Source organism: Sorex fumeus, unplaced genomic scaffold, assembly GCF_029834395.1.
Source record: "Sorex fumeus unplaced genomic scaffold, SorFum_2.1 ptg000029l, whole genome shotgun sequence".
Classification (NCBI taxonomy): Eukaryota; Metazoa; Chordata; class Mammalia; order Eulipotyphla; family Soricidae; genus Sorex; species Sorex fumeus.
This window is the reverse complement of record NW_026606086.1, coordinates 164,333-278,801: the sequence shown is the minus strand read 5'-3', so window position 1 is coordinate 278,801 and position 114,469 is coordinate 164,333. Positions and strand designations below refer to the sequence as shown.

Here is a 114,469-nt window from a genome sequence, read left to right as displayed (position 1 = left end):
CCGCGCAGCCCTGCAGAGATTTCATCCCTTTCAGCCTCTAACAGGTGCTTGGGCCAAGTCCGCCTTCCAGCATGGCCCCCTGCTGGCCACAGGCATGGACTCTCATGGTAGCCCTGACCCTGGGGAAGGACGAGACAGTGAGATCTGGGCCAAGCCGAGGAAGCTGCAGTTCTCACCAAGGAGCCCCGAGAGATGCCCTTTTCCTCCTATAGGATTGTGGTGGCAGGGACGTGCCCTCACCCCTCCCCCCCCGCTCCCCCCCGCGCTGGGCACTTTGTTGGAGAAACTTCTCTGTTGGCCAAGATGGAAGGGCTGTGGGTTTTGTAGACAGGACTGACAGACATAACAGAAGGGCCCCGAGATCCCTGGGAGTTCCCTTCAGGACTCAGGACTCCTTGGCTGGCATTCCAGAAACACCGGCTGAAACAAATGGAATCAATTCCTAGGACAGAGCAGGGGATAGCTGACCCACTTGTTCGCATCAAGATGTAACAAACGTCAAGTTCGGGTGACTGCTGTCTAGGGGATTAGAGGTTCCTCATTTTAAATTTCATATTGAAACCCCTCAAACTTTTAAAGTCACAGAAAAGAAACGACAAGAAAGTAAATCTTGGGGGCCGGAGTGATAGTACAGTGGGAAGGGCATTTGCCTTGCACGCGGCCCACGTGGGTTCAATCTCCATCATCCCATAGGGTCACTGTCATTGTCTCTACCCTCCCGTTGTTTATCGATTAGCTCGAGCGGACCCAGTAACGTCTCCATTGTGAGACTTGTTACTGTGTTTGTCATATCGAATACATCACGGGGAGCTTGGCAGGCTTGCTGTGCAGGCGAGATACTCTCGGTGAGCTGGTCGGGTTACTGCCAAGGAGAAATTCCTGAGCATTTAGGGTGACCGAAAAAGCCAAAAGGAAAAAAAAGATAACCTTTTATTCCCTCCCTCCCCTCCCTTTCCCTTTCTTCCCTGTTTCCTCCCTCCCTCCTTCCTATCCTTAGCTTCCCTCCTCCCTTGCTTACTTCCTTCTTCCTCGCCAAGCCATGCTCTGGGCTCTGGGGTCCTCCCGCCCAGCAGTAGTGGGGCTTTTCAGCTTGTGGACCGATCTCAGTCTCGCCCAGTGGTGCTGCAGTTCCCACTCGAGCCTGGTGTGTACTCCAGCCCTTTGTGCCGTCTCCCCGCCCCTGGAAAGTCAGTCTTTCTCATAGGCTTTCTTATTTTCTGGTCACGCCAAAGTTAGGTCTAGAAAACGCCTCTGTTTGGGCCGTTTTCAATAACCACTAGACAGTCATCACCAGAACTGCCGGCGCCAAGGCCTTGGCTTCGTGAGCTTCAGGCAATCACGCTCCCCTGACGCCTCTGTTCTTCGGGGTTGTGTTGGGTCATGGGCTTCTCATACGTGTTTTCTGTTTTGTTTTCCCCTTCCCGTTCCTGTTTGTCTCCTTGGTCCATTCACTCCATCCTTGTGACTCTCGTCGGCCGATAGCCTGGCCGAAGAGCTGCAGGGGAAGGGGCTAGCGCTTCGTAGTCTTCAGGAGAACTTGAACGAAAGCGGCCGAGCTGAGGGGCCGTGTGTGCGCGCGTGTGTGTGCATGTGTGTTTGTGTGTGCATGCTGGTGAGCAGAGCAGAGGGGCCGTGTGTGTGCGTGTGTGTATGTTTGTGTGTTTGCGTTGTGTGTGTGTGTTCGTGTTTGTTCGTGTGTGTGCGTGTGTGCTGGGAGCGGGCAGGGGGCCGACGGCTGACGGTGGCCCCCGGCTCCCCACAGGAGGAGAAGGTGGACGTGAGCCGCAGCCAGTGCCAGGCTCTACAGGCCGAGCACGCCAAGGCCAGCGTGGAGATCCAGGGGCAGCACGAGGAGGCGCCGCAGGCCCTTCAGCAGCTGCTGCTGCAGGCGAAGGAGAAGCTGCAGGCGGTGCAGGCGGAGAACGGGAGCCTGCTGCGGGAGGTGGCCGAGCTGAAGACGCAAGCCGACAAGGCCAAGGTGGGTGGGCGCAGGGCAGCGCCGCGGCTGATGGCGGCCGTGGCCCGTGTGTGTGTTGGTGCCCGGCCGCTTTCCACCACGCACCGCAGCCAGGGCTACGTCTCCTCTCTGGACCACCTGCTGGCCCAGTTCTGTGGCCAGCAGCCTCGTGTGCACGCTCAGGTCAGTCCCATTCCGGTAACATGGCCGTCAGCGGTCAGCTGCCCAGCACACACCAGTAGCCTGCTGCGGCTCATGGCTGCTGAGCTGGACAGAGAAGATAGCCCTTGCTGCAGAAAGTTCTGGAAAGTACATGGCGGTTCAACTGTGGTGTGCATTGAGACTCAGAAATGAAAATGCACAACCCGTTGCTGACGGGCAGGGAGAGCAGGTGAGGGAGACCCTGACCCGTGTGCGGCCAGTCCTCCTGGAGCCCCTGGGCCCATCCCAAATGACTGCAAACACTGCCCTCCCATTGTTCATCTATTTGCTCGAGCGGGCCCACTAATGTCTCCATTTTGAGACTTGTTACTGTGTTTGGCAAGCAAAAACTGTTGGCTTCAGTCTCCAAAGCTTGGTGGATTCGTCTGGATTTTCTATAAAGTGTATAACTTTGGGGACTAAGTCCATTTCCTGCCTCTGTTTGTCCCTGTGAAAATCGTTTGACAAGCAGTGGTTGCTTTTCCCTTCCCCTCCTGCACAAAGTTCCAAAACAAAATACTTTTTGTAGTTCTTTGAATTGTATTGAAAACTAGTTTTTGAATGCATCCCTTCTAGGACAGAGTGATGGATTTTATAATAGAAGAATTGAAGTGGGGGGAAAAATCTTATGCCCCAATGTCAAGATCCAACTGTACTTACACCTTCCGGGGAGCTGTCAGGAATCATTTCAGACGGCATTTCAAAAATCAAATCGGCTGATAGTAGAATGGGTAGGGTGCTGCCTTGTAATCGCCAACCCGGGGTTGATCCCCAGCATCCCGTATGGTCCTCCGGCCCTGCCAGCAGTGATCCCTGAACACAGAACCCTGAGCGAGACCCGAACACCAGCAGGTGTGGGGCCCCCATCCACAAAATAGGCAGGTAGTTATGTTGACGCTAAGAAGCTAACTGTGTTTGAGCCTCTCCATCCTGAGTCTGTGTGTGCGTGTGTGTGTGAGTGTGTGCGCGTGCGCGTATACACGCGTGTGCAGGTAAGACTACTCTGCCATTTTCATTTCTGGTATTTAGGCCACATGAAGTGCTGGGCTTGCGTGTGCCTGCTTGATCTCATTCTTGTTTCCATTCTTCCCCGCTTTTTGTTCCTGCAGTCCTTAACTTGCTTATTAAGCTCGGCCAAAGAAGAGATGGAGCTGATGTCAGAGGATCGCAGGGCCCTGAGGTCAGAGAATGAATTGCTGGCGAAGGAGAAGCTCTGTCTGAAGTCCGAGAGAGGGTGGTTTCAATTGAAACTCAGAGAAGCGGAGGCCAAAAACTCTTCGCTGCGGGAAGAGCAGAGGAAGCTCTGGCTGTTGAACCAAGCGATTCGGTTGGATAAGGAGAAGGTCATCGAGGCCAGGTGGGCCGCGGAGAAGCTCTGCCAGCAGGAGCGGCTGGACCGAGAAGCCCTCGAGGCGGAGAAAGAGAAAGTGCTGGAAGAGGGCAGGGTGGTGCAGGAGGAGCTCCAGAGGGTGGGCGCGGAGAAGGACGCACTGCAGGTCGCCAAGCTGGGGCTGCAGGCCCTGGTGGAGGAGCTGCAGATGAGCAAGAGCAGCCTGGTGGCCGAGTGCAAGAAGGGCCTGGAGGAGAGGGGCCAGCTGGAGGAGCAAGTCAAGAAGCTGGTTCTGGACAACCTATCCCTGGCCAAGGACAAGGACAACATAATCCAGAAGCTGCAGTGCTCCTACGAGGAGCTGGCTCGGGATCAGAAGTCGCTGGTGCAAGAGATCGAGGAGCTCACGGCTGAGAAGGAGGAGGCCGCCCGCGTGGAGTCGGCCCTGCGTGAGCAGCTGAACAGCCTTGGCTCTGAGAAGGAGCTGCTGGGCCAGAAGGCCACGAAGCTCCAGCGGCAGCTGCACTGGCTGCTGAAAGACCAGGCGCTGCTGGAGGCGCAGCAGACCGAGCTGCTGGCCGAGCGGGAGGCGTCCCTGCAGGCCCTGGCCTCCCTGGAGGACACCAGGAACACCAATGCGATGATGCAGAGTAAGGTGGGTGATGGTAGTGACCAGGGCTGTGTAGGCCCGGCCTCAGCCCTGAGAGAAACCATATCCTGGGCCATAGTGATAGCACAGCGGGGAGGGCGTTTGACTTACACACCGAATTCCCAGGTTCAATCCCCGGCATCCCATATGGTCCCCTGAGCACCGCCAGGAGTAATTCCTGAGTGCAGTTGTAGGTGAGCCAGTGCCCTCTGACCTCACAGCCCCACTTTCCCGGGCTCGAGTGACTGCTGACAGCCTGAGCTGTTCCACCCTAGCCAGGAGTGATCCCTGAGCACAGAGCTAGGGTTTAGTCCCTACCCCACCGGGTGTGGCCCCCAAACAAACCAATCTGACTACCCACAAAGGTTCTAGATAACCATGTATACATACACAGACATGTACATATGTATATATGCGTGTATGCTTCAAAAGGGTCGGGGAATATCTACCATTTAAAATATCCGAGAATGATGCCGGAGCAATAGCATAGCAGGTAGGGTGTTGGCCTTGCACATGGCCAACCCAGGTTCCATCCCCGGCATCCCATATGGTCCCCGAAGCACCGCCAGGAGTACTTCCTGGGTGCAGAGCCTGGAGTCACTCCTGAGCAACGCCGGATTGTAACCCAAAAACCCCCTCCCCAAATTAATTGATTCATTAAAATAACAGAAGCCAAAAAGAGGGAAGCTGAGGAAGAAGGGGCTGTGCTCCCCTGGCGCCCGTGAGAACCAGGGGCTGCGCACATGCTGCTGGAACCCCACCCCCACACGCTCCCAGCACAAGAGGTGATGCTTAAGGAGTGAGAGGCCCCATGGACAAGGACACATCCCTTCAGTCAAGGGGTCATGTCCTTGCCAGAGCCCTCCAATGCCCTTCCTCTTGCTGCTCTCCCAGAACCTGGGCTTCGGGCTCCCATCACATTGGCAAATCTTCACTTTGCCAGAGTCGAACACCACTTTGGAGGGCTTCTTCCCTGCCAGGAAGGTTCAGTCGCAAACGGAAACGCCCACCAGCATGTGGCTTTTCCAGCCTCTTTGCGCATGCTCTAGGCCCAGAGCTGGGGGAGTCTGGTCCTCTGGGCTGCCTTCCTGCTTCTTGCTCCTGTCAAGGGAGACAGCTGGGTGGGGTCCTCCGGGGTTTGCACACTTGGCTGCAGTCCGGTGCCTGCACCTACCATCACCAGGCTCGGGTCTGGCCTGCAGCAGGAGTCAGCCTTGGAGCCTCCTTGATGTCTCTCCTTCCCCAACCCCCCTTCCATCCCACCCGGGTCTGCAGCGCTTTATCGTTTGAATCCTCTCCAAGGAAGGGGACCATCTGGGTCCCAGTGCCCTGAGGAGTTCCCTCACACCCTCACTTCCTGCACTTCTGTACTTAACAGCTGGTGGCCCTGGAGGGCACTTGTGGGCTGAAGTGAACTTTGCATGTGGGCTGTGCAGGTGGACCCTGTATGGGTTTGTGGGAACTGAACATTTCCATGTTTTGTTTTGTTTTGTTTTCAGCTGGAGGAAGAGAGATCTGCGTTTCTTGGCTCTAGTGTGGGATGGCCTGGGCACTCTCAGAGAATGGCCATCAGAACTTGCCCTGAGGGAGAAAAAGAATCAGTCTGTTTTTCTGGTTTTATTTACACTTTCTTTGGGGGCCACACCTGGCGATACTCCAGGCTTCCTCCTGGCTCTGCACTCATGAATCACTCCTGGCTGCTCTCCGGTGGCCCCTATAGGATGCCAGGGATCAAACCTGGGTTGGCTGCGTGCGAGGCAAGCACCTTTCCCGCTGTGCTATCACTCAGACCCAACGCGCCTGCCAGTTTTCAAGTGAAACATGAATGTTTCTGCCTACAGTCATGCTTGCTTTTGTAAAGTGGGATTTCCCCCCGCCCCATTCATTTGAAAGAAGTGAGTTTGTCTTTGTAGGAGAGGGAAGACCCCTCTTGACTCCCTGCTCTGAGAAGAACCGAGGGGTACCAGCATCTCCTCCTGGGGTCTTCCCTGGGCACCCGGGAGCTTGCGCTCAGGAAGGGAAAGGGGAGCTCTGGCTGCCTCCAACCCTGGGGCGGGGACTGGAAGCGGGGCCCAGCCTCCTCTGTAGCGGGCTCCCATGGCTCCCGCAGATGGCTCACCGTCTCACGCTCTCCTTGAACACAGATTGATTTCCTGAATTCCGTGATTGTGGACCTCCAAAGAAAGAATCAGGACCTCAACATGAAAGTGGAGATGATGTCCGAGGCGGCTCTCAAAGGGAACGGGGATGACCTCAACAATTACGACAACAAAAACTTCGGCCCGGCCACCTCATTCTCTGCACTCTGCAGAAATCTCCAGCAGTTCCTGGATTAAATAGCAAGCTACTTGTGAAACACCTACAATATCCAATTTACTGTCTTTACAAAGTTTATTTTTTTCCACTGTGGTTTTAGATGAATGTATGATGAGAAATTCAACATTAATAATTTTGGATTTTCTTATCAGAAAAAATTAAATGAAGGACCTGAACCATCAGAAGTTTATCATCCAGTCTGAATCTATTTATGTTCATTTGAATGTTTTCTAGTTCTGTAAAACGTGATAAATAATGTGCCATCAGGGCTACATGGATTATAAGAACTTCTATAATTGTATATATGCTTTTGATGTATTTTCCTCTGGAGATTATCAAGTGTCTCACCAGTGAAAGATCGTAATCCATTGACATTTTGAGTAATAAACACGATTGAAATTGTTTCACAAACTATGTAAAGCAGTATTAAAATTAGAGCAAACAATGTTCTTTATCTACTTGAATAAAATTATTTCCTTTTTGCTAGTGATAACTGATTATTCTCCGGTTTATTTATAAAAGATTTTTGGCTAGCAATCAAGAACTATAGAGTCAAATAAGTCAGAGAGTTTCCTCAATGGAATTCTGATACACCAATTTCTTTTTGTTTCTTTATGTTTGTGCCACACCTGGTGATGTCTTAGGGCTTATTCATGGCTCTGCACTCAGGAATCACTCCTGACAGTGCTTGGGCAGACTATACGGAACGTCAGGGATTGAAGCCAGATTGGCCAATGCACATGCCCTACCAGCTGAACTATTGCTCTGTGCCTGTATACCATTTTCTTAAAAGTGTTTATCTTGGGATAAAGAGGTAGTACAGTGAGTAGGTTTCTTATCTTGCATGTGGCTGATCTGGGTTGAATCGCAGGAATCCCATCCAGTCATCTGTGCCCCGGCAGGAGCAATCGCTAAGTGCAGAGGCAGGAGTAAACCGTAAGAAGCACTGGGTTGGGGGTATGGTGCCACCAGCAGGTCTCTCTGTACCTGTGAGGTGAGTGCATCAGCAGTCTGATGGCGCCTTCCGACTTCCAGGTACCCCCAAATTGCTGCTGTGCCTTGGGCCAGACCCCAAAAACGTGGGGCAGAGTTTACCAAGAAAGTAAACAGGCAAAAGTTAGGTATGTGGGAGACACAGACACAAACCACCTCCAGTCCAGCTATATAATTGGAGGCATGGCCTCTCTGGTTCCTGATTGAACTGCTTAATGGCCATGATCCCAGAGACTCAGAAACAAATCTCGAAACCCAACAGCTTTTGGCAGAAATGTGTCCAGTCCCTGAAGTAAGTTACAGGCACTGGGCCACCCCAGGTGGGAATAGATTTCGTGCCTTGGCCCGTTCCCCCTGGCAGCCCGCTGGCCGCCATCCTCCAGAGGCCACTGGACAGTCAGGTTTGGACTCACAGTGACGAGACACGTAGGGCCTCACGGGATGTGGGTGGAGCTGGCCCTTTCCTCCCCAACGAGCCCCCACGTCGTCACCCACAAACGGCCTCTCTGGCTGCTGATTTCATCTTGGAACCCAGCAGTTTTTGGCAAGAAATTCCTCCAGATTTAATGGTTAAAATTGTGGAATTTCAAAATCGCGCAGCCACTACTGCAGCCACGCGATGTCATATGTTATTCATAACCAGGAGTAGAAAACAAATTGTCTACTGTTGCCTTTACAGCAGATCTGAGCACCAAATAATAATGGTGGGTCCGGTGTCAAAATATTGAATGTAATCAAAGCAGAGAGAGTAATATGGAAATTATCTCCTCTACATGTAGCGGGAGGGTGTGGGATGGGTCTATACTGGGGTTTTTGGTGGTGGAGAATGGGCCCTGATGAAAGTACGGGTGTTTCATTTTATGACCAAGACTTAAACGCGAAAGCTTTGTAACTGTTCTCATGGTGATTCAATCAATAAAATTATAAAAAATGAAAAGAAAACCACTGGATGAGGTTTAAAAGCAAAAAAAAAAACCCCAAAACAAACAAAACCTTTCTTGCATTATTGCAAAGCTTCCTAGTCAATGTACCTTAAAATGAATGCCTTCAGTGATTCTTCACAAGACAAAAATGAAGGGACACCAAGCAGTACAATCACCATCAATCCATAAAGTCTGGTCCCCAGTATCCCCTCCAGGAGTGATGCCTAAGCAGAGCCCAGAGGAGCCTCAGCACTGCTGGATATGATTCCCAAGTCCCTTCACAAATATAAGTAAGCACCCATTTTGTGGAATATGATATATATGGTCACAGTCCTCCCGTTGTTCATTGATTTGCTTGAGCGGGTCCAGTAACGTCTCCATCGTGAGACTTGTTGTTACTGTGTTTGGCATACTGAATATGTCAAGGGTAGCTTGCCAGGCTTTGCCTTGCGGGCGAGATACTCTCGGTAGCTTGCCAGGCTCTCCGAGAGGGGCGGAGGAATCGAACTGGGGTCGGCCATGTTGGCTGCGTGCAAGGCAAACGCCCTACCCGCTGTGCTATGGCTCCAGCCCATAATACACACACACACACACACACACACACACACACACGAGATTGATATCCAAGGTTATAAAAATGGAGGCCAGGAGGCCTTGTCAATGATTGGAAAAAACCACACGTGTAGGGGACAGAGAATGCTTAGGATAGAGTAGGGACCAGTATGGCAATAATGGTTGTGATGTAGGCAGGTAGATAGGGAAAGGTCCTTTGCAATGAAACAAAGTTTCATGGAAGAAGAATTCTAGGAATGAGCCACCTTGTGGATACAGAAAGCAAAGGTCCGATAAGACCATCCGCAGACCCTGAGGATAAAGGCCTCCTCCCCATGAAATTCCTCTTTTTGGACCTCCCTGGTAACCTCCTTAGCAACGGACTTTTACCTGGGAAGAAGCCCTACGTGGGGTCAGGTTGGAGAAACCCTATAAAGGCCACCTTGAACAAAGGAGCCCATGTGCTGCTTAATTCCTGCACTCTGTATGGTCCCCCGAGCACCGCCAGGAATGTTCTCTGAGCACAGAGCCAGGGGTAAGCCCCGAACACCGCCAAATGTGCCACAAAAAAAGAACTATCTTGTTACAGATTCGTTTTCTGCATATACTGTTATGACTAAGGAGAACAAAAACTTCAACCAGAGTATCAGGAGAAAAAGACATACTTCAACAGGATGGAAAAAATCTTGAACTGAGGTGGGGCAGATAGGCCCAGAATTTGAACTTCCTGCAGAAATGCAAACGAAAGTCAGAATGAAAAGGACAAATAGGGGAAGTGCAGGATAGCACAGCGGGCAGGGAACTTGCCTTGTTTGAGGCCAACCCAGGGTCGATCCCTGATCCCCGGCATCCCAGGTGGACCCTCCCCTGCCAGGAGTGATTCTTGAGCGCATCGCCAGGAGGAAGCCCCTCACATCACCAGGTGTGGCCCCAAAACAAAAGAAAAGAAAAAGGCAGATGGGCCTAAGCATATCTGAGCTTTGCTCTGAAGTCTGGGGCCACAAGGAGCACAGGCATTGCAGGAGGCAGAGTTCCCTCCCTTCACCCACCCCCAGCAAGGAGCCAGGAGTATCCCCAAGGCCAGCCCACTGCCAGGCTGCCGAAGATGGAGGACACAAGGAAGGGAAATGCGTTTCCCATGAAATCTACTGTGCTGTAATTCCCTGTGACACAGCACACCCCCCACCCCACCCCCACCGTCAGTTCTGGTTGCGGGGAGACCCCCTCCTCTGTACTCTTGAGTGGCGATTGTCGGGGTCTGCTGCGCGTCCACGGTTGCCTCCCATCTCAGGTCCTTCCATCTGCTCATCCTCCCAGCCCCCCACAGCTGGTCCCAAATGGTCGGTTCATCCCTGGTGCTATTTGAAGGAGACAACTCCCAAGTTGGGGGCACACAGACACCAGAGTCCCATCCTCCCCCGCGCTCCCCACAACGCACAGCCCCCCAGAATCAAGGCTGGCGCCCCTGGCTTGAGGAGGAACCATCCGTCAGAACGGGAAGCAGTTTTTTGTTTCATTTTGGTTTTGTTTTTTAAGACACTCATCTTGGCATGCAACTTAGTGCTGGAGCGGTAGCACAGCAGGTTAGGGCCTTGCACGCGGCCAACCTGGGTTCGATTCCCAGCATCCCATATGGTCTCCTGAGCAACACCAGGAGTAATTCCTGAGTGCAGAGCCAGGAGTAACCCTGTGCATCGCCGGGCGTGACCCCCGGCAAAAATAAATACACAAATAAATTTTAAAAAATAAATGACCCATTTAACCACTTGTCCATTTCCCTCTGCTGTCTCATCACCTCTGTTCCCTTTCTCCCCCTATGTCCCAGGAATGTTTATGCAGCCATCCATGGAAAGTCATTCTTTCAGGGGCTGGGGAAGTCGTAGAACTGGTACTATCTTGTCTTGTACACAGCTGAGCTGGGTTCAATCCCTGGCACCCCATGTGGTACCCTGAGCCCAGAGCCATGGTAAACCCTGAGCATGGCCAGGTGTGCACCCATCCACCCCGAAGGAAAAAAACTTTCAGTGAATCTAAGGAACAAATGATGACTTTATTTTTTTTTGTGGGAGTAAAAAAATTTAAAACTATTAAAAAATTTTAAAACAAATATTGAACTGTTTCTTCTCGTTAATCATGGCAAGCTGTGTCTGATTCAGAAATCTGAAGAGAACTCAATTGTAGCTACTCTCAGGATCTTCATCGGCAGGTAGAGATTGTAAAGGATTTAGATGTAGGTCTGAGTGTGATGGTACATAAAGTGCTAAAAGGAATTTGCTCTGCTCTCAGGTTGAAAGCCTAGAAGGGTTTAGGTCCAGTTTCCCTGGGTTCATGCAGAAACCGCTGCCTGCCCTCAAGGGCCTTGTTGGCATGCAGTCCTGATGGTGGAGGCTCTCTCCATCCTGGGCTCCCACATGGAGGCGCAGAACTGCTGCCTCTGAGAGAGGACGTCGCCTACACTCACCCAGCCCCTGGGTTTGCTGCGGGTTTTCCCCAGACTGTTGTTATCTCCAGCGTAGCTGCACGCGATGTGTGCCAAAGGTGAAAGTTAGCGTTTCTTTCGGGAGGTTGTCTCCAAGTTAGGTTTTCAGACAGGTTGAAAACAGGTCCAGATCTGTCGGGATGGGAGATTTGTGATGAAAGTAGATAATGGACCAAACATGATGACCTCTCAGTGTCTGTATTGCAAACCATAATGTCCAAAAGTAGAGAGAGAGTATGGGGAATATTGTCTGCCATGGAGGCAGGGGGAGGGTGTAGAAGGGGGCGGTATACCTGGGAGATTGGTGGTGGGGAATGTGCACTGGTGGAAGGATGGGTGTTTGATCATTGTGTGATTGTAGCCCAAACATGAAAGATTGTAAGTTTCTCATGGTGATTCAATAAAAATAAATAAAATTTAAAAAAAAATAAATAAATGAATAAATAAATAAATAAATAAAAGAAAACAGGTCCAGCTGCGGAAGGCAGGGCCAGTCCTGCCCTGCTCCGACCACTGCGAAAGCCCAGAGCAGACGGGGGCGGGGTGGTCCTGTTCGGCGTATCCCACTTCCCTGACGGCCAAGGACAGATACCAGAACCAGAATGTCAGGCGCGGGCTTTGGTCAGGAACTCTGCGGGGCCCGGAGGCAGCCTCCGCGGTCCTGAGCTCACTGTGGGTGCTGATGTCTGGCTGTCTCTGCGCTCACGCGCTGCCGTGCTCACCTCACCCTCTCTTTTTCCTCCCACTCCTGCTTCCTTTGCTCTATCTGTGTGTCTTTGATGGAAAGACTAAAGAAACTCTATCCACGTTATAATAAATTTCATATATTTTTTTAGTTTCTAATATTTGGTTCTTGTTTTTTGCATTTTGAAAGGCTGCCCAGTAACACTTTAAGGCATTTGCATCATGACTGAGATTTATTTCTTATGAAAGTCGTAAGGAAAGAATCTGGATAGTGTGATCCTTTGGGAAAGGTTTCTGGTCCCGGACACCTCCCTTCCGGCTCTCCTCCCTCTGCTGTTGCTCATGACACCAAATCTAAAGCGTGTGGCTTTAAAGGGGCCCACGTATTTGTGACTCGGGCATCGGTAAAGAGGCCCGATGTCCTCCAGCCACTTGTGGATTGCACGGTAGAAGTCAGAGCTGAGAAGAGACCAAAGGAATTAGCCGTGAGGACTGGTCAACAGGAGCAGCTGCCGGGGTCTGTTTGGCCGTGTCCATGTAGGGGTCGCCACACGTGCCCACTCGAGGAAAGGCTGCCAGGTGATTGTGCAATGTTCCAGGCTTGTGTCAGGAACGCGCCAAGGAAGGTTCCCTCCCATCCTGCCTTAGAGCTGATGGCTCAGGCTAGTTGGATAGTCCTGACCAAAGAATGGGAATGTGGGACTGGAGCGACATTCCAGCGTGGAGAGCGTTTGCCTTGCACACGGCCAACTTGGGTTCGATCCTTGGCATCCCATATGGTCCCCCAAGCACTGCCAGGAGTAATTCCTGAGTGCACAACCAGGAGGATCCCCTGAGATCTCTCAGTATGACCCCCTCCCCCCAAAAAAAAATCGGAATCTGCTCACTATCACGATCACAACCATCCTGTTGTTCGTCGATTGCCTCGAACAGGCCCCAGTAATGTCTCCTTTGTCCTAGCCCTGAGAATTTTTTAAAAAGTGCCATATTCAAGGCTCTTTCCGCGTTAGTAGAACGAGCCTCATCATTGTTACTGGTATTTGGCATATTGGGTAAGCCACGGGGAGTTTGCCAGACTCTGCCGTGTGGGCAGGTTACATTCGGTAGCCTGCCAGTTTGTCCAAAGAAAGAATGAGATAATAAAATGCTTCCGGGAGCTGGGTTTTATAGTCTCTGGGTCTTGGCCGTTGATGGGATTACAGGGCACAAGGGGGGCAGTTGGTGGGTGTAACCCCTGCCTACAGGAATATGGAGGGTCTGAGTGGAGGATGCTCAGCCCCAATCTGAGCAGGCTTGGAGATCTCAGCCCCAGGACACGCATGCCTTTGTTCCTCTGCCAGTACCTTCATGCCTGTGGAGAGTGGTCTCAGCATGGTGGTGGCTGGTTGTAGAGGTCTTCGGCTGCCGGAGCCCTGGTCGGGGTGGGGAGGGAAACTCAACCTGCTCCCCTCCAAAGGGTCCCGGCGAGGACAGCCAGGCGCGGGGGCAGGAGACTCTGCTCATCCTCCTTAAACCCCTTCACTTTGAATAAACATTTAAAATCAGACTTTCTAAGTATGTGTTAGATTTAGAGCAAGGAACTCTTAAAATAATCTTATGGTGGGATCAGTTACCAAGTACGTTTGTTTTGTTTTGCTTTGGGGACACAGTGCTCTTCAGTCATTCCTGCCTCCAGAGACCATGCAGTGCTGGGGACCAACCCAGCTCTCCTGTCTGTGAAGCGTAGACCCCAGCCCAGCCCCAAACACATGCCATAGGAAAGTCAAGATTCCTGACCCACAGGTTCGCATCAGAGATTTCCTTTCCACTAAAACGCTCTTATTTCCACCTAAACAAGATCCTATTCCCTAGCGAGGTGTTGCTCATGTAATAGCTTAACTGCACAGAAGTCCACCCTTTCCGGTGTATTTCCAGCCCTTGGGTGTTGAATTCAGGAGATCTCTATTAGTCTCAGATTCTTTGCTTTCTATTTAATGATCTGGAGTGTAAGTGTGAGCCAGGCGCTGAGAGAAATACACACTTCTCTTTTCATCTCTGTGAGAATTCCCGTTTGCCGTAAACCCATGAGAATTCTGTAATGTGTGTGCGGATATCTTGGGTCTCACTAACCAGACATACATTCTGCCATTTCTAACGTGGGCCTCAGTCTCCGATTCCTCCTGTCAGTTTTGGGAGGCATCTGACACTCGGAACATGCTCTTCGTTCACCCACTCACCCGGGGACCAGAGAGACTCGGCTTGTTGCTGTAAGTTATGCCTCATTCAATGTGTCACCTGCCCGCATCACTGGTGCTATGGCCCAGAGCATGTGATCTAAACATGCATGACCCAGTGCCGCAAGGTGGGTTGGAGGGAATACCCAGTGGCCCTCCCAGTTTCTCCCAGGGGTGCACATTCCCTCCATCCCCAAGGCACACAGATTCGAAACACTGAGTAGGACACGAACATCCACTGCTGTCCTGGACCCCAGACTTTAATGAGATCCCCCACTTCACACGCACCTCTGTCTCTCTCCCAATATGCATCCCACGAGCCACACTTCTGTCCCCTCTCATGTCCTTTCCAGGCTGTGGCATTGCCCAGTCTTGACTGAACGTCCGTCCCCACCCTGTGCTCCCCCCCACACGTCCTTTTGTGTGTGTTTTAATTGTTGTCATTGCTCGGTAATAATTTATTCAAGAAATAGCACTTCTTCCTGGGATTAGGTGTTTAAAAGAATTCTTTTTTGGGGGGGTGGGGTGGGGCTGCAACAAGTTCTTTTTTTTTTCTTTCTGTTCTCCATCTTGCAAAGGTATTAACTTGTTTCTTTAAATTCAAATGGACACAATGATACGCTGGTTCTGGCATGTACACACAGGCAAACTTTTTCTCCCTCATAGTCAGTAAAATTTCACTAAACTTGTGTAAGCATCAAAGCCTGGGCCCCTCCCCCCGCAATAGTCCTGGGAGCCGTTGAGTGGGGGTTCTAGGGCAGTTGTGCACTGGCCTCTCTCTGGGTTGATTTCTGGCACAGGAAGCGAAGTCGAGGCCCCAGGGGCCATGAGGACCCTCAGGGCCTGTGACCAGCAGTCCTTGGCCAGCGGGCCCTAGGAGGCTCAGTTGGCTGGGGGTTTTCCCACCTGGAGTGGAGGGTGCCCCCTAGCAGGCGAGGGGGTGCGTGGTGAGTCTGGGGCGGGGGCGCTGCAGCGGGGACAGCCCCCTGCCGGCAAGTGCGGGCCGCCCATGTCGCCTCTGACCCCCATCTCCTAGACCGCGCTGGGCAGGGTGCCCCCCCCCCCACGAGGGAGATGAGGAGCCCGAAGCCTGAGCCCAACGCCACCGCTGGACCCAGACCCAAAGCCGCACGCCAGGGGCCCCCGCCCGCCCCGCCCGAGGGGCCGGGATCCCAGGCTGCCGTCCAGTCCTGCCGCCCCCGCCCCCGCCGCCAGAGCCCCGCGGACAGATGCCTCAGTTCTGAGACCCCCCCGCGCCGGGGGTCCGCGCCCGCGGCCCAGGACTCGCGCGCCCTGCGCTCCCCGCCGCCCGCCCGCCGCTGCCCCCAGGAAAGACGGTCACGTGGCCTCGGTGTGCGCCTCGATGGGCGCCGGGGGCTGGGGTCCGCCCCGCGCGGGGAGACGGGCGCCGGGGGTCGCCCGCCGGGAGTCGCGGGCCCTGCTCCGGCCCCCGCCAACCCACCTGGCGCCTCAGAGCTCAGGCATCCGGCCGGAGGCCCCCCAGGGACCGCTGCGCGGGCAGCGCCACCTCCTGCGGCTCCGCAGCCACGGGCCGGCCACTGAGGGGCGGGTAGGGAACCCTCGGGACGGGGGGACGCGGCCTGAGCAAGGCGCTGTTGGGTGCTGGTGGGCGGGACCCCCCCCCCCCCCCCCCGCCCGGCAGGGCCCCGCACCTGTGCAGTTCGCACAGCGGCCAGCAGAGGGCGCAGCGAGTCGCTCACCGGCCTGCTGGGGCTGCTGGTCGGTCCCTCACTGGGCAGGACCCGGTGATAGCCAGGGGAACCCGAGGACCCCCTGAGACCGCTCCCAGGAGCCGGGGTGGGGCAGGGGGGGGGAACAAGCCCTCGCAAGGCCAGCTGGCAGTGCAGGGGAGATGACACCAGGGCGCCCTTGTTCCCCCGTCCCCAGCTTCCCGGGAGGGTCCCTCCAAGGGAGCAGAGGCAGCGCTGTGCCCCTGCTCTGCTGGGGGTCTGGGGGGTTTGTACAGCCCCCGGGAAGCGCTGAGTCTCGGAAGCCTGTGCCCTGGCTCCGTGGGGCACCCCCGGCGCCCCTAGCGGTATGGAGGGAGATGAGGGGGTGTGATGTCACTATTTTCACGTGACCGCGGCGTCACGTGGCGGCGGGGCCCAGTGGAGCCAAGGCCACGCACCTGTGGTCAGGCGGGTGAACCTGAACGTGCTGCGCGAGTTCCTGGACATGTGCGCGGGCAGCAAGCTGACAGCCGGGGCGGGTGGCGGCCTCTGGGTCTGGGGGCGCCACCCAGAGTTGGCAGCCCCGAGAGAGGGGGCGTTGCACTCCCCGCCCCTGTGGCCTGACTCTGGGAAGGAAAATGGGAGTGACCTGAGTCCTTCTCAGCAGGACGATTACAGCCCCGCGTCCAGGCACTCCCCGCTGTCCCCGTGTGCGGGGTGGCGCTGCATGCTACCCTGGGTACCACTTCTCCCAGCTGCCTGTTCCTCCACGGTTCGTCCAATCAGTTACGCCAAATGGGGAAAAAGGACCCTGGTGTCGCACAGGCGAAATGCTCACAGGCCGCTTGGCATTCGTCCTGGCCCCCAGTGACACCATCCTTGCCTAGGTAGAGGCGAAGGTCAGCTGGAGGCCTGACTCTCTCAGAGGCACCTGACATTGTCCCAGCTTTCCAAATACTCTCTCAGAATTAAGATACCTATGGGATACCTACACGAGAGGTTTTCATTTGATTGATGCTGGATTATATGACGCCTGTTACATGCTGGGTTGAACGGTTTCCTTGGCAGTTCACCCACGGGGTTCATGACCCCAGTCTGACCCCAGGACACTGCATACACACTCTTTGTGGATGACAGTGAATGTGCTTCCATGGCCAGTAGCGCCCCTTGCCCTGACGCTGTTTTTCTTCAGGCCACAAAATAGGAGTGTGGATAGCTATTGCTAACAGCAAGTTTTGTTTGTCCAGAGTTTGCAAATGACTGTTGTTTGCTGTTGGCCGTTATTGAAATCCCTTTTACTAAAAGAATGGGATGCTTCTCTCTCCCGCAGGCAATAGTTTGAGATGAGTATCTCACAGGACCATTTGGCTTGATTGCACAGTACTCACTTCTAAAGGTAAAAAGGTTTTGGTTATTATTATTTTTTTGAAACTGTCATTCTGGACTCTAGCAAGAGTAATATGATGTTCCACTTCTGGAGTAAGTGGTGTGCAGAGCTGTCTGGTTTTTAGAATCACTGACGCTGTTATGAGTGGTAAATGTTTTATCTTCTGTGGACCTTTTGTTTATTTTTTTTTATTTTTTTTTCCCTTTATTTTATTTTATTTTTTTTAAAGTTGTAGATTTACAATTTTTTGTGCTTTGGTTTCAATTATACAATGATCAGATACCCATCCCTCCACCAGTGCCCATTTTCCACCACCATGGATAATATCCCTCCCACCCCCATCCCCCCATCCCCCCTGTCTCTGTGGCAGGGCAATCCCCTGTGTTCTCTCTCTCCTTTTGGGTGTTGTGGTCTGCAAAAGAGGCATTGAGTGGCAAACATGTTCAGTCCATAGTCTACTTTCGACATGCATCTCCCCTCCTGGGAGGATCCTCCAAACATCCTTTATTTGGTGCTCCCTTCTCTATCTGAACAGCCCTTTCCTCTAGGATACCCGGCTGGCCTCTAAGTTATGGACCTTTTGTTTATTTATTTGAAGTAAAAAAAAACATTTTATTTGGTTACCTTTAGGAAGAGGACCAGCGGAGAGAGAGAGTAACATTTCAGGAGAGACCGTGGGCTTCTCCAAAGACAGAGAGAGCCCCTACACACATCCCAACATTAGAAAGGAAAGCACAAAAGTCCCCATCTCAAGGAGAGCTGCGCGCACCGCATTTGCTCGGCTACATGGGCACAAGCAACTCAGGGGCTCGGGCAGCATAGGAGCCTTCAGTGGACCTTTCAAGGGTGGGTGTGCACCCCCCTCTTCTCCTTGACGGAGCGGCATGTCTTCTGATTGTTACTTCATGTGGCTCAAAGTTTTTCAGACACAGGATTGGTTACTTCAGCCTGAATTTATACACCTGCCTTTGGGGAATCTAAATTTTTATACTAAAGTGGTTTTGAATTTTATTTGGGGGCTCGTGCCAGGCAGTGTTCAGGACTTACTCCTGGCTTTGCACTTAGGATCACTCCTGTCAGTGCTCAGTGGACAGTATGGGGTGCTGGGGATAGAACCCCGGGTCAGTTGAATGCAAAGCAAGCACCTTCACCACTCTACTTTCTCCCTAGCCCCAGGTCTCCTGAGCACTGCCCCTGGGCACCTCCTGGTGGTGAGTCTTAGCAGTTCGATGAAGCTTGGCGCTGTGGTGGCAGGGATATCCCAGGCCACTCCAGTGGCCTCTCTTGGGATGCACATGGCAATGCTTGAGACCCTTGTGGTGCCAGGGGGCGAAGTTGGCAGTCATGTGTCAGGCATGTACCGTAACCCCTGCATTCTCTGACTCAACACTAAGTCTACTGTGCTTTGGAGTGGGAGTGTTAGAACACCTGAGTTTTTGTTGTTGGTCTGTTTGGTTTGGGCCACCCCTGGCAGTGCTCAGACTTACCCCTAGCTCTGCACTCAGGAATGACTCTTGGTGGTGTTTGGGGACGGTGTGGGAGGCCGGCAATCCAACCCGGGTTGGCTGCCTGCAGTGATGTCCGTGTTTGGGTCGGCTGCTAAGCTTTAGGGGTTCTGTTCACCATTTGTATGTGTGCTTTGCTAGGAACATGAGGTGGAGAAAATGTTCACACTCAAAGGAAGCCGCTTGCAAGCAGCGGATGTCAAGAATATCATTTTTTTCGTCAGACCCCGGCTAGAACTGATGGATATAATTGCTGAAAATGTGCTTAGGTATCTCAGAACTGATGCTTGGTCCATACGGAATCATTCCTCTAGTGGTTTTAGTGCTCATCAGGACACCTTTGCTTGCCAGCGCTTTAGGAAGTGGATCTTTGGACAGATGTGAGAGTGTGTCGGAGGAGAATGGGGGGTCAGGGGTAGGATACTCTGCAGCCAGACAAGGATAGATCCTCGGAACCCAGTGTGGTCCCCAAGTTTTCCAGGAGTGACTTCTGAGTGCATAGCCAGGAGTTATCCCTGAGCACCTGCAGGTGTGGCCCAAAAACTATAAATAGAGAATGGGAAACTTTGTGGGTTGAGGCTTGGGGAGGCAGGGCAAACCACAGAAACCCACTCTCTCAGGACAGTAGGAAGCTCCGGCCTGTCTCAGTAGAAGGACCCAGATTTTTTTATAAAAAGAAAAACAGCTAGTGGTTCTTTTTCAAGTACTGAATACCATATGCTCAAATTTCATAAGCAACGTCAGGAGAAGCTGATTAAAATTTAATGCTGCAGCATTTATGGAGGAAGTGCACCAGCCCAGTCTGCATTACGTTTGATCGACGTGGCCCCTACGGACGGACTTAAAAGCATGCGGGGTATTTGCGCAAGATCGGGCATGGTGTGAAGCAACCATTTATTTTCCTAGAGACATCGCTTGATGAAATAGAAACATTTTTTTTTTTTCGGCAAGAAACAGATGTCCATTGCAATAACCCTGAGAGGTTTTTGCGGTTTTTTTTTCTCTTTTTGGGTGACACCCGGCAATGCACAGGGGTTACTCCTGGCTCTGTACTCAGGAATTACCTGCGGTGGTGCTCAGGGGACCATATAGGATGCTGGGAACTGGGAATCGAATCCGAGTCAGCCGCGTTCAAGGCAAACGCCCTACCCGCTGCGCTGTTGCTCCAGCCCCAACCCTGAGAGTTTGCATGTCCCATCAATGGCCCAAGAGAAGCAGCACTGCCCCTTGGCAGAGCACAGGTCAGCGGTTTCCAGAAAAAGCATCACATCAAGAGAGCAGGAAAACTCAAAACTTGGGCCGAGTCAGTAGTGGGGGTTTAGCTGATAAGCGTCTCTTTAGAGCCCACTGTGTGTCAGGCACAGGTGGGGCCCTGGGGAGCAGTCCTCGCGTCGGGGCCTCGGGACAACGCACAGTCCTTCTCTTGCAGTGAAGACAGACGTGGCCCCACAAGAGATTTCCACATTTTGTTTGTGCCCCGGCGTAGCCTGCTGTGTGAGCAGCGGCTTAAGGACCTCGGCGTCCTGGGCTCCTTCATCCGTAGGGAGGAGTACAGCCTGGACCTCATTCCCTTCGATGGGGACCTTCTCTCCATGGAGTCGGAGGGCGCCTTCTGAGTAAGTTCAGTGTTTGCCCTTTGAACTTGACACTCGTTTCTGCCTCGTTTGTGATGGTGACACTCACACTGGCATTTTAGTGATTCCTGGAAGTGTCCAGCTTCTTCCTTTTGGGGAGAGATGGGAGTTGGTCCACACCCAGCAGTGCTCAAGGTTTACTCCTGGTTCTGTGCTCAAGGATCACTCCTGCACATGCTCGGGGACCATATGTGGTGCTGGGGCTAGAACCCAGATTGGCTGCGTGCAAGACCAGCGCCTTCCCCTGTGCTGTCTCTCCGGCCGCTGCTCCTCTTGCTTATGGAGAACCTCCTGTTCCAACAAATTTGCTTAAAATTGTCGTTGCCCTTACTGAATACTCAACATTCTGAACATCGAATGCTGTTCGATGTTTGTCCTTGTGCCCGTCCCACCCTGAATTCACTGTGGCTGTGGAGGAAGCTTTGAGAGTGGAAGGCAGGGCCGCTCCAGCCAGAAAGAGTCAAGTCTGTCACTGCGTTTTTCCAGTTAGCCCTTTGTGAGTGATTTTGTTTCCATGACTCGCCTTTCCCCTTGATTGAGTCTTGGCAAGACCTGAAGACTTTTCTCTTACATTTTCATTTTCTAGAAATAAAATTGCTTACATTTTTCATTCAAACTCTTGAGGTTCTGCAGTGTGACCTCAGGGCTGGGTGCAGGGTGTGCGGGAAATTCTGTTTCTCCCACACGCCCGTCCCAGCCCATTTCCTACTGGTTATTTTCAGCACATATTTATTTGTGATTTATTTGAGATCTCCAAGCCTGCACGGTTTGGGACTGGACCTGTCAGTAGCTAGACAGTTACACCCTCCAACTGCCGTGTAAACCCAACAACGGCCAGGATCCAGAGATTATCACAACAAGCTCCCGGGAGCGCGCGGCCGCGAACATTATTTACTTTTCTCTAAGTTTTCAGGGTACCTTAAATATCCAACCCACACGGCAGAGCCTGGCAAGCTATCCGTGGTCTATGCCTAATAGACCAAATTGATATGCCAAATCCAGTAATAAATGGATCTCATTTCCCTAACCCTGAATATGCAGAGTCGAGAAGGATATGGAAGGAGAGGCTGATAAAACACCAAGGCAGACATAGGCTGCCAAAACGCAGAAAAACAAAAATGATTGTCTGTACTTTTAATGCTCGTACGCTGGCATCTACTGCATCCATTGAAGACCTTATGGTACAAGCGCGAAAGATCAAGTACGACATCATTGGTCTGACCGAAACGAGAAGACATCAATCCCATCATGCTGTTTTCGACACCGGAGAAGAACTGTTCCTTGGAACATGTGATAAAAGAGGCGTCGTTGGTGTTGGTATCCTTGTCAATACAAACTTAGTCATGAGCATTGATTCATTCGAATGCCTAACAACCCGAATCGGACGATTACACTTGAATAAATGTGGCTCATTACCGGAAGTTTCTATCTTTGCTGTCTATGCACCAACATCCAGTTATGGTGAAAGAGAAACTGAGAAATTCTACATGGAGCTGGAGAAGTTCTATAAAGAAGATCACACCTTCTACAAGATCATTGTCGGTGATTTTAATGCCAAGATAGGACCAAGAAGATCAGTCGATGAACTGCACATCGGAACCCATGGCCTGGAATGGAACAAACAGGGTGACAGACTGTCTGAGTTCATCATGTCAACCAAAACCTTCCATGGTAACTCACAATTCCAAAAGGCTGAATCTAAACGTTGGACATGGGAGTCTCCCGATGGACGGTTCCACAATGAAATAGACCACATCATATTCAATCGGCGGTTTTGCCTAACCGATGTTGCTGTTGTCCCAAAATTCCAAACGGGATCAGACCACCGTCTTCTTCGTGCAAAATTCTACCTCACAGAACAAGGAGAAAAGAATGCAAGGTTTAAGAAGAGGACTCCCAGAACAACCACCAACTGGGAGCTCTTTGGCTCTATTGTGGCAACATGGGAAGATGCCGTCATTGACAACATTGATGAGGAATACCATCGAATGATTCAGCACCTCCATGATTGTGCAAGGAATGCCAAGAGATAGATAACCACAAAAAACCGTCTTTCTTCGAACACTCTTGAACTTATTCGCCAACGTGGCTTGGCACATGCCTCAGGCAACCACAAGCGAACATCCGAACTGGCAAAACAGTGCAGAGAAGCCATCAAGGATGACCTCAAAAACAGGAGAGCTGCAGTACTGGTAGATGCAGCAGAAGCTGGGAAAAACATTCGTAATGCCCGCCTGTCCTTCACCAACTACAAAACCAAGATGACTGCCCTCCGACATCATGATGGATCTATCACATCTTCCAGAAGGGCAATGGAGAAGATTATTCATGACTTCTACTCAGATCTCTTTAATAGCCACATCCACTTGCCCACATACCACATACCACATGATGGATATGTCGTTCCCAATGTTCTCCCTTCCGAAATCCAACATGCCATCTCGTCGGTAAAGAAACAAAGAGCACCTGGTCCAGACAAGATCAGACCTGAACAACTGAAGAACTTACCATCAGTACTCATCAATACATTGGCTCGACTCTTCACACGCTACCTGTCTGAATGCAAGGTTCCATCCCAATGGAAAACCAGCAGGACTGTACTACTATACAAGAAAGGAGACACCCACGACATTGGCAACTATCGCCCAATCTGCCTATTGTCTGTCATCTACAAACTATTCACTCGAGTCATCCTGAATAGGATTAGCAGAACGCTAGGTGAAGGAAAACCATGTGAACAAGCTGGATTCCGAAAAGGATTCAGTACCATCGACCATATCCACACAATAACCAAGCTCATTGAGGTATCTCGGGAGTTCAAGATGCCGCTCTGTCTAACGTTCATTGATTTAAAGAAGGCCTTTGATTCTGTTGAGACGGAAGCGGTCATGGAAGCCCTAGCCAATCAGGGCGTACAAACTCAATACATCAGGATCCTTCGTGAGCTCTATTGCGGATTCACTACCAAAATCTCACCATTCTACAAAGAAGCAATCATCCATATCAAGAGAGGGGTTCGGCAGGGTGATACCATTTCACCAAAACTCTTCAGTGCCACCCTCAAGAACATCATGCGACGATGGAATGGGAAAACATGGGAGTGAAGATAGATGGTCGGCAACTACACCACCTCCGCTTTGCTGATGACATCGTTCTAATAACACCAAACATCAGCCACGCGGCACAAAGGTGAACGAATTTGACCGTGAATGTGGAAAGGTCGGACTACAGCTGAATCTTACGAAGACAATGTTTATGAGAAACAGCCTAGTTCCTGGCACTCCATTCGCTCTCAACGGAACCACCATCTCCGAATGCAACGGTTATATATACCTAGGTCAAGAAATCAACATGATGAATGACCTGGCACCTGAGTTGCGCAGGAGGAAGAGAGCGGCTTGGAATGCCTTCAAGAGCATTGAAGAAATAACTAAAAGGACAAAGAACCTCCAGCTACGAACACACCTCTTTGATTCCACTATTCTTCCTGCATTAACATATGCCTCAGAGACCTGGACCCTACGAAAACAGGATGAGAACGCTATTCGGGTCTCTCAAAGAGGAATCGAAAGAACTATGCTTGGAATATCATGATTCACTCAAATGAGAGATAGAATCCGGAGTTCTGATCTTCATCAACGCTCAAGAATCAGGGATGCTGTCTCATTTGCCAAGACATCAAAAATCTGATGGGCTGGACACGTAATGAGGTTTACAGACAACCGCTGGACTAGAGCCATTACTGATTGGATTCCACGAGACATCAAAAGATCACGTGGACGCCCACCTATAAGATGGTCAGACTTCTTCGTCAAGACCCTAAATGATCGGTTTAAGGCTCTGCATGTTGCTAGAACGAACAGATACCATTGGGCTACGCTAGCACGCAACCGGGATGAATGGAGACATTACTGGCACCCGCTCGAATAAATCGATGAATAACGGGGATTAAGTGATTAAGTGATAAGTGATTTATTTGTTTGCTTTGCTTTGGTTTTTGCTTGGGGCCTCACCTGATGATGCTCAGGGGTTACTCTTGGGGGTCCTCAGGGGTCCATATTTGACTCTTTGATGCCAGGGAAGCACCTTCCCACTATACTATCTATCTGGCTCCCGGAGTTTTTCTTTTTTAAATATTGTCTTTTTCTGAAAGGTTGTGTTTTGTTTGCAAATATGATTTTATATGTTTTGTTTACTATCTTTATGACAGGGAGCACTTCTGAAAAATTTCTCTTTCAAAGTGTCAGGTTGGCTCTTAGGGGCGCCCGGGCCAGAACTCTGGCTCTTTCTTCTGTGGGGTGAGGTTTCTCCATGCTGAGTGCCTTAAGATAATCTGTAGACCCAAAAGCATTGATTTATTTGAGTTTTCACCCAGATGTTTTTCCTATGGCACATTCTTCACTGGAAATAGGGAAAATTGGGCATGGCTGGAGTTCTGGCAGAACGAGTGGGGACCCCCCCCGAAGTGTGTAACCACCACCTAGAGTGTGCGACCCTCAGCCTCAGCAAGAAAGGGAGGGAAAGGGAAAATAAATACCGGAATGAAGGGGAAGATGCAAGGGGGAAACACATCAGCTTGATAATGTCTTCTCAAAACAGCGTACTGGACCAGAGAGATAGTAATGTGGGTAGGGCACTTGCCTTGTCCCTTGCAGACCCGGGTTTGTTCCCTGGCACCCCATACGGTCCCCCAAGCCCCACCAGGTATGACCCCCAGTGCCAAGCCAGGGAGTCAGCCGGAACCCGTGCACGGCCCCAACGCTCCCAGTGCCTGTCTGTGCCCTCTGCGCCCTCTATCATTGGAAGCTTGTGCAGGTGTGTTTGAGACGCGACCACATTTCCCTGCATTCCTTGGGCGTGTGAGTTGATTTGTGGTACTGCTGCTGCTGGTCTCAAGACACGACCTTTCGAGAACGCAGGTGCATCACCAGATTTCCAGGCCCCATTTCCCCTCGGCATGTTGGTCTCAGCAGCACCTTAAGAGAAAGAACCTGGGGCTCGCTTTGGTTCTGGGCTGTTGTCACCCAGCTCCCTGTGGGTTTGCTCACGTCTCTGGGCTTCATCCTGCGAAATCCAGAACTTTCCTGGGCTCCCCGATGGTCTCTCCCCACCCCAGTCATGAAGCAGGGAGGGGCTTGCATGGCCTTGTTTGGTGACAGGACACAGGCCTGCATGCCCCTCTGTAGTAATAGGGTACGGGCCAGCCTGCCCCTGTGTGGTGACAGGACTAGGGGTTGCCTTCCATCCGAGCCATTGCAGGTCTGGGAGCGGCCCCTCTGCTCCCTTTCCCAGTCAGCAGTGCAGAAGCGTTGAGGAAGCGGCTTGGTCACCCCAGCTGAGGATAGGAGCTGTCTCGTTCACACCCAGGGTTGCTCCTGGCCCTGCGTGGGCGGGGCAAGGCCATCCCAACAGACAGACCCAAGACAGGTCCTTGCCACGGGCCCCACATCCGCCCGTGGATGCTGCATTCATGCCTTCTCTCTCGCCCTGAGCCACGACGGCCCCCGAGCCCGCATCACCTGGGGAGCCCCGAGTTCAGGGCAGGAGGGACCCACACACCACCAGTTATGACCCTAGTGGCTGTTAAAGAGGAATTGCAAGGGCTGGAGCTATATACATTCGGAGGGCATTTGCCTTGCACGCAGTTGACCCAGGTTCAATCCCCGGCATCCCATATGGTCCCTGAAGCACCACCAGAATAATTCCTGAGTGCAGAGCCAGGGGTATCCCCTGAGCCTCGCCGGGTGGGAGTTGTTAGAGGTGTCTCTGTAGTAATACGCCGTTTTTCAAAATGAATGTTTTGTTTGGGTGCTCGGGGCTGGGCAGGGCCGGGCAGGAGCCGGCTTAGCTGTCCGCAGGCAGACACAGTTTCCACTCTGAACAGTCACCTGTGCCCCTGAGCAGTTTGAAAGAGGCCCCCTAATGCTTTCCTTCCACTGAATCTTCCTCTCTGCTCTGCTCCAATGCGGAGATTCTGGTCGTTTTCTGAGGACTCTTTGGACATCCCGACCAGGATATTTTGGACTGAAGTGTGAGGCTGCACCCCAGACTTGGCAGAGACATCCTACATGATCTTTGGGGATGTTATGCTCAATCTGTGCCAGGCTCTCTGGGAGGTCTCCCTCTCTACCCCGCCCTCAGTCTGCACCCCTCGTCCTCACGCCTCTGCGGTGCACGCCTGTTGGCTGCTGCCTTAGACAGGGTCAAAGATTCCACGATGAGGGGCTGCAGCAATAGCACAGCAGGTAGGGCGTTTGCCTTGCATGCGGCCGACACGGGTTCGATTCCCAGCATCCCATATGGTCCCCCGAGCACCACTAGGAGTAGTTCCTGAGTGCATGAGCCAGGAGTAACCCCAGTGCATTGCCGGGTGTGACCCAAAAAGAAAAAAGATAAAAAGAGAGTCCCGCGATGGGCACCAGCAGTGCCGCCCCATCAGGTGGAGTGCAGGTGAAGCGCGTTGCGTGATTTCCCTCCTCTGCTCTCCGCACTTGCTGGATGAAGGGATTGAGGCACAGGAGAGATCTTGAGGCCCCGCTGGGGACCATGTGTGCTCTGTCAGCCCTGCTGAACCACCCGGCTGGGCGGCGCGTGCGTGCTCTTTGCTCTTTCTGGGCCAAAGATGTTTCTTTTTGTCTGTGTGTTAAATGGACCTTGTGGCCCTTCTCCGAGACCGTGGCTGCCCTCCTGCTGTCCCCTGTGACACTCGCTGCTGTATGTGGGAGAGGCTGCCTGCCCTTCCACAAGCCCAGAGTGTTCTGCTGTGTGGTCACGCGGGCAGGCGGAGGCCAGCCTTTCCTCGCCCGCCCAGCAATGCTTGCCCCCAGTAGAGATGCTGCCTTGAGGCCTCGGTGCTGACTGAGAGCCTGTGCCCACGCGCCGGGCCCTCTCCCACAGGAGTGCTGCCTGGACAGTGACTAGACGGGCCTGTACCACGCGACCAAGGGCCTGATGAAGCTGCTGGCCTGTACGGGACCATCCCCTAGATCTTTGGCAAGGGCGAGTGCGCCAGGGTGAGCCGGGGCGGGGAGAGAGGCCTCTCTCCTGCGGGTGGGGTTTGGGGCTCCACCTCGCAGTGCTCTTGGCTCTGTGCTCGGGCCACCAAAATGAGTCTGTCTGCGTGCAAGGCGTGACCCCTGGCCCCTCTGCTGTCTCCCAGCCCTCTTTCCTTTTCTCTTTTCTGTTCTTTATCTTTTCTTTTCCATCCCTACTCTCCCTCCCTCTCTCGCCCTCTCCCTCCTCCCGCCCTCTCCATACCCTGCAGTGCTCGGGGCTCACTCCTGGCAGGGTTTGAGGGATCTTACGTGGTGCCAGGAATTGAACCTGTGTCAGCCACCTGCATGGCAAGCATCCTACCCACCATACTGTCTCGGGCCTATCTTGCTTTATTTTATTGTTCCATTTTTTTCCGCCTTATTTTTAAATTTTGGATTGCCGGGGTCTTTTTAGCTTCATTTTAAAATCCGCCCATTGCTAAAAAGGCTCTCCCTGACTCTGTACTTTGTTCCCAGCAAGTGGCCAATATGATGATGAGGATGAGGAGAGAGTTTACAGAAAGTCAGAATTCAATATTTCCTGTTTTTGATAACCTATTGTTGCTTGATTGAAATGTGGATTCATTAACGCCCCTTGCGACTCAGCTGACATACAAAGGACTCGTCGATGAAATTTATGGCTTCCAGAACAGTAAGTGAAGCGACATCATTTACTAATAAGTTAGCTGAGTAAAATCAATCTCAAAAGTGTCTGTTTTTAAAGGTGTGGCATTTGTGTATAAGTCAGAATACTTGAAAATGTCAGGCACTGACTTTCAGCCCAAGGTTAAAGAGAGCTCGAGCCAGGACACCATCGGGGAAACTGAGGCGAAGGCCTTGTGCAGAGGGCCATGCGGTGTGCAGCCCCGCTGCTCAGGCCGCCCAGGGAGGCGTGAGGAATAGAGCGTTTCTGAGGGGTGCCTGGGTCTGAGGTCAGGGGACTTTGGCCCCGGGTGTTAGATTCTGTAGCATTTCAGATCTGAGTGGGGGCTAGGAAAGCTCACGGGGCTAGTGCCAGGCGCACAGCCAGCGCTCGATTCCATCCACGCTCCTGCCTCATCCAGTGAGCACTGAGCTGGGAGTAGCTCCTGCTGGGATACAGTCTGAGAAGTTTCCCACAGTCTGATTGTGTCTTTTCTTCAGAACAGGGAGCCCTAGGCTGCAAGAGGGTTAACTCCGGTGACTTCAGGAGTGGCCCTGGCCGGGGGCTGGGGAAACAGCCCTGGGGATAGAGCCCCGGTCTGGAAGGACGGGGATGCAGCTAACTGCATGGGGTCTCTCTGGGGACACAGAGCCCTGCAGCTGCTGAGTGTTGGCCAAGTCCAGACAGTGCTGTCTGTCCAGTGTGCCAAGCTGGATATCGCAGAGTGGATTGCGATGGTGTGTGTGTGTGTGTGTGTGTGTGTGTGTGTGTGTGTGTGTTCGTGTGTGTTAGTGTGTATGTCACTGCAGTGGTGAATGCGTGGCTCAGTGACAGCGGCCACGGAAGCAGAACAGGACCACACATGGAGGCATTTCCACACAACAAAGCGTTTTCCTGCTCTTTCATGATTATGGGGGTGTTTCCGGTTTGTTTTTTACCAGTTGTTCCAAAGGATAACTTCTTAAGTTGCTTCCTTTTGTGGGGACAGTCGTAAGCAGTGCCCAAGTCACTGTGGGGCTGATCTCGGTGATTTTCTGCTCTGTGGGGCCACTCCGTGGCCCTGGGGCCACCGGGGCTGTGCCTGGCAGCGGCTGGGGGTGATGCCACACACACAGTCCCTCCCCAGACTCCTGCTCCGAGCTTTCACTGGCACGGGAGCACCCCGTGCGAGGGGTCCCCACCTCCTGGTGCTTCTGCAAGTCCCTCGAGGGATCTGGCAGAGGTGCTGGGGTGGCTGGTGCGGAGGTGTGAGAGATGGGGCTTGTGGGGTGCCTCCGGGGGGAAGGCGTTTTGGGAGCTCACAGTCTCATCACATCACACACTTACTTCTGATGAAACATTTAATTAAGGGAGAGGGCTGGAGTGATAGTACAGCGGGTAGGGCATTTTCCTTGCACGCGGCTCAGCCCGGGTTCGATTCCCAGCATCCCAGAGTGTCCCCTGAGCACCACCAGGAGTAATTCCTGAGTGCAGAGCCACTAGTGACTCCTGTGCATTGCTGGGTGTGACCCCCCCAAAAAAGAAAAAATTAAGAGAAATCTGAAAAACAAGGAGAAATTGGGCTTCCCCATAACCCCCCAGCTCTGCGCCCGTGGCTGGACCGAGGGCGATGGCAGGCCCGTGCAGGAGCTGCGTGCAGGCTGCCTGGGCCAGCGGCTGCCCCTCTGCTTTGAGCTGGAATGCGAGGTCTGGCCGACCTCGTGTATCTCAGCATATGCTCAGGCCCCGGGTCCCGCGGCCACCGTGGCGTGCTGTCTCCAGACGCTGGTGCCCGGGCTGTTCCGAGGGGCTTAGGATTTGGAAAGCATCCGAGAAGTATTTTTCTTCCGTCGGTCACTTTCTCTCCCCACATTCTCTGAGGCAGGAGTTCTTGTTGTTGCTTTATGATTCTCAGTACCCACCCCACAGTGCTCAGGGCCCACACGGGGCAGTGCTCAGAGGAACAGACAGCTGGACTTGAGCGTGCGCTGCCCTCGATGACCTGTCTCTCTGGACCCACAGCAGTGGAGCTGATTGTGTGTAGACACGTCGGGATTTGTGTTGAAAGTGGAGGAGATGATTTTTTGAAAGGAACCAACTTGGAGCTAGAGGCAGTGCAGCAGTTAGGGTGAGTTTGGTCCCCAGGACCGCATATGGTTCCCTCAGTCACTGCCAAGAATTAGCCCAGAGCACAGAGCCAGGAATAAGCCTTGAGCACTGACAGGTTTGGCCCCAAAATCAGAGAAAGGAAACAGAAAGGAAAGAAGCCGTCAGAGCTGTCTCCCGCCCTCAAGCAAACTTCCATGCTGAAATGATTCCTGGGATCTTGTTTTTGTTTTTGTTTTTCTTTTTCTTTTGACTTTTCTTTTTCTTTTTTGGAGAGTATCTTGCCTGCATGGCAAAGTCTGGCAAGCTACCCGTGACGTGTTCTATATGGCAAACACAGTAACAAGTCTCAAAATGGAGACGTTACTGGGCCCGCTTGAGCAAAATCGATGAACAATGGGAGGACAGTGACAGGGGTCACACTTGGCAATGCACAGGGGTTACTCCTGGTGCTGCACTCAGGAGTTACTCCTGGCGGTGCTCAGGGGCCATATGGGATGCTGGGACTCGAACCTGGGTCTGCCCCGTGCAAGGCAATCACCTTCCCTGCTGTGCTATCACTCCAGCCCCATCCTGGGCTCCTCTTGGCTTGTTGAAATGTCGGTATAGACGGCATGCACTTGCATGCGCCAGCAGGACAGACCTGCAGTTAGGCCGCCCTGGGGCATGTTTCCTCGGGTGGCCCCATCCTGAGTTCAGTTCGGGCTGGCAGTGGCAGGAGGTGTCCCGCGGGCCAGGCCAGGGAAGCCGTGAGTGGAAACCGTGAGCGTCCTACGCTCGTGCGCATCTAGTGACTCAAAGCCCAGTGCTCTCCCCTGACAGGAAGTCTCTGGAGTCTCACTTGGGTGTCCCCTCCCGTGCAGGTCATGTAAAGCTGCTACCCGAGAAATTCGCCCTGAAGAGGCAGGGTGACGGGCAGGACCTGCCCACGGAGTCCAAGAAGCTGCCGCTGAACTCAGCCGAGGAGCTCTACGCTGAGATCCAAGACCGCAACTTCAACGCCGTGGGCGCCGTGCTCAGCAAGAAGGCCAAGGTGATCTTGGCCGCCTTTGAGGTGACTGGGGCCTGGGGCCAGGCGGCAGGCGGGCTGTGGGCGCCCGGGGAAAGGTGGTGCCAGGCCCTCTCCTGGTGTCAGGTCCTTTGCCAGTCATCATCTGCACTCCCTGTCCCTCCCACCTTCCTCCCAGCTGCTGGCGGTGGCGGCATCTCCACTAGCTCCTGCATCTAGGGAATCCGGGTTCAGCCGGAGCAGGCTGGGAAGGCGTGTGATAATGAGAGCACAGTCCCCGGCCCCCAGCTTCGTTAGCACCTCGCGCCCTCCTGCTGCTCATTTAGTTTGGGTTCAGCTCACTTTTGAAACCTGAATCAGTAAAATGATAGAAGCTGAATTTTTTAACTCTGGGGGAAGTTTTTAAAAATCACTTTTTCCCTTGAAGGGTGATTTCCTGATTTCATCTTTTTTAGGAGTTATCTCCACTATATCAGTATTTGTATTTCTTTGGGTTTTTTTTGTTTGTTTGTTTTTTGAGGGGAGGCACACCCAGAGGTGCTCAGGGCTAACTCCTGGCTCTGCGCTCAGGGATCACTTCTGGTGGGCTGAGGCAACCACATGGGATGCTGGGGATTGAACCCAGGCTGGCCGCATGCAAGGCAAGCACCTCGCCACTGTTCTGTCACTCTGACCCCATGGTTGTTGTATTTCTGAAGTTGCTTTTGTCTCACTTGGGTTTTGTTCCTCAATTTTTTATTTCCTCACCGTGACTTATAAAGCTATGGATAAGAAGTGTCAGGCATTCACTGTTCCAGCTCCGAGCTCGCCATGGTGTCCAGTTCCCTCCCTTCCCGCTGCCAGTGCTCAGGGCTGGCTCCTGGCAGGCCTCGGGGTTCTGTGGGGAGGCCGGGCACTGAGCAAGCGCCTCCCACACTGTATAGCTTGGACCCAGTAAACGTTTTACACTTGATTTGCTATTGTTGAGGTCTCAGGCTATACGATCGTTAGCTTTTGTGGCTTCAAGGCACAGTTTGCTGAGCTCCACATCCCTGGCAGGAACCATGCAGTGTCAGGTGTGGCCTGCGTGGGCCCTGGGCTCCCTCCCGTCCACATGGTCTCCCAGTGCTGCAGGATGTGGCTGTCGCAGTACCTGGACCCACCAACCTGCCTTTTCTATTTTCCTGTGGCTGTGGGATCTGGTTATAGTCTAATTCGTTTTGTGTCCATTTCTCACACTAAAAATTAAGTTGGAGGAGCCGGAGTGATAGCACAGCAGGTAAGGCGCTTACCTTGCATGCAGCTGACCTGGACTCACTCCCCAGCCTTCCATGTGGTCCCGGTGCATGCCAGGAGTGATCCCTGAGTGCCAGGCCAGGAGTAAGGCCGGGGCACTGCCTTGCACGTGATTCAAACATGCCCTGGGCAACCCAAAGACCCAAATTCTTAAAAATGCACTCTTGGCAACCAGGGCTGGAGCTGGGGCACATTGTGTGTGTGTGGGGGGCGTGGGAGGGTGGGTGGCCTGGGTGCATTCCCAGCACTGCTTTGGCTGTGTCTGGGGCATGCCCCGTGTGTGTGTGTGTGTGTGTGTGTGTGTGCGTGTATGTGTGTGTGTGTGTGTGTGTGCGTGTATCTGTGTGTGTGCGTGTGCGCACACGCACACACACAGGTGTGCGAGGCCCTGAGTGCTGTCCCCAGTACTGTCGTTACCTTCTCCCCTCCCTCAGGAAAGGCACAATGTCAAGACGGTGGGCGAGATCAAGCAGATTGTCTCCCAGCTACCCCACATGCAGGTGACATGGGGCTCCCTGGCCAACCACACCTCCATCGCCGAGCTCCTCAGGGACGTAACGAGTGAGTGCCCTGCCCCGGGCTCAGGCTCAGGGTGTGTCACTGGCTCCCTGCTACTTCTGGGGGTCCCGGCTACTGTTTCACTTGTGCATTGTTCCCTGTGCCAGCCGCTGTGTCCTCACAGGAATGTTCCGAGTGTGACTGTTGGGTTCTGCGGGGTCAGGTGGTGCAGCAGGACTCTCCCAGGCTCTGGGTGGTGCCAGCACTGCTTCGCCAGACCTGGCAATACTTGCTGAGGTTGGTTTCAGTCTGATGTGGCAAGGAACTGTAGTTGGAGCGGTACTGCAGTGCCTGGCACACAGCCGGCCCGGGTTGGATCCCGGAGTCCCATATGGTCTCCGAAGCCTGCCAGGCGTGATCCCTGAGCACCACCGGGAGTGGCCCCCAAAGTAACCAAAGTAAAATGCCCTTGGGAAATTGCTTTAATTAGTGTGAAGGGGAAGCTGCTAGGGCCCAGGCCCTGGGGCTCTGTGTCTAGGCGCACCTCGGGGCACAGGCTGTCAGCCTCTCTGTTCTGGAATGTGCCTTCCTTGTGATGACTTAAACTTGGTGCTTGCTTGCTACTTTGCATGCCTTTGGGAGAAATGAGCATTTATCCCACTTCTGAGTTGCTCGTGTGTTAATTATGTTTCAGCATCTGAAGACTTCTTTGATAAGTTAACCGTGGAGCAGGAGTTTATGTCTGGAATAGACACTGATCAGGTACGTGAACACTAAAACTGTTTTAGCCGATAGTTAACGAGATTGGCAAACAGAACTGGAGGTAGGAAAGGAATCGCTTTGATTCCTGTGTCTGGCCTATATACCTGTCAGGGCAGTGCAAAATGTGCGGAAAGAGATTCTGCCAAGGGATAGGTTTCTGTTGACCGGGGGTGGTGTGTGTGTGTGTGTGTGTGTGTGTGTGTGTGTGTGTGTGTGTGTGTGCGCGCGCATGTGTTCCATTCCTGTTTGCTGTCCTCAGAGAAACAAGACCCAGCCCTGAAGCCCAAGACTATTGAAGCCCATCACGGATTATTTAAGAGCATGGGTTATATGATCCCTTTTCCTGTCTGCCTGTCAATAAATCCCGCATTCTCACTTGCAGCAAGCAAGCACCCAAATTCCCCACAGTCCCTGCTACTTTACTGATGCTGCTCAGGTGTTGCTGACAAGTGGGACAGTTGCACCCGCCCGTAGCCCCTGGAGCTTAGGTTGTCCAGGGAGTGTGGGCAGGAGCGTGAGCCAATCTCCAGCCTCTCCTTGATTGGGCCTCTCAGGGGCCGGGGAACGCCCAGGACTGCAGGCCCAGACCCGGCTCTCACACATGAATCTGCCACGACTCTAGGTCAACAGTTACATGGAGGACTGCATCGTCCAGAAGCATCCACTCATCAAGGTGCTCAGGCTCATTTGCCTGCAGTCGGTGTGCAACAGTGGGGTCAAGCAGAAGGTTCTGGATTATTACAAAAGAGAAATTCTCCAGGTCAGTGTTTCTAAGTGACTCATTTGCCAAGGAAGAAATTTATCAAAAAGGCAGTTGGCCTTGCATGTGCCCACCTGGGCTCGATCCCCGGCACCCATATGGGTTCCCTGAGCCCCACCAGCACTGATCCCTGAGCACAGGAAGTGGGGGTGGGGCAAAAGCAAACAAAACAAAGGAGACATCTGGACAATAGCATGTCAGGAGGTGTGGTTGGCCTCCTTTTCTTACTCAGTTATTTCAGTACACTGTCATCTATCTTCCTTACGTTGGGCCCATGCATTCTGACTTTAAAGTGAAAATGTGGGGTCCAAAGAGCTAGAAAGGGGCTGGAGCAATAGCACAGCGGGTAGGGCGTTTGCCTTGCACGCAGCCGACCCTGGTTCGATTCCCAGCGTCCCATACGTTTTCCAGAGCACCGCCAGGAGTGATTCCTGAGTGCAAAGCCAGGAGTAACCCCTGAGGATCGCCTGGTGTGACCTGAAAAGCAAAACAAACAAACAAACAAAAAAAACCCAACAAACCAAGAGCTAGAAAGGGGTAAGGCACTTGTCTTGCATGCTGCCGGCTATGACTCAAAATCAATAGTATCAAAATGAGAATGAAAATGTTGGCTCCCTCTTCGGAAGTGGGAGATCTAGCAGGCTCCCCAACTTCTCTGGCAGACATACGGCTACGAGCACATCCTGACGTTACAGAACCTGGAGAAGGCCGGGCTGCTGCGGCCCCAGCAGGGGGGCAGGAACAGCTACCCCACCATCCGGAAGACCCTGCGCCTCTGGATGGACGATGTGAATGAGCAGGTGAGCCGAGTCTTCATGCACACGCATGCACATGCACGCCATCTAATAGACGAGCTGAGCCTTCACGCACATGCATGCGGACCAACATACACACACAGACACATACATAGACATACACACACACACTTCCCCAGTGGTGTGGCATCCTGCTGGTGGGAAGGCGCTGCCCTTGCAGAAGCCAGGACTGAGAGGGGCTTTTTGGGGGATGCTCTTTGAAAATGGGGGCTGGGGGGTGGGAATCGGGGGCCCTTGTCCACTTAGGCCTCAGGGCGGGGGAGGCTGGTCTGGACTCAAGGAAGCCTCTTGTAAGGGAAAAGGCCAGCCTCAAGTAAGAGGATTGGGGACCAACACAACTGACTCACTGTGGGCAGTTGGGGCTGCTGGATTCAGAGTCACTGTTAGGGGGGGTGTTTCAGACTGGGGGTGACTGTGATGCTGGGGGCTGTCACTCTCACCCTTGGGAGATTTGGGCTTGGCTGTGCCCTGGGGCCTCGCCCCCTGGAAGAATGCCTGAGAGTAGCTTGGCTGGGCTTAGAGCTCTCCACATTCCCTCCCTCCTGTGGGCCGAGTTTCTATAGGAGAAGTTTCTCACCAAATCGATGAACAGTTTTTCCTCTGTGGGGGTCGGATGGAATCTTTCCCGGGCAGACAGTTGAATGTTCAGACCCAGCGGTGCTGGGGTTTGGCCACGCACCTGCCCTCTGCACGGGCTGCCGGGCACTGGCACCTTCCAGCACAAAGGGGCACCAAGCAGCTTTCTGAGATTGGTTTGAGACAGGACTCAGGGCCAGGAGAGGTGAGGGCAGAGCCATGCGTCAGCTCTGCACCACCAGGTCTGATCCATAAAGCTGTAGGGGCGGGGGTGGGGGGAGAGAGAGAGAGAGAGAGAGAGAGAGAGAGAGAGAGAGAGAGAGAGAGAGAGAGAGAGAAGGAGAGAAGGAGAGAAGAGAGAGATTGGGAAATTGGGTAGAGGGTGGAGATGGCAGGGCTGAGCGGGGTAGGCTGGAGCACACTGTGTTCCTCCCCAAAGTCAAATCCAGGATGGCAGCGTGGAGGATGTTTGCCTTTAATGCGGCCAACCCAGGTTGTGATCCCTGAGTGCAGCACCAGGAGGGAGCCCTGAGCACCGCAGGGTATGGCCTCCGCCGAAACAAACAAACAAAAAGAGATCCCATGGCCCATTGGGCAGAGAGGAGTTGGTTGACTCCAGGTGTCGCTCTCGAATCCTCTGCAGAACCCCACGGACATCTCGGCTATGCCTCCCTCAGCATGCGGCTGGCCCAGGTGCTCTCCCGGCCTGGTTGGCGCAGAATCGAGGAATTTCTGCACATCCTCCCGGGTCCCCACTTCGAGGTGCGGCAGCCGCTGCCCAGGTGCCTGCAGAAGAAACGTAGGTTTGTGAGTGATTTTGTGAGTGATTTTGTTTTCGTGACCCGCCTTTCCCCTTGATTGAGTCTTGGCAAGACCTGAAGACTCTTATCTTACATTTTCATTTTCTAGAAATAAAATTGCTTACATATTTCATTCAAACTCTTGAGGTTCTGCAGTGTGACCTCAGGGCTGGGTGCAGGGTGTGCGGGAAATTCTGTTTCTCCCCCACGCCCGTCCCAGCCTGTTTCCTACTGGTTATTTTCAGCACATATTTATTTGTTTGCTTTGCTTTGGTTTTTGATTGGGACTTCACCTGGTGATGCTCAGGGATTACTCTTGGGGGTCCTCAGGGGTCCATATTTGACTCTTTGATGCCTGGGAAGCACCTTCGCACTGAATTATCTGTCGGGTCCCCGGGACATTTTCTTTTTTAAATGTTGTCTTTTCCTGAAAGGTGGATTTTTGTTTACAAATATGATTTTATATGTTTTCTTTACTATCTTTATGACACGGAGCACTTCTGAACAATTTCTCATTCGAAGTGTCAGCTTGGCTCTTAGGGGCGCCCGGGCCAGAACACTGGCTCTATCTTCTGTGCAGTGAGGTTTCTCCATGCTTAGTCCCTTAAGAGTATCTGTAGACCCAAAAGCATTGATTTATGTAAGTTTTCAACCAGATGTTTTTCCTATGGCATATTCTTCACTGGAAATAGGGAAAATTGGGCATGGCTGGAGTTCTGGCAGGCCGAGTGAGACCCCCCACCCCTCAAGTGGGTAACCACCATCTAGAGTGTGCGACCCTCAGCCTCAGCGAGAAAGGGAGGGAAAGGGAAAATAAATACTGGAATGAAGGGGAAGATGCAAGGGGGAAACACATCGGCTTGATAATGTCTTCTAAAAACAGCGTACCAGGGCCAGAGAGATAGTAAGGTGGGTAGGGCACTTGCCTTGCCCCTGGCAGACCCGGGTTCGTTCCCAAGCACCCCATACGGTCCCCCAAGCCCCGCCAAGTGTCACCCCCAGTGCCAAGCCAGGGAGTCAGCCTGAACCCGTGCACTTCCCCAACGCTTCCGGTGCCTGTCTGCGCCCTCTGCGCCCTCTGCCATTGGAAGCTTGTGCAGGTGTGTTTGAGATGTGACCGCGTTTCCCTGCTTTCTTGTGTGTGTGAGTTGATTTGTGGTACTGCTGCTGCTGGTCTCAAGACACGACCTTTCTAGAACGCAGGTGCATCACCAGATTTCCGGCCTCTTTCCCCTCAGCATGTTGGTCTCAGCAGCACCTTAAGAGAAAGAACCCGGGCCTTGCTGTGCCATCGGCCCCTGGGGTTAACGTAAACAAATTTTTTCTTAATACGGAATTCTGGCTGGAGCGATATTACAGTGGCAGGGGATTTGCGTTGCACGCAGCCAACATGGCCGACCCGAGTTCGATTCCTCCACCCCTCTCGGAGAGCCCGGCAAGCTACCAAGCGTGTCTTGCCTGCCCGGCAGAGCCTGGCAAGCTCCCCGTGACGTATTCGATATGCCAAACTCAGTAACAACAAAGTCTCCAATGGAGACGTTACTGGGCCCGCTCGAGCAAATGGACGAACAACGGGAGGGCCTTTACTTTTTTCACTTTACTTACGGAATTCTGGGTGGTGTGGAGATAGCTTAGAGGGCTAGAGCCCCAGCATCACCTGGGGAGCCCCGGGTTCAGGACAGGAGAGACCCACACACCACCAGTTATGACCCTAGGGACTTTTAAAGAGGAATTGCAAGGGCTGGAGCTGTATACATTCGGAGGGCATTTGCCTTGCACGCAGCTGACCCAGGTTCAATCCCCGGCATCCCATATGGTCCCCGAAGCACCACCAGAATAATTCCTGAGTGCAGAGCCAGGGGTAACCCCTGAGCCTCGCCGGGTGGGAGTTGTTAGAGGTGTTTCTGTAGTAATATGCTGTTTTTCAAAATGAATGTTTTGTTTGGGTGCTCGGGGCTGGGCAGGGCTGGGCACAGCCGGCTTAGCTGTCCGCAGGCAGACACAGTTCCCGCTCTGAACAGTCACCTGGGCCCTTGAGCAGTTCGAAAGATGCCCCCTAATGCTTTCCTTCCCCTGAATCATCCTCTCTACTCTGCTCCAATGCAGAGTTTCTGGTCCTTTTCTGAGGACTCCTTGGACATCCTGACCAGGGTGGCTTAGACTCAAGTGTGAGGCTGCACCCCAGACCTGGCGGACCCATCCTACAGAATCCTTGGGGATGTTATGCTCACTCTGGACCACTCTTTGGGAGGTCTCCCTCTGCACCCCGCCCCCAGTCTGCACATCTCCACGGTGTTATATTTTTATTGTTAATTTTTTCACTCGGTGATGCACAGGGGTTACTCCTGGCTCTGCACTCAGGATTTACTCCTGGCGGTGCTCAGGGCACCATGTGGGGTGCTGGGATTCGAACCCACGTTGGCTGCATGCAAGGCAAATGCCCTCACTGCTGTACTATCGTTCCAGCCCCAATACTAGAAGCTTCGGCCTGGGATTCTTGTTCCTTCGGGTCTTTTGCATGGAAGGGCGGGTGTGAGTCAGAACTGAGCGACTGTGGGCGTTGGGGGGATTCTATAGCATGTGGGGTGCCCGTGAGTCTTCCGAGGCATGTGAGGTCGCCCCCGGCAGGTTCTGCAGGGCAGCTGGGGCTAGGACCTGGGTTAGGCCAGAGACCTGCCTCACCTCCGGTCACCTTCTCTCAGTCCTGTTTGCCGGCTTGCTCTTCTCTTCAAGCTCTTGCTAACTCTGATTTTTCCCCCTTACATGTGACAATTTCCTCTATCTGGATATTTTGAAGTTGAATGCCAGCGTGAGGTGGGTGACTGGGCTGGCTGATGACATTGAATAGATGCCGTTTGCATATGTCCTGTGCCTTCAGGCTATATATAGTCTTGAACTGTGTCTGCAGCTCCTGACATTTTGTTTGGAACGAAAGCCTGATTTTTATGTAACTTCCTCATAGAACAGTGTGTGGTGCTGCCCATCACGCCACAGCTCCCAGGGCTGGTGTTTCCCTGTCCAGAAGACGCTGGACAGATGTGAGCCAAAGCTCTAGCTGGGAGGAAGCATTTGTACCGTGGGATGAAATAGAACCGCCTTTGAGTCAAGCTGACATTTTCAAGAGATACAAAACAGACTTTTTTCCCCCCCATTTTTAGTACCAGAGCAGATAATCCCCTAAGGTTATTTGCTTCCCTGAAAGATATTTAGCTTGCCCTTTCAAAGTTCATTTAGAGCAGATCTTGGCGTTCAATCAGAGTTGGGTGGTAACTGAGGTCAGAGTGTTTGCTTATTTGTGGCCTTCTTTGTCTCTTAAGAGGAACCGTAGTTAGAGGCCACCAGAGAAAACAAAACACAAGCACCCGCTTCCTCCCAGCTTGGTTCTTCTGTTCTCAACCCCCGGCCATTTGTCTATACATCTTCCCCAGAACAGGCGGGGGACAGAGGTAGAGGGAAGGTCTGAGAAGCCCCTGCATGGTGCTCCCTGAGCAGTGCTCCCCATCTTTGTGGCTTCTGTTGAGGTTCTGAAATGAGTCATCAGGTGCTAGTGACAAATGTGTCATGTACGGCGTGACACAAAGATGGAGTTTGTGCCATCAGTCCCTAGGGTGGGAGGAGGGAGCATCGGGTTTTGGGGGTCAGTGGCAGGAGGATGTGACCCATAGCGTGTCGGCTTTATCTCGGGTGGGGGAAAACGGATCGTTTGGGGAGAATTGTGCCTGGGGTACAGATTTGCCGCATTTTTCTGGATTTCTCTCTCTCTCTTTTTTTTTATGTAGGAGTACTGCTATTTATCCAGCCACTGATTAGCTGATTGAATTGTGCATGAACTCCACCTTACTTTTTTTTTTCACTTTTTATGATTTTATTTATTGAATCACCGTGAGAGCAGTTACAAAGCTTTCAGGTCTAAGTCTCGGTCATACAATGAAACACCCGTACCTTCACCAGTGCCCATTCTCCACCCCCAACAACCCCAGTATATCCCCATCCCACACCCTCCCCCTAGCAGTGGGGCAGATGATTTCCACATTACTCTCTCTCTACTTTGATCACATTCAATATTTTGACACCAGACCCACCATTATTATTTGAGATTTTGCCCCAACACTCAGATCTGCTGAAAAGGCAACAGTAGACAATTTGTTTTCTATTGCTGGTTATGAATAACATATGATGTTTCGTGGCTGCAGTACTGGCCGCACGATTTTGCAATTCTGACATTTGAACACTTAAATCTGGAGGGATTTCTGTCAAAACCTGTTGGGTTCCCGAGAATTGCTCCTGAGTCTCTGGGATCATGGTCGTTAAGCAGCTTGATCAGGAGCCAGAAAGGCCGTTCGTGGGCAATGACTTGGGGTCTCTTGGGAACGGGGAGGACAGGACTGGCTCCACCCCCATTCTGTGAGGCCCAACAAGTTTTGTCACTGAGGTCCCAAGTCTGACTGTCCAGTGGCCTCTGGAGGATGGCGGCCACCGGGCCACCAGAGGGAACAGGCCAAGGCACGAAACCGTGGGCCCAGCACTGCAGGGACCAGACGCATTTCTGCCAAAAGCCACTGGGTTTCGAGATTTGTTTCTGAGTCTCTGGGATCATGGCCATTAAGCAGTTCAATCAGGACCTAGAGAGGCCATGCCTCCAATGATACAGCTGAGCCGGAGGTGATTTGTGGGTGTGTTTTCCACATACCTAACTTTTGGCCATTTACTTTCTAGGTAAACTTTGCCCCAAGTTTTTGAGGTCTGGCCAAAGGCATAACAGCAATTTTGGGGTATCTGGAAGTGTGGAGGCGCCATCAGGCTGCTGATGCACTCGCCTCACAGGTACAGTGATTTTTGTTTCATGGTTTGTGTTTTTATGTAGGAGTACTGCTATTTATTCAGCCACTGATTAGCTGATTGAATTGGGCATGAACTCCACCTTACTTTTTTTCCATAATTTTCTTTCTTTCTTTCTTTCTTTCTTTCTTTCTTTCTTTCTTTCTTTTTTCTTCTTATATTTATTTATTGAATCACTGTGGGAAAAGTTACAAAGCTTTCAGATTTAAGTCTCGGTCATACAATGATCAAACACCGTCTTCTTCACCCTTCACCAGTACTCATTTTTCACCACCAAGAACCCCAATATACCCCACCTCCCACCCACCCAATGCCTATGAGGCAAATGATTTCTAACTAACTCTTCTCTACATTGATTACATTCATTATTTCGACAAAAGATGCAGCATGATTGCTTAGAATTTACCCCCCAACAATCAGAATGGCTGAAATGGCATTGTGAAATACATTGTTTTCTATATAAGGTTCGGAGTTCCGGGGCTGGAGAGATAGCACAGCGGGTAGGGCGTTTGCCTTTCACGTGGCCAACCCGGGTTCGAGTCCCAGCATCCATATGGTCCCCTGAGCAATGCCAGGAGTAACTCCTGAGTGCAGAGCCAGGAGTAACCCCTGTGAGTGCAGAGCCAGAAATAACCCTTGTGCATCGCCAGGTGTGACCCAAAAAGCAAAAAAAAAAAAAAAAGTTTGGAGTTCCTCCCCTCCAAGTTTCGCTCAGCAAGCAGAAGGAAAGCAAAGAGCTTGGTCCCGGTGGTTGATGCAGATTGCTGGGCCAGGCCGTCGATCAAGGGAGATTTGGGGATCTCTGGGACCCATCCTCGGGCCCAGTGCTCTCCGGGGCCCCTAGCTTGGTCGTGTCCTACGAGTTGGGGGCGAGCCTGGCCTTTGGGCTCGCGTTGTGTTTGGACGGGCAGGTGGGGTGTTCAGGGCCCAGCTGCTGACACCTGATCCCGCCCTGGCCAGGTGGGAGGACGGAGATTGGCGGCTGGCCCCTGAGATGCCCAAGATAACCAGTCAAGGAGATAACCAGAGTCAATCCCAGTCGAGTTGGGTGATAGGCTGAGATGACGCACCGAGCCGCTGAGGCAGATCCTGTCTGGAGACACTCGGGCACCTTGATCGCAGGCAGGCCTGACCTGGCGGGGGGCGGGGGCGAGTGGGCACCAACCTCGGCGTTTCCGTGGCTCGGAGCTTCCGTGCCCTTCGGCTTGCTCTGCTGTAGTTTTGTTTTTGGGTCACACCTGGACGTGCTCCGGGGTCACTCTTGGCTCTGCACTCAGGACTTACTCCTGGAGGTGCTCGGGGGTCCCTATGGGATGCCGGGATTGAACCCGGGTCAGTTGTGTGCAAGGCAAATGCCCTCCCCGCTGTACTAGACTTCTGGCCCCAAGGCCCAAAACTTAAAGAAAAATCCTTGCTGGGGATTCCCAGACCCTGGCGTCCTGTCAGCCTCGTGGGTCTGCACACGGCTTGTGCGACTGCCTCGAGTGGCCAGTGACAAGGGCGCCCGCGTGTCCTCCTGCTCCCCAGGGCTGCTCTCTGCCCGGTGCTCCCGGCCCTGCAGCCCTCAACTCCTGCCCTGTGTTCACTCCTCCTTTCTGTGGTGTCCCCCTCCTCTCTCGGTGGCCCTCCCCCTGGGGTCACCCCCCTTCCTGCGTGGTGCTGGGACAGCAGAGCTGCCGGGTTTGTGCCGGCTTTGTGCCAGGTGCACGGTTGACCCCGGGGGCTTGGATTCAGGACCTTATGCTTGTGAGGCAGTGCTCAAAACCCCCTCTCGTACATTCCTCCCCTCCAAGCTGAAGGAACGGACTTGACCCACGTTCAGGCTCACACTTCTGCTTCCTGCCGAATCACTGCCGGCCGCTAGCAGGCCAGGACCCGTGTGCCACGCCTGTGTGAAGCAGGGACGTTCCAGGGCGTGAGCCTGCTAGCGTCTTTGTCATGGACACACGTGGTCCCATCACAGGATTTAGGGTCAGGGTCCAAACACAGGAGCATGGGGGTGGGGGGGTGGGGGCTTGTTCAGGCCGGAGACTCTACTAGGCTCACACACAGCATTGAGTGCTCAAGTCTCAGGGAGACAGTGAGGCTCAAACACATTTTCTTTTGCGCTGTTTTTTTCTCTCTTTTTTTTTTTTTTTTGGCTTTTTGGGTCACACTCAGTGATGCTCAGTGTTGCCTACTGACCAAGTAAAAGAATGCTTGATTTTTCATTCCCCCTTTGTCCTGCTGAAAGCTTGGCAACTCCCCAGTACAGGAGGTTTCAGTTTGGGGAAAATGCACCCTCGTAAATGATTTGTAAATGATGTATGAGGAACAGCACAATCTTTGCAGATATGTCAAAACTATATCAAAGCAGGTCGTTCTGACCAATAGCATTATGCCGAAAGGGTCACCAGGTGGCTGACCGACAGTGCATGGCTCTGCTCATTGTCCCATCCACTGTCCCACGTCCCATCCCCTTTCCTTCTTTTGGGTGGGCTGTGGAAACATACTTAAGTCTGTACTTATGCTCTGAATAAATGCGCGCATTCGTGCCATCTCCTGAATGACGAACCCTGTGTGACTCGAGTGCTGATTTCACCCTGACGGCCCTCCCCTGGCTCGGCCCCGCAGCACCAGACGTGGCACTCAGGAATTACTCCTGGCAGTGCTCAGGACTGGTGATTGAATCTTGGTGAGCCGTGAGCAAGGCAAACCCCTCCCCACTGTGCTCTCACTCCAGCCCCTCCTTTTGCATCTTTTTGTGTTTTTTTCAGAATTGATTGATTTCCAAGTAGCGTTTGCTGGCCCTGGCGTTCTCTGTAGAGTCCCTTGTTGCACACAGTGTTTCGTGGGCACCTTGACATGAAGACTTGGCGCTTGCCTGGTGCATTGCTGACCCCATAGGTCCCCTGAGCACTGCCAGGAGTGATTTCCGAGTGCAGACCCAGGCGTAACCCTGAGCACTGCCGAGTGTCCCAAAAAACAAAAGGAAAGAAAGAAAATACGTATCCTTGCCTGGAAGGGTAGCCCAGGGCCAAGGAGCCTGCCTTGCTTGTGGATGACCCCACCCCACCCTGTACGTCCCTCCTCACCCAGGTCCTGCCAGGATGAGCTCCCATGACTGGATCAGAGTCAGCCCTGAGCACTGTCAGATGTCCCATCCTCAGCCCCCAGATTAGGTCACTCCGCCCTCCCCACCTCCCCCCCACTCCCCGGTTCCCGCTCACTCATCCTCGAGGGGACCCGCACTCATTCAGCTTGTGCTTCCATCCGGAGCAGGCCAGGCCATACTCCTCTGTACAGCTCTCAGGCCTTAGTGGGCTGGGCCACTCCCTGGCCAAGGTGCGGCCGGTGTTGCTCACAGCACTGGGGTCACAGAGAGCAGGGCTGTCAGGGTAGAGCTCAGGGCCCCTGCCCTGTCGCTCTGCCCCCCCCCCCCGATCCCCACCCCCAGCGGCTCACAGATTTCCTGGCCCGGCTCCTGAGGAGGGCCCTGGGTAGTGTGACTGGGTCCAGGTCCCACTCGGGGGATGCTGAATGACCTCAGTTGGAGATCTGTAACTGACAAACATTTGTCAAAAGTTTTCTGAAACCACTTTCACAGGGCCCGGGGATCCAGAACTGGGCCCCGCAGGGACCAGAGGCTCGTTGGCCATGTAGTGCTGATGTCTGCAGGGCAGCCCTCCGGAGCCTCAGCCAAACACTGACATCACGAAGGGTGGCGCCTGCCCCTTTAAGAATGGCCCATGATGCCCTCCTCCTTGCTGAATTCTACTTTTACATCAGAACATTCTAGACTCCAACTGCCATTTTCAGTCTCTCCACGAGACTAGCATGAGCCTGTTTGGCAGAGCTCAGTACTGAAGCTGCGAGTGCAGTGTGACACAGGTGAATCTGAGTCTCTGGGCTTTCTGCCTGCGTGCGGGCGGCTTTTTTCTCTAACAGTTCTTTAGTGTATGATAGTTTTTAATCTTTAGTTAGTTTAAGTTTTTTTTAATAGTTATATATATATAATTTTGGGGGTGGGGTGGGGGTGGGGTGGGGTGGGGTGGCCATACCTGGCTGTGCCCAGGGGTGACCCTGGCCGGCTAACGTCCCTGTGCTGACGGACATCGAGCCCAGGACAACTGGATATAAGGCAAGTGCCCTCCCCACTGTCCTGCCTCTCTGCCCCTTGCGGACTTCTCTATTGAAATATGGAAAGACTCTGAAGTCAGTGGGCCCTCATGGGGGGCTGATGAGAAGCAGAGGAGAAGATATCACTCCCCCGGGACTGGCTGGAGCGCTGGCACTGCTGAGTGCAATGAGCTCCGCCAGCCCCACGACGCCCACTAGGCCTTCCCAGGGTCTTGGACCGGAGTGAGGGGTTGCCCTTTTCAGGGAAAGGGAGTCGATCCTCGACCTCCTCAGGCCCCCGGGCCTTTGTGCTTCTCGCAGAAAAGCATTTCAGGAGATGAGCATGAAGCAGAAACATTTTATTTGGAGGCATTTAGGAAGGGGAAGGAGGGAGGGATTAACACGCTCGAGAGAGAGTGCGGCTTCTCCAGAGGTGCAGAAAGCCACTGAACATGTTATGTTGCTAGGTTGCATTCGGTCTGAAAGTCCACACCTCAGGAGGGGAGATGCCCGTGACATGATGGACCTCATAGGCAAGAGCAGTACCTGGGCTCGGGCACACTTGAGCGCCCTCCCTTGGTTCAAGGTGGCTAATCTAGGGATTTCCCCAGGCTGCCCCTGGTGGGAGTTTCTAGCTACCTAGAGTCCGTTGCTAGGGTGGTTGCCAAGGGGGTAGAGTTGAGTGGTCCATGGTCCTCTTAGAAATTCCTTTCCTGGGCTTTGTCCCTATCCCCTCGGGGGGTCCAGCCTGCTCTGGGCCTCCTAATGTGGGTTAATTTTGACCAGACTTTGGGTTCCGTGCCCTCAGGTGGTCTTTTGGTGGCCATGAAGCTTTTGTTGACTTCCTCGGAGTTCCATTGCCATGGCGACGCTTCCCCCATCGACCTGTCTGCCTCAGTCCTGTGGGTTAAGAAATGGAGTTAATTCTGCCTTGTGGTTATCCAACTTGGGCAGCGTCACAAGGAACGTAGGAAACGCCGAAAACTCCTTCGCTCCCTCTGCCGCAATTTTTTTTTTCTTTTTGGGTCACACCTGGTGATGCACAGTGTTTACTCCTTGGTCTGCACTCGGGAATCACTCCTGGCAGTGCTTAGAGGACCATATGGGATGCTGGGAATCGAACCTGAGTCGGCCGCGTGCAAGGCAAATGCCCTTCCCACTGTGCTATCGCTCTCCAGCCCCCCATGGCGCAGTCTTGCTGGCCCCTTTTCCCTGGTAGTTCTCAGCCCATAGAAAAAAGTGTGCCTGTTGCTTACCTTAGCTTCTACGTGTAACCCCGGGCCTCTCACACATACACATACGCACACACGCACACAGAAGACCAGCCATCACTGCTGAGTCGCCTGCTGGCTCGTCAGTGTCTGGACGGGGAGGTAGTCAGTGACACTCGCGGTGCTCAGGGATGATTTCTGGCTCCTGAATGTGTTTGGTGGTGGGAGTGATGGCAGGGAGGGCGTGATGGTCCTCTGCCCGCAGGGCAGTACCTGTCCCCTCTGCTCTCTGGCCCTGAATCTGCAGTTGTTTGTTTGTCTGTTTTGGATTGAGTTTTTGCGCAGGAATGACACTTGGTGGGCTCAGGGGGCTGTGCGGGAGACTGGGGGTCGCACTCGGGGTGGCGAGTGCCAGACTGGCAGCTCTCTGGGCTCCGGAAGCTGCTGTGGTCGCTCCCCTGAGACAGACTCTCTCCTCTGCTCTTCAGAGATTTAGTCCTGAGAACGAGTGTGCCTCAGAAGGCCTCACAGTGGGCTCGATGGTCGGGGCCTGGTAGTGGCCGCGGCAGCGTCTGACCGCCTGACCATGAGTCTGCTGAGGCCCAGCGGGCTGAAGGCCCCCACCAAGATCCTCAAGCATGGGAGCTGGGCCCTGAAGGCACCCTCGGCCGGTAAGTGCGCTCAGCCCAGGCCAACGGAGACTCATTCCCACCCGGGAACCCCATCCCGAGTCCTCGCCCGGGAAGGTCTCCCTGAGCTGTAGACACGTCCGTGGCTCTGGGGACAGCTCTCACACACGAGTGTCACGTTCTGTGAGTTTAGTGTCACGGCAACCGGTGACAGCTGAGGCGACCAACACGCTCCCTTCTAACTGCTAGCTTCCTTGCCCAGGCTTGGGGACAGGCTTAGGGAGGTGGACTCACCTGGACTAGAGGGCCTCATTGCTGGCCAAAGCCACAGTACAGTGGGGAGGGCAACTGGCACCCCATGTGACTCTCCACCCTCAACCTCACCATGAGTAACCCTGAACGGAGAACCAGAAATAGGCCCTGAGCATTGGCTGGGTTGCTCCCCGCCCAAAAGAAAAAGAAGATGGGCCAGTGGACACAGCAGAAATAAGACACTGGGTTCGAGCTTTCACCTGGCTTGGTCCGTAGTATCACGGGGTGTATCCAAAGATTTCCCCTGAGCTGCCCAAAATATGACTGCGGCCTGGGATGCAGCGGTAGGTGAGCACGTCCGCTTCACGGCAGGCCCAGCCAGGCTTCGCCACAAGCAGCCCCCGTCATTGGCTGGGAGTAATCCCGAGCACTGCTGGGTGTCCCTCCCCCCCAACCACACTTTAACTGGACCTGCACAGGCCCTTCCTGTCCCTTCTGACCCTTCTGACCCTTTCTGCTGTTCCAGCGGCTGCTCCCGTTGAGAAGACCATGCCTGGGGAGAAAACACCCAGCGCCCCCTCCTCGGAGATGCAGGAGGAGTTTGTGGGCGACTTCCAGGTCGGGGAACGAGTCTGGGTGAACGGGAACAAGCCTGGATTCATCCAGTTCCTCGGGGAGACCCAGTTTGCCCCTGGTCAGTGGGCCGGGATCGTCTTGGACGAGCCCATGGGCAAGAACGACGGCTCGGTGGCGGGTGTGCGCTACTTCCAGTGCGAGCCGCTGAAGGGCATCTTCACCCGGCCGTCCAAGCTGAGTAGGAGCTTGCAGGCCGACGATGAGACCAACTGCCGGCAGCCAGCGCCTGCCGCCTGGGCCACACCGCCCCTGTCGGCCTCCCCGGCCCCTGCCGGCACCGCGAAGGTGCCCCAGTCCCCCGCGAAGGAGTCACCGGCCACCCCTCACATCAGCAGCCTGACCAGGACGGCCAGCGAGTCCATCTCCAACCTCTCTGAGGCCGGCTCCCTCAAGAAAGGGGAGCGGGAGCTGAAGCTCGGGGACCAGGTGCTGGTGAGTGCCGAGGGCAGCGGTCGCGGGTGGCTGTCCATTCGCCTGTCTGGTTCATCAGCTCCTCCAGACTCGCGGTTTGGGTGGAAGCACGAGCAGCTGGGACGCCTGGTCCTGCAGTTTCCAGCGTGATGGATGCGTGCGGGGATGCTGCCAGTTTTACCAGTTTAGCCAAAACAGGGTGGAGGGGTCATGCCGTGGGGAGGGGTCATGCTTTGCACGCCTCTGACCCAGGGTTTAAGTCTTGGTCCCATGTACAGTCCCCCAAGCACATCCCGAAGTGATCCCTGAGCACCAAGCCAAGAGTAAGCCCTGAGCACTCTGACTGTGACTCAAAAACAAACCAATGAACAAAGTTGGAAATCGGTTCTATTTCTCTGGTTTTCTATGTTTCTGTGTGGGGCGTCACAGGGTGGTCGCACACAAAGCCAGTGCCCTTCCCCCGTTGCTCCAGCCCTGTTTGTCAGCATTCCCGTCAGTGTCCAGCGCTGTGATTCTGTTTTGCTCTGTGTCCCGGGAGCCAAGCGTCAAGCCAAGGCATAGTGAAGGAGAACTGGAAGATCGAACTCTGCTAAGATACGAGAACAGTCATTTTCCTTTAGCTGGTTTCTGGCTTAAATGTTCTCCAGCGGTGGGGTTGCCAGTGCTCCACTCCCACACCCAAGGGGCAGCGACCCCCTCGCCACACCAGGTGGCTGGCCTGGGTCAGAGATTCCCGGGGGTGTGGTCAGCCAGGCCACCGGTGACAGCGAGTGGGTGTGAATGCCGCTGCCTTGCCTGGACACTGAGCAGCAGCGTCTGCTCACCCTGTAGGGGTTGCGGGGAGAAATGGCACCTTGACCTTTGGGGTTTCTTCAGGAAATCCCGACTCTGAAGCCAGAATGTTCGTTTGCGGGGGTGGGGGCGCTGTGCGCAGTCCAGGGTGCCTGACCCACGTCCCTCCATCCCTCCGGCAGGTGGGAGGCATGGAGGCCGGTGTGGTGCGCTTCCTCGGGGAGACGGACTTCGCCAAGGGGGATTGGTGCGGCGTAGAGCTGGACAAGCCACTGGGCAAGAACGATGGTGCCGTGGCCGGAACGAGGTGGGTCCCCCTGCCCCCCCAGACAGCCTGGGGCCATGCACGGTGCCCGGGAGGCGCTGAGGGGACTGCAGGCCACTTCTCTTGGTTCTTAGGCGGGGCCACTTCCGTTGGCACTCGGGGACCCTGCAGGGATGTGGGGACAGCCTGGGGCCCCCACATGCAGCTGTGCTCGGGCCGCAGGAACCCCCCGGGCCTGCTGTCGCCCTTCAGATGCCAGGGAGGCTGCTTGGAATCGCCCTTGGTTTGCGTGGTGGGGGTGGGCGGCGTGCGAGAGAGTGTGGGTGTCAATGTATGAGGGAGTGTGTATGTGAGCGTGTGAGTGTGGGGCTGTGAGAGTGTTGGTGGGGGCGTGGGCATGAGAGTTTTTGTGGGGGTGTGAGCGTGTTTGTGGGGGAGTGAGAGCGTGTCAGTGTTGGTTTGAGAGCGTGCAAGTGTTGGTTGGGGTGTGCATGTGTGTTACTGTGGGGCTGTGTGTGTGTGGGAGTGTTGGTTGGGGTGTGAGTGTGTGTGGGTGTGGGAGTGTCGGTGGGGTGTGAGTGTGAGTGTGTGTTGGTTTGGGTGTGAGTATGTGTGTTTCTGGGGAGTGAGTGTGTGTGAGTGTGGGGCTGTGGACATGTGGGAGTGTCTGTTGGGGTGTGAGTGTGTGTGTTTGACGGGGTGGGAGTGTGAAAGTATGGGAGTGTTGGTTGGGGTGTGAGTGTGTTTGTTGGGCTGTGCGAGTGTGGAAGTGTGGGAGTGTTGGTTGGGGTGTGAGTGTAAGTGTGTGTTGGTTGTGGTGTTTATGTGTGGGAGTGTTGGTTGGGGTGTGTGTGTGTTTGTTGGGTTGTGAGTGTGTGTGAGTGTGGGCTGGTGGAGGGTATGATGTTTGTTGGGGAGTGAGTGTGAGTGTGGCGCTGTGGAAATGTGGAAGTGTTGGTTGGGGTGTGAGTGTGAGTGTGTTTGTTGGGGTGGGAGTGTGAGAGTGTGGGAGTGTTGTTTGGGGTGCGTGTGTGAGTGTGTTTGTCGGGGTGTGAGTATGTGGGCATGTGGGGCTGTGGGAGCGTGCTCGTTTGTGGGGGTGTGAGACTGTGGGACTCAGTGGACTTCTGGGTCGGCGCTTGTGTCTCTTGCCGAAGGTGTTTTTGTCCCCCCCTCCTCGTTGTCCGCAGGTACTTCCAGTGTCAGCCCAAGTATGGCTTGTTTGCTCCCATTCACAAAGTCACCAAGATCGGCTTCCCGTCCACGACGCCGGCCAAGGGCAAGGAGGCCGCCGTGAGGTGTATGATGGCCACCACCCCCGCCAGCCTGAAGCGCAGCCCTTCGGCCTCCTCGCTCAGCTCCGTCAGCTCCGGGGTCTCATCCGTGAGCAGCAGACCCGGCCGCACGGGACTAGTAAGCAGCCCCCCACCACTGCGGGGTGCTCGGGCCCCCACAGACTCCCACAGCCCCAGGGGCAAGAGGCGGAGCAGGAGCACGTGGGCTGAGCAGCTCCGGGTGGCAGGCGAGTGGCTTCCCAGCCACCACCAGTGACAGGAGCAGGGATGGGCCTTTCCTGGGGTGCTCAGGGCTCCTCTCTGGCCTCAGGCCACCTTAGGGATGAAGTGGGGTAGCTGAAGGGGGCGCCTGAGGGTCAGAGCAGGGCCCAGAGACTCTGGGGAACGCTTGGCCCTTCATCTTGCTTCTTTGCTCTCTCCGTCTCTCCCTGCTCCCTCCTGTCCCTCTGCACCGCTGTCCACATGCAGAGTGGCCTGGACTTCTGTCCATTGCGGGGCCGCAAGTCAAAGCTGGGGCCTCGTGGCTTCTCCCCTCACGTCTATCTGAGTCATAAACACTAAAGTGTGTCCTAATATGCAAGGGTATCCTGAGATATTGTCCACAGGGAAACGGGCCCACGATGGAGAGGGTGTCCCGGGGGGCTGACTTTGCTGGCGGCTGCGCTTCCTGCCGCTGCCTCTGCTCCGTGCATTGACCCTCGATGCGGAAGAGGAGGGAGTGAGTGTGTGTGCAACGGAAGATACAAAACAGATGACACGGGAACAGAAGCCAGGAGGCCACGCGCCGTGGGCACAGGCCTGGGGCCAGTCCTGTCTTGCTCGACCACCACCAGGTTTCCCTGACCCATGTGCATCCTCGCGTCCGACTCCTCCTTCCCTTCGCCTCACCATTTAGGAGGGGAGCAGACTCAGAAGCCCCTCTCCTTCCCTCGCGAACCAGCCCATTTGTGGAATTCGGTTTTGTTTTTCTGCTTGACTGTGGGCCATACCCTACAGTGCTTCAACGGGCCGTTTGCAGTGCTGGGGTTGTGCCGGGGCCTCCCACCTCCAAGCAAGAGCCCTACGCCTGAGACCTATCTCCAGCCTCCCCCCACTATCTTGTTTTTTTCTGTTTTGGGGTCACACTTGGCAGAGTGCAGGGCTTTCTCCCACCTCTGTGCTCGGGATTATTCCTGGCGGGCCTCCGGGATTGAGCCTGGGTAGCGCTGGGGCTTCGCTCTCCAGCTCTTTGGCCCCTGCCTTGCATATCTTTATGCAGGGTGGAGCTCACTCCTAAACTGAACATCACCGTTAGCGTCTATGACGGGAATATAGAAAGATTCTGTGTGACTTCACGGAAGTATACCTCGACAACATAATTCCATAAGTGCACACACAAGCGTTCATACACACAGTCACTCATACATGTACACGTAGTGCATACCGTATATACACAGGCTTATGGGTATACACACACAGGCACATACATGCATAAACACAACGCACGCATGCACACAGGTGCGTGTAGACATTCGCACTGGAACATACATGCACGCATACATACATGCACACGGGTCCGTGCGTGCCCTGTGGAGGCCTCCCTGTTCGTCTGTTGGCTGAGTTGCTCTTCTGAGGTACCAGGCTCCCACAGAAGGCCTGGCCTTGCTGGGATGGAGCCTGGGGCCTCACAAACCACACGCAGGGCAGAGGATTTGGCATCAGCATCCTGAGTTCAGCTCGTGGCCCCGACCTTGCCCAGCCCCTCAGCACGCGCCTCCCCCCATGCTAGGGGTGCTGCTTTCTCCCTGCTCCGGCACCTGAACCTCACAGTCTCGTCTCCATAGTTGGCTGAAAGAAGCCCATCGCTCCTGTGCTGGTTTCCTCAGGGAGCTGTCTCGGGCCCAGGAAGCGCGTGCGTCTGGCCTGCCCCACCCGCTTAGGCCAGGAGGCTCAGGGAACACCGCCGCCCGCCTTTCCTAGTTTTTATTTTTGCTCTTTGGGGTTCACCTGGCAGTGCTCTGGGACTCCAGGCGTGGTGCTTGGGGGCTGCTCCCGGTGGAGGGGGGTTGAGCCCAGGTCTTCGTGTTAGACCCCCAAGGCTGCCAAGCTCTTCCCAGCCACCCCTTGAAATCTGAGTTGACTGCAGTTCCCGGGAGCACTGCACATGGCTGGCCCGAGAGCTCGTGTGCTCCTAGAAATTTTAGTTATTATTTGGTTTGGGGGGCCACACCCAGGGGTGCTCAGGGCTTATTCCTGGCTCTCTGCTTGGGGGGTGGGGTCACTCCTGATGGTGCTGGATCTTGAACCTCTGCAAGCACCTTCCCCCACCCCCCCAACAGACTCTTTGGCCCTGGGGAGGGCATTTAATCGGAACAGATCTACTTTAAGTGTATCGGGAAATCACGGCCAGGTCCTTACACACAGGCAAGGATGATTCCGCTCTCCGGACAGAACCAGGTGGCTCGAGAGCTCCCAACAGGCAAAGCAGCAGTGGACAGTCTGGGCCCTGCTGGGCCCGACGGTCAGGAGGCATTTGGCAGCAGCTCAGATGATGCGGGGAAGCGGCAAGAGAACCTGCGGCTGGACCGCAGCAGGGCGATGGAACAGGGATGGCCGGGCAGAAGGAGCGGAACTCCTGGCCATCGCTGCTGCAGCCCCCGCCACCGTGTGCCCGAAGAATGAAGATCAGGTCCCGCCTTGCCCCCTCCTGCAGGGGCCGTTGTGCAGAGAGGGATCTGGGTCTGCAGAGCGACCATGAGTGACCACGAGCCCAGGATAGAACGGACAGGACCCCTGGTCCCCGCAGCCCTTCAGCCCACTCCCCTCCCCTCCTCACTGTCTTTGCCTCTTCTCTCCTTCCCTTTGTGCTTGGTCTTTCCCTGAGCTGCCCTTGCTGTCCTGCTTGCTGGGCGTGAGCCCTCACACATTCTCACCCACCACTTTTTCCTTTTTTTTTTCCTGGACTTTGGCCATGCCCCAGCAATACTCAGGACTTACTCCGGACTCTGCACTCAGGAGTCACTCCTGGTGCCCTCGGGACCCTGTGGGGTGGGTACCTGTTATCCAGCTCGGGTCAGCGGCGTGCAAGGCCAGCGCCTTTCCCGCAACTTTATCATTCTAGCCTCTCATCCCCCATTTTCGAAGGCAGATGGCACAGGGGTCTTTTATAGGGTCGCACCCAGTGACCCCCGGGGGCACGGGGCCATTCCCAGAGACAAAAGTCTCTGGTTGCTGCTATTCAGGCATGGGGCGGGTGCCCGGGAGAGCGAGGTGAGCTGGAAGGAAGAGGAAGAGAGAAGGGACAGGCTGCCCAGGGAGACCCTGACGGACCTGCAAGGCTGAAGATGCTGGAGCTGGACTCAAGCTCAAGTCAAGGGCTCATCCTTAAGGAAGCTCAGGCCAGAGCGGGCTGTGGAGGGGGCTGCCTCCAGCTCTGCAGAAGAGCCTCTGGATTCCCACGAGGCCCGAAGCCAGAGGAGCCCAGGTCCCGTCCAAGGATCTTTCGGAAGGTTTCAAGACGTTTCTGCTGAGAGTCGCTGGCCTATATGCAAGGATGCAGCACTGCTGCATGTGCTTTGCCGAGGATCACCGCGTGCGTGCCCGTGTCGGCCGCCCCCATCCCCTTCACGTTTCTTTTTCCTTTGCAGTTGCCCGAAACCTCCTCCCGCTACAAGCACAAGATCTCCGGCACCACGGCCCTCCAGGAGGCGCTGAAGGAGAAGCAGCAGCACATTGAGAAGCTGCTGGCCGAGCTGGACCTGGAGCGGGTGGAGGTGGCCAAGGCCACGAGCCACGTGGGGGAGATAGAGCAGGAGCTGGCCCTGGCCGGAACGGGCACGACCAGGTGACGTCTGTGCAGACGGCAGTGCCGGGGCCGAGAGACGCCAGTGGTAGAGGCTGGGCGCGAGCTTGGTGCAGGCGGTGCAGGGAGAGGCCGTGGATCCCCGTCTGCCGTTGTTGCGGTGGCGTCCGGCGCATGGTTTGATCGCATGCGCCTTCTGCTCGCCCTGTGGGGGTTTAGGGAGTGCCAAGCTGTCCGCGCCGGTGCTTTCGTGGTGTGGTTCCCCTCTGGCCTTCCAGAAACGCTGTAGCTTAGGTGGGAGATGCATTTAGCTTCCGTGGTGACAGGTGGCGATGCCAGCCCACAAAGGGCTGTTGGGGGCGGGCGAGGCCACTCACGGGCCGTTGCCTCTACAGCACGTCCTGGAGCTGGAGGCCAAGAACGACGAGCTGCGGGCCATGCTGGAAGCGACCGACTGGGAGAAGGTAGAGCTGCTGAACCAGCTGGAGGAGGAGAAGAGGTGAGGCCGTGTCCGGAGCTGGGGGCTCCCTCGGGTGGGGCACTCCTGGCCTTCCAGGGCTTTGAGAACCAGAAACCAACGGGTGCCCAGTCCTGAGCACGTCCTCACCGGGAGGGCTGGGGGGGGAGCTCAGTGGAGCCAAGCCACCCCCGGCCCTCCCTGCTGTGTCCACCTGGCTTGGTATTCAGGAGGCCTGTGCTGGGTGGCAAGGAACTGTCCTAACCCAGTGGGACCCTGTGGGAGTCCCTGTGGTTAAGTCCCAGGCGGGAGGAAACCCACAGTACTCATGGGGCACGACAGCAGACAGACAGGGCTCAGGCTAGGCTGCAGACAGACGGACGTGGTGCTCAGGCCGGGGTGTAGACAGACAGACATGGGGCTCAGGCCAGGCTGCAGACAGACGGACGCGGGGCTGAGGCCTGGCTGCAGACAGATGGACACGGGGTGCTGGCCGAGACCGCCTTTTCAGATGGGCTCCCGGCAGTGTGGTGCCCAGGGGCACTGCCAGTGCCTGGCTCAGCCCCTCAGCTCCACATGCCGACTCGACAGTCACTGGGAGCCCCTCCCCCCCCCCCCCCCCGCCGCCGAGTCGTTGGCTGCTTCTCCCCCAGGGGCTCAGTTGTTGTCCCAATGTGGGGACAGGCGCTGGCTGGGAGGGACTGGCAGGCGCGCGGGTCAGTTTTAAACCACCTCTGTTAGCTGCGAGGCAGAAAGAGTTGATATGACACTGCACCTGGCATTGGCTTGGCCTAGCTTCCTCCTGTAGCCTGTGGGTCCCACCCAGTGCTCGAAGGTGAGGGGACTCGCTGACTTTCTTTTTTTTCTTTTTGGGTCAACCCAGCGATGCTCAGGGGTTACTCCTGCTTCGGCACTCAGGAATTACTCCAGGCATTGCTCCGGGGTCCATAGTGGTATGCTGGGAATTGAACCCGGGTCGGCCACGTGCAAGACAAACGCTCTGCCTGCTGTACTCTCGCTCTGGCCCTCCCCGACTCTCTCAGCCCTCCTGTGTGTGGAGCCAGGGGCTGGGTCAGGCGCATCTACAAGATGGTGGCCCTCATGGGGGGCAGCAGTGACGCCCCTCACAACGTCTCCCTCTCCCCCACAGGAAAGTGGAAGACCTCCAGTTCCGAGTCGAGGAGGAGTCCATCACCAAAGGCGACCTGGAGGTAAAGCCCGGGCAGGTCCCGGAGGCTTGCAGGGTGCAGGCAAGGATGCGGGGCGGCCTGGCCAACCCCGCCGGGACCACTTCTGCTGGAGACTCCGAATCAGACAGGGATACCTGGGTTCATGCACCTGGCAGGGCCTGGCTGACACATCTCTGCTGCTTGGGGCTGGAGGCTGTTCTTGATGAGCGTTTTTCTCTCGTTCTGACAGTCGGGTCTATGCCTTTGCCTCAGCTTTGATTTTCAGTCGAGCAGCACAAATCAAATCCTTTAGAACCCCATTTTTTGGAAGCTTTTCCTTAAAACAAGAAGAAGCAAAGAGTCAGTTTGGAAAAGAAAAATTTCTATTTCTGCTTCTTTTCCTTCCTGTTTTAAGTTCATGGAAATTTTGTTTTCCCACCAGAAGGAGGTGAAGTCCCTGCAGGCGGCCTCTGAGAAGCTCGGCAAGGAGAACGAGTGCCTGAGGACCAAGCTGGACCATGCCAACAAGGAGAATGCGGACGTGATCGCCCTGTGGAAGTCCAAGCTGGAGACGGCCATTGCCCTGCACCAACAGCCCATGGGCGAGCCGAAGGCATCCGTGAGCCAGGGCGTGGGCGCCGAGGCGGCCGAGCTGGCCGAGCTCAAGATGCAGATCGAGAGGCTACAGTTCGAGTACCAGCAGGAGGTGGAGAGCCTGAAGGCCCAGCAGGCGGCTGAGCGTGCAGCGCACGCCTCCGAGCTGCAGACGCTCAGGTCGCGGCTGTTCAGGACGGCCCAGGAGCAGAAGAACAGCCTGGAGGCCGCACGGGCCAAGCTCGAGCAGATCGAGGACCAGCACCTGGTGGAGATGGAGGACGCCCTGAACAAGCTGCAGGAGGCGGAGACGAAGGTAAAGCACCTGGACGGGTTGCGGGCCGTGTGTAGTCAGCAAGCCCAGGCCCTGGCCAATGCCACGGCACAGCTGGAGGCCACCCAGCAGAAGCTCTTGCAGCTCGATGGGCTCCGGAAGGCCAGTTCCGAAGGTCAATTGGGAATGGAGAAGCTCAGGCAGCAGCTCCAGGTGGCTGAGCGGCAGATTCAGGAGTTAGAGAATGCAAAGCGGGCCGAGAGCTGCAGGTTGGTACTCGGGCGCCCTCGCCCACTTCCACGCTCGCTCCCTGCATGCTGTGTGTCAGTCTGCTCGCCGCCGTTTTCCGGCTTGGTGCTGACAGGTCTCCCGGTCACGTCCCGTGCGGTTCCCTCTTAGGGGACTGAGAAGGAGTCGGCATGATTCAGGGGCTGTCAATGGTCCCCAGCACCCGGATGCCGTGCTAGCCTTGGCCCCGGCTAATCGGGCCCGTCTGAGGTCTTTCTGAAACAGAGAATTCTTCACGAGGCCATTGAGAAAACAAGATAGGAGCCCCCAGAGCAGACCTCTGCCCCCCACCCCTTGGGCCCGCTGCATACTCGCCGAGTTCGCCCAGACACTTGGGCTCGAGTCAGGCCGCGAGGGTCTTTCCCTGACCTTGCTGACCACCTGCTCGTGTGACGGGCTTTGCCATCCTCTCCCCGAGGCGCCTCAGTTCCCAGCTGGTGCTCGATGCCTCTGAGCCTCTGAGCTCCCTCAGGGCTGGTGACGTGGCCCATCTTGGTATTTCTCATTGCCAGCCCCTCCGTCCCTGCAGCACAAGCCCCCACCCAGCCCTGCAGAGATTTCATCCCTTTCAGCCTCTAAGGGGTGCTTGGGCCAAGTCCGCTTTCCAGCATGGCCCCCTGCTGGCCACAGGCATGGACTCTCATGGTAGCCCTGACCCTGGGGAAGGACGAGACAGTGAGATCTGGGCCAAGCCGAGGAAGCTGCAGTTCTCACCAAGGAGCCCCGAGAGATGCCCTTTTCCTCCTATAGGATTGTGGTGGCAGGGACGTGCCCTCACCCCCCCCCCCCCCGCTCCTCCGCGCTGGGCACTTTGTTGGAGAAACTTCTCTGTTGGCCAAGATGGAAGGGCTGTGGGCTTTGTAGACAGGACTGACAGACATAACAGAAGGGCCCCGAGATCCCTGGGAGTTCCCTTCAGGACTCAGGACTCCTTGGCTGGCATTCCAGAAACACCGCCTGAAACAAATGGAATCAATTCCTAGGACACAGCAGGGGATAGCTGACCCACTTGTTCGCATCAAGATGTAACAAACGTCAAGTTCGTGTGACTGCTGTCTAGTGGATTAGAGGTTCTTCATTTTAAATTTCATATTGAAACCCCTCAAACTTTTAAAGTCACAGGAAAGAAACTACAAGAAAGTAAATCTTGGGGGCCGGAATGATAGTACAATGGGAAGGGCATTTGCCTTGCACGCGGGTTCGATCTCCATCATCCCATAGGGTCACTGTCATTGTCTCTACCCTCCCATTGTTTATCGATTAGCTCGAGCGGACCCAGTAACGTGTCCATTGTGACACTTGTTACTGTGTTTGTCATATCAAATACATCACGGGGAGCTTGGCAGGCTTTGCCGTGCAGGTGAGATACTCTCGGTGAGCTGGCCGGGTTACTGACAAGGAGAAATTCCTGAGCATTTAGGGTGACCGAAAAACCCAAAAGAAAAAAAAAAGATAACCTTTTTTTCCCTTCCTCCCCTCCCTTTCCCTTTCTTCCCTGTTTCCTCCCTCCCTCCTTCCTATCCTTAGCTTCCCTCCTCCCTTGCTTTCTTCCTTCTTCCTCGCCAAGCTATGCTCTGGGCTCTGGGGTCCTCCCGCCCAGCAGTAGTGGGGCTTTTCAGCTTGTGGACCGATCTCAGTCTCGCCCAGTGGTGCTGTAGTTCCAACTTGGGCCTGGTGTGTACTCCAGCCCTTTGTGCCGTCTCCCCGCCCCTGGAAAGTCAGTCTTTCTCATAGGCTTTCTTATTTTCTGGTCACGCCAAAGTTAGGTCTAGAAAACACCTCTGTTAGGGCCATTTTCAATAACCACTAGACAGTCATCACCAGAACTGCCGGCGCCAAGGCCTTGGCTTCGCAAGCTTCAGGCAATCACGCTCACCTCACGCCTCTGTTCTTTGGGGTTGTGTTGGGTCATGGGCTTCTCATACGTGTTTTCTGTTTTGTTTTCCCCTTCCCGTTCCTATTTGTCTCCTTGGTCCATTCACTCTATCCTTGTGACTCTGGTAGGCCGATAGCCTGGCCGAGGAGCTGCAGGGGAAGGGGCTAGCGCTTCGTAGTCTTCAGGAGAACTTGAACGAAAGCGGCCGAGCTGAGGGGCCGTGTGTGCACGCGTGTGTGTGTGCATGTGTGTTTGTGTGTGCATGCTGGTGAGCAGAGTAGAGGGGCCGTGTGTGTGCGTGTGTGTATGTTTGTGTGTTTGCATTGTGTTCGTGTTTGTTCGTGTGTGTGCGTGTGTGCTGGGAGCGGGCAGGGGGCCGGCGGCTGACGGTGGCCCCCGGCTCCCCACAGGAGGAGAAGGTGGACGTGAGCCGCAGCCAGTGCCAGGCTCTACAGGCCGAGCACGCCAAGGCCAGCGTGGAGATCCAGGGGCAGCACGAGGAGGCACCGCAGGCCCTTCAGCAGCTGCTGCTGCAGGCGAAGGAGAAGCTGCAGGCAGTGCAGGCGGAGAACGGGAGCCTGCTGCGGGAGGTGGCCGAGCTGAAGACGCAAGCCGACAAGGCCAAGGTGGGTGGGCGCAGGGCAGCGCCGCGGCTGATGGCGGCCGTGGCCCGTGTGTGTGTTGGTGCCTGGCCGCTTTCCAAAACGCACCGCAGCCAGGGCTACGTCTCCTCTCTGGACCACCTGCTGGCCCAGTTCTGTGGCCAGCAGCCTCGTGTGCACGCTCAGGTCAGTCCCATTCCGGTAACATGGCCGTCAGCGGTCAGCTGCCCAGCACACACCAGTAGCCTGCTGCGGCTCATGGCTGCTGAGCTGGACAGAGAAGATAGCCCTTGCTGCAGAAAGTTCTGGAAAGTACATGGCGGTTCAACTGTGGTGTGCATTGAGACTCAGAAATGAAAACGCACAACCCGTTGCTGACGGGCAGGGAGAGCAGGTGAGGGAGACCCTGACCCGTGTGCGGCCAGTCCTCCTGGAGCCCCTGGGCCCCTCCCAAATGACTGCAAACACTGCTCTCCCATTGCTCATCGATTGGCTCGAGCGGGCCCACTAATGTCTCCATTTTGAGACTTGTTACTGTGTTTGGCAAGCAAAAACTGTTGGCTTCAGTCTCCAAAGCTTGGTGGATTCGTCTGGATTTTCTATAAAGTGTATAACTTTGGGGGCTAAGTCCATTTCCTGCCTCTGTGTGTCCCTGTGAAAATCGTTTGACAAGCAGTGGTTGCTTTTCCCTTCCCCTCCTGCTCAAAGTTCCAAAACAAAATACTTTTTGTAGTTCTTTGAATTGTATTGAAAACTAGTTTTTGAATGCATCCCTTCTAGGACAGAGTGATGGATTTTATAATAGAAGAATTGAAGTGGGGGGAAAAATCTTATGCCCCAATGTCAAGATCCAACTGTACTTACACCTTCCGGGGAGCTGTCAGGAATCATTTCAGACAGCATTTCAAAAATCAACTCGGCTGATAGTAGAATGGGTAGGGTGCTGCCTTGTACTCGGCCAACCCGGGGTTGATCCCCAGCATCCCGTATGGTCCTCCGGCCCTGCCAGCAGTGATCCCTGAACACAGAACCCTGAGCGAGACCCGAACACCAGCAGGTGTGGGGCCCCCATCCACAAAATAGGCAGGTAGTTATGTTTACGCTAAGAAGCTAACTGTGTTTGAGCCTCTCCATCCTGCCTGTGTGTGTACATGTGTGTGTGAGTGTGTGCGCGTGCGCGTATACACGCGTGTGCAGGTAAGACTACTCTGCCATTTTCATTTCTGGTATTTAGGCCACATGAAGTGCTTGGCTTGCTTGTGCCTGCTTGATCTCATTCTTGTTTCCATTCTTCCCCGCTTTTTGTTTCTGCAGTCCTTAACTTGCTTATTAAGCTCGGCCAAAGAAGAGATGGAGCTGATGTCAGAGGATCGCAGGGCCCTGAGGTCAGAGAATGAATTGCTGGCGAAGGAGAAGCTCTGTCTGAAGTCCGAGAGAGGGTGGTTTCAATTGAAACTCAGAGAAGCGGAGGCCAAAAACTCTTCGCTGCGGGAAGAGCAGAGGAAGCTCTGACTGTTGAACCAAGCGATTCGCTTGGATAAGGAGAAGGTCATCGAGGCCAGGTGGGCCGCGGAGAAGCTCTGCCAGCAGGAGCGGCTGGACCGAGAAGCCCTCGAGGCGGAGAAAGAGAAAGTGCTGGAAGAGGGCAGGGCGGTGCAGGAGGAGCTCCAGAGGGTGGGCGCGGAGAAGGACGCACTGCAGGTCGCCAAGCTGGGGCTGCAGGCCCTGGTGGAGGAGCTGCAGATGAGCAAGAGCAGCCTGGTGGCCGAGTGCAAGAAGGGCCTGGAGGAGAGGGGCCAGCTGGAGGAGCATGTCAAGAAGCTGGTTCTGGAGTACTTATCCCTGGCCAAGGACAACGACAACATCATCCAGAAGCTGCAGTGCTCCTACGAGGAGCTGGCTCGGGATCAGAAGTCGCTGGTGCAAGAGATCGAGGAGCTCACGGCTGAGAAGGAGGAGGCCGCCCGCGTGGAGTCGGCCCTGCGTGAGCAGCTGAACAGCCTTGGCTCTGAGAAGGAGCTGCTGGGCCAGAAGGCCACGAAGCTCCAGCGGCAGCTGCACTGGCTGCTGAAAGACCAGGCGCTGCTGGAGGCGCAGCAGACCGAGCTGCTGGCCGAGCGGGAGGCGTCCCTGCAGGCCCTGGCCTCCCTGGAGGACACCAGGAACACCAATGCGATGATGCAGAGTAAGGTGGGTGATGGTAGTGACCAGGGCTGTGTAGGCCCAGCCTCAGCCCTGAGAGAAAACATATCCTGGGCCATAGTGATAGCACAGCGGGGAGGGCGTTTGACTTACACACCGAATTCCCAGGTTCAATCCCCGGCATCCCATATGGTCCCCTCAGCACCGCCAGGAGTAATTCCTGAGTGCAGTGCTAGGTGAGCCAGTGCCCTCTGACCTCACAGCCCCACTTTCCCGGCTCGAGTGACTGCTGACAGCCTGAGCTGTTCCACCCTAGCCAGGAGTGATCCCTGAGCACAGAGCTAGGGTTTTTCCCTACCCCACCGGGTGTGGCCCCAAACAAACCAAACTGACTACCCACAAAGGTTCTAGATAAGCATGTATACATACACAGACATGTATATATGTATATATGCGTGTATGCTTCAAAAGAGTCGGGAAATATCTACCATTTAAAATATCCGAGAATGATGCTGGAGCAATAGCATAGCAGGTAGGGTGTTGGCCTTGCACATGGCCAACCCAGGTTCCATCCCCGGCATCCCATATGGTCCCCGAAGCACCGCCAGGAGTACTTCCTGGGTGCAGAGCCTGGAATCACTCCTGAGCAACGCCGGATTGTGACCCAAAAACCCCCTCCCCAAATTAATTGATTAATTAAAATAACAGAAGCCAAAAAGAGGGAAGCTGAAGAAGAAGGGGCTGTGCTCCCCTGGCGCCCGTGAGAAACAGGGGCCGCGCACATGCTGCCGGAACCCCACCCCCACACGCTCCCAGCACAAGAGGTGATGCTTAAGGAGTGAGAGGCCCCATGGACAAGGACACATCCCTTCAGTCAAGGGGTCATGTCCTTGCCAGAGCCCTCCAATGCCCTTCCTCTTGCTGCTCTCCCAGAACCTGGGCTTCGGGCTCCCATCACATTGGCAAATCTTCACTTTGCCAGAGTCGAACACCACTTTGGAGTGCTTCTTCCCTGCCAGGAAGGTTCAGTCGCAAACGGAAACGCCCACCAGCATGTGGCTTTTCCAGCCTCTTTGCGCATGCTCTAGGCCCAGAGCTGGGGGAGTCTGGTCCTCTGGGCTGCCTTCCTGCTTCTTGCTCCTGTCAAGGGAGACAGCTGGGTGGGGTCCTCCGGGGTTTGCACACTTGGCTGCAGTCCGATGCCCGCACCTACCATCACCAGGCTCGGGTCTGGCCTGCAGCTGGAGTCAGCCTTGGGGCCTCCTTGATGTCTCTCCTTCCCCAACCCCCCTTCCATCCCACCCGTGTCTGCAGCGCTTTATCGTTTGAATCCTCTCCGAGGAAGTGGACCATCTGGGTCCCAGTGCCCTGAGGAGTTCCCGCACACCCTCACTTCCTGCACTTCTGTACTTAACAGCAGGTGGCCCTGGAGGGCACTTGTGGGCTGAAATGAACTTTGCATGTGGGCTGTGCAGGTGGACCCTGTATGGGTTTGTTGGGAACTGAACATTTCCATGTTTTGTTTTGTTTTGTTATGTTTTGTTTTAAGCTGGAGGAAGAGAGATCTGTGTTTCTTGGCTGTAGTGTGGGATGGCCTGGGCACTCTCAGAGACTGGCCATCAGAACTTGCCCTGAGGGAGAAAAAGAATCAGTCTGTTTTTCTGGTTTTATTTACACTTTCTTTGGGGGCCACACCTGGCGATACTCCAGGCTTCCTCCTGGCTCTGCACTCATGAATCACTCCTGGCTGCTCTCCGGTGGCCCCTATAGGATGCCAGGGATCAAACCTGGGTTGGCTGCGTGCGAGGCAAGCACCTTTCCCGCTGTGCTATCACTCAGACCCAACGCGCCTGCCAGTTTTCAAGTGAAACATGAATGTTTGTGCCTACAGTCATGCTTGCTTTTGTAAAGTGGGATTTCCCCCCGCCCCATTCATTTGAAAGAAGTGAGTTTGTCTTTGTAGGAGAGGGAAGACCCCTCTTGACTCCCTGCTCTGAGAAGAACCGAGGGGTACCAGCATCTCCTCCTGGGGTCTTCCCTGGGCACCCGGGAGCTTGCGCTCAGGAAGGGAAAGGGGAGCTCTGGCTGCCTCCAACCCTGGGGTGGGGACTGGAAGCGGGGCCCAGCCTCCTCTGTGGCGGGCTCCCATGGCTCCCGCAGATGGCTCACCGTCTCACGCTCTCCTTGAACACAGATTGATTTCCTGAATTCCGTGATTGTGGACCTCCAAAGAAAGAATCAGGACCTCAACATGAAAGTGGAGATGATGTCCGAGGCGGCTCTCAAAGGGAACGGGGACGACCTCAACAATTACGACAACAACAACTTCGGCCCGGCCACCTCATTCTCTGCACTCTGCAGAAATCTCCAGCAGTTCCTGGATTAGATAGCAAGCTACTTGTGAAACACCTACAATAACCAATTTACTGTCTTTACAAAGTTTACTTTTTTTCACTGTGTTTTTAGATGAATGTATGATGAGAAATTCAACATTAATAATTTTCGATTTTCTTATCAGAAAAAATTAAATGAAGGACCTGAACCATCAGAAGGTGATCATCCAATCTGAATCTATTTATGTTCATTTGAATGTTTTCTAGTTCTGTAAAACGTGATAAATAATGTACCATCAGGGCTACATGGATTATAAGAACTTCTATAATTGTATATATGCTTTTGATGTATTTTCCTCTGGAGATTATCAAGTGTCTCACCAGTGAAAGATCGTAATCCATTGACATTTTGAGTAATAAACACGATTGAAATTGTTTCACAAACTATGTAAAGCAGTATTAAAATTTGAGCAAACAATGTTCTATATCTACTTGAATAAAATTATTTCCTTTTTGCCAGTGATAACTGATTATTCTCCGGTTTATTTATAAAAGATTTTTGGCTAGCAATCAAGAACTATAGAGTCAAATAAGTCAAAGAGTTTCTACAATGGAATCCTGATACACCAATTTCTTTTTGTTTCTTTATGTTTGTGCCACACCTGGTGATGTCTTAGGGCTTATTCATGGCTCTGCACTCAGGAATCACTCCTGACAGTGCTTGGGCAGACTATACGGAACGTCAGGGATTGAAGCCAGATTGGCCAAAGCACATGCCCTGCCAGCTGAACTATTGCTCTGTGCCTGTATACCATTTTCTTAAAAGTGTTTATCTTGGGCTAAAGAGGTAGTACAGTGAGTAGGGTTCTTACCTTGCATGTGGCTGATCTGGGTTCAATCGCAGGAATCCCATGCAGTCATCTGTGCCCCGGCAGGAGCAATCGCTAAGTGCAGAGGCAGGAGTAAACCGTAAGAAGCACTGGGTTGGGGGTATGGTGCCACCAGCAGGTCAGTCTGTACCTGTGAGGCGAGTGCATCAGCAGCCTGATGGCGCCTTCAGACTTCCAGGTACCCCCAAATTGCTGCCATGTCTTGGGCCAACCCCCAAAAATTTGGGGCAGAGTTTACCAAGAAAATAAACAGGCAAAAGTTACATACATAGCACAGAGGGTAGGGCGTTTGCCTTGCACGCTTCCTACACAGCCGACTAGAGTTTGATTCCTACGCCCCTCTCGGGGAGCCTGGCAAGCTACCTAGAGTATCTCACCTGCATGGCAAAGCCTGGCAAGCTACCTGTGATGTATTCGTTATGCCAAATACAGTAACAAGTCTCACAATGTTACTGAGCAAAATTGATAAATTGATGAACAATGAGAGGACATTGACAGTGACATAAAATAAGAAGGGAGCCTGAGGCTAGTCAGGGTCAGATACACAGTATCCCACAGTTTCTTTCCTTTTGTTCCCACCTGCAGTGCTCAGGGCACGACTCTGTGGGTGCTGGGGGCGTGGTTCTGTGGCCTGTGAGGAAGGCTGCGCTCCTGCTCCTCCTGCATCTCTCAGCCTCCTGCCCCCCGTGCCTCCCGCAGCCCTCCTCCCAGTTGAAACTGTGAGTTCCGGTGGCGGGGTGGGTGACTCTGGTGCCTGATCCAGGAGCTTGGAATCAAATCCGTGGACTCAGACCTGCAAGGCCGGTGCTCCGCCGCCCAGTTACACCCCTGCCCCCAAACTTTATCTATTTAGCTTGCCCACTCCTCCAATCTTGTTTTTTTCAAAAATTTTTGTTTGATGTGCACACCCTGGATCTCGGGTCCAACCCCTGGCTCTGCGCTCAGGGTCACTCCCAAGTCCCCTTGGGGAGTCCTTAGGGTGCCCGGGGGGGGGGCGGTGGGTCCTGGTGGGCCTCGTGCAAGACAAGCGCCCTCCCCGCAGTAAATCGATTCTAATCCCGATGCACATCGCTCGGGTGGAAGCTGCTTGGGACCCCACCGGCCTGTTTGGATCCCTCGGTCCCCTACGCAGCGGTTCACCCATTCCCTGCTGGCCGTCTGCGGTATCGCAGTTCGGAGCCCGTGTGGTCTCTTTGCCGCGGTGCGCCCACCCTCTGCTGGCCGTCTGCGGTATTGCAGTCTGGAGCGCGTGTGGCCCCTTTGCCGTGGTGGGCCCGCCCCCTGCTGGCCGTCTGTGGTATCGCAGTATGGAGCGTGAGTTCAAGGTGGGAGGTCTGTGAGTTGTGTGTGCGCCTGCAAACCCACCCAGTCTGCCTCCCATGGGTGCAGTCGCTGAGCCCACCCCTGCTTGCACCTACAGGAACCATAGTGACATTATGGACCTGAAAGGAGGAGACACAGGATGGAAGGACTCTTTCCGTGTTTTTGGGCTCGTAGATACCAGGATTTGCTCGAGCGGGCCCAGTAACGTCTCCATTGGAGACTTTGTTGTTACTTTGTCTGGCATATCGAATACTCTGGTAGCTTGCCGGGCTCTCCGAGAGGGGCGGAAAAATCGAACTCCGGTCGGCCATGTTGGCCGCTTGTAAGGCGAAACAGTGACACTCTCTGTGACTGTCCACAGCGCCCCAGCTGCCCAAAGCTCACCGTGGTTGTCGTAGACTCTTTGAACAATCATTTATACTCTTAGAAACATGGGGCCGGAACGATAGCACAGTCGGAGGATTTAATCCTGACTCTGCATTCAGAAGTCGCTCCTGGAAGGCTTAAGGCAAACCTATGGGATGATGGGGCTCTAGCTCCAGCCAGCCTCGTGCAAGGGAAACCCTCTACCCAATATGCTCTCTCCAGAACCTTCCTACTATGGTTCTTCCTTCCTTAGGAAGGGTTCTTTGGATGTTGTTTTTTTTTGTATTTTTTTCTTTTTTGGTCAAAACTGGCCAAGCTCGGTGGTTCTTCCTGGCTCTGCACTCAAGAATTACTCCTGGAGGTGCTCAGGGGACCCTATGGATGCTGGAAATCAAACCGGGGTTGGCCGCATGCAAGGCAACCCTCCTCGCTGTACCATGCTCTGGGTCCAGGCTCTGCAGAAGCGTCTTCAATATTAGGGGTTAAGAGTCAGCTGAAGGGTTGCAGCAGAACCTAGAAAGGGAAGCCGTCTGAGCCCTGCCCTCTTCTGGCTCAGCTACTTCCCATCCTCTCAAGTCTCCACCCATCCCCCAGCTCAGAGGCTCTCTCAGACCAGACAGTCTGAGTGTTCTGGAGCTTCAGTACATTGGCCCTTGGTGAATTATTGGGTCAAGCCCTGGGCAAATCCAGGGAGGTCTGGAAGATGCAACCTTTGTTTACTTTGGTTTCCCCTGACAAATGACCTTCACAGCCTGAGTGACTTAGCGACTTTCCCAAAAGTGCTTCCTTCACAGAACCAAGAAAACTTCCCAGGGCTTTAGAGATAGTATTGAGTGAAGGTGCTTGTCTTGCTAGTGACTCTGAGTACAGAGCCAGAAGTAGGCTTGAGCATGGCTGGTGTGCCCCAAACTCCCTCCCCACGAAAACCAATCAGACTACAAAAGAAGCAAAGATAAATTAGAAAAAGCCCTTGCTGGGGTTCCCTGTGCTAGGAATAAGGGTAAATAAAGAATACGATTTTGTACTATAAATCACGGTATCAGGGAATTAGCTAAACAGGTTGGGGTGCAGGCTTGCTTCCCAGTATTCATGGTCCCGGAGTATAGCCGGGAGCAGTGCTTGAGCACTAAGTTGGGAGCTGCCACGAAGGACTGCTGGGGGTGGCCACATATTCTGGCCACACCACTGGGAGCTGTGGGGGGGGTGTATGTCAGTATTAGAAAGGAGAGAAAGCACTGGGGCTTAGTTGGTAATTTGGGGGAAGGGTCTGAGGAATTGGAGGCTGTGGTTGGTATCAACCTCAGGGGATTGGACCCATGCCGGTATGTGCTCTACGATGAAGCCACACACCCCCATCTCTCAATGCACTTATCTGGTTCTAAGGAGAGGCGAGACTCAGCTATCATTGCAAAGAAGCAGCAGTTTCCGATGTTGGCGGCGATAGAGGGAAAGTGGGCTTTCATCGGTGGCACTAGGCTCCTGTTGGTTTGTTGCTGGTTTGCTGCATTTTTCCAGAGTCTCAGGGAAACATGATCTGGGCTTGGAAGTCTGTGGAACTGTTTATGTCTAAAAGAACAGCATGAGCCAGAGAGGATTACAGAAGGCAGGACTCTTGCTTTGCATGCAGCTGACCTTGGTTCTATCCCCTGCATCATATGTGGTCCCTGATTCCTGCCAGGAGTGATCCCTGAGCACACCCTCCCAAACAAAACAAAACAAAAACAAGACCAAATATGTTTGCTCTGTCAAATAGATTGTTTTCTTTGATAGGTCATTGTAAAAAGTCCAAATCTGGGGTAATTTTTATTCTTGGCTATAGTTGAGGAGTGGTGAAAGTTTCTTCTTTTTTTGGGGGGGGAGGGGAGTGAGCACTCCTGGCAGGGGTCAGGGGACCTGGGGAACCCAATGGATGTGTTCAAGGCCATCACCTTACTGAATGTACTGTCTCTCTAGCTCCCAAAGATTTTTCAGAACTTCTAGGACCTCAAGTAACTTTTGCACCAAGGAAGTCATATGTAGGCTGGAGAGATAGAACAGGGCTTAAGGTTCTTGCCTTATGTGGGCCCAATCCCAGGTTCATCCCCCACGCCTCGTGTGGCTCCCTGGGCATCACCAGGAGCAATCCTTGAGCACAGAATGAAAAATAACTCTTGAGCACTGTGTTGTCAAGTATGGCCCCCTCCACACCCCAAGTGGAAACAAAATGAAGTAGTAGATAGATTGTCAGCAGGAACTCTGGGCAATGACTTCTTGGGAAGTAATGAAACCAAGATGGGGTTTGAAGAAGTGACTCTTTCTCCAACTCTAAAGTAGAAAAACATATTATGGCTGGACCCACTTTGTGGACACAGGAACTAAGGCCTGCTAAGACTCTAAGTGGCACCAGCCCAGGTCCAGTAAAGGCTGGACCCCTTTTCGGAAAGAAGATCCAGCAGGAGAATGTGATAGGAAATGAAGATGGACCATCGAACGTTTCAAATGTTGGGGCCCAAGCTATAGCACAGCGGGAGGGCCCTTCCTTGCACAGGGCCGAACCCAGTGCGATCCCAAGTGGTCATCCGAGCCCCGCTAGGAAAGATTCCTGAGTGTAGAGTCAGAAGTAAATCCTGAGCACCACTGGGTGTGGTCCCAAAACAAAAACAAGCAAACTGAAAATTAAGCAAAACAAACCAAAACAACAATACCAAGGTTTTTTTTAATCTAGTGTGAAAATCCCACACATGGCGGTTTGGGAGAAAACCTACATAATCATTCTGCAAGGCAAACAGTGTGCCCCCAATACTGTGTGTGGGGGTGGGGGTGGGGTGGGGTGGGAAATATAGGGTGACTGACTAAAAAGCCCAAGTTCTCTCTTGAATGCATCTCTCTCTCATTCTCTCTCTCTCTCTCTCTCTCTCTCTCTCTCTCTCTCTCTCTCTCTCTCTTCTCTCCTCTCTTTCTCTCTCCCCTTTAACTCTAAGTTAAAACTTTTTGACTTCACTATTTGTCTCTTTCTGAAATTCTTTTCTGGGAGGGAAGGCAGCATTCCTGGTAAGTCTGGGTCAGACTTAGGCCTGCCTTTCTTTTCCTGCCAAGAGTAACCCCTCTCTCCACTCTGGGCCCCGCAGCTCCCAGAGCTGGGAGGTCGGACCAAGGACCTTGTAAATTCTTTCCCGCAACACTAATGCTATAGAAAATCAATGGTGATGTGTGTGGTGTTGGAATTATGTGTCCACGAAAGCACCAAGAACAGTGTTGTGAATCATAGAACTATCATCCAAACAAATATATTAACAATAATATAGTTTTGGGCTGGAGTGATAGCACAGTTGGTAGGGCATTTCCTGTGCATGCAGCTGACCCAGGTTTGATTCCCAGCATCCCATAGAGTCTTCTGAGCACTGCCAGGAGTAATTCTTGAGTGCATGAACCAGCATCGCTGGGTGTGACCCCCCAAAAATTATTTTTATTTTTTGCTTTTTGGGTAACTCCTGGCTATGCTCAGGGATTCCTCCTGCCTTTACACTCAAAGATTACTCCTGGCAGTGCTTGGGGAACCCGATGGGATGCCTTGGATAGAGCCTGGGTTGGTCTCATGCAAGGCAGCATACCTTTGTACTATTGCTCCACCCCTAAAAATAAAATAAAATAATAAAAGAGCATTAGTAAGACAGAAAGAAATTGAAAGACATTTGGGCACAGAAACACACATCAGTGATGTGGAGGAGTGGCCCAGCTCTAGAGCCAGTCCCGAGTCAATAACACGGAAAATGCCAGATCCAGATTATGACTGCCAAACTCAAAACGCGCCTGTCCAAGTGGTGGGCTGGAGGGTGACAGTGAACCTGGGGACTCCAGTGGGGCGATGGTGATTCTGGTAGTGGGATCCGTGGTGGGATGTTGCATGTCTAAAACTCAACAATCCCCTGTCATGGAACTCAACATTGCTTTAATAAGCCGGAGGATGGTAGAAGACAGTGCGCAAGCTGCCTCGGGTTCAGAAGACGACTGGGGTCCTGACCATTCTGCAAATGTCAGCTTGGTCTTTCCTGTCTCATCCAGGGAGGGTCAGTGGGGACCCCCCTCCCGTTACCCATAAAATGTGGTTCTGAGATGCCTCTCACCTCTGCCTATGGGGTTTGTTTCTCGCTGCCTCTCTCCAGACTTCTGCCTGACCCTTTTGTCAAAACACTTCAAACATTTCCTCCTAATCCTGTTTCTTCTAATTGGCTACCTATGGAATAAAGAATTTTGAAATTTTTGCTTATTTTATGATCCTTAAAACAAAATTGGAAAAAAACTCAACACAAATACAATTTTGAAAAAAAAACCCTTATCTATTAATATCTTTGCAAATCACGGTGCTTTATTAAAAACAAACTGAAATAACTTGGAAATTGCAGGGCAGTGTGTATGCGTATATGTGTGTATGTTTGTATATGTGTATGGTCATGTATGTTTGTGTGTGTTGTATGTATGCTTGTCTGTGTACATGTGTATGTGTTTGTATTTGCAAGTGCGTGTTTGTATTTGTGCATTTTTATGTGTTTGTATATATTAATTGTGTATACTTGTTTGTGTTTGTATGTGTTCATATGCATATATGTGTGGCTTGTAGTTATGTGTTTGTGTTTGAAGTGTTTGTGTATGCTTGTGTTTATGTGCATGCATGTGCATTTGTGTGTTTGCATGTATGTGTATGTGTTTGTAAGTGTGCATTTGTATTTGCTTGTGTATGTGGTTTGCATGTAGGTGTGTTTGCATGTGTGTGAGAGTGTACGGACAGAGCATGTGAAAAGTTGAGGGTGGAGATCGCAGGTCTGGCCTCTCATTAGCAATGTTAGCAGCTCCCTAGAGTTCTGAGGAGCTTGCCAGGAGCTTGTAAGTGCTCGGGTTCCCTCGGCAGCTCTGAGGCACTCAGAGGCGCCTCACGCCCTGGGGCATCCCTGCTGGCCCATTAGCGCTGTAGGCTCTAATAAGCAAACAAGCAAGCAATGCCCACCCGCCTCCCAGGAGGGCCTGTCACTTCCTGCGCTTGTCCCCACCTGGGAGGACAGCCAGGGCCCTGGGCACCTTGGGGACATGGGGCTCCCAGGGGCCCCTCTGCAGGCGGAGGAGTAACTGCTGAGCTCCTGAACCTGTTCCACTGGAGGGAGGCGTGGCGGAGCTGGCAGCCTCCTACAGGGCCCTCACTCAGTTCTCCACTGCGTGTGCTACTTCTCTTTTTAAAAATATAAACATAATTTTAGGACTTTATTTTTTTATTAAAAATTATCTTGGATAAAAACCATATGATCATATCAATAGATGCAGAGAAAGCATTTGACAAGATCCAGCACCCATTTATGATGAAAACCCTCTCCAAAATGGGGAGAGAGGGGACTTTCCTTAATATAGTTAAAGCCATTTACCACAAGCCTACAGCAAGCATCATCCTCAATGGGGAAAAACTGAGAGCCTTCCCCCTAAGATCAGGGACGAGACAAGGATGCCCACACTCTCCACTGCTGTTCAATATAGTACTGCAATAGCGGTTAGGCAAGAAAAAGATATTAAGAGCAGTCAGGTAGGAACGGAAGAAATCAAGCTCTCACTATTCGCAGATGATATGATACTATACTTAGAGAATCCTAAAACCTCTACCAAGAAACTCCTAGAAACAATAGACTTGTATAGTAAAGTTGAAGGCTGTAAAATCAATACCCAAAAGTCCAGGGCTTTCCTATATGCAAATTGTGAGAGAGAAGAAAGTGACATGAAAAAAACAATCCCATTCACAATTGTGCCCCAGAAAATCAAGTACCTAGGAATCAGCTTAACTAAGGAAGTAAAGAAACTGTACAAAGAAAACTACAAAACTCTACTTCATGAAATAAAAGAGGACATGAGAAAATGGAAAGATATCCCCTGCTCATGGATCGGGAGAATTAACATTGTCAGAATGGCAATACTTCCCAAAGCATTGTACAAATTCAGTGTGTGATCCTTATAACGATACTCATGACATTTTTCAACTAAAAATGGAGCAAACACTCCTGAAATTCGTATGGAACAATAAGCCCCCAAGAATAGCTAAAGCAATTCTTGGGAAAAAGAAAATGGAAGGAATCAACCTCCTTAACTTCAAACTCTACTACAAAGCAGTAACAACTAAAATAGCATGGTACTGGAACAAAGGCAGGGCTGCAGACCAGTGGAACAGAGTTGAATATACTGACATCTTCCCCCAGACATATGATCATCTAATCTTTGAGAAGGGAGCAAGAAATGTGAAGTGGAGCAAGGAAAGCCTCTTTAACGAATTGTGCTGGCAAAACTGGACAGCTACATGCAAAACAGTGGGCTCAGATCTCTGCCGAACACCATGTACAAAAGTAAGATCAAAATGGATGAAAGACCTCTACATCAGACGGGAATCCATAAGTATTGTCAGAATGGCATAAGGTACATTGAAGACAAGGTTGGCAAAACCCTCCATGACATCGAAGCGAATGGTATCTTCAAAGATGTCATGCCACTGGTCAAGCAAGTGAAAACAGAGATAGATCAATGGGACTACTTTAAACTAAGAAGCTTCTGCACCTCAAAAGAAACAGTAACCAAAGTACAAAGACAGTCTACAGAATGGGAAAGGATATTCACCCAATAGACATCCAACAAAGGGTTGATATCAAGGATATACAAAGTACTGGTTGAACTCCACAAGAAGAAAACATTGAACCACATCAAAAATGGGGCGTCGAAATGAACAGAAACTTTCTCAAAGAAGAAATCTAAGTGACTAAAAGGCACATGAGAAAATGCTCTACATCATTAATCATCAGGGCGATGCAGATCAAAACCACAATGAGATATCATCTCACACCACACAGACTGGCCCACATCCAAAAGAACAAAAGCAACCAGAGTTGGCGCAGAAGTGGCGAGAAAGGGACCCTCCACTGCTGGTGGGAATGCCGGCTGGTTCAGCCCTTTTGTAAAACAGTATGGTCGATTCTCAAAAAATTAGAAATTGAGCTTCTATTTGACCCAGCAATACCACTCCTGGGAATAAATCCCAGAGAGGTCAAAATGTATACTCGAAGTGACATCTGCACTTGTTTGTTCATTGCAGCACTGTTTACAATAGCCAGAATCTGGAAAAAACCTGAGTGCTGAGAACAGATGACTGGTTAAAGAAACTTTGGTACATCTACCCAATGGAGTACTATGTAGCTGTTAGAAAAGATGAAATCATGAAATTTACATACAAATGGTACTACATGGAAAATATCATGCTAAGCGAAATGAGCCAGAAAGAGAGAGGCAGACATAGAAAGATTGCATTCATCTGGGGAACATTAAGTAACAAAATAGGAGACTAATACCCATCCTGATGGCACCTTCAGACTTCCAGGTACCCCCAAATTGCTGCCGTGCTTTGGGCCAGACCCCAAAAACGTGGGGCAGAGTTTACCAAGAAAGTAAACAGGCAAAAGTTAGGTATGTGGGAGACACACCCACAAAACATCTCCAGTTCAGCTATATATTTGGAGGCATCGCCTCTCTGGTTCCTGATTGAACTGCTTAATGGCCATGATCCCAGACACTCAGAAACAAATCTCGAAACCCAATAGCTTTTGGCAGAAATGTGTCGAGTCCCTGCAGTAAGTTACAGGCGCTGGTCCACTCCAGGTGGGAATAGATTTTGTGCCTTGGCCTGTTCCCCCTGGCACCCCTCTGGCTGCCATCCTCCAGAGGCCACTGGACAATCAGGTTTGGGCCCACAGTGACGAGACACGTAGGGCCTCATGGGATGGGGGTGGAGCTGGCCCTTTCCTCCCCAATGAGATCCCAAGTCGTCACCCACAAACGGCCTCTCTGGCTTCTGATCAAGCTGTTTAACAGCCATGATCCCAGAGACTCAGAAACAAATCTCGAAACTCAGCAGCTTTTGGCAGAAATGCGTCAGGACCGCACAATAGGTTACTGTTGCCGGGCCGCCCGAGGGGAGAACGGGTGCTGTCCCTGCGCCTGCTCCCCCTTGGCGGCTCAGTGGCCACCATCCGCCAGAGGCCATTGGACAGTCAGGTTTGGGCCCACAGTGACCAGATACGTGGGGCCTCATGGGATGGGGGTGGAGCCGGCCTTTTTCTCCCAGTCTCAACAAGACCCCAAGTCACCACCCACGAATGGCCTCTCTGGCTCCTGATTAAGCTACTTAATGGCCATGATCCCAGAGACTCCGAAACAAATCTAGGAATACAGTGGCTTTTGGCAGAAATGCATCCAGACCCTGCAGTAGGTTACTGTCGCTGGGCCATTCCAGGGAGGAAAGGGTGCTGTCCCTCCACCTGCTCCCCCTTGGTGGCTCGGTGGCCGCCATCCTCCAGAGGCCATTGGACTGTCAGGTTTGGGCCCTCAGTGATGAGACATGTGGGGCCTCACGGGATGGGGGTGGGACCAGCCCTTTCCTCCCCATCCCAACAAGACCCCTAGTCACCGCCCACTAAAGGCCTTTCTGGCTTTGATCAAGCTGCTTAACGGCCATGATCCCAGAGACTCAGGAACAAATCTCGGAACCCAGCAGGTTTTGGCAAGAAATCCCTCCAGATTTAATTGTTAAAATTTTGGAATTCCAAAATCTCGCAACCACTACTGCAGCCACATGACATCATATGTTATTTAAAACCAGGAATAGAAAACAAATTGTCTACTGTTGCCTTTTCAGGAGATCTGAGTGTTGGGGTAAAATCCAAAATAATAATGGTGGGTCCGGTGTCAAAATTTTGAATGTAATCAAAGTAGAGAGAGAGTAATGTGGAAATCATCTCCTCCACAGGTAAGGAGAGGGTGTGGGATGGGGGTATACTAGGGTTTTTGGTGGTGGAGAATGGGTACTGGTGAAGGTACGGATGTTTCATTGTATGACCAAGACTTAAACCCGAAAGCTTTGTAACTGGTCTCATGGTGATTCAATAAATAAAATTATAAAAAATGAAAAAAAAACCACTGGTGAGGTTTAAAGGTAAAAAAAAGTCAAAACAGGGGGCTGGAGAGATAGCACAGCGGGTAGGGCGTTTGCTTTGCACGCAGCAGACCCGGATTCAATTCCCAGCATCCCACATGGTCCCCTGAGCACCGCCAGGAGTAACTCTTGAGTGAAGAGCCAGGAGTAACCCCTGTGCATCACCAGGTGTGACTCAAAAAGCAAAAAAAAAAAAAACCCAAAACAAATAAAACCTTTATTGTATTATTGCAAAGCTTCCAAATAAACGTAGCCTAAAATGAATACCTTCAGTGATTCTCCATAGCTATTTCACGAGATGAAACTAAAAAGACACCATGCAGTACAAACACCATCAATCCATAAAGTCTGGGAAAGAAACTGGAAGTTGCTATATCATTAACCCAAATTAACAGATTCAAAGATGTTTATAAGCACCAACTCCTGTACGTTTGACGCACGTCTCCTCAGGTTGATTTTTCTAGAGAAAGAGCTTGAGCAAGACTGTTACTTTTAGCCTACATAATACCCAATAGCAGTCCTTGACTTTAGAATCTATGGTAGGGAATCCAAACGGTCTATACATGAATCATGGTTACTTTGCAGGATATCCAAATATTACATCGTACTGTGAATATTCTGTAATACTAGGTTGTAAGTCAGTAAACTCTAGATTGGAGAGAGAGCCCTGGGGCAAGGCTGATGCCTAGCAAGCAGCAAACCCAGATTCCTTTCCCTGGCACTTCATATGGTCCCCAGTATCCCCTCCAGGAGTGATGCCTGAGCAGAGCCCGGAGGAGCCTCAGCACTGCTGGATATGATTCCCAAGTCCCTTCACAAATATAAGTAAGCACCCATTTTGTGGAATATAATATATATGGTCACGGTCCTCCCGTTGTTCACCGATTTGCTCGAGCGGGCCCAGTAATGTCTCCATCGTGAGACTTGTTGTTACTGTGTTTGGCATATTGAATATGTCACAGTTAGCTTGCCAGGCTTTGCCTTGCGGGCGAGATACTCTCGGTAGCATGCCAGGCTCTCTGAGAGGGGCGGAGGAATCGAACTCGGGTTGGCCATGTTGGCTGCATGCAAGGCAAACGCCCTACCCACTGTGCTATGGCTCCAGCCCATAATACACACACACACACACACACACACACACACACACATATGAGATTGATATCCAAGGCTAGGAAAATGGGGGCCAGGAGGCCTTGTCAATGGTTGGAAAAAAACACAAGTGTAGGGGACAGAGGATACTTAGGATAGAGTAGGGACCAGTAAGTCAATAATGGTTGTGATGTAGGCAGGTAGATAGGGAAAGGCCCTTTGCAATGAAACAAAGTTTCATGGAAGAAGATTTCTAGGAATGAGCCACCTTGTGGATACAGAAAGCAAAGGCCCGATAAGACCATTTGCAGACCCTGAGGATATAGGCCTCCCCATGAAATTCCTCTTTTTGGACCTCCCTGGTAACCTCCTTAGCAACAGACTTTTACCTGGGAAGAAGCCTCAGGTGGGGGCAGGTTGGAGAAACCCTATAAAGGCCACCTTGAACAAAGGAGCCCATGTGCTGCTTGCGCCCACGTGGCCCAGCTCATGTGGTGCCCGAGCACATGTGTCACCCGCATCTCCCCTCTTGAGATGTGTACTTTCATGCATTCGTGTCTAATGCTGGGATGTGTGCAGGGGCTCTCTCCACCCTCGGAGAAGCCCGCGTTCTCTCTGGACCCTATACTCTCTCTCTCTTACTCTCCATTCCCCCGCTTATCTGCTTATCCCTTTCTCTCCCTCTCCAAAAATCCTCCATATAAAATCTATTTGTTTCACTGCTTGTCTACTCCTGAAATTCCTTTCTGCGAGGTGAGACAAGAACCCAGTAATCCTGGGTCCCGGGTGGAAGAGGCGGCTGGGGAGAAAGTGACCGTCTTTCTCCTCCCCGCTTCACATAAGTCACCCGTGGGACTCACCGACATCAATATCACAGTGGGAGGGTCTTGCCTTGCTTTTTGTCTGACTCACGTTTGATTCCCGCACTCTGTATGGTCCCCCGAGCACCGCCAGGAGTGCTCTCTGAGCACAGAGCCAGGAGTAAGCCCCAAATACCGCCAAATGTGCCACAAAAAAGAACTATCTTGTTACAGATTCGTTTTCTACATTTACTGTTATGACTAAGGAGAACAAAAACTTCAACCAGCGTATCAGGAGAAAAAGACATAATTTAACAGAATGGAAAAAAATCTTGAACTGAGGTGGAGCAGATAAGCCCAGAATTTGAACTTCCTGCAGAAATGCAAACGAAAGTCAGAATGAAAAGGACAAATAGGGGAATTGCAGGATAGCACAGCAGGCAGGGAACTTCCCTTGTTGGAGGCCAACCCAGTGTCGATCCCTGGAATCCCAGGTGGACCCTCCCCCCGCCAGGAGTGATCCTTGAGCGCAGCGCCAGGAGAAAGCCCCTCACATCACAAGGTGTGGCCCCAAAACAAAAGAAAAGAAAAAGGCAGATGGGCCTAAGCATATCTGAGCTTTGCTCTGAAGTCTGGGGCCACAGGGAGCACAGGCTTTGCAGGAGGCAGAGTTCCCTCCCTCCACCCAGCCCCCAGCAAGGAGCCAGGAGTATCCCCAAGGCCAGCCCATTGCCAGGCTGCCGAAGATGGAGGACACAAGGACGGGAAATGCGTTTCCCATGAAATCTACTGTGCTGTAATTCCCTGTGACACAGCGCACCCCCCACCCCACCCCCACCATCTGTTCTGGTTGTGGGGAGACCCCCTCCTCTGTACTCTTGAGTGGCGATTGTCAGGGTCTGTTGCGCGTCCACGGTTGCCTCCCATCTCAGGTCCTTCCATCCGCTCATCCTCCCAGCCCCCACAGCTGGTCCCAAATGGTCGGTTCATCCCTGGTGCTATTTGAAGGAGACAACTCCCAAGTTGGGGGCACACAGACACCAGAGTCCCATCCTCTCCCGCGCTCCCCACAACGCACAGCCCCCCAGAATCAAGGCTGGCGCCCCTGGCTTGAGGAGGAACCATCCGTTAGAACGGGAACCAGTTTTTTGTTTCATTTTGGTTTTGTTTTTTTAAGACACTCGTCTTGGCATGCAACTTAGTGCTGGAGCGGTAGCACGGCGGGGTATGGCCTTGCTCGCGGCCGACCCGGGTTCGATTCCCAGCATCCCATATGGTCTCCTGAGCAACACCAGGAGTAATTCCTGAGTGCAGAGCCAGGAGTAACCCTGTGCATCGCTGGGCGTGACCCCCGGCAAAAATAAATACATAAATAAATTCTAAAATCAAATGACCCATTTAACCACTTTTCCATTTCCCTCTGCTGTCTCATCACCTCTGTTCCCCTTCTCCCCCTATGTCCCAGGAATGTTTATGCAGCCATCCATGGAATGTCACTCTTTCAGGGGCCGGGGAAGTCGTAGAACTGGTACTATCTTGTCTTGTACACAGCTGAGCTGGGTTCAATCCCTGGCACCCCATGTGGTACCCTGAGCCCAGAGCCAGGGTAAACCCTGAGCATGGCCAGGTGTGCACCCATCCACCCCGAAGGAAAAAAACTTTCAGTGAATCTAAGGAACAAATGATGACTTTATTTTTTTTTTGTGGGAGTAATAAATTTTAAAACTATTAAAAAATTTTAAAACAAATATTGAACTGTTTCTTCTCGTTAATCATGGCAAGTTGTGTCTGATTCAGAAATCTGAAGACAACTCAATTGTAGCTAATCCCAGGATCTTCATCGCCAGGTAGAGATTGTAAAGTATTCAGATGTAGGTCTGAGTGTGATGGTACATAAAGTGCTAAAAGGAATTTGCTCTGCTCTCAGGTTGAAAGCCTAGAAGGGTTTAGGTCCACTTTCCCTGGGTTCATGCAGAAACTGCTGCCTGCCCCCAAGGGCCTTGTTGGCGTGCAGTCCTGATGGCGGAGGCTCTCTCCATCCTGGGCTCCCACATGGAGGCGCAGAACTGCTGCCTCTGAGCGAGGTCGTCGGCTACACTCACCCAATCCCTGGGTTTGCTGCGGTTTTTCCCCAGACTGTTGTTATCTCCAGCTTAGCTGCAAGCGATGTGTGCCAAAGGTGTGTCTCTGCACTTTGTGAAAGTCAGCGTTTCTTTCGGGAGATTGTCTCCAAATTGGGTTTTCAGACAGGTTCAAAACAGGTCCAGCTGCGGAAGGCAGGGCCAGTCCTGCCCTGCTCAGACCACTGCTAAAGCCCAGAGAGGATGGCTGGGGGGGGGGGGGGAAGTCCTGTTCAGAGTCCCCCACTTCCCTGACGGCCAGGGACAGATACCAGAACCAGAATGTCAGGCTCGGGCTTTGGTCAGGAACTCTGCGGGGCCGGGAGGCAGCCTCCGTGGTCCTGAGCTCACTGTGGGTGCTGATGTCTGGCTGTCTCCGCGCTCACGCGCTGCCGTGCTCACCTCACCCTCTCTTTTTCCTCCCACTCCTGCTTCCTTTGCTCTATCTGTGTGTTGTTGATGGAAAGACTAAAGAAACTATCAACGTTATAATAAATATCATATATTTTTTAGTTTCTAATATTTGGTTCTTGTTTTTTGCATTTTGAAAGGCTGCCCAGTAACACTTTAAGGCATTTGCATCATGACTGAGATTTATTTCTTATGAAAGTCGTAAGGAAAGAATCTGGGTAGTGTGATCCCTTGGGAAAGGTTTCTGGCCCCGGAGACCTCCCTTCCGGCTCTCCTCCCTCTGCTGTTCCTCATGACACCAAATCTAAAGCGTATTTGTGACTCGGGCATCGGTAAAGAGGCCCGATGTCCTCCAGCCACTTGTGGATTGCACGGTAGAAGTCAGAGCTGAGAAGAGACCAAAGGAATTAGCCGTGAGGACTGGTCAGCAGGAGCAGCTGCCAGGGTCTGTTTGGCCGTGTCCATGTAGGGGTCGCCACACGTGCCCACTCGAGGAAAGGCTGCCAGGTGATTGTGCAATGTTCCAGGCTTGTGTCAGGAACATGCCAAGGAAACTGCCCTCCCCTCCTGCCTCAGAGCTGATGGCTCAGGCTAGTTGGATAGTCCTGACCAAAGAATGGGAATGTGGGACTGGAGCGACATTCCAGCGTGGAGAGCGTTTGCCTTGCACACGGCCAACTTGGGTTCGATCCTTGGCATCCCATATGGTCCCCCAAGCACTGCCAGGAGTAATTCCTGAGTGCACAACCAGGAGGATCCCCTGAGATCTCTCCGTATGACCCCCTCCCCCCAAAAAAATCGGAATCTGCTCACGATCACGATCACAACCATCTTGTTGTTCGTCGATTGCCTCGAACAGGCCCCGGTAATGTCTCCTTTGTCCTAGCCCTGAGAATTTTTTAAAAAGTGCCATATTCAAGGCTCTTTCAGGGTTAGCAGAATGAGCCTCATCATTGTTACTGGTATTTGGCATATTGGGTAAGCCACGGGGAGTTTGCCAGACTCTGCCGTGTGGGCAGGTTACATTCGGTAGCCTGCCAGTTTGTCCAAAGAAAGAATGAGATAATAAGATGCTTCCGGGAGCTGGGTTTTATAGTCTCTGGGTCTTGGCCATTGATGGGATTACAGGGCACAAGGGGGCCAGTTGGTGGGTGTAACCCCTGCCTACTGGAATATGGAGGATCTGAGTGGAGGATGCTCAGCCCCAATCCGAGCAGGCTTGGAGATCTCAGCCCCAGGACACGCATGCCTTTGTTCCTCTGCCAGTACCTTCATGCCTGTGGAGAGTGGTCTCAGCATGGTGATGGCTGGTTGTGGAGGTCTTCGGATGCCGGAGCCCTGGTCGGGGTGGGGAGGGAAACTCAACCCGCTCCCCTCCAAGGGTTCCCGGCGAGGACAGCCAGGCGCGGGGGCAGGAGACTCTGCTCATCCTCCTTAAACCCCTTCACTTTGAATAAACATTTAAAATCAGATTTTCTAAGTATGTGTTACATTTAGAGCAAGGAACTCTTAAAATAATCTTGTGGTGGGATCAGTTACCAAATAAGTTTGTTTTGTTTTGCTTTGGGGACACAGTGCTCTTCAGTCATTCCTGCCTCCAGAGACCATGCAGTGCTGGGGACCAACCCAGCTCTCCTGTTTGTGAAGCGTAGACCCCAGCCCAGCCCCAAACACATGCCATAGGAAAGTCAAGATTCCTGACCCACAGGGTCGCATCAGAGATTTCCTTTCCACTAAAGCGCTCTTATTTCCACCTAAACAAGATCCTATTCCCTAGCGAGGTGTTGCTCAGGTAATAGCTTAACTGCACAGAAGTCCACACTTTCCGGTGTATTTCCAGCCCTTGGGTGTTGAATTCAGGAGATCTCTGCTAGTCTCAGATTCTTTGCTTACTACTTAATGATCTGGAGTGTAAGTGTGAGCCACGCACTGAGATAAATACACACTTCTCTTTTCATCTCTGTGAGAATTTCCGTTTGCCGTAAACCCATGAGAAGTCTGTAATGTGTGTGCGGATATCTTGGGTCTCACTAACCAGACATACATTCTGCCATTTCTAACGTGGGCCTCAGTCTCCGATTCCTCCTGTCAGTTTTCGGAGGCATCTGACACTCGGAACATGCTCCTCGTTCACCCACTCACCCGGGGACCAGGGAGACTCGTCTTTTTGCTGTAAGTTACGCCTCATTCAACGTGTCACCTGCCCGCATCACTGGTGCTATGGCCCAGAGCATGTGATCTAAACATGCATGACCCAGTGCTGCAAGGTGGGATGGAGGGAGTGCCCAGTGGCCCTGCCGGCTTCTCCCAGGGGTGCACAGATTCGAACCACTGAGTCGGATACGAACAGCCACAGCTGTCCTGGGCCCCAGACTTTAATGAGATCCCCCACTTCACACGCACCTCTGTCTCTCTCCCAATATGCATCCCAGGAGCCACACTTCTGTCCCCTCTCATGTCCTTTCCAGGCTGTGGCATTGCCCAGTCTTGACTGAACGTCCGTCCCCACCCTGTGCTCCCCCACACACGTCCTTTTGTGTGTGTTTTAATTGTTGTCATTGCTTGGTAATAATTTATGCAAGAAATAGCACTTCTTCCTGGGATTAGGTGTTTAAAAGAATTCTTTTTTGGGGGGGTGGGGTGGGGGTGCAACAAGTTCTTTTTTCCTTTTTTCTTTCTGTTCTCCATCTTCCAAAGTTATTAACTTGTTTCTTAAAATTCAAATGGACACAATGATACGCGGGTTCTGGCATGTACACACAGGCAAACTTTTTCTCCCTCACAGTCAGTAAAATTTCCCTAAACTTCTGCAAGCATCAAAGCCTGGGCCCCTCCCCCCCGCAATAGTCCTGGGAGCCGTTGAGCGTGGGTTCTAGGGCAGTTGTGCACTGGCCTCTCTCTGGGTTGATTTTGGCACAGGAAGGGAAGTCGAGGTCCCAGGGGCTGTGAGGACCCGCGGGGCCCTTGACCAGCAGTCCGTGGCCGGAGGGTCCAAGGAGACTCAGTGGGCTGGAGGTTCCCGGAGGTTCATGCCCAGCTGCAGTAGCAGCAGAGCGCGGTGTGGAGAGGACGGTGGCCCCCTGCCCAGACCCGCCCCCGGAACGGCGGGCAGAGGTCGGGCCTCTCCTCCACGGAGAATGGGATGCAGGAGAGACCCCCGACCACGGGGTCAGAAGAAGCCGAGCCGTCTAGGCTTCGCTGCATACCTTTGAGCCCGTTTCCCCACCTGGAGTGGAGGCCGACCCCCCCCCAGCAGGCGTGGGGGTGCGTGGTGAGTCTCGGGCGGGGGACGCTGCCGCGGGGACAGCCCCCCCTGCCGGCACGTGCGGGCCGCCCGGGCCTCCGTTGACCCCCATCTCCTTGGCCGCGCGGAGCCGGGCGCCCACGAGGAGGAAGACGCGGAGCCCAAAGCCTGAGCCTGAAGCCACCGCCGGACGGGACCCCGCGCCGCATGCGAGGGACCCCCGCCCGCCCCACCCCGCCCGACTGGGCAGACGCCGAGGCCGCGGTCTAGTCCTGCCGCCGCCACCGCCGCCTGCTCCCTCGGACAGACGCCTCTGGACTCAGACCCCCGACACGGAGGGGGGGGGCCGCGCCCACGCCCCAGGACTCGCGCGCCCTGCGCGCCCTGCGCTCCCCGCGGTCCGCCCGCTGCTGCCCCCCAGGAAAGACAGTCACGTGGCCTCGGGGTGCGCCTCGCTGGGCGCCGGGGGCCGGGGGCTGGGGTCCGCCCCGCGTCGGGGAGATGGGCGCTGGGGGTCGCCCGCCGGGAGTCGCCGGCCCTGCTCCGGCCCCCGCCAACCAACCTGGCAACACGGAGCTCGGGCATCCGGCCGGAGGCCCCCCAGGGACCGCTGCGCGGGCAGCGCCCCCTCCTGCGGCTCCGCAGCCACGGGCCGTTCCCGAGGGGCCGGCAGGGAACCCCTGGGACTGGGGACGCGGGCCTGAGCGAGGTGCTGCTGGGTGCGGGTGGGCGGGACCCCGAGCCAGGCAGGGCCCGGCACCTGTGCAGTTCGCACGGCGGCCAGCAGAGGGCGCCGCAATCCGCTCACCAGCCTGCTGGGGGTGCTGGTGGGTCCCTCACTGGGCAGGACCCGGCGATGGCCAGGGGAAACCGAGGACCCCCTGAGACCGCTCCCAGGAGCCGGGGCGGGGCGGGGGGGGGAACATGCCCTCGCAAGGCCAGCTGGCAGTGCAGGGGAGATGACGCCAGGGCGCCCTCGTCCCCCCGCCCCCAGTTTCCCGGGAGGGTCCCTCCAAGGGAGCAGAGGCAGCGCTGTGCCCCGGCTCTGCTGGGGGTCTGGGGGGTCTGTACAGCCCCGGGGAGCGCTGAGTCTCAGCGGCCTGTGCCCTGGTTCGGTGGGTGGGGCACCCTCGGCGCCCCTAGCGGGACAGTGGGAGATGAGGTGGCATGGGGCCCTGGGGTCAGAGCTGGGGGCTCTTCTGCTTCCGCATGGGGGTCACAGAGACCTTGGTGACCTGGGCCCTCTGGGCTGGGGGCCACCTGCAGCCCCTGCTGTAGTCTGGGCGGGAGAGTCGCGGGGGCCATCCCAGCTGCAGCAGTGCTTGGGAACCATGTGGTGCAGACCCCTGTGCTGCCTCTCTGCCCCCATGTTCTTGATTCTTTCAAAGAAGCGTGTGGGAGCCAGAGACACTAGAGCAGACAGGGCACTTGCTTGGCGTGCAGAAGACTCGGGGTCGAATCCTGGCACCCCATAAGGCCCCCCTGGGTCTGCCAGGAGTGGCCCCTGAGCATCGCCAGGCGTGGCCCCAACGGTCCCCGTCACTGACACTGTTCATCGATTTGCTCGAGCGGGCCCAGTAACGTCTCCACTGTGACAATTGTTACTGTGTTTGGCATATCGAATAGGATACGTCACGGGTAGCTTGCCAGGCTTTGCTGTGTGGGTGAGATACTCTCGGTAGCTTGCCGGGCTCTCAAGAGAACTCGGGTCGCCATGTTGGCCGCTTGCAAGGCAAACACCCTTATTTTGGATCACACCCGGCAGTGCTCAGGGCTTACTCCTGGCTTTGCACTCAGGAATTACTCTTGGTGGAGCTCAGGGACCCTATGGGAAGCCGAGGATTGAACTCAGGTTGGGTCATGTGCCAGGCAAACGCACCTGGGCATTTGTGCCTCTCCCTCTGCCCCCACCCCCAAGAAAGACGTTTTCTCCCTCACAGTCAGTAAAATTTCACTAAACTTCTGCAAGCATCAAAGCCTGGGCCCCTCCCCCCGCAATAGTCCTGGGAGCCGTTGAGCATAGGTTCTAGGGCAGTTGTGCACTGGCCTCTCTCTGGGTTGATTTCTGGCACAGGAAGGGAAGTCGAGGCCCCAGGGGCCCTGAGGACCCTCAGGGCCTACAACCAGCAGTCCGTGGTCGGCGGGTCCTAGGAGGCTCAGTGGTCTGGGGGTTTTCCCACCTGGAGTGGAGGGCGCCCCCGAGCAGGCGTGGGGGTGCGGGGTGAGTCTGGGGCGGGGGCACTGCAGCGGGGACAGCCCCCTGCCGGCACGTGGGGGACGCCCGCGCCGCCACTGACCCCCATCTCCTAGACCACGTGGAGCAGCGCGCCCCGGATGAGGGAGACTCAGAGCTGGAAGCCTGAGCCCTATGCCACCTCCACCAGACTAGGACCCAGCCCCGCCCGCCCGAGGGGCCAGACACCGAGCCTGCCTTCCAGTCTGGCTGCCGCCGCCGCTGCCCGGACCCCGCGGACAGACGCCTCTGGTCTCAGAGCCCCGCGCCCCCGCGTCCCAGGACTCGCGCGCCCTGTGCTCCCCGCTGCCCGCCCGCCGCTGCCCCCAGGAAAGACGGTCACGTGGCCTCGGGGTGCGCCTCCCTGGGCGCCGGGGGCTGGGGTTCGCCCCGCGTCGGGGAGATGGGCGCCGGGGGTCGCCCGCCAGGAGTCGCCGGCCCTGCTCCTGCCCCCGCCAACCAACCTGGCGGCACGGAGCTCGGGCATCAGGCCGGAGGCCCCCCAGGGACCGCTGCGCGGGCAGCGCCCCCTCCTGCGGCTCCGCAGCCACGGGTCGGCCCCCGAGGGGCGGGCAGGGAACCCCCGGGACGCGGGGACTGGCCTGATTGAGGCGCTTCTGGGTGTGAGTGGGCGGGACCCCCGCGGCAGGCAGGGCCCGGCACCTGTGCAGTTCCCACGGTGGCCAGCAGAGGGCGCCTCGAGCCGCTCACCGGCCTGCTGGGGCTGCTGGTCGGTCCCTCACTGGGCAGGACCCGGCGATGGCCAGGGGAACCCGAGGACCCCCTGAGACCCTCCCGGGAGCCGGAGCAGGGGGTGGGGGGCGGGGAACGTGCCCTCGCAAGGCCAGCTGGCAGTGCAGGGGAGATGACGCCAGGGCGCCCTCTCCCTCCACCCCCATCTTCCTGGGAGGGTCCCTCCAAGGGAGCAGAGGCAGCGCTGTGCCCCGGCTCTGCTGGGGGTCTGGGGGGTCTGTACAGCCCCCGGGGAGCGCTGAGTGTCGGCGGCCTGTGTCCTGGCTCGGTGGGGCACACCCGGCGCCCCTAGCAGGATGGAGGGAGGTGAAGGGGTGTGATGTCACTCTTTTCACGTGACCGCGGCGTCACGTGGCGGCGGGGCCCAGAGGCGCCAAGGCCACGCACCTGCCGTCAGGCGGGTGAACCTGAACGTGCTGAGCGAGTTCCTGGACATGTGCGTGGGCAGCAAGCTGAGGGCCAGGGCGGGCAGCAGCCTCTGGGTCCGGGGGCGCCCCCCAGAGTCGGCAGCCCCGATAGAGGGGGCGTTGTGCTCCCCGCCCCTGCGGCTCGGCTCTGGGAAGGAAAACGGGGGCGACTGGAGTCAGTATCAGCAGGACGAGCCCAGCCCCAGGTCCAGGCACTCCCTGCTGTCCCCGTGTGCGGGGTGGCGCTGCATACTTCCCTGGGTACCACTTCTCCCAGCTGCCTGTTCCTCCACGGTTCGCGCAATCAGTTACGCCAAATGGGGAAAAAGGACCCTGGTGTCGCACAGGCGAAATGCTCACAGGCCGCTTGGCATTCGTCCTGGCCCCCAGTGACACCACCCTTGCCTAGGTAGAGGCGAAGGTCAGCTGGAGGCCTGACTCTCTCAGGAGCACATGACACTGTCCCAGCTTTCCAAATACTCTCTCAGAATTAAGATACCTATGGGATACCTACACGAGAGGTTTTCATTTGATTGACGCTGGATTATATGACGCCTGTTACATGCTGGGTTGAACGGTTTCCTTGGCAGTTCACCCATGGGGTTCATGACCCCAGTCTGACCCCAGGACACTGCATACACAGTCTTTGTGGATGACAGTGAATGTGCTTCCGTGGCCAGTAGCACCCCTTGCCCTGACGCTGTTTTTCTTCAGGCCACGGAAAATGAGTGTGGTCAGCTATTGCTAACTGCAAGTTTTGTTTGTCCAGAGTTTGCAAATGACTGTTGTTTGCTGTTGGCCATTATTGAAATCCCTTTTACTAAAAGAACGGGATGCTTCTCTCTCCCGCAGGCAATACTTTGAGATGAGTATCTCACAGGACCATTTGGCTTGATTGCACAGTACTCACTTCTAAAGGTAAAAAGGTTTTGGTTATTATTATTTTTTTGAAACTGTCATTCTGGACTCTAGCAAGAGTAATATGATGTTCCACTTCTGGAGTAAGTGGTGTGCAGAGCTGTCTGGTTTTTAGAATCACTGACGCTGTTATGAGTGGTAAATGTTTTATCTTCTGTGGACCTTTTGTTTATTTATTTGAAGTAAAAAAAACCATTTTATTTGGTGACCTTTAGAAAGAGGACGAGCGGAGAGAGAGTAACATTTCAGGAGAGACCGTGGGCTTTTCCAAAGACAGAGAGAGCCCCTACACACATCCCAACATTAGAAAGGATAGCACAAAAGTCCCCATCTCAAGGAGGGACCGCATTTGCTCGGCTACATGGGCACAAGCAGCTCAGGGGCTCGGGCAGCATAGGAGCCTTCAGTGGACCTTTCAAGGGTGGGTGTGCACCCCCCTCTTCTCCTTGACGGAGCAGCATGTCTTCTGATTGTTACTTCATGTGGCTCAAAGTTTTTCAGACACAGGATTGGTTACTTCAGCCTGAATTTATACACCTGGCTTTGGGGAATCTAAATTTTTATCCTAAAGTGGTTTTGAATTTTATTTGGGGGCTCGTGCCAGGCAGTGCTCAGGACTTACTCCTGGCTTTGCACTTAGGATCACTCCTGGCAGTGCTCAGTGGACAGTATGGGGTGCTGGGGATAGAACCCCGGGTCAGCTGAATGCAAAGCAAGCACCTTCACCACTCTACTTTCTCCCTAGCCCCAGGTCTCCTGAGCACTGCCCCTGGGCACCTCCTGGTGGTGAGTCTTAGCAGTTCGATGAGGCTTGGCGCTGTGGTGGCAGTGATATCCCAGGCCACTCCAGTGGCCACTCTTGGGATGCACATGGCAATGCTTGAGACCCTTGTGGTGCCAGGGGACGAAGTTGGCAGTCATGTGTCAGGCATGTACCGAAACCCCTGCATTCTCTGACTCAAAACTAAAGTCTATTGTGCTTTGGAGTGGGAGTGTTAGAACACCTGAGTTTTTGTTGTTGTTCTGTTTTGTCTGGGCCACCCCTGGCAGTGCTCAGACGTACTCCTAGCTCTACACTCAGGAATGACTCTTGGTGGTGTCTGGGGACGGTGTGGGAGGCCGGCAATCCAACCCGGGTTGGCTGCCTGCAGTGATATCTGAGTTAGGGTCGGCTGCTAAGCTTTAGGGGTTCTGTTCACCATTTGTATGTGTGCTTTCCTAGGAACATGAGGTGGAGAAAATATTCACACTCAAAGGAAGCCGCTTGCGCGCAGCGGATGTCAAGAATATATTTTTTTTCGTCAGAGCCCGGCTAGAACTGATGGATATAATTGCTGAAAATGTGCTTAGGTATCTGAGAACTGTTGCATGGTCCATACGAATCATTCCTCTAGTGGTTTTAGTGCTCATCAGGACACCTTTGCTTGCCAGCGCTTTAGGAAGTGGATCTTTGGACAGATGTGAGAGTGTGTCGGAGGAGAATGGGGGGTCAGGAGTAGGATACTCTGCAGCCAGACAAGGATAGATCCTCGGAACCCAGTGTGGTCCCCAAGTCTTCCGGGAGTGACTTCTGAGTGCATAGCCAGGAGTTATCCCTGAGCACCTGCAGGTGTGGCCCAAAAACTATAAATAGAGAATGGGAAACTTTGTGCATTGGGGCTTGGGGAGGCAGGGCAAACCACAGAAACCCACTCTCTTAGGACAGTAGAAAGCTCCGGCCTGTCTCAGTAGAAGGACCCAGATCTTTTTATAAAAAGAAAAACAGCTAGTGGTTCTTCTTCAAGTACTGAATACCATATGCTCAAATTTCATAAGCAACGTCAGGAGAAGCTGATTAATATTTAATGCTGCAGCATCTATGGAGGAAGTGCACCAGCCCAGTCTGCATTACGTTTGATCGACATGGCCCCTAAGGACTTAAAAGCATGTGGAGTATTTGCGCAAGATCGGGCACGGTGTGGAGCAACCTTTTATTTTCCTAGAGACATAACTTGATTAAATACAAACATTTTTTTCCTGCAAGAAACAGATGTCCATTGCAATAACCCTGAGAGGTTTTTGGGTTTTTTTTTTCCCTCTTTTTGCGTGACACCCGGCAATGCCCAGGGATTACTCCTGGTTCTGTACTCAGGAATTACCCCCGGTGGTGCTCAGGGGACCATATAGGATGCTGGGAACTGGGAATCGAATCCGAGTCGGCCGCATGCAAGGCAAACGCAATACCCGCTGCGCTGTTGCTCCAGCCCCAACCCTGAGAGTTTTCATGTCCCATCAATGGCCCAAGAGAAAGCAGCACTGCCCCTTGGCAGAGCACAGGTCATCGGTTTCCAGAAAAAGCGTCACATCAAGAGAGCAGGAAAACTCGAAACTTGGGCCGAGTCAGTAGTGGGGGGTTAGCTCATAAGCGTCTCTTTAGAGCCCAATGTGTGTCAGGCACAGGTGGGGCCCTGGGGAGCAGTCCTCGCGTCGGGGCCTCGGGACAACGCACAGTCCTTCTCTTGCAGTGAAGACAGACGTGGCCCCACAAGAGATTTCCACATTTTGTTTGTGCCCCGGCGTAACCTGCTGTGTGAGCAGCGGCTTAAGGACCTGGGTGTCCTGGGCTCCTTCATCCATAGGGAGGAGTACAGCCTGGACCTCATTCCCTTCGACGGGGACCTTCTCTCCATGGAGTCGGAGGGCGCCTTCCGAGTAAGTTCAGTGTTTGCCCTTTGAACTTGACACTCATTTCTGCCTCATTTGTGATGGTGACACTCACACTGGCATTTTAGTGATTCCTGGAAGTGTCCAGTTTCTTCCTTTTGGGGAGAGATGGGAGTTGGTCCACACCCAGCAGTGCTCAAGGTTTACTCCTGGTTCTGTGCTCAAGGATCACTCCTGCGCATGCTCGGGGACCATATGTGGTGCTGGGGCTAGAACCCAGATTGGCTGCGTGAAAGACCAGCGCCTTCCCCTGTGCTGTCTCTCTGGCCTCTGCTCCTCTTGCTTATGGAGAACCTCCTGTTCCAACAAATTGGCTTAAAATTGTTGTTGTCCTTACTGAATTCTCAAAAATCAATTGTCCTTAAATGTGTTGATTTCTGGTGTTTCTCTGCTGCTGTTCGATGTTTGTCCTTGTGCCCGTCCCACCCTGACTTGACTGTGGCTGTGGAGGAAGCTTTGAGAGTGGAAGGCAGGGCCGCTCCAGCCAGAAAGAGTCAAATCTGTCATTGCGTTTTTCCAGTTAGCCCTTTGTGAGTGATTTTGTTTCCATGACTCGCCTTTCCCCTTGATTGAGTCTTGGCAAGACCTGAAGACTTTTATCTTACATTTTCATTTTCTAGAAATAAAATTGCTTACATTTTTCATTCAAACTCTTGAGGTTCTGCAGTGTGACCTCAGGGCTGGGTGCAGGGTGTGCGGGAAATTCTGTTTCTCCCACATGCCCGTCCCAGCCCGTTTCCTACTGGTAATTTTCAGCACATATTTATTTGTGATTTATTTGAGATATCCAAGCCTGCATGGTTTGGGACTGGACCTGTCAGTAGCTAGACAGTTTCACCCTCCAACTGCCGTGTAACCCCAACAACGGCCAGGATCCAGAGATTATCACAACAAGCTCCCGGGAGCGCGCGGCTGCGAACATAATTTACTTTTCTCTAAGTTTTCAGGGTACCTTAAATATCCAACCCACACGGCAGAGCCTGGCAAGCTATCCGTGGTCTATGCCAAATAGACCAAATTGATATGCCATATCCAGTAATAAATGGATCTCATTTCCCTAACCCTGAATATGCAGAGTCGAGAAGGATATGGAAGGAGAGGCTGATAAAACACCAAGGCAGACATAGGCTGCCAAAACGCAGAAAAACAAAAATGATTGTCTGTACTTTTAATGCTCGTACGCTGGCATCTACTGCATCCATTGAAGACCTTATGGTACAAGCGCGAAAGATCAAGTACGACATCATTGGTCTGACCGAAACGAGAAGACATCAATCCCATCATGCTGTTTTCGACACTGGAGAAGAACTGTTCCTTGGAACATGTGATAAAAGAGGCGTCGGTGGTGTTGGTATCCTTGTCAATACAAACTTAGTCATGAGCATTGATTCATTCGAATGCCTAACAACCCGAATCGGACAATTACACTTGAATAAATGTGGCTCACTACCGGAAGTTTCTATCTTTGTTGTCTATGCACCAACATCCAGTTATGGTGAAAGAGAAACTGAGAAATTCTACATGGAGCTGGAGAAATTCTATAAAGAAGATCACACCTTCTACAAGATCATTGTCGGTGATTTTAATGCCAAGATAGGACCAAGAAGATCAGTCGATGAACTCCACATCGGAACCCATGGCCTGGAATGGAACGAACAGGGTGACAGACTGTCTGAGTTCATCATGTCAACCAAAACCTTCCGTGGTAACTCACAATTCCAAAAGGCTGAATCTAAACGTTGGACATGGGAGTCTCCCGATGGACGGTTACACAATGAAATAGACCACATCATATTCAATCGGCGGTTTTGCCTAACCGACGTTGCTGTTGTCCCAAAATTCTAAACAGGATCAGACCACCGTCTTCTTAGTGCAAAATTCTACCTCACAGAGTGAGGAGAAAAGAATGCAAGGTTTAAGAAGAGGACTCCCAGAACAACCACCAACTGGGAGCTCTTTGGCACTATCGCGGCAACATGGGAAGATGCCGTCATTGACAACATTGATGAGGAATACGGTCGAATGATTCAGTACCTCCATGATTGTGCAAGGAATGCCAAGAGATAGATAACCACAAAAAACCATCTTTCTTCGAACACTCTTGAACTTATTCGCCAACGTGGGTTGGCACATGCCTCAGGCAACCACAAGCGAACATCCAAACTGGCAAAACAGTGCAGAGACGCCATCAAGGATGACCTCAAAAACAGGAGAGCAGCAGTACTGGTTGATGCAGCAGAAGCTGGGAAAAACATTCGTAATGCCCGCCTGTCCTTCACCAACTACAAAACCAAGATGGCTGCCCTCCGACATCATGATGGATCTATCACGTCTTCCAGAAGGGCAATGGAGAAGATTATTCATGACTTCTACTCAGATCTCTTTAATAGCCATGTCCACTTGCCCACATACCACATACCACATGATGGATATGTCGTTCCCAATGTTCTCCCTTCCGAAATCCAACATGCCATCTCGTCGGTAAAGAAACAAAGAGCACCTGGCCCAGGCAAGATCAGACCTGAACAACTGAAGAACTTACCATCAGTACTCATCAATACATTGGTTCAACTCTTCACACGCTACCTGTCTGAATGCAAGGTTCCATCCCAATGGAAAACCAGCAGGACTGTACTACTATACAAGAAAGGAGACACCCACGACATTGGCAACTATCGCCCAATCTGCCTATTGTCTGTCATCTACAAACTATTCACTCGAGTCATCCTGAATAGGATTAGCAGAACGCTAGGTGAAGGAAAACCATGTGAACAAGCTGGATTCCGAAAAGGATTCAGTACCATCGACCATATCCACACAATAACCAAGCTCATTGAGGTATCTCGGGAGTTCAAGATGCCGCTCTGTCTAACGTTCATTGATTTAAAGAAGGCCTTTGATTCTGTTGAGACGGAAGCGGTCATGGAAGCCCTAGCCAATCAGGGCATACAAACTCAATACATCAGGATCCTTCGTGAGCTTTATTCCGGATTCACTACCAAAATCTCACCATTCTACAAAGAAGTAATCATTCATATCAAGAGAGGGGTTCGGCAGGGTGATACCATTTCACCAAAACTCTTCAGTGCCACCCTCGAGAACATCATGCGACGATGGAATGGGAAAACATAGGAGTGAAGATAGATGGTCGGCAACTACACCACCTCTGCTTTGCTGATGACATCGTTCTAATAACACCAAACATCAGCCAAGCAGCACAAATGCTGAACGAATTTGACCGTGAATGTGGAAAGGTCGGACTACAGCTGAATCTTACGAAGACAATGTTTATGAGAAACAGCCTTGTTCCTGACGCTCCATTCGCTCTCAACGGAACCACCATCTCCGAATGCAATGGTTATATATACCTAGGTCGAGAAATCAACATGATGAATGACCTGGCACCTGAGTTGCGCAGGAGGAAGAGAGCGGCTTGGAATGCCTTCAAGAGCATGGAAGAAATAACTAAAAGGACAAAGAACCTCCAGCTACGAACACATCTCTTTGATTCCACTATTCTTCCTGCATTAACATATGCCTCAGAGACCTGGACCCTACGAAAACAGGATGAGAACGCTATTCGTGTCTCTCAAAGAGGAATCGAAAGCACTATGCTTGGAATATCACGATTCACTCAAATGAGAGATAGAATCCGGAGTTCTGATCTTCGTCAACACTCAAGAATCAGGGACGCTGTCTCATTTGCCAAGACATCAAAAATCAGATGGGCTGGACACGTAATGAGGTTTACAGACAACCGCTGGACTAGAGCCATTACTGATTGGATTCCACGAGACATCAAAAGATCACGTGGACGCCCACCTATAAGATGGTCAGACTTCTTCGTCAAGACCCTAAATGATCGGTTTGAGGCTCTGCATGTTGCTAGAACGAACAGATACCATTGGGCTACGCTAGCACGCAACCGGGATGAATGGAGACATTACTGGCACCCGCTCGAATAAATCGATGAATAATGGGGATTAAGTGATTAAGTGATAAGTGATTTATTTGTTTGCTTTGCTTTGGTTTTTGCTTGGGGCCTCACCTGATGATGCTCAGGGGTTACTCTTGGGGGTCCTCAGGGGTCCATATTTGACTCTTTGATGCCAGGGAAGCACCTTCCCAATATACTATCTATCTGGCTCCCGGAGTTTTTCTTTTTTAAATATTGTCTTTTTCTGAAAGGTTGTGTTTTGTTTGCAAATATGATTTTATATGTTTTGTTTACTATCTTTTTTTCCCCTTTATTTTATTTTATTTTTTTTAAAGTTGTAGATTTACAATTTTTTGTGCTTTGGTTTCAATTATACAATGATCAGATACCCATCCCTCCACCAGTGCCCATTTTCCACCACCATGGATAATATCCCTCCCACCCCCATCCCCCCATCCCCCCTGTCTCTGTGGCAGGGCAATCCCCTGTGTTCTCTCTCTCCTTTTGGGTGTTGTGGTCTGCAAAAGAGGCATTGAGTGGCAAACATGTTCAGTCCATAGTCTACTTTCGACATGCATCTCCCCTCCTGGGAGGATCCTCCAAACATCCTTTATTTGGTGCTCCCTTCTCTATCTGAACTGCCCTTTCCTCTAGGATACCCGGCTGGCCTCTAAGTTATGGAGTAATCCTCCTGGTGCTGATCTCAGCTATTCTTGGGTATTAATCTCATACTTTGTTACTTTGACAGAGGCCCAGCTCTGGGCAACAAAGCTGAACGGCTCCAATTCCAACAGGTACAGCCCGCCCCCAAGGGCCTGGGTTCCTCTCTGGGCACGCGCAGCTAGAAACAGCCCCTAGACAGCCGGTTTTCAACCCCTGATCTGCGTGGGACGGGCACAGAGGCCCAGCTCTGGGCAACAAAGCTGAACGGCTCCAATTCCAAACAGGAGACATTCCCAACTCCTCGCCCAGTGCCAGGGACTTTTTCCGGAGCCGCGGCCGCGTTATGCCATAGGAACCATATCCCAATAAATATGCATAGGAACCATAAGCTAACTTCTTAGATGGAAACTTCTCTATTTTAGCTCAGCCATTAGAAACACAGTAGCCAATAACTCATAAGTCTATCTTAACTCACACTGCATATCAAGCAGAATAGTAACAGTGAACGTGAAGGACTAAACCACACCTCTCACAATGGTAAAGCAACGGAAAAGCCCACCAAACTTTGTTTACTATCTTTATGACAGGGAGCACTTCTGAAAAATTTCTCTTTCAAAGTGTCAGGTTGGCTCTTAGGGGTGCCCGGGCCAGAACTCTGGCTCTTTCTTCTGTGGGGTGAGGTTTCTCCATGCTGAGTCCCTTAAGATAATCTGTAGACCCAAAAGCATTGATTTATTTGAGTTTTCACCCAGATGTTTTTCCTATGGCACATTCTTCACTGGAAATAGGGAAAATTGGGCATGGCTGGAGTTCTGGCAGAACGAGTGGGGACCCCCCCCCCAAGTGTGTAACCACCACCTAGAGTGTGCGACCCTCAGCCTCAGCAAGAAAGGGAAGGAAAGGGAAAATAAATACCGGAATGAAGGGGAAGATGCAAGGGGGAAACACATCAGCTTGATAATGTCTTCTAAAAACGGCATACTGGACCAGAGAGATAGTAATGTGGGTAGGGCACTTGCCTTGTCCCTTGCAGACCCGGGTTTGTTCCCTGGCACCCCATACGGTCCCCCAAAACCCGCCAGGTATGACCCCCAGTGCCAAGCCAGGGAGTCAGCCGGAACCCGTGCACGGCCCCAAAGCTCCCAGTGCCTGTCTGCGCCCTCTGCGCCCTCTATCATTGGAAGCTTGTGCAGGTGTGTTTGAGACGCGACCACGTTTCCCTGCATTCCTTGGGCGTGTGAGTTGATTTGTGGTGGTGCTGCTGCTGCTGGTCTCAAGACACAACCTTTCGAGAACGCAGGTGCATCACCAGATTTCCGGGCACCATTTCCCCTCGGCATGTTGGTCTCAGCAGCACCTTAAGAGAAAGAACCTGGGGCTCGCTCGGGTTTTGGGCTGCTGTCACCCAGCTCCATGTGGGTTTGCTCACGTCTCTGGGCTTCATCCTGTGGAATCCAGGACTTTCCTGGGCTCCCCGATGGTCTCTCCCCACCCCAGTCATGAAGCAGGGAGGGGCTTGCATGGCCTTGTTTGGTGACAGGACACAGGCCTGCATGCCCCTGTGTGGTGACAGGACAGGGGCCTGCCCGGCCCTGTGTGGTGACAGGACTAGGGGTTCGCCTTCCATCCGAGCCATTGCAGGTCTGGGAGCGGGCTCTCTGCTCCCTTTCCCAGTCAGCAGTGTGGACGCGTTGAGGAAGCGGATTGGTCACCCCAGCTGAGGATAGGAGCTGTCTCAGTCACACCCAGGGTTGCTCCTGGCCCTGCGTGGGGGGGGCAAGGCCATCCCAAATGACAGACCCCAGACAGTTCGTTGCCACGGGCCCCACATCCGCCCGTGGATGCTGCATTCACGCCCTCTCTCCCGCCCTGAGCCACGACGGCCCCCGAGCCCGCATCACCTGGGGAGCCCCGAGTTCAGGACAGGAGGGACCCACACACCACCAGTTATGACCCTAGTGGCTGTTAAAGAGGAATTCCAAGGGCTGGAGCTATATACATTCGGAGGGCATTTTCCTTGCACGCATCTGACCCAGGTTCAATCCCCGGCATCCCATATGGTCCCCGAAGCATCACCAGAATAATTCCTGAGTGCAGAGCCAGGGGTATCCCCTGAGCCTCACCGGGTGGGAGTTGTTAGAGGTGTCTCTGTAGTAATACGCCGTTTTTCAAAATGAATGTTTTGTTTGGGTGCTCGGGGCTGGGCAGGGCCAGGCAGGAGCCGGCTTAGCTGTCCGCAGGCAGACACAGTTCCCTCTCTGAACAGTCACCTGTGCCCCTGAGCAGTTTGAAAGAGGCCCCCTAATGCTTTCCTTCCACTGAATCTTCCTCTCTGCTCTGCTCCAATGCGGAGTTTCTGGTCCTTTTCTGAGGACTCTTTGGACATCCCGACCATGATATTTTGGACTGAAGTGTGAGGCTGCACCCCAGACTTGGCAGAGACATCCTACGTGATCTTTGGGGATTTTATGCTCAATCTGGGCCAGGCTCTCTGGGAGGTCTCCCTCTCTACCCCGCCCTCAGTCAGCACCCCTCGTCCTCACGCCTCTGCGGTGCAAGCCTGTTGGCTGCTGCCTTAGACAGGGTCAAAGATTCCAGGATGAGGGGCCGGAGCAATAGCACAGCAGGTAGGGCGTTTGCCTTGCATGCGGCCGATGCTGGTTCGATTCCCAGCATTCCATATGGTCCCCCGAGCACCACTAGGAGTAGTTCCTGAGTGCATGAGCCAGGAGTAACCCCAGTGAATTGCCGGGTGTGACCCAAAAAGAAAAAAAATAAAAAGAGAGTCCCAATGGGCACCAGCAGTGCCGCCCCATCAGGTGGAGTGCAGGTGAAGCGCGTTGCGTGATTTCCCTCCTCTGCTCTCTGCACTTGCTGGATGAAGGGATTGAGGCACAGGAGAGATCTTGAGGCCCCGCTGGGGACCATGTGTGTGTGCTCTGTCAGCCCTGCTGAACCACCCGGCTGGGCGGCGCGTGCGTGCTCTTTGCTCTTTCTGGGCCAAAGATGTTTCTTTTTGTCTGTGTGTTAAATGGACCTTGTGGCCCTTCTCCAAGACCGTGGCTGCCCTCCTGCTGTCCCCTGTGACACTCGCTGCTGTATGTGGGAGAGGCTGCCTGCCCTTCTACAAGCCCAGAGTGTTCTGCTGTGTGGTCATGCGGGCAGGCGGAGGCCAGCCTTTCCTCGCCCGCCCAGCAATGCTTGCCCCCAGTAGAGATGCTGCCTTGAGGCCTCGGTGCTGACTCACAGAGCCTGTGCCCACGCGCCTGGCCCTCTCCCACAGGAGTGCTACCTGGACAGCGACCAGACGGGCCTGTACCACGCGACCAGGGGCCTGATGAAGCTGCTGGCCTGTACGGGACCATCCCCTAGATCTTCGGCAAGGGCGAGTGCGCCAGGGTGAGCTGGGGCGGGGAGGGAGGCCTCTCTCCTGCGGGTGGGGTTTGGGGCTCCACCTCGCAGTGCTCTTGGCTCTGTGCTCGGGCCACCAAAATGAGTCTGTCTGCGTGCAAGGCGTGACCCCTGGCCCCTCTGCTGTCTCCCAGCCCTCTTTCCTTTTCTCTTTTCTGTTCTTTATCTTTTCTTTTCCATCCCTACTCTCCCTCCCTCTCTCGCCCTCTCCCTCCTCCCGCCCTCTCCATACCCTGCAGTGCTCGGGGCTCACTCCTGGCAGGGTTTGAGGGATCGTACGTGGTGCCAGGAATTGAACCTGTGTCAGCCACCTGCAAGGCAAGCATCCTACCCACCATACTGTCTCGGACCTATCTTGTTTTATTTTATTGTTCCCTTTTTTTCCGCCTTATTTTTAAATTTTGGATTGCCGGGCACCTTTTAGCTTCATTTTAAAATCCGCCCATTGCTAAAAAGGCTCTCCCTGATTCTGTACTTTGTTCCCAGCAAGTGGCCAATATGATGATCAGGATGAAGAGAGAGTTTACAGAAAGTCAGAATTCAATATTTCCTGATTTTGATAACCTCTTGTTGCTTGATTGGAATGTGGATTTATTAACACCACTTGCAACTCAGCCGACATACGAAGGACACATCGATGAAATTTATGGCATCCAGAACAGTAAGTGAAGTGACATCATTTACTAATAGGTTAGATGAGTAAAATCAATCTCAAAAGTGTCTGTTTTTAAAGGTGTGGCCTTTGTGGGTAAGTCTTGAAAATGTCAGGCACTGACTTTCAGCCCAAGGTTAAAGCGAGCTCGAGCCAGGACACCATCGGGGAAACCGAGGCTAAGGCCTTGTGCAGAGGGCCATGCGGTGTATAGCCTCGCTGCTCGGGCCGCCCAAGGAGGCATGAGGAATAGAGCGTTTCTGAGGGGTGCCTGGGTCCGAGGTCAGGGGGGTTTGGCCCCGGATGTTAGATTCTGTAGCATTTCAGATCTGAGTGGGGGCTAGGAAGGCTCATGGGGCTAGTGCCAGGCGCACAGCCAGCGCTCGGTGCCATCCGCGCTCCTGCCTCGTCCAGTGAGCACTGAGCCGGGAGTAGCTCCTGCTGGGATACAGTCTGAGAAGTTTCCCACAGTCTGATTCGTTTCTTTTGTTCAGAACAGGGAGCCCCAGGCCACAAGAGGGGTAACTCCGGCGCCTTCAGGAGTGGCCCTGGCCGGGGGCTGGGGAAACAGCCCTGGGGATAGAGCCCGGGTCTGGAAGGACAGGGATGCAGCTAACTGCATGGGGTCTCTCTGCGGACACAGAGCCCTGCAGCTGCTGAGTGCTGGCCGAGTCCAGACAGTGCTGTCTGTCCAGTGTGCCAAGCTGGTTATTGCAGAGTGGATTGCGATGGCGTGTGTGTGCGTGTGTGTGTTCGTGTGTATTAGTGTGTATGTCACTGCAGTGGTGAATGCGTGGCTCAGTGACAGCGGCCACGGAAGCAAAACAGGACCACACATGGAGGCATTTCCACACAACAAAGCGTTTTTCTGCTCTTTCAGGATTATGGGGGTGTTTCCGGTTTGTTTTTTACCAGTTGTTCCGAAGGATAACTTCTTAAGTTGCTTCCTTTTGTGGGGACAGTCGTAAGCAGTGCCCAAGGGACTGTGGGGCTGATCTCGGTGATTTTCTGCTCTGTGGGGCCAGTCTGTGGCCCTGGAGCCACCGGGTTTGTGCCTGGCAGCAGCTGGGGGTGATGCCACACACACAGCCCCTCCCCAGACTCCTGCTCCAAGGTTTCACTGGTACGGGAGCACCCCGTGCGAGGGGTCCCTGCCTCCTGGTGCTTCTGCAAGTCCTTCGAGGGATCTAGCAGAGGTGCTAGGGTTTTGGGTGCAGAGGTGTCAGAGATGGGGCTCGTGGGGTGCCTCCGTGGGGAAGGAGTTTCGGGAGCTCACAGTCTCTTCACATCACACACTTACTTCTGATCAAACATTTAATTAAGGGAGAGGGCTGGAGTGATAGTACAGTGGGTAGGGCGTTTGCCTTGCACACGGCTCAGTCCGGGTTCAATTCCCAGCATCCCATATGGTGCCCTGAGCACCGCCAGGAGTAATTCCTGAGTGCAGAGCCAGGAGTGACTCCTGTGCATTGCTGGGTGTGACCCCCCCAAAAAGAAACCATTAAGAGAAATCTGAAAAACAAGGAGAAATTGGGCTTCCCCATAACCCCCCAGCTCTGCGCCCGTGGCTGGACCGAGGGCGATGGCAGGCCCGTGCAGGAGCTGCGTGCAGGCTGCCTGGGCCAGCGGCTGCCCCTCTGCTTTGAGCTGGAATGCGAGGTCTTGCCGACCTCGTGTATCTCAGCATGTGCTCAGGCCCCGGGTCCCGCGGCCACCATGGCGTGCTGTCTCCAGACGCTGGTGCCCGGGCTGTTCCGAGGGGCTTAGGATTTGGAAAGCATCCGAGAAGTCTTTTTCTTCCGTCGGTCACTTTCTCTCCCCACATTCTCTGAGGCAGGAGTTCTTCTTGTTGCTTTATGATTCTCAGCACCCACCCCACAGTGCTCAGGGCCCTCACGGGGCAGTGCTCAGAGGAACAGACAGTTGGACTTGAGCGTGCGCTGCCCCCGATGACCCGTCTCTCTGGACCCACAGCAGTGGAGCTGATTGTGTGTAGACACGTCGGGATTTGTGTTGAAAGTGGAGGAGATGATTTTTTGAAAGGAACCAACTTGGAGCTAGAGGCAGTGCAGCAGTTAGGGTGAGTTTGGTCCCCAGGACCGCATATGGTTCCCCCAGTCACTGCCAAGAATTAGCCCAGAGCACAGAGCCAGGAATAAGCCTTGAGCACTGACAGGTTTGGCCCCAAAATCAGAGAAAGGAAACAGAAAGGAAAGATGCCCTCGGAGCTGTCTCCTGCCCTCAAGCACACTTCCATGCTGAGATGATTCCTGGGATCTTTTTTTTTTTTTTCTTTTTCTTTTTCTTTTTCTTTTTCGGAGAGTGTCTTCCCTGCATGGCAAAGCCTGGCAAGCTACCCATGACGTGTTCTATATGGCAAACAAAGTAACAAGTCTCAAAATGGAGACGTTACTGGGCCCGCTTGAGCAAAATCGATGAACAATGGGAGGACAGTGACAGGGGTCACACTTGGCAATGCACAGGGGTAACTCCTGGTGCTGCACTAAGGAGTTACTCCTGGCAGTGCTCAGGAGGGCATATGGGATGCTGGGAATCGAACCTGGGTCTGCCCCGTGCAAGGCAAACACCCTCCCTGCTGTGCTATCACTCCTGCCCCATCCTGGGCTCCACTTGGCTTGTTGAAATGGCGGTATAGACGGCATGCACTTGCACGCGCCAGCAGGACAGACAGTGGGCCGCCCTGGGGTATGTTTCCTCGGGTGGCCCCATTCTGAGTTTGGTTAAGGCTGGCAGTGGCAGGAGGCGTCCCGCAGACCAGGCCAGGGAAGCCGTGCGTGAAAAGCGTGAGTGTCCTACGTAGGTGTGCATCTAGTGACTCAAAGCCCAGTGCTCTCCCCTGACAGGAAGTCTCTGGAGTCTCACTTGGGGTGTCCCCTCCCGTGCAGGTCATGTAAAACTGCCACCCGAGAAATTCGTCCCGAAGAGGCAGGGTGATGGACAGGACCTGCCCACAGGGGCCAAGAAGCTGCCGCTGGACTCAGCCGAGGAGCTCTACGCCGAGATCCGAGACCGCAACTTCAACGCCATGGGTGCTGTGCTCAGCAAGAAGGCCAAGGTCATCTTGGCCACCTTTGAGGTGACTGGGGCCTGGGGCCAGGCGGCAGGCGGGCTGTGCGCGCCCGGGGAAAGGTGGTGCCAGGCCCTCTCCTGGTGTCAGGTCCTTTGCCAGTCATCGTCTGCACTCCCGGTCCCTCCCTCCTTCTTCCCAGCCGCTGGATATAGGGAAAATTGAGCATGGCTGGAGTTCTTGCAGGCCGAGTGAGACCCCCCCCCCCCCCCGACGTGAGTAAGCACCACCTACAGGGTGCGACCCTCAGCCTCAGCGAGAAAGGGAGGGAAAGGGAAAATAAATACTGGAATGAAGGGGAAGATGCAAGGGGGAAACACATCGGCTTGATAATGTCTTCTAAAAACAGCGTACCAGGGCCAGAGAGATAGTAAGGTGGGTAGGGCACTTGCCTTGCCCCTGGTAGACCCGGGTTCATTCCCAAGCACCCTATACGGGCCCCCAATCCCTGCCAGGTGTCACCCCCAGTGCCAAGCCAGGGAGTCAGCCGGAACCTGTGCATTGCCCCAATGCTCCCGGTGCCTGTCTGCGCCCTCTGCGCCCTCTGCCATTGGAAGCTTGTGCAGGTGTGTTTGAGATGCGACCGCGTTTCCCTGCTTTCTTGGGCATGTGAGTTGATTTGTGGTACTGCTGCTGCTGGTCTCAAGACACGACCTTTCGAGAACGCAGGTGCATCGCCAGATTTCCGGGCACCTTTCCCCCTCAGCATGTTGGTCTCAGCAGCACCTTAAGAGAAAGAACCCGGGCCTCGCTTGGGTTCTGGGCTGCTGTCACCCAGCTCCCTGTGGATTTGCCCATGTCTCTGAGCTTCAGCCTGTGGAATTCAAAACTTTCCTGGGCTCCCCCGATGGTCTCTCCCCACCCCAGTCATTGAGCAGGGAGGTGCTTGCATGCCCTTGTGTGGTGACAGGACATGGGCCTGCCTGCCTCTGTTTGGTGACAGGACAGGGGCCTGCCCGACCCTGTGTGGTGACAGGACTCGGGGTTCACCTTCCATGCGAGTCATTGCAGGTCTTGGAGAGGCCTCTCTGCCCCTTCTTTTCCCAGTCAGCAGTGCAGAAGCGTTGAGGAAGCGGCTTGGTCACCACAGCTGAGGGTAGGGGCTGTCTCGATCACACCCACGGTCACTCCTGGTCCTGCGCGGGTGGGGTGGAGTCATCCCAACAGACAGACCCGAGACAGTTCGGAACCAAGGGCCCCACATCCCCCTGTGGATGCTGCATTCTTGTCTTCTCTCCCGCCCTGAGCCACGATGGCCCCCGAGCCTGCATCCCGGGGGTGTGGGGGGAAGTCACGGCTCAGCTCACCTGAGCTGCTCTCAGGGGCCCGCACTCCGGGTAGTCTGCTCGAGGGACCCCAGAACTTGGGCACCCTGGCGTGCGTCATGTGAGCAGTCAGATTGGGCTCAAGGTGCTGGGGGGCTCGCCCCGCCCGGGTGGAGATTGCCAAGGGCCCCGGCGCCGTCACCAAGGTCCATCTCTGAGGCTTCCTCGTGTGAATATGAGGGATCTTCCAGCAGTCACAGGATGGAGTCTGCTGCTTGTGTCCGACCCCCCCCCCCCACACACACAGACTGATTTTTATGTAACTTCCTCATAGAATGGTGTGCGGTGCTGCCCGAGGGGAACAAGGGGTCCTCAGTGTCCTAAAGGGGGAAAATGACCCAAATTGAGGTGTTTCCTGTGTGCCAGTGTCCCATCACGCCACAGCTCCCAGGGCTGGTGTTTCCCTGTCCAGAAGACGCTGGACAGACGTGAGCCAAAGCTCTAGCTGGGAGGAAGCATTTGTACCGCGGGATGAAGTAGAACTGCCTTTGAGTCAAGCTGACATTTTCAAGAAATACAAAACAGACTTTTTCCCCCCATTTTTAGTACCAGAGCAGATAACCCCCAAGGTTATTTGCTTCCCTGAAAGATATTTAGCTTGCCCTTTCAAAGTTCATTTAGAGCAGATCTTGGCGTTCAATCAGGGTTGGGTGGTAACTGAGGTCAGAGTGTTTGCTTATTTGTGGCCTTCTTTGTCTCTTAAGAGGAACCGTAGTTAGAGGCCACCAGAGAAAACAAAACACAAGCACCCGCTTCCTCCCAGCTTGGTTCCTCTGTTCTCAACCCCCGGCCATTTGTCTATGTATCTTCCCCAGAACAGGCGGGGGACAGAGGTAGAAGGAAGGTCTGAGAAGCCCCTGCATGGTGCTCCCCGAGCAGTGCTCCCCATCTTTGTGACTTCTGTTGAGGTTCTGAAATGAGTCATCAGGTGCTAGTGACAAATGTGTCATGTACGGCGTGACACAAAGGTGGAGTTTGTGCCATCAGTTCCCATGGTGGGAGAAGGTCGGGTTTTGGGGGTCAGTGGCAGGAGGATATGACCCATAGCATGTCAGATTTATCTCGGGTGGGGGAAAACGGGTCGTTTGGGGAGAAGTGTGCTTGGGGTACAGATTTGCCGCGTTTTTCTGGATTTCTCTCTCTCTCTCTCTCTTTTTTTATGTAGGAGTTCTGCTATTTATCCAGCCACTGATTAGCTGATTGAATTGTGCATGAACTCCATCTTACTTTTTTTTTCACTTTTTATGATTTTATTTATTGAATCACCATGAGAGCAGTTACAAAGCTTTCAGGTCTAAGTTTCGGTCATACAATGAAACACCCGTACCTTCACCAGTGCCCATACTCTACCCCAAATAACCTCAGTATATCCCCATCCCACACCCCCCCCCTACCAGTGGGGCAGATGATTTCCACATTACTCTCTCTCTACTTTGATGACATTCAATATTTTGACACCAGACCCACCATTATTATTTGAGATTTTGCCCCAACACTCAGATCTGCTGAAAAGGCAACAGGAGACAATTTGTTTCCTATTTCTGGTTATGAATAACACATGATGTTTCATGGCTGCAGTACTGGCCGCACAATTTTGAAATTCCGAAATTTGAACACTTAAATCTGGAGGGATTTCTGCCAAAACCTGCTGGGTTCCCGAGAATTGCTCCTGACTCTCTGGGATCATGGTCATTAAGCAGCTTGATCAGGAACCAGAAAGGCCGTCTGTGGACAATGACTTGGGGTCTCTTGGGGACGGGGAGGACAGGACTGGCTCCACCACCATCCTGTGAGGCCCAACAAGTTTTGTCACTGAGGTCCCAAGCCTGACTGTCCAGTGGCCTCGGGAGGATGGCGGCCACCGGGCCACCAGAGGAAACAGGCCAAGGCATGAAACCGTGGGCCCAGCACAGCAGGGACCAGACGCATTTCTGCCAAAAGCCACTGGGTTTCGAGATTTGTTTCTGAGTCTCTGGGATCATGGCCATTAACCGTTCAATCAGGAACCAGAGAGGCCATGCCTCCAATGATCTAGCTGAGCCGGAGGTGATTTGTGGGTGTGTTTCCCACATACCTAACTTTTGACCGTTTACTTTCTTGGTAAACTTTGCCCCAAGTTTTTGGGGTCTGGCCAAAGGCACAACAGCAATTTGGGGGTATCTGCAAGTGTGGAGGCGCCATCAGGCTGCTGATGAACTCGCCTCACAGGTACAGTGTTTTTTGTTTGTTTGTTTGTGTTTTTATGTAGGAGTACTGCTATTTATTCAGCCACTGATTAGCTGATTGAATTGGGCATGAACTCCACTGTCAAAAACTACGCACGCAGAAGGTTGTGTGTTCGTGGGCTCTCTGGACGGCTCTATCTCACCGCCTGTGTTCAGTGCCCTAGAGCCACTGTGTGTGGCCTGCATCGGGATGGCTGTTGGCCAAGGCCAGATGAAGGAAGAGATGAGGGCACGACTGGTTGATTTTTGTAGCAGTTTATTACAAGGAAGTTTATCCCATAGAAGAAATTTATGTTATGGTGGGCCTAGATTCTCTCAAGCACAAGTTCTCCTTGCTAGTCTCTTAGTAGTCCATCTTTCAGCCCTGCTCTTTCATTCTCCAGCTCCCTTCTAGTCTGGGCTGACACTCCACCCAGTCAGGTAGCCATATCAACATAAGAAAGCCCTTCCTGACTGCTCAAGGGCAAGATACCTCTTAAGGTGTTTTTCTCTTTTCCTCAGTCCAATAAACTATCAACTATTCCTGAGGTTGTGCAGGAGGGACAGAACAGTGTTATCCTACACTCCACCTTACTTTTTTTTCCATAATTTTCTTTCTTTCTTTCTTTCTTTCTTTCTTGCTTCCTTTCTTTCTTTCTTTCTTCTTATATTTATTTATTGAATCACTGTGGGAAAAGTTGCAAAGCTTTCAGATTTAAGTCTCAGTCATACAATGATCAAACACCGTTTTCTTCAACCTTCACCAGTACTCATTTTTCACCACCAAGAACCCCAATATACCCCACCTCCCACCCACCCAATGCCTATGAGGCAAATCATTTCTAATTAACTCTTCTCTACATTGATTACATTCATTATTTTGACAAAAGATGCACCATGATTGCTTAGAATTTACCCACCAACAATCAGAATGGCTGAAAAGGCATTGTGAAATACATTGTTTTCTATATAAAGTTCGGAGTTCCAGGGCTGGAGAGATAGCACAGGGGTAGGACGTTTGCCTTTCACGTGGCCAACCCGGGTTCGAGTCCCAGCATCCATATGTTCCCCTTAGCAATGCCAGGAGTAACTCCTGAGTGCAGAGCCAGGAGTAACTCCTGAGTGCTGAGCCAGGAGTAAACCCTGTGAGTGCAGAGCCAGGAATAACCCTTCTGCATCGCCAGGTGTGACCCAAAAAGCAAAAAAAAAAAATGTTTGGAATTCCTCCCCTCCAAACACAGGTGTGATGCCCTGTGTTTCGTTGAGCAAGCAGAAGGAAAGCAAAGAGCTTGGGCCCAGTGGTTGATGCAGATTGCTGGGCCGGGCCGTCGATCAAGGGAGATTTGGGGATCTCTGGGACCCATCCTCGGGCCCAGTGCTCTCCGGGGACCCTAGCTTGGTCGTGTCCTACGAGTTGGGGGCGAGCCTGGCCTTTGGGCTCGCGTTGTGTTTGGACGGGCAGGTGGGGGTGTTCAGGGCCCAGCTGCTGACACCTGATCCCGCCCTGGCCAGGTGGGAGGACGGAGATTGGCGGCTGGCCCCTGAGATGCCCAAGATAACCAGACAAGGAGATAACCAGAGTCAATCCCAGTCGAGTTGGGTGATAGGCTGAGATGACGCACCGAGCCGCTGAGGCAGATCCTGTCTGGAGACACTCGGGCACCTTGATGCGAAGGTCAGCTGGAGGCCTGACTCTCTCAGGGGCACCTGACACTGTCCCAGCTTTCCAAATACTCTCTCAGAATTAAGATACCTATGGGATACCTACACGAGAGGTTTTCATTTGATTGATGCTGGATTATGTGACGCCTGTTACATGCTGGGTTGAACGGTTTCCTTGGCAGTTCACCCACGGGGTTCATGACCCCAGTCTGACCCCAGGACACTGCATACACACTCTTTGTGGATGACAGTGAATGTGCTTCCGTGGCCAGTAGCGCCCCTTGCCCTGACGCTGTTTTTCTTCAGGCCACAAAATAGGAGTGTGGTTAGCTATTGCTAACGGCAAGTTTTGTTTGTCCAGAGTTTGCAAATGACTGTTGTTTGCTGTTGGCCGTTATTGAAATCCCTTTTACTAAAAGAACGGGATGCTTCTCTCTCCTGCAGGCAATAGTTTGAGATGAGTATCTCACAGGACCATTTGGCTTGATTGCACAGTACTCACTTCTAAAGGTAAAAAGGTTTTGGTTATTATTATTTTTTTGAAACTGTCATTCTGGACTCTAGCAAGAGTAATATGATGTTCCACTTCTGGAGTAAGTGGTGTGCACAGCTGTCTGGTTTTAGAATCACTGACGCTGTTATGAGTGGTAAATGTTTTATCTTCTGTGGACCTTTTGTTTATTTATTTGAAGTAAAAAATCATTTTATTTGGTGACCTTTAGGAAGAGGACGAGCGGAGAGAGAGTAACATTTCAGGAGAGAACGTGGGCTTCCCCAAAGACAGAGAGAACCCCTACACACATCCCAACATTAGAAAGGAAAGCAAAAAAGTCCCCATCTCAAGGAGAGCTGCGGGCACCGCATTTGCTCGGCTACATGGGCACAAGCAGCTCAGGGGCTCAGGCAGCATAGGAGCCTTGAGTGGACCTTTCAAGGGTGGGTGTGCACCCCCCTCTTCTCCTTGACGGAGCGGCATGTCTTCTGATTGTTACTTCATGTGGCTCCAAGTTTTTCAGACACAGGATTGGTTACTTCAGCCTGAATTTATACACCTGGCTTTGGGGAATCTAAATTTTTATCCTAAAGTGGTTTTGAATTTTGTTTGGGGGCTTGTGCCAGGCAGTGCTCAGGACTTACTCCTGGCTTTGCACTTAGGATCACTCCTGGCAGTGCTCAGTGGACAGTATGGGGTGCTGGGGATAGAACCCCGGGTCAGCTGAATGCAAAGCAAGCACCTTCACCACTCTACTTTCTCCCTAGCCCCAGGTCTCCTGAGCACTGCCCCTGGGCACCTCCTGGTGGTGAGTCTTAGCAGTTCGATGAGGCTTGGCGCTGTGGTGGCAGGGATATCCCAGGCCACTCCAGTGGCCTCTCTTGGGATGCACATGGCAATGCTTGAGACCCTTGTGGTGCCAGGGGGCGAAGTTGGCAGTCATGTGTTAGGCATGTACCGTAACCCCTGCATTCTCTGACTCAACACTAAAGTCTACTGTGCTTTGGAGTGGGAGTGTTAGAACACCTGAGTTTTTGTTGTTGATCTGTTTTGTTTGGGCCACCCCTGGCAGTGCTCAGACTTACCCCTAGCTCTGCACTCAGGAATGACTCTTGGTGGTGTTTGGGGACGGTGTGGGAGGCCGGCAATCCAACCCGTGTTGGCTGCCTGCAGTGATGTCCGCGTTTGGGTCGGCTGCTAAGCTTTAGGGGTTCTGTTCACCATTTGTATGTGTGCTTTCCTAGGAACATGAGGTGGAGAAAATGTTCACACTCAAAGGAAGCCGCTTGCGAGCAGCGGATGTCAAGAATATCATTTTTTTCGTCAGACCCCGGCTAGAACTGATGGATATAATTGCTGAAAATGTGCTTAGGTATCTCAGAACTGATGCATGGTCCATAAGGAATCATTCCTCTAGTGGTTTTAGTGCTCATCAGGACACCTTTGCTTGCCAGCGCTTTAGGAAGTGGATCTTTGGACAGATGTGAGAGTGTGTCGGAGGAGAATGGGGGGTCAGGAGTAGGATACTCTGCAGCCAGACAAGGATAGATCCTCGGAACCCAGTGTGGTCCCCAAGTTTTCCAGGAGTGACTTCTGAGTGCATAGCCAGGAGTTATCCCTGAGCACCTGCAGGTGTGGCCCAAAAACTATAAATAGAGAATGGGAAACTTTGTGCATTGGGGCTTGGGGAGGCAGGGCAAACCACAGAAACCCACTCTCTCAGGACAGTAGGAAGCTCCGGCCTGTCTCAGTAGAAGGACCCAGATTTTTTTTATAAAAAGAAAAACAGCTAGTGGTTCTTTTTCAAGTACTGAATACCATATGCTCAAATTTCATAAGCAACGTCAGGAGAAGCTGATTAAAATTTAATGCTGCAGCATTTATGGAGGAAGTGCACCAGCCCAGTCTGCATTACGTTTGATCGACGTGGCCCCTACGAACGGACTTAAAAGCATGCGGGGTATTTGTGCAAGATCGGGCACGGTGTGAAGCAACCATTTATTTTCCTAGAGACATCGCTTGATTAAATAGAAACATTTTTTTTTCTGCAAGAAACAGATGTCCATTGCAATAACCCTGAGAGGTTTTTGGGTTTTTCTTTCTCTTCTTGGGTGACACCCGGCAATGCACAGGGGTTACTCCTGGCTCTGTACTCAGGAATTACCTGCGGTGGTGCTCAGGGGACCATATAGGATGCTGGGAACTGGGAATCGAATCCGAGTCGGCCGCGTGCAAGGCAAACGCCCTACCCGCTGCGCTGTTGCTCCAGCCCCAACCCTGAGAGTTTTCATGTCCCATCAATGGCCCACGAGAAGCAGCACTGCCCCTTGGCAGAGCACAGGTCAGCGGTTTCCAGAAAAAGCATCACATCAAGAGAGCAGGAAAACTCGAAACTTGGGCCGAGTCAGTAGTGGGGGGTTAGCTGATAAGCGTCTCTTTAGAGCCCACTGTGTGTCAGGCACAGGTGGGGCCCTGGGGAGCAGTCCTCGCGTCGGGGCCTCGGGCCAAGGCACGGTCCTTCTCTTGCAGTGAAGACAGACGTGGCCCCACAAGAGATTTCCACATTTTGTTTGTGCCCCGGCGTAGCCTGCTGTGTGAGCAGCGGCTGAAGGACCTGGGCGTCCTGGGCTCCTTCATCCGTAGGGAGGAGTACAGCCTGGACCTCATTCCCTTCGACGGGGACCTTCTCTCCATGGAGTCGGAGGGCGCCTTCAGAGTAAGTTCAGTGTTTGCCCTTTGAACTTGACACTCGTTTCTGCCTCGTTTGTGATGGTGACACTCACACTGGTATTTTTGTGATTCCTGGAAGTGTCCAGTTTCTTCCTTTTGGGGAGAGATGGGAGTTGGTCCACACCCAGCAGTGCTCAAGGTTTACTCCTGGTTCTGTGCTCAAGGATCACTCCTGCGCATGCTCGGGGACCATATGTGGTGCTGGGGCTAGAACTCAGATTGGCTGCGTGCAAGACCAGCGCCTTCCCCTGTGCTGTCTCTCCGGCCGCTGCTCCTCTTGCTTATGGAGAACCTCCTGTTCCAACAAATTGGCTTAAAATTGTTGTTGCCCTTACTGAATTCTCAAAAATCAATTGGCCTTAAATGTGTTGATTTCTGGTGTTTCTCTGCTGCTGTTCGATGTTTGTCCTTGTGCCCGTCCCACCCTGACTTGACTGTGGCTGTGGAGGAAGCTTTGAGAGTGGAAGGCAGGGCCGCTCCAGCCAGAAAGAGTCAAGTCTGTCACTGCGTTTTTCCAGTTAGCCCTTTGTGAGTGATTTTGTTTCCATGACTCGCCTTTCCCCTTGATTGAGTCTTGGCAAGACCTGAAGTCTTTTATCTTACATTTTCATTTTCTAGAAATAAAATTGCTTACATTTTTCATTCAAACTCTTGAGGTTCTGCAGTGTGACCTCAGGGCTGGGTGCAGGGTGTGCGGGAAATTCTGTTTCTCCCACACACCCGTCCCAGCCCGTTTACTACTGGTTATTTTCAGCACATATTTATTTGTGATTTATTTGAGATCTCCAAGCCTGCACGGTTTGGGACTGGACCTGTCAGTAGCTAGACAGTTACACCCTCCAACTGCCGTGTAACCCCAACAACGGCCAGGATCCAGAGATTATCACAACAAGCTCCCGGGAGCGCGCGGCCGCGAACATTATTTACTTTTCTCTAAGTTTTCAGGGTACCTTAAATATCCAACCCACACGGCAGAGCCTGGCAAGCTATCCGTGGTCTATGCCAAATAGACCAAATTGATATGCCAAATCCAGTAATAAATGAATCTCATTTCCCTAACCCTGAATATGCAGAGTCGAGAAGGATATGGAAGGAGAGGCTGATAAAACACCAAGGCAGACATAGGCTGCCAAAACGCAGAAAAACAAAAATGATTGTCTGTACTTTTAATGCTCGTACGCTGGCATCTACTGTATCCATTGAATTCCTTATGGTACAAGCGCGAAAGATCAAGTACGACATCATTGGTCTGACCGAAACGAGAAGACATCAATCTCATCATGCTGTTTTCGACACTGGAGAAGAACTGTTCCTTGGAACATGTGATAAAAGAGGCGTCGGTGGTGTTGGTATCCTTGTCAATACAAACTTAGTCATGAGCATTGATTCATTCGAATGCCTAACAACCCGAATCGGACGATTACACTTGAATAAATGTGGCTCACTACCGGAAGTTTCTATCTTTGTTGTCTATGCACCAACATCCAGTTATGGTGAAAGAGAAACTGAGAAATTCTACATGGAGCTGGAGAAGTTCTATAAAGAAGATCACACCTTCTACAAGATCATTGTCGGTGATTTTAATGCCAAGATAGGACCAAGAAGATCAGTCGATGAACTCCACATCGGAACCCATGGCCTGGAACGGAACGAACAGGGTGACAGACTGTCTGAGTTCATCATGTCAACCAAAACCTTCCATGGTAACTCACAATTCCAAAAGGCTGAATCTAAACGTTGGACATGGGAGTCTCCCGATGGACGGTTCCACAATGAAATAGACCACATCATATTCAATCGGCGGTTTTGCCTAACCGATGTTGCTGTTGTCCCAAAATTACAAACGGGATCAGACCACCATCTTCTTCGTGCAAAATTCTACCTCACAGAACGAGGAGAAAAGAATGCAAGGTTTAAGAAGAGCACTCCCAGAACAACCACCAACTGGGAGCTCTTTGGCTCTATTGCGGCAACATGGGAAGATGCCGTCATTGACAACATTGATGAGGAATACGATCGAATGATTCAGCACCTCCATGATTGTGCAAGGAATGCCAAGAGATAGATAACCACAAAAAACCATCTTTCTTCGAACACTCTTGAACTTAATCGCCAACGTGGCTTGGCACATGCCTCAGGCAACCACAAGCGAACATCCGAACTGGCAAAACAGTGCAGAGAAGCCATCAAGGATGACCTCAAAAACAGGAGAGCTGCAGTACTGGTAGATGCAGCAGAAGCTGGGAAAAACATTTGTAATGCCCGCCTGTCCTTCACCAACTACAAAACCAAGATGACTGCCCTCCGACATCATGATGGATCTATCACATCTTCCAGAAGGGCAATGGAGAAGATTATTCATGACTTCTACTCAGATCTCTTTCATAGCCACATCCACTTGCCCACATACCACATACCACATGATGGATATGTCGTTCCCAATGTTCTCCCTTCCGAAATCCAACATGCCATCTCGTCGGTAAAGAAACAAAGAGCACCTGGTCCAGACAAGATCAGACCTGAACAACTGAAGAACTTACCATCAGTACTCATCAATACATTGGCTCGACTTTTCACACGCTACCTGTCTGAATGCAAGGTTCCATCCCAATGGAAAACCAGCAGGACTGTACTACTATACAAGAAAGGAGACACCCACGACATTGGCAACTATCGCCCAATCTGCCTATTGTCTGTCATCTACAAACTATTCACTCGAGTCATCCTGAATAGGATTAGCAGAACGCTAGATGAAGGACAACCATGTGAACAAGCTGGATTCCGAAAAGGATTCAGTACCATCGACCATATCCACACAATAACCAAGCTCATTGAGGTCTCTCGGGAGTTCAAGATGCCGCTCTGTCTAACGTTCATTGATTTAAAGAAGGCCTTTGATTCTGTTGAGACGGAAGCGGTCATGGAAGCCCTAGCCAATCAGGGTGTACAAACTCAATACATCAGGATCCTTTGTGAGCTCTATTGCGGATTCACTACCAAAATCGCACCATTCTACAAAGAAGTAATCATCCATATCAAGAGAGGGGTTCGGCAGGGTGATACCATTTCACCAAAACTCTTCAGTGCCACCCTCGAGAACATCATGCGACGATGGAATGGGAAAACATAGGAGTGAAGATAGATGGTCGGCAACTACACCACCTCCGCTTTGCTGATGACATCGTTCTAATAACACCAAACATCAGCCAAGCGGCACAAATGCTGAACGAATTTGACCGTGAATGTGGAAAGGTCGGACTACAGCTGAATCTTACGAAGACAATGTTTATGAGAAACAGCCTTGTTCCTGACGCTCCATTCGCTCTCAACGGAACCACCATCTCCG

General features: G+C 53.1%; 1 protein-coding gene and 1 pseudogene across 1 annotated transcript; both read left to right on the top strand.

The window, feature by feature from the left end:
• The first annotated feature begins 15,660 nt into the window (after positions 1-15,660).
• On the top strand, positions 15,661-46,941 carry LOC130024555 (vacuolar protein sorting-associated protein 33A-like; annotated as a pseudogene).
• A 564-nt stretch (positions 46,942-47,505) lies between these two features.
• On the top strand, positions 47,506-103,777 carry LOC130024553 (CAP-Gly domain-containing linker protein 1-like). Its single transcript, XM_056115273.1, is given in 14 exon segments — positions 47,506-47,590; positions 48,327-48,868; positions 49,822-49,946; positions 51,095-51,317; positions 54,826-55,000; positions 55,003-55,022; positions 55,376-55,479; positions 56,588-56,732; positions 56,938-57,732; positions 60,055-60,258; positions 66,778-66,930; positions 98,842-98,911; positions 102,528-102,718; positions 103,757-103,777. Coding segments are annotated over 14 exon segments (2,853 nt in total).
• Positions 103,778-114,469: the final 10,692 nt, after the last annotated feature.